The sequence below is a fragment of the Haliotis asinina genome, chromosome 6 (assembly GCF_037392515.1).
Source record: "Haliotis asinina isolate JCU_RB_2024 chromosome 6, JCU_Hal_asi_v2, whole genome shotgun sequence".
NCBI classification, from domain to species: Eukaryota; Metazoa; Mollusca; class Gastropoda; order Lepetellida; family Haliotidae; genus Haliotis; species Haliotis asinina.
The window spans coordinates 49,272,728-49,375,398 of record NC_090285.1 but is presented as its reverse complement, the minus strand read 5'-3'; the positions used below and the strand labels follow the sequence as shown (position 1 = coordinate 49,375,398).

The following is a 102,671-nucleotide window of genomic DNA, read 5'->3' as shown; positions in this document are numbered from 1 at the left end:
AAAAATAACGAAGCCAATGTACCTCTCTATATTTTGTCTGATAAACCTAATTAGTTTATTGTATATATGATATTATTATATCATAGTTGTATGATTCTGAAAATTAATAAAAGAACACACGATCTGCTTATACTCATAGTAAATTTCTAACACAAAAGCAACATTTATACATTGTATAGATTGCCAATGTGGATCCTATTTCACACACATACGCGATCTAGTGTGTGTTTTCTGTCATACAGATTCTGCTGAATGCTACAACAAATAAATTAAAACAAAATGCAAATAATGAATGTAAAACAGACTAATTTTATAGCAACAATGTCAGGCTACTACCTTGTTCAGGAATGTATCCATCAATATCCACATAAAAGAAATCGTATTCCATTCATCTGCAGCTGGTAAATAATCATGCTCTGTGTCGCGTGTCTTACAACTGTCTAGTTTGCGAAAAAGTAACACATCGTTTCACGTCTTTCGATGGTGAAAAACAGATAAACCTCTCATTGGTCTCCCAAGATAGCACACCTGGCAACTAATTGTATGATGTCCACTATTCTAAGTAATTTAGTTAACCAATAATGAGCAATCAATCAATCAACGCAAGGGTGGTTAATTCTTTGAAGGGAGGATGTTGTTTTTGCACTCACTCTTTACGACAGGGTGTAGTCATCTACACACACTGCCTTTTGACAAATCCGCTAGAAGATACAAGTAATTAATCAATCAGTGTGTTATCGGTTAATCCTTTGATCGATGTTTGTTTTTGTAACTCAGCTGATAAACCCTCTTGCATCACTTACATGCACATATTACATAACATGCAAATACATTTGCCATTACAGACCTTAATTTATAATGCTGAGTATTTACTCCAGACAGGAGAAATGCCAAATTTGAACCTTTGTTGTGTAACCGAAGTGGTGTTACTACTAATTATACCTGTTATAAATTCACTAATTGACCGTCCAGAGAATGATGACAAATAACGCGTGTAGGTTTACACCATCAAACGCGAGTTACAGCAAGGAAGATGTAATATCTGTGTCGCACGCAGCCTGAAAATACTTATGGGACGAAACTGTTTTGAGGATACCAACGGAATTTCGTTACATAAGGAATACACACATGCCTTTGCTGTGTACTTGGGTAAATAGGTGAAATAAGGGTTTTTTAACGTAAGAAAATTTTCAGATTTCTCTACCAAATTCAAAGTCATCGTTTTTCGTTTACGAATTCAAATAAATCAACTGTGTGTTTTTATTATCATAAATAATAAACCATTGTAGCCACCATAGCAACCAAAACTTACGTATGATATTTGCTATCACAGCTGAACCAACACTCAAAACTACCTATATATAAAGCTTTGCAATCTTCCGTGCTGAAACAAATGGCTTGCTATGTGCCTGTAGACATCATATTTTCATGTAACATGATTAAATATCGAGGTTAAAAACACAGAAATAGGATCAAATTGGATCAGTAACTATACCATCAAAGCATCCGAAAAGAACTACACTGCTGGGATATTTGGTTACGATCAGACAAGGAATACCATGGATATTTTTAAACAAATGGCATATGATGGGCATCCGGCCTCCTGACTGTTTAGGTGAAGAAATTCTGCTAATATGGACAGGAGCCCAGTTCCTTTGTCCGTCACGGTCGAAGGAGCTTGCGCTGACCAATTTGCGGTTTGGTTTCGTAATTATACCCTTGGCGAGAAACATTATTCGCTCCGCATCAGTGCCCCTTTAAATAGGTTTGTTTGTTTGTTTCTATGAAAGTTATATAGCTTCAGTAGTGGTAGTCCTATACCTTGATCTTCCTTCTGCCTTTGATACCATCGATCATAGAACACTACGTCGTACTCTGGAGAAGAGATGTGGAGTTACTGGGGATGCGCTACTCTGGCTAAATTCGTATCTGTCAAAGCGATTCCAGGCTGTGTATGTGGATGGTAGTAGCTCTAAAATGACAGAGCTCAAGTATGGTGTTCCGCACGGTTCGGTACTGGGACCTATACTTTTCACAAGGTAAACTTATCTTTAAACTTCAGAAAGAAGCGAAGTCTTCCGCAAGACTGATCAAAAGAACCAGACGATCAGAATATATCACCTCAAACCTGAATTATCTCCACTGGCTCAAAATAGAGGACAGAATCAAGTTTAAAGTTCTGACTTCCAATGCCATCCACCAGGATGTTTCCACATACATTTCTGAACCCATTCAAGAATACAGACCTGCGAGAGCTCTACGTTCCCGTAACCAGTGTCTTTTGAAGTTTCTTAAAACTAAGCTCGCTCGCTTTTGAACACTGTTCAAAGTCTGCTACTGTTAGACTATGTGTGTTCCCAGGACAGTTCGTTGCTCACAAGCGCTTTCGAGCAGTTGATTATACTGGAAACAATCGCTATACAAGTGTATATTTATTTATTTTTGTTATTTAGATACAGAGATGGGCCATTATTGTAGAGTGACATTTCTTTATCAAGTCAAATATGTTCAAAATAAGGAAGTAATGTACTTTGTTTAAAAAAGGTTTTCTCACACAGTGGGAATTTTCATTTAAGATTTCCCCTTAAAATGAAACAAAATAAAAACATGTTGCTGAGAATTTCCGAAGTTACTCGCGCACTTGTTGCTCGTCGTTATTAGGTGAAAACAGTAACTTACTAAAGCAATGCTTTTAGAAAATTTAATTTCTTGTTTAATCATTGGTATTAAGAATAGTCAATACCACACACATTAGACAATGTCTGCAGCCATATACCGCTCTTAATAGAAAATGTAAAATTACGCAAAATTGATAACCATCCCTATTTTGCTCGTGTTTCCCATCTCCTATCTAAACCAGCAATGGACAGGGAAATAGTCTGGTGGTTAAAGTGTTCGCTTGTCACGCCGAAGGTCCGGGTTCAATCCCCAACGTACGTATAATGTGAGAAGCCTATTTCTGGTGCCACTCAGGAACATTGCTAAAAGCGCTGTAAAACCCAACTCATGTACTCACCAAACCAGCAAGAATGCGGGTGGATGGGAAAATACATGGAAATATTTTTCAATAGGTTTTTCACTGCTTGTGTAATCTTTTTTATGGAAATAATTTGTTCGTATAGCCATAGTCGTTTGTTTTCTAATCTAGACAAATGAGCAGGCTGGCCTAGTTCTTCATAAATGAGTAAATTGTGATTACGTTCAGTCCTAAATTGCCGCGGGTAAAATTTAAGAAAAGAAATTACTGTTCTTATTGTTTTATGTCGGACTCAAAATTCATGGTGAGTCAGACATGAGAAACAAGAAAACATGCGACCATAGTTTACGTCCATCTTGCAGATCTGGTCATCTGAACAGTATTTGAGAATGAGTAATGATCCAGGGGGGAAATGCCAGCGCCTTGAGCATGTACTAATGGCGTGGACATCTGCGCTGTATACATATTCTATAATGATGATAAAAGTATTCACCACTTTTCATTCGAAGTAAGCCTAGCATCAGTGACATGCGTTACACTCCTGCACTGGGTCAAACAAAACCTAGTAGCAGGTCGCGTCAGGTAACCTTTGAGACTGACCAATCAGAGCACAGCTTACCAAATCGCGAAAGTGGACACGTAAAGGTTTGCATTCGATCCCGAATGCCATTTTCCCTACGATCGTTTCCGGGCGATACACACGAAGCGCGCCACAACAGTGAATAAACAGTCGCTGAAATAGCGTTTTTATATTCAAGGATGTCACCTTGCGGAAATATTAACTAATGGTCACCATGTCAACAGAAACCAAAAAGCGTATATACTGCAGGTCAAATATCAGTGTTATATGCGGAGTTTCCTTTGCTGAGAGATCATTGTCAGTGACTGGTGTATTTTGTAAGTCCCACCAAACCCTAAACAGTAGCCGTTGTCTGATTGGTTAGATCCGTTTAGCCGTCTCGCATTTGACTGGACAGTCACAGGTTGCTCAAATGTTACCTGACGCACCCTCCCACTAGGTTTTGTTAGACCCAGTGTAGGAGTGTAACGAATAATAGTGGGGCCAAGTTTACTTAGACTGCACCAGTTGTATTCGTCATTTAGACTCAGATTGTCACTAACGTTCAATCTATCATGAACTAATTTTGATACAAACAAACAGATCGAAAAAGAACCCGATGAGAAATTGACTTGTCCATTAGAGCTCATAAGACCAGTACGTGGATGACAACGTCTTTTTATTGTCTAACACGACGTTTTGAGGCTACTTCTTGCCCCTTCTTCAGGTGATAGAGACAGGAGTAACAGACATATAATATATACCAGTATTTACAGCAAGAAGATAAGTCTACGTATATACAAAGAAATCACAGAGTACAAATGCAGTTATAAAAACAATGATAACAGGGATAAATGTGAAACCAGTTAACAAAGCGTACACAGTAGAGTGATATACGGATAACTAGGTTTACAGGAAGTCAAAGGTGCGCTTGTGCATACAGTGAAGGGGTGCATCAAATAGACGTTGTGTAAACAATGATGATGGGGAGATGTAAACACAACAGTGATATACAGCTGATTAAATGAGGGGGGGGGGGGGGGGGTTGGCGCTTTTGTGATGTTCCAGGCACTGGGGAGGTATACACCTTGATCTCTATTGATCTCTGGGGTTAATCTCCAGATGTAGAGCTGTGAGGTTGGAGCAAAGGCTCCGTGCAAGGGTTGATCATAAGATTCAGGGTTCAAGGTTCAAGACCTCAGAGACAGCTGTATCGGTCCGTTACACTTACACGGTAATACTAACGCAAAATTAATATTTTTCATAGAGGTAAAATCATTCTAAAAGTAACCTTCCATGGTTAAAAGTGAACGGAAAGTTTGTAAATTTGCAATAAACACATGAAAAAACGGAGTCGTAATTGCGACTATTACGGTAACACCCAACAGCTGATAGGCAGAAGCGGGTATCACGTGACATGACGCCATGTGCGCTCACTGAAGCTACTTGCGAACTTCCGGAGAGGATGGAGAAAAAGAATCACGGGAAACGGATAAACCAGTTGAAGTGAAAATACTTTTATTAAAACAGACGACATAATTTACCAGCAATTTTAGTTGTCAGCAAAATGTGATACAGTTCCATCCAGCACTTCCGCTTCTGTAAACAATGACAATTCCATAAGAATATTAAAAAAATTAAATGCATTTGCAGTTCTTTCTGTGTTAAACGGATCCCTGCTTGATTTTCTTCTCCCAGAAAATGTTTTCAAAATTAATTGTACTTTATAAGGGGGAAAGAAAAATTGTCTACTAGGAAAATTACACTATTGCAATGAATTATTCTTTGGAATAAATAGAATCCTAGTCTTCATCAATAAATTATATTATCTCCATACAAGATCACAACATGGTCAAGCAAAGATGATATACTGTATATAAGCAAAGTAGATTATTTGCGTCCCGAAAAATAATGAATTATAAAATGCTATTGTTTATTGCTTAGGGAAATAGTTATGATACAAGGTCAAGCCAAAGAGAATACAGAACAATGAGAATACAGAACAATGAGAATATAGAACAATGAGAATACAAAACAATGAGAATACAGAACAATGAGAATACAGAACAATGAGAATATAGAACAATGAGAATACAGAACAACTTTCACGGCACATAATACTGCAAATTGCATGCAACTCAACAAAAACAATGAATTAAACGGGGACTTGATCATTTGCTGTGCTAATTATAAATAATGCTGTAACCAGGACTATCATTCTTACGTTCAGATCTAGCGAAACATTTCTAAGCTCATAGGAAATCCCTCAATAATTTTAAACGTATATGTCATCACAATTGAACTTAAATTTTGAATAATCACTGGCTGTAAGGTGTTACAGCAATGATGCAGTATAAATATTATGAACTGAATTTTAGTATTTTGGTACCAAGTGTAAGTTCTACGTCAATCGAAAATTGTCGCCAAAATTATTATCATCGTCCGTAATGTTTATTTCCCGTACAAGGCATATCTCATTTTACCAGTCATAATAACGTCAGAAAAAGAGCTTAACATAGTGTAGAAGTTGGTCTTGCGAATTAACGCTGACATAATTACCACTTAGTCAAATTTATAATTTCAGAGTGACCAGTGAAGGTCCCGGGGTAGAATAGGCCTTCAGCAACCCATGTTTGCTATAAAAGGCGACTATGCTTGTCGTAATGGAATGGACTAATGGAATCGGGTGGTCAGACTCGCTGACTTGGTTGACACATGTCATCTGTTCCCAATTGCGCAGATCGATGCTCATGTTATTGATCACTGGATTGTCTGGTTCAGACTCAGTTATTTACAGACCGCCGCGATATTGCTGAATGCGGCGTAAAACTAAACTCACTCACTCTATTTTCAGGCTAGTAAGGAAATATATCTACATCATGGAGTGCGAGAACCAGTCATTATTAGCAGAGACCTCAGCTATGAGACCTCAATAGCTGATGCAAGGGAGATAACTTCATCATAATCCACATCTTGTCTACTAGTCTCTCGTACAGACCCTGAAGCAAATGTATCTAATCTAGAAAACGTGGCAAGTCTAGATTTCGTTAGCTTCAGCAAATGAAGAAAGTCTCAGGGCTCCTTTTCATTATATTATTATTATTTTTACTATGAACTTTTGTCGGTGAAATATGTTCATTTCAGAGACTAGTTCTTAGTCTACTTGTCTACCTATAACTGTTAGGGTTCAATTGTTTGACTTGTAACTACTACAAAATATTGTGCTCAACCAATCACGACATACATACACAATTTACGATGACTTAGCATGCTCTTTTTCAGAATTTTGCATCCAACTGTTAAGCATTGTTATAATTTATCTGGTGCAAGGGAGGTAACTCGATCAATCATTTATCATACTGTCAACTTATATTATTACTGGCTTGTATAGTTATGCCATTCACGCCCTTATGTAAGAGCCACCAAAACAAATTTCTCTTTGCATGCATCTAAACGTCGTCTCCCTTTGCAACAAGCATAACCGCACCACTCCCCCTTTTAAAGACTTATATTGACTTCCAGTGTAATACCTGTGTGCAGTTGTAAAACTGTACTTTCTGACAAGGCGCTAAGATTTAAAGACTTTTTACTTCCCCCTCTGTCCAAATGACACATTTTTTCGGTGAGAAATCGTTCTCACATGCTGCGACCACTGAGTGTAACGAACTCCACTTAGAACTGAAAACATGCCATGGCCGTTCATCTTTCAAAACCGCAAAAAAGACTCATCTGTTTTCTCAAAATAAGAACTTGGTCTTATTCTTGTCTTCCAGGGCTTTCAGGATACTTATGTGTGAGAAATGCGCTAAATATATGGACTATTACTGTTATATCATAACTTTATCTTAAATCCAATCAGCTATTTCTAGCAATGCCTTTAAGGATTTATTATTGAGAGGTAAAGGTTTCTCATCGAATCTGTTTAATGTAAATGGAAACATGATTCTTATGTGACACTCAAAAGCAACTCTTTACGATGAAAGCTGTTACTATCTGCTTTTATGAAATAGGTATCATTATTATATATATGAATTTGTTTTGCGAATGCATCATTAATAGTTGCACTGCAGATGGCACGTGAAAGGGCAGTGGTTAGTTATTCATTTCCTTCATACCTGTAAAGATCCGAATTAAAACGAATTCTCAGCAGCCCATGCTTGCAAGAGGCATCTAACGGGATCGGGCGGTCAGGTTCGCTGACTTGATTGAGACATGTCATTGTATCCCAACTGCATACATCGATGCTCATGATGTTAATCACCAGACTGACTGATCCAGACTATTACTTACAGACAGCCACCATATGGCTGGGATACTGGTGAGTGCGGCGTTAAACAACAAACCAACCAACAAAAGACCCCAAAATTTTAAGCACGCTTCAAATAATTATTACGTGTAGTTTACTGCTGTAAGCTTTGTAAGCAATACGGAATACAGATGTTTGTTTTTGTCTGTGAAATCTACATACTAATAAATGTGACATTTAGACACTACCACGGTGCGTCATATGACCTGTGACTATACTGGATAGAACTGCATTTCGTCAACTCGTGCTTGCCGTAAGAAGCGGCTTGTTGTATAGTCAGATTCTCTGATTTGGTTGACACACGTTATCGTACCCCAATTGCGTACATCGATCACTGGATTGTCTGGTCCAGACTCGATTATTCAGAGACCGCCGATATACAGCTGGAATATTTCTGAGCGCGGCGTTTAAAAACAAACCAAGCATAATATTCATAGAAGTGAGTTTTTGGACATTTTGTTGACTACTGGCGAAAATAAATATTTCGTCTGCATAAAATAAATAAAATGCAGTATAGCATACTTATCGTGCTTACAGCTCAGACTTACATCTTAACATCCATGTGCAGAGGAACCTTCTAAGTCACTGAGATAAATAGAGAATAGGAGAGGTGATAAATTATCGCCTTGTCTAACTCCTGAATTACACATGAAATATTCTTAGATCGTATCATGTGGAGCTACACGTGATATGATGTTGTAAATGTTTTTACAAATACTCTGTAGAAAATTCCCTTGATGTTGTTTCTTGCAAAGGTCTATCCTCCAGGCGATAGTGAATGCTTTTGAAAAATCTATGAAAACCCAGAAATTTTTACGGTTAAAAAATTACGAAATCTGTGGACTCATGTGCAATTCAAATACAGTGCATACTGATTATAATGCCCCTGATTATAATGTTATACATAATGCCATGTTTTCTGCTAGAACGGATTTCCTGCCAAAGATTGTTAGAGCAAAGGTCATTTTCCCCTGATTATAACATCAATTACATTGGCTGCGTGGAGCATACATACCGTAATTGGTTAATTGACCAGACTCATTAACGCTTTAAGTAGTTTAGTAATCCCTGATGGAATAACACATGTACTTCGTGCCCACTACAAGTTAACCATCTTTATAGGACAACTCCTGTAGATAACACTAAATTAAAGAGAGAAACATATAGATGACCCATAATATCAATAGAGTCTATCAAATATTCGTTTACAATAAGATAATTAAATGACGATTTATTTCGATTTAATCTTTATACACTTTTCCTTATTTAATCGATTATTTCAGCATTCAACATGGAGCAGTCGTATTCATCGTGCAACTGTGCGATATTTTGATTGTACTTCTTTCGATATTATAGGACAAAGGAGAATGTACATATGAAAATAGTGCATCAAAGTAAAGCATTTCAAGATATGAAAACCATGTCATGAAAGTGAATTGATTACATAGTCTATGAGTAAGTGCATTCTGTTTTAACCAAGTCAACGAGCCTGGCCGCCCGAATCCGTTAGCCGATTCTTACGACAAACATGGGTTACTGAAGATCAATTCTAACCCGGATCTTCACAGGGACATGGTCTATGATACTCTTATCTTTACACGTAGCTGTGCCAGTATATTTACTCATTGCCAGCGAACATATTCAGATTTATGCAGTCCCATGAGCTTTAGACCATATTTGATTATCCGCCGTCCTTCGAAAATAGATCTTTTAGTAAATCAAGTTTAAAATAATAGATTCTGTTTTATTTCTGTTCTCATTTTTCAGTGTCTAGTTCAAATTCCGCTGCTATAAAACTGTCAACTGAATGGTAGTCTCTTGCTCTTGCATTAATAGCACCTGTTAATATCACATAGTCCCTGAGTGTTAAGGCATTGCACATGTCAGATAGATGCCATTTATCAGTTAGATACAGTGTTGGTCTTACAAAGCAGATACATTGTAGCATCTATTTGTGGATGTAATCTGGCACGGCCACTGTAAAACCAGACTGGAAGGTTGGCTAAAACATACAGAAAACTGACTAGTGACAATGACCGACGAAATATAATTTTCAAAACGGCTGTGTTTGACCATTGCCAACCTTCCCAACCTTTTAAACGAAACATACAACTTAAAGGATTACAACTTCTTGTTGTAAAGTTACTTTTCGATGTAAATTCTTACATCATCATCAAGCTGAAAGTGACAACAACCAAATGGTAGGAAGTTTATGTACAAACATTAACAACAGAATGTAATATAACAAGAAGTGGTAAATAGTTGGAAGACGCCAGTAGGGAACTGAAAACAACAAACAGCAATGAAGCCAGTGAACAGGGGGATTAACAAATTAACAAACAAATAGTAACAACAAATACACACGATGCTTGGCTAGTCTATAGTTTGATTAATACTTGATAGGCCGATGGTATGTAGTATACTTGGTCTCTGTGGGCCAAAGGTTTGGAGTGGCGGATTTTGATGGCTTCCAACAATGTTCCTTTTGTGAAGTCCTGAATTTTTTTGGTTTATAGGACTTCGAATTCTTGATGGGTGGGACATTTTTGCTGGTGATCTTAGAGGATGGATTTGCTACCTGCCTTGACTGTAAAGGTTTTATGTTCTTTTATGCGGGCGTCAACGGGGCAGGAGGTTTCACCTACATAAGAGTCACCACATTCACAGTTACTCTTATAAATCACTCCTTTTTTCGGCGTTGCTTAGTGGGGGTGGATTACGGCCACTGGCTTAGAGGATGTTCCTGGGGGTTGGAGAGCTAGAGAAGAGAGAGAGAGTTCTTGACAATATAAGGAAGGGTAATTCTAATGAGGGCGGCTTCTTGCTTAGTTAATTTGGGTTTGTCCTGGAGGGTAGTGGAGAGGGTCCTCATGACTAGCTTAGCGGGATACTGGAAGAGGTTGGTGAAGACATGTTGTAGATGGTTGAGTTCATGTTCAAGGTCATTGGTACTGGAGCAAATATTCTTGGCGCATCTTGTCAGGGTTGAGATGACAACAGATTTGTTTTAGGAGGGTGGTTAGTGTCGAAATGAATGTACTGATCTGAGTGGATGGACTCTCTGTAGACTGCGGGTTGGATCTTGTTGCAGGGGTCTCTGGAAAGAAGGACATCTAGGAAGGGGAGTTTGTTGTCGTTCTCTGTCTCCACAGTAAGCTTGATTCGGGGATGTTGGGTGTTGAGGTGCTGGAGTAGTGAGGTTGGATCTTGGTATTTTCTGAGGATGACCAGTGTCATTCACATTCAATAGGTAGACGTTATACAGGACTTAGTGAGGCTGATGATGGCATCTGTGGAAAGGTTGTGTCGAGGGGTTTATCCAGGTTAGAGACGCACTGACGGAGGATTTGTAGGTCTTCTTCAGTGGGGACATTTGTGAAGAGGTCAACAGCATTGGAGCTGATAATCTTGTCCACGGGTTCAGTGATGCTGCTTATCTTTTGGCAGAAGTAGGACTTTGCTGTTTTCCTTGAGGGGAGAGTATTTTGGTGAGACAGAAAGTTCACGATACTGTTGGTCGGTAATCCCAAAGACGTCTTTCAGGCGTTTTAACGTGAACTTTATATACAAAGTCACTAATTCGTGAACATTCGAGCACATACGACCATCGTCATTAACGTAGAATTCTCTTGGCCAGCCACGTGTTTACCTTCCGATAAAATACTTATTGCACTGAAGATTTATGATATGAAATGTGACCCATAATAACTATCACTCAAAACACTAAACGTTGTGACCCAATAATAATTATTACTTAATCAATATTACAATTTACAGAAAATACACTCCCGTAACACGTAGACACTTATGAGATATTGGTGAAAATCAAATCGCAGTGCTTTGATCTACAACGCTGATGAAACAACGATTTTCTCAAATTTTCATTTTCATTTTCTAAATCATCCAGAGGGTCAAATTTACCTAATAGTGAGAAAAATCCAGATTTGCCATGCTCGTTTAGTGGTAAGATAGTCGTAAGTTAATGTTAACCTATGGCACTTACGACTACGAGCTTAGCGTAGCTTAGCTTAGCGCTAAGAGAGCTTCCAAAATCTAAGCCTTGATCTATTGTCACGTTACGCGCTTTCCACTGATCGAAGGGATCACCAATGAAGTCGTGCTTTTCTATTGGGATTTGACATTGTCTTCAACGGGATTAAGATGGTGGACCCAGTTAGCTCTACTTAGCTCTACTTAGCTCTACTTAGCTCTACTTAGCTTAGCTTAGCGCTAAGAGAGCTTCCAAAATCTAAGCCTTGATCTATTGTCACGTTACGCGCTTTCCACTGATCGAAGGGATCACCAATGAAGTCGTGCTTTTCTATTGGGATTTGACATTGTCTTCAACGGGATTAAGATGGTGGACCCAGTTAGCTCTACCAGCCTTGATGCTGTTAACATCTCTTTGTATCACCTCCAGATTTGATAATTTGTCTTGTGAGTTTAGCTGGAATCATGAAGCTGTTGTGAGGGCTATGTTGGAGACTGGAGTGGATAGAATCCATCTATTGGTGCAGTGGTACGTACTTACTGCTACTGGACATTTGTTTGAGGATAATCATTCTTGACAACAACACGGCACTTGGCGAGACCCTAGTCCTTACTGCTTCCGGTGAAAAACAACGTTTCTGATCTAACAATCCCCAACTTAGACAACTGATATGACTGTCACCAAGCATGATAGTACACTTGATCTAGTATGGTCATTTTCGTCGGTTGAGTCATTTGTTACTACAGCTGGTTCTTGATTATAGACCTGTCAAAAGAAATCTGCAACCGGAAGTAAACTCTGCTCCGTCTCACATATCGCGCTCTAAGGGAACCGAAAACCAGCTAGTACCAGAAGTAGCGTCTCGTGAGACTCTCAGGCCCTGTGCCCAGGGATTCTTGTACCACACTACTTGTGTCAGTCTGAGCTGGGTGAGAGATCGTCATGTTTGTTTTCCAACGTCCATTATCGTGGATTCCGCGGTGACCAAGTGGTCTGGACTGCAGACTGTAGTCTGTCGATTAGGACAGTATGCCAGTATGGTTGTAGCCAAGAAAAGTTTAGAATATGTAAACCAAATGAGAAATGGTATTCCCAAATTTAGCATCTGTTACATCTGACCACTTTCTAAATGATATCGGTGTGGTAGTGTTGTGGTCAAAGTAGTCACGCCGAAGACCCGGGTTCGATTTGCACTTGGGTACAAATGTGTAAAGACCATTTCTTGCGTCACTCTCAGTGATATTGCTGGAATATTGCTAAATGCATTCGATGTAAAGATATTTATCCTTACCTTTCATGAGAAGACCCGTGAAGGTCAAGGGTAGAATAGGTCCTCAGCACCCCATACTTGCTATAAAAGGCGACTATGCTTGTCGTAAGAGGCGACTAATGGGATCGGGTGGGCAGACTCACTGACTTGGTTGACACATGTCATCGGTTCCCAGTTGCGCAGACCGATGCTCATGTTGTTGAACACTGGATTGTCTGGTCCAGACTCGATTATTTACAGGTCGCCGCTATATAGCTGGAATAATGCTGAGTGTGGCGTAAAACTAAACTCACTCACACACCTTTTCATGAGAAAACAATATTATATCAGTTAGGTTACCTGATGGTTAAGATGATCGATAATCATGCTCGGGTCTTTCTCTTCAGTGAAGATCATAAGTCTTGCGTCATCGCGCCTGTCATTTCGATTTACACATAACTAATTGCATAAATGACCCTGTAAACCCTAAGAAGGTTAAACAAATTCCTGATTTAGCCACAGAGTGTCATGCTCCCAACTGAAAGGCATCCAGCGCTTGGGTGACGATAGGTGCCGACTATCTGCATTAAACAAATGACACCCACCCGTGAAGATCCGGGTTAGAACTGGTCTTCAGTAACCCATGCCTGTCGTTAATGACGACTAACGGGATCGGGTGCTCAGACTCACTGACTTGGTTGACACATGTCGTCAAGTCCCAGATGCGTAGATCGATGTTCATGACGTTGATCACTGAATTGGATTGTAGATTATTTACAGACCGCCGCATATGGATTGAATATTGCTGAGTGTAGCATAAAACTAAACTCACTCACTCACTCACACAGTTCGTCCTATCCTTCTGCATCAATATTTTGGGATGAGACTAAAACACACTCACTCACACACACACTCATTGTACATTGGATAAGACCATCTTGCCCTGTCGGGGTATCCCAATGGTAGAGCGACCGTTCGTCTCGGTGAAGAACCAAGTTCGATTCCCCAAATGGGTACAATGTGTGAAACCCACTTCTGGTGTCCCCCGCCGTGATATTACTGACGAAAAAGCGGCGTAAACTCATACTCACTGACTCATAAAATGTTTGCAAGTTACGAGGAGTTCACCGACCCTCCAGGCTCTGTCGTGCATGACTAGACTTCCACCAGCGTGGTTCAGGCGTATCGTCATTCTCAAGCTTATCTCCGGACATGTACATCGAAGGGGTATATATTATATGCAAATCAGAAGTCAATAATACACCCCTACCCATGCTTAAATACTTGTTTGATAAGCATTCGCACCTGTATATTTACATATCAATGTCACGATGACCTTACTGAATATGTATATACAGGTAGACGCGTATGACTGAAATAGATCGGCGCATTGTCTGCACGGGTATTTTGTCAGGGGTGGTAAAGTTTAGCCTTATAGGTGTAGGTAAGCTGTCTCGCTGTAGATATGTGGCCGTGGTGATTACACAGCCCCGGCTGTCAAGTAATACAGCAGGACGCCATTACTAACCTTGTAATACGGAAAGGATCACCCTGTATATCACCGCAGTGTTTAATGTCCATGCATGCTGAAGGTCTGAAAATAGCTGCGCTCCGTTGAATAAGACAGTACGACGCCATTACAGATCCTGTGAAAGGTGAAATCAACATGGCGGCCGACTGGATAGGTGATTACCAAAGACTTCAGCGGTTGGGGAAAGGACAGTTCGGGGAGGTGTACGTTGGAGAACGCCGGACAGACAAGAAGCGTTTCGCTCTGAAAAGCATCTGCACAAAGTATGTGTTCCGGGGAATATCAATGGACAGGGTAATGAGAGAAGTTGAATCTCACAAATCCCTCCCAAAGCACGAAAACATTCTGGAGTTCATAGAAAGCATCCATGTAAATGGTTACTTATACATAGTGCTGGAGCTGTGTGAACTTGGGACTTTAGAGGACTATGTGATCAGGAAGAACCCAGACAAAGACACAGCCTTGTCCTTCATGATCGACCTCGCACGAGGACTGAATCACCTCCACAGCAACGGCATTGTACACCGGGATCTCAAACCAGAAAATATTTTGCTTGCTGAAAGACCAGGCGGGCCACCAAGATGCAAGATATCGGACTTTGGGGTTGCAAGGATCATCAACATCCCATCTGATTCTGATGGTAGGTTTGAGGCCTTGGGCAGTTTGGCTGGGGAGGAGTACTTCAATACCATGTGTGGCACTCCTGTCTACTTTGCACCAGAAGTCCGGAACAAGCATTATACCAAACACTGTGACATTTTCTCTCTTGGGGTTGTCTTCTATGTCCTCTTTTCACCCGAGAGAAGCAGAGATGGACGACTTTCACCATGGGTCAGAAACGGAACGCTGTTCTACGTAGCTACTGATTACGAAATCAAACAGCAAATTGAAAAGTACGTTCATGATGAGGCGATTTGTGAGTTGATTTTGTCAATGCTCAAAACAGATTATCATTATCGAGTACCTGCTTCTGCTCTGGAAGAGCAGCTCCTACGCGTGGTCGTCCCTGATGACGAAGTGTTCTTCGTGGCTTGTCTCCTCGCGGCAGTGACCCTCATGTTCCTTTTATTCCCGGCACCTTTATTTGGGCTTGCGCTTGCCCTTTTGACATTGGGATGCTGGCAGTTTCTTCCCAAAGGATTCTTTCGGGGCTTGTCTTGAACATCATAGACCTTAATACCCACAATTCTGTCTTCACCGTGAACATATATATACAGATATACTAATGAAGACTAAGAACATTGAATGCAGTGTTTGTGTGGAATTGTTGTGATAGTATGTACCGCTTTTCAGTCACTCGGTTGAAACTGGTCAATTATAACCGGACATTTCAAACTGTGTAGATTATTGTCTGTGTTTATATTAAGGTGAGTACGGAAGTGTAATTAATTTCAACTCATGTCCATTCGTAAAGTTTTTAAGAGAATATAGTTATTCACACATCTTGCAAAAAACATATTTTTGTCCCATTCTGGATATATACTCTTCAAAATAAAGTAGGGGAACCTGAAGTTTCAATTTGGATAGGAAGTGAAAACGTTGACAAACGTTCCAAGTACAGTCATCTTATGAACGCACCACTAATTCTCTCTATTACCACCCCTAAACACAACGCATTATATGCACGTGCACAACGCAGTAGCCCTATACACGTACATGGGGTCCCATTCTTGATCTTGACGATTTTTCAAGGTCAGGAAATCACTTAGAACATTGATTTTGACACACATTTTGCATCACACATTTGTTAGTGTTTGTTTATAGTCGTTTGTGTTAAAATGAAATTCGTACACATGCAAATTACGTGCCATACATCAATCATCTTTCAAAAGCGACTGCATTCCAAATAACTATGTTTGTAAGGAAGTGCAAATGGTGATGCATTCTCAAAACATTCAATACTATCATATCAACATTGATTGGCTCCGATAAATCTCCTAAATATTTTTCATCGTAAATACAAAAGCTGATGTTTCCCTACTTTTTTTTGAAGAGTATATCTTATTTAAATAATTGATTTTAATTTGAGTAAAGTTGCATGACACCGATTAAACATTGACGTCAGACCACTGAATAATAGGAATTCGACTGGGCGTAACGGCGATAGACATTCAGAAGTCGGAGCAGTAAAGGGAGGTAACAGTGTCATGAGCTTGCTCAGTTTCAAACGTCTTTATTGCAGTGAGAGCGACGTTTCAGTGTAGATTCTACCCAATCGTCTAAAACACCTTTATGTTCAGTTTTTGTACACCATAATTACACAAATCATGAATATTTATGCTATGCACCGGTAGTGGAATTATTGATCCGTGATATGTTATCGATCATAACTTGATGGCAGTGCACATATGGTACATTAAGATATCAATTTTTAAACACTGGTTTCGAGTTTCCGTGTTGATATCGATAGACACAGAACAATGAAATTCGTCAGACATTGAATTTGCCTCTCATTTGTGTACATAATACACTTCACTGAAAAGGTAATCATGGCTGGGTTTTTTTTTCAGGAGTTGTTTATTGTAGTGGTTGTCGACAGTAAACAGAAGTACCTGCTTTCGCAAAATGAGCTTTGAGTGTATGTGTTCGAGATAATGCGAGAAGATATTATTGCGGGGTGGAATGTATTCATGAAACACTTTTAATACTATTGAATTCGTTGATATGATACAGCAAAACAAATATACACAAGTATGAAAGACGAGGATGTGTCTCGCTTCACCTAACACTGTAAACAGAAGCCACAACGTATTTCTGTTCCTCATTGTCATGTTTAGAGAGTATACGGCGAAAAAATAATTAAAAGTCAACCACGCAGGGAAACCTCACTGACGTCATTTCTTATATAGATGAGGTAATTTTATTAAATTGTGTCTTCGTGAGTAGTGAATGACGTCATGCTGTAATACAATGCGTGTATTTAACTGATCATTAATCAATACCCGTCGCAAAAATGCACGTTTACAATATCGGGAAGTTGTCAAGTTTGATTAACTGGCCGTATCTTGGCAATTGTTGCTGTGTTATTAATCGCAGCACTGTTAATAACAACCAGGGCAGCGTTCCCCAAGCCACCGTAGCGCTGCAACTGTCGTAAGTCTATGTTAAAGGATGGGAGTTACGATCATCTTGGCGCTACGATCCTTTCGTGGAACGGGGCCAAGTTATGCAACAAAGGCACTCTAAAGTTATCACTTGTGTAGAGGGACGGTGGGACTGTGGGATAGCCCATTGGTTAAAGCCTTCGCCCGTCACACCGAAGACCCGGGTTCGATCCCCCACATGGGAACAATGTTTGAAGTCCATTTCTGGTGTTTCTATATTGCTGGTATACTGACAAAAATGCGACGCAAGGTCATACTCATACAGTTGCGTAAAAATTGTAATGCAGAATTCACAAAGCTAATGTTACGGCTGTGTTTGTATGATATGAAAACATGTCTGCAAAAGTTAATAAACATGATTTATTTTGTCTTCGTGTTGTTTTGCGTCGTGAAAATAGATAAAGTGACATGTCATCGTATGAATGGTAAACGTGTTTTGACTAATTAAACGTCATATTGGTTGTGATATGTACAAATATGTATGAACATTGTGTTTTGGCTCAATTTCAACGGTGACGAATCATCATGTTCCATGCGTGAAAACTATCCGTCTGTCGCAAAGAACTGTACCCAGGTGGAATGGTTATTGTCTTGATGTATATTTTGGAAGCAGGAACCATATCATCACGGAAATAGATGCAAGTGGGCCCTAGCATAAAAGATAACATCGGACAAGTTTCAGACAGACAGACAGACCGATAGATAGATTGATGGATAGATAGATAAAACACGTATGTGGCCGTCGTACTGACAGACAGTACCAGAGAAAACCAGAGAATGTTGGAGAAAAAAAGAAAGAGAGGAAGAAATTATGTTTTTACCCTTACATCTAAACAGCACCACCACTTTTTTACCAAAATTAACCAATGTCTTTGCTACGTCACGGTGTTCACCACATAACATTGCATATATGCAAGGGCTTATTCTTGAAGATGAACACAACAGTTTTAACCTGTCCGAATATATTTGCTATGGCATGCTGCCAGAAACAGAATGCTGATGTCATACATGGGGGATCAGCTGATTTAGACAGCTGACTATTATTAACACTGTTATCAGTAAATGGGACAATTCGACAAATTTCTATTGACACAGCTTATCAGTTAAGAGGGCTTATTTTTACCGAATAACAGGGCGTTGTCAGAATAGTCCCGTGTCACTATGCACGTAGTCATATCCCAGCATCATCGGAGATTACATGAGAGTCAAATGCAATAGATTAACCTCATTTGTCATGTGTACACTTGTGTGTGTGTATGTGTGTATGTGTGTGTGTCTGTGTGTGTGTGTCTGTGTGTGTGTCTGTGTGTGCCTGTCAGTCTGTCTGTCAGTCCACTCTCTCTCTCTCTGGGTGTGTCTGTCCGTCTGCGTGTGTGTCTGTCTGTTAGTCTCTCTTCTCTCGCTCTCTCTGTCAGTCTTCTCTCTCTCTCTCTCTCGGCGTGTCTGTCCGTCAGTGTGTCTGCCTGTCAGTTTCTCTCTATCTATCTTTCTATCTATCGATCTATCTATCTATCGATCTCTCGCTCGCTCGCTGTGTGTGCGTCTGCATGTGCGTGTGTGTGTGATACATGAAAGAAGAGTTCCTATTACAAGCGATAGTATTAAGTGAATCAATGGAATAGTTTGCGGAGTATAGCTGGGATGACGGTTTGTGGAACAGTTCTCATGTGCACGGTGATGAGCCCAAAACATTCAGGTGAACCAGCAGTGTGAATACATATTATTTTGACATTGACATCGTCGGCGGCCATTGTTAAGGCTGAGTAACAATTCATGGACGTTGCATTGATCATTGGAACTTTGAATGTAACGTTTAAATATATTCACTTGTGTATTTTGTCTTTGGACATATAGCGTTATATATTCATAAACAAGCAACTGAATAACAAATTAACGCGACAGTACCGTTCAGAATGGTGCCAGCAGTTTTGATAACAATACTATTGAATTCTCCAAGCTCGAACCGTATCACATTTGGAATTAAAATAACCTCAATCACAGCCGTGTTAATTTTACCACGAGCCCCGGATCCTGGCATGATAAAGGGACGCAACATACAGGCTGTCGTGAAACCAATGGAGCTATTACCTATAGCCATGCTATATTCTGTTATGTGGTGCCAGGAAGGGTATGTAGCAGCTGACGGGTGTACAGAGATACACTGACAGCAAGCCAGTAGCAGTGTCTCTGTCAGTGGGGTGTCACAAACTAGGATCATAAAATGTCTGGTATGTACCAATAGACACGGGAGACATACTGAATACAATCAGATGGCTGCATATTAACAAACTTCATATTATTTCGTGTATAACTTCAAGCAGTTATATCAGGTATAATCGAGAGTGAGTATGTTGTTCTCAGCAATGTTCCAGCAATATCACGGCGGGGTACACCAGAAATGGGCTTTGTGTATTGTACCCACTTAGGGAAACGAACACGGTCTTCAGCGTGACGAGCAGGCGCTTTAACCATTAGGCTCCCATACCGCCCCCTATCATAATCCGTCTCTGACATAACATCCAGTTGAAATTATTTTTGTATTATTGTTAATATCAATCGTGAATGTTTCCCCACGTGTGATCTTGACCAGTTTGGCTGTGCGTGAGTGAGTGATGGAGTGAATGATGACGAAATTTATTTTGAAAATTTTGGAACATGCGTACGCTCAGTTTGACTGCGAGTATTTAGCAGATTACACGGGTGTGGTGTTAAATGACAGACCACATCATGCACATCGTCACACCATGCAGGATAGTCACATCACATCGCACTGTGAGGCAACCAATATCATAGCAGGGCACGAGTGTTCTATGTATTCACTTTTGATATTTATAGCAGGAGATGTCGGGCGTTAGGGGATGGATGGGTTCATGCTCAACATGAGGAAGAATATATTGACGGGAGTGCGTTGGGTTCGGTTTTAGCAATATTCAATCAGCATCACGGCTGGGGACAGTAGACGGTACGACAGTAATCCGAAATGGACTTCATTTTACCTATGTTGGAAATCGAACCGGTGCCCACTTACCTACCAATACATGTATTCCACATAAGGGGGTTGGTTGACAACATGTCCGTATTTGTCCTCTCTCTTCAAAGGAGTGTTCGCGGTGGGGTAGCCTAGTGGTTCGTCAAACGGAAGACACCTGCTGAAGTTCGATTTCCCCACATGTGAAGCCCATTTCAGGTGTCCACCGTCGTGATATTGCTGGGATATTGCTAGAGGCAGCGTATAACTAAAGTCACTCACAGTCTTCAGAAGAGTTTTAAACACATTCAAAAGATTTTTAACACATTTTGCATTTTCCTCATAGAAGCGAAATATTAACAATAGGGTATATCCGTACATAAAAAACTGTTACTGTATGTAAATCTTATACAATGTATGTTTATGGGTCGGAGGTCTTAAATGCAGTAAATGTCTCTGACTTGAGGTCTGACTTGTATCTTCTTGGCTGTATATGGTGTGTTTAATCGTATTCCTGACATTGACACCCGGAACGGGGAAAGAGATGGAGGTGGTGGGAGGGGAAGGGAGTTGGGAGAATAATATTTTGTCAAATACAGCAGAAAACACGGACAGTTCTTTTAGCTATTAGTCTTCCATTAATGTTTTGAACAGATACCCACTTGACGCTTTTTCCCAGAACAGTGGGGCAATGTAGTTTTCTCAGTAAAATCCGACGTTGACCAGGCACCACAAATCTGCGAATAGTTAACATGAACAGGAAAAGGAGTGTGTATACATTATTATACAACCGATACCCAAAGCATCAGTGCAATAAATATTTGTTCTCGATGAGCAAGTGAAGACATTGCATAAAGCATAACCCTTCTCTATTATTCCACACAGCAAATACAGCTTGTGCAAATGGCAAAATCACGGTGAATTTTACACAGTTGTGGCACTGGAAGTCAGTGATACCACCGGGTGCTAACAACAGTAATGTCTGACTCCTTACAACATTACTCCCACGGGTCCGTGTCAACAAGTTAGACAATATAGTTTGGCCAGTTTGTGTGAGTGAGTATGATTTTACGCCGCTATTAGCAACATTCCAGCAATATCACGGACGGGGACAGTGAAGTTTGCTTCAAATATTTGTCAATGAGTCGAATCGAATCCGGGCATTCAGTGTGACGAGCGAACGCTTTACATACAAAGCTAACCCCGTCCTCAATGCAGCGTATCCCAGATATATATATACCGTCAGCTCTGGATTAACTTTGTCTCGTGATAAGACTGGCCATGTTATAGCTTAAAGTAATACCATTAAAGAGAACAAGATTTTAATGTTGCTACAACTAACTAAGAAATACAGATTTGGTCGACGTCACTCACAAATGACTCATGTTTCATGTACAGCACAGCTTTAAAACTCACAAAAGCTTTTCAGTTTAAATCCTATTAAAATGAAATAAGAAACGCAACGAACTGAATATTTCGTATTTTTATAATGGTTAAATAGATGACTCAGTCTTGTAAGATGCGCGCAGTGTGTGACCAGAATCTGGACTCCCTACACATGTTGCCGAATAAATCAATATTGATTCAAGTGGTGTGTATCGAGTACATTGAAAGTGGAGCAATACAGTATGTACTGCTCAGTATGTGAACCTTGAGTAGATCGGACAGAGATACAAGCCAAACCCTGTCAATCTACTTAACATATTTGTAACAAGACCACGTGGACGGCTATGACGTTGACTACAGCTGATCTCATTCACGACAAAGGACCGACCCGTTCGGCAGATGACTCATCGGCCCCGTTTGAAAGAAGGCAACTGGGACACAGTCAATGTTGACTCTGGCATCCAGCGTACGCTCCTTTGAAGTCATACTTACAACGCTTGGTTGAGCTTGTGAGACGCGTTTTCTAACGAATCGGAACATTCACGTAGGGATAGCCCAGAGATATAAATAGGCCAATGCTTCATCAATGCAACCGGCTGACGGGACAACGCAGTGTACAGAGCGTGTTGGAGAACTGTCCCCATTTTTTATTTGGTCTACTGCGATATATATTCGCCTGACGCGGATGTGAAAGGGTATAACATACGTAGCAGAGAGGAGTAGCGGTGTTGAGAGCTTTGGACGTCTCTATGGGACTGGCGCGAGATCCTCAGTTGATTGCTCGTCAACTCAACATGTATCCGGACCGTATCGGGGAGTATAAAATCCTGTCGACCCTGGGGACCGGCGCTTTTGGAGATGTGTACAAAGTGGAGAAAGAAGGGAAGGAGTATGCCATGAAAGATATTGTGATCGGTGCCAAAGTTGACAATATGATTCTTCAAATGGAGGTAGATTCACATAAATCGATTCCAAAGCATGATAATATTGTAATGTTCATTGATTCCTTCCGGACAAAGTACAACTGGTACATTGTGCTAGAGTACTGCGCACTTGGGACACTTGAGGATTACGTTATAACCCACCGACCAAACAGAGACATCGCTACGTCGTTCATGATAGACATGGCGAAAGGTCTTCACCATCTACACAGCAACAACATCGTCCACAGAGACATTAAACCTGAGAATATCTTAATGGTAATGGGGTCATATGGAATTCCAAGATGCAAGATTTCAGACTTTGGTGTGGCAAGGTTTGGAACAGCTGGTTCGGACCCCGGACCAAGCAATGGTGTTGGACAAGAAGAACTCTATTTCCAATCATTGTGTGGCACCCCGTATTTCCTTGCACCTGAAGTGAAAAATAGACAGTACACAAGATCATGCGATATCTTCTCACTAGGAATAGTATTTTACTTGCTCTTTTCAAAGGAAATATCATCTGACAATCGCTTGACCCCCTGGGCCAAAGGGGGAACGCCTTTTTACAGAGCTACAGACGCGCAGATCAAAGACCAGCTTAAAAAGCACATACATGACGTAACTATATACAAACTGATTGAATCCATGTTAGTGATAGATTTCCACAATCGGGTGACAGCTAAAGATCTCGTGGACAACCTCATGGCTTTAGAAGTACCCGATGACGAGGTGTTTCTTGCAGCATTGGTGTTTGTGGCCTTTGTGATGATGTTGGCAATATTCCCCTTCCCCCTGTTTGTGCTCGCTGTGGTTCTTTTGTTGTTAGCCTGTTGGCAGCTTCTTCCGAAAAGCACCATCAGAACGGTGGCTCTGTTCTCATGAGGATAACCAGCGCCAAAGGAGATTAATTGTGTTTACTGCATTGTCAGTGACGACTGGGCTTAACAAGCATTGAATACTGTAAGCCACCGCGGATGTATAAAGAGCTTTCAGAGACAGGGTTTCAGCACATATCGGATCGTGTTTTGGTGTGCTTCCCTTCTCCCTCCCGACATGCAGCGATATGGCTCAGATTTTTATCAATCAAACTCGCTTAGCCATCGCAAAGACGTCAGGGGACGGTGGTGTAGCCTAGTGGTTAAGAGGCGTTCGTTCGTCACGACTCTGGTTCAATTCCAACATGGGTACAGCGTTACATGCCCAATTTTGTGTCTCCCGCCATGGTATTGCTCGGATAATGCTAAATATGGCGTAAACTCACATTCACTCGGTTAAGTTCGTGAAATACACTACACAAGAATCGTGTTTATTGATCTGCATATATATATATATGGAAGACGTTTTAAGGACGCCACATTGTGATTTAATTATCGTGCTTTTGCATGCTATCATATTGTTGTTTATGTATTTGATATTGACTATTACAAATGCTTTACTTTATACATTGAAAACAAATGGCAGTTAATACAGTAATTTGTACCAAGTATTACACCATGAACATGTTATTATGTATTATTATGTATATTATATGTGAAACGTGAGATGAATAACAAAACGAGGCCATATTAAAGTGCTGATAGAATCGGTAGGAAAGGTTTTTTGAACTTCGTTTATAATCCATGGAGCTACCTAACACCTATTTTCATCGATATCTACATTCAACATTCATGAAAGACTGGGCATTGAGGGCAGGTTAAACATATTCTCCTTCGTAATTTTGGCACTATCTCCTGTGAAGCAATAGCTTTTATATGACAAGGCCTGTAAGCATAGCGTGACTTATGTCTCTTAAGGAATGCAGGCAGGCATTTCATTACATTAGACGTGGTATACACGCTATGTATTGCCGCGCTCTAAATCGTCGATCAATCTACACTTAGTTGCCTTGCCATGGAGCCATGTGATTCTCGCAATTGTCAACACACCTAGATATGAGAAGGGATGCAGGAATTTGTGATGGGTGTATCTGTTATTGTGACACCGGCTGTCCTTTATATGCCATCAAATGTGGGTGAGCCGTGGTTTATAATTATATAGGATGTGTGGTTAGTGCGAGTTCGCCTGATGGTCGCCCAATTAATAATTCGACGGAGTGGCCTTTACATGAACAAAGCCAGTCTCATAATTACGCATGTGTAAAACTTTTAACAAATATTTATAATTTTGAAATACGATAGAAATTTTTTCCAGCGTTTTTGTTGCAATATTGTATAATGTAATAGATACAAAACTCGAAATTAATCCTATCAGTATTAACTGAAGAAAAGATCCCAACTCACATCATACCAAAGCATCAATCAGCACGTGCTGAGATATTTATACACTTATATCATATTTCATTATTTTAACAGTTTTTATAATAATACAAAATATTTGCTTACAAATGTCTGTCACAAGCTTTATCGAAACGTAAATCAAAATTGCCTAAATCACTAAACACTTTACATTCATCTTGAATTTCGTATACGTGATACATTTACATCGTGAACATTCTTCTTTGGACACTGACAGGTAATGACATACTAGTATGTAGACACGGTTACGATGTTTCTCTAACATGTGGACCCATGCACTGTTCTACTGACAACACATCGAAGTTAAGCTGTAAGGACATAAATAGAAGCGGGGCGGTGGGGTAGCCAAGTGGCTAGGATGTTCACTCGTCACGCCGAAGACCCGGGTTCGATTCCCCCAATGGACACAGTGTGTGAAGCCCATTTCTGGTGTTCCCCGCCGTGATGTTGGTGGAATAGTGCTAGAATGGCGTAAAGCTAAACTCACTCACTCACTCACTCGAAAATCAACAAAACATACATTCGTCACTGATCATTATTCCCACGGTCAGGGCTGTGCAGAAATACATGGACTCATCTGCTTATGGTCCACAAATCCAATCTACAGTCTGATAGCATGTTAGTCTGTATTCATGTCCTATATCCACGTATGATCATTTCTTCGAGTCCAAAAAACACCTTCTGAAAAGATATCCTGAACAATGTTTGTGCGGGCAATGCCTTACTTTTTGTGGACGGTAATCCACGTGGGGGGATATGTGGACTCCATCTGTCAGTCTCCACGTCAGCAGTACTTGTCATTATCACGACCCGTTTATCAGTATCATCATCACTATTGTGACGTCATATCGTGAGTTGATCTGACAGTCATTTGTATACGTATGAAGTAAAACGTCACCGTTGGATACAAAGAGTGAATGTCCCTGCATAGAACATGTTTCAGCTTCGGGGTTATATGTTTGTGTATAGCCTAGAAATGCTGCATCTATCCGACATGTTTCATTTTAAAGGACACACACACGCACGCACGCACATATGTACATACATACGCTCGTAATACGCACACATACACAGACACATACATACATACACACACACACATACACACACACATACACACACACATACACACACACATACATACATACACACACACATACATACATACACACACACACATACATACACACACACACACATACATACATACGTACGTACATACATACATACATACATACATACATACATACATACATACATACATACATACATACATACACACACACATACATACATGCATGCATGTTTACTATTATTGATGCAACATGATATGTATGTCCATGTGTAGCACGTTTATTAATAAATGACATGTATATATCCATATAAATGTTACGTGTCGGAGAGGGCACATCGTAGTTTTAACTTTATGGGTTTGTGCTTGAACACGAACGTACTCGTCCCGGCAACACTGCAGGAACATGATCGACAGGCCTCTGGGAATATATATTCATGCTGAATGCATGTGTCAGCGGGTCATAAATTCTCCACAAAAGCATGTTTTGTTCACCATACCACAGTGTATGGAGCGTTCAACTTTACATGGTGCTCTATATATGACTCATGATATCAGCACATTTTTCATCCTTATCTTCTTCAACTACAATGCATTATCACATGAGAACGACAGTCACATGTCACGACTGAATGCCCTAATGTATTAAGTGTATGCACGAGTTAATCGCGGTTTGTGTTTTTTAAATATTCAACACCTATTCTCTTCAATTGTATTACTTTTACTTATGACATGTCCAATATCAGCAATGCAAGTTATTACAAAGGTGGCAGCCCTTTGCAAATATGTATATATATATATATATATAATGTATGCATGAGTGTGTAAGTGTGTGTGTGTGAGAGAGAAAGAGAGAGAGGGGGAGAGAGAGATAGTGTGTGTAATATGGTTTGTGTGTTGATAGGTTCCGCATGAGAGAAGTGAAAAGTGACCCTCCCCTTCTCTCTCTTTCTCTCTCTCTGTCTCTCTCTCACACACGCACGCACGCACGCACACGTACGCACACGCACACGCACACATTGGACCCTTGTGACTATAAGCTTTCCTTGCACTACATCTCATTACGATGAAACCAATGTTCATGTTCATGCTTGGAACATCACAAAACACATGTCGTATTCGAATAGCAGGGGTTATACGACATGTAACTCACACTGTCGTGTACATCCGATTATTAACGTATAGCTGTACAAATATAATTAGTCACAAATATAATTTACACTCCGAACCTTATGGGTACGGCTCTCAGGGAATTTAACAGGCAATATCACACTACACAATGTATTATACATTGAGTTGATAGACCACGTTACAAAAGACGCTCACCAAGCCGTTCCGCCCATGCATTTCACATGCGATTGCTTTGATTAATACTGAGCGTATCCACGTTCATCAATAAGTAAGTGACGTTAAGTGTAGACATATTAACTGTAAAGAACATGTTTCAGGTCTGAGCGAGGTACTGAAACACGCCAGGAGCTTTAACCGTCGGCATTAACGGCCATACGCTGTGAGCTGGTTGACTGACATTTGTGGTAATTACAGCTGACTGTCTGTGCTATGGGAATGTCAAGCTAGAAGTCCCACGTTCTGGTGCGTGAGTGCGTGAGTGCGTGCGTGCGTGCGTGCGTGCGTGCATGAGTGCATGCGTGTGTCTGTCATTTCTTTCGAACTAAGAACGTTAACAAACAGTTTTGAAAGACACGTTAGGTCCCATTTCAACAGACCTAGACTATGAAAAATGTGAAAATTTGTCAGTTCTAGAAATTGTGCATCTATTTGTCAATTAAACTCCATTTATACTGAATATAGCACAGTGCGGCGTTACACAGCATTGATTCACCCCTCCATCCGTATGTATCAGCTGTGTGCACTACAATGAAGCTTTATTCTTGTTCTCAGGACTATTGATACTAGTTATCCGAAGTTCGAAACAAGCGTAGCGTCGATATTCGACCGTCTAATGATACAGGGCGTGCCAGGTGGATGACGTAAGAAACTATAACATGTTTGCAAAAGTTTCGAGCCAAACTGGTTCACAATTCAAGTTGTTCACGTACAGAACGATTATTCACTTTGAAAAACATTTACAACAATACTACATCCATTTTTGTGCCATGTGCATGTCTTTACCCATTATCATATGGTTTGAGCATAATATAAAACCAACTTTTCAGGAACATGTATGTATTAAGTATCTCTAAATAGAAGATATCTTTCAAATTACTTTTGCCATATTTCGGAACACTTATGCCTTGCATTTGAAAGAACAGCTCACCTATAGCTAAACCAAAGGTACAGTACAGTATTCCCCGTATGGGTCCAGTGTGTGTAGCCCATCCCTGGTGTACGTGGCTATAATCCTGCTAAGAGCGGCGTAAAACCATACTCACTCACTGACGCGCTTCACCACCAGGTGGACGTGCCTGTGCTCAGTACTTGCGAGAAACGAAGTCTCGAACACTCCTAGAAACTCCACCATCTGACATTTGTAAATCAGGAATGGAATGCAATGTTTGATCTACAAGTGGTTTTTCTTGCTTTCAAAGGACAAATCCTCTCTTACAAGCTGTAATTTGTTGATTGATGGCGCGTTAGAATCTTGCTGAAGTGTTACCTCGGTTTGTCCAGAGTATACTCAACACAAAATAACTGTACATCTTCCCATGTAGCAAAGAGATGTAATGTTTTCACGAAGCTGCGGATGAATCCCTTTCATTGACTAAGAATTTAAAAATGCTAATTAAAATCACAAAAAGCGAAAATTTAAACACTGCCTACATTGAACTGCATTAGTGAATGAAAGCCTCTGATTGCGTATATTTCCCCTGACAAGAAGTGAATGGTTTTAAAGGAAACTAAGTTTGACTTTGACCTCTGAAAAACCGACATTTAACAAAACAACCTCTAACTTCCCCGACCAGTTGTTTGTTCCGTAAGCAGGGATATCTTTGTCTGTAAAGACAAATTATCAATATCACCAACATTGTTGATCTTAGAAGTTCTTTACAGCGTTTTTGTATGAATAGTTGGTTAGTTGGTTTGTTGTTAACGCCGCACTCGGCAATATTCCAACTATATGAGGGTGGTGTGTAAATAACCGAGTCTGTGCCAGATAATCCAGTGACCAACAGCATGAGCGAGCATTTGGGATTCGATGGCATTTATCGTCGAGCCTTGCCATCCTATCCCGTTAGTCACCTTTTACGACAAGCATGGGCTGCTACAGACCAATTCTAACCCGGATCTCCACGGGTTTCTATTAGTGACCGGGAGGGTCTTGTCTCCACTTTGAATTGTAAAATGATACTAGTATACGTCTTATGTGGTGTCACGATTATATCTTATGATATACAGATGCAAGATAGGGTGTAATATACCATAATAGTGTATAGACGTTCTTAGGAATCTATTGACGAAGAGCAAATATTTAGACTCGCCTGTACAAACGCTGAGACGTTCGTCTATTGACTTGTTCATGCGTTCGGCCCCTCTGTGTTGAACATCACATGGCACCTCGTGGTTCTGTTGGGAGTACCGTTCACTTCCCCCATTCAAGCCATGTGTACTCTTTTGTGGAAAATATGAACTCAGGTTAGACTTAAACCAAGACGAACACTGTTGTGTTGGGTAAAAGAAAATATACTGAGGGCTGACGGTGACGACGTGACTGAAGATAAAAGAAAAGAGTAGTGTTTTTCTTCGAAAGTGAAGTACTTGATACGGGCATTATATACTGAACGCAAATCTGGCTTTTTGTCAAGTTTTTATATAGAAGACATAAAATGAACGCTTACTTTTATAAGGTTTCATTTTTTTTCAAAACTTGCGTTTCTTTTGCTGCTCAGTATAGATGTTTCTTCGACCTTACGCGTGAAGTTTTTCGGTGACTGTTTTCAGTTCAAGATCGTCATGGTCATGTATATGGGCGTCTGAATCTGAGTGTATGTTTGTGTCTATGAATCAGTGTGTTGGTGAGTGTGACGCATATTGTGTATGCGTATGTGCGTGCGTGATAGAGGTGGAGGAGTTCCAATACTCGTCTTGCGAGTTCCATGTATTCCAAGTCGGTACTCAGGAAGTACACAGAGATTGATAAAAAGTTGCAGAAAATCTGCACCTCTGGTTGCAGCTAGCCACGTCACACTGAGGGCATAACCATAAAACCACGTAACCAGGAGAGTCTAAAAAAGTTCACCTCGTTATTAGGAGAGTCCATAACCACGTAACTTAGAGAGTCCATAGCCACGTAAGTGGGAGAGTCTATAACCAAGTAACAGGGAGAATCTATAACAACGTAACTGGGAGAATCCATAAACACGTGAATGGGAGAGTCCATAACAACGTGAGTGAGTTTAGTTTTACGCCACACTAAGCAACATTCCATCTATATGGCGGTGGTCTGTAAATAATCGAGTCTGGACCAGACAATCCAGTGATCAACGACATGAGCATCGATCTGCGCAATTGGGAACCAATGACATGTGTCAACCAAGTCAGCGAGTCTGACCACCGGATCCCGTCATAACCAAGTAACTGTAAGAGGCCATAACCACGTAACTAGGAGAGGCTATAGCCGTAAATGGAAGAGTCCATCAACACATAACTGGGAGAGTCCATAACTACGTAACTGAAAGGGGTCATATGCACGTAACTGGGAGAGTGTGTTAAAGTCCATAACCACGTAACTGGGAGAATGTATAACCACGTAACTGGGTGAGTCCGTAACCACGTAACTGGGAGAGTCCTTAACAACGTAACTGGGAGAGGCTATAACCACGTAACTGAGAGAGTCCTTAACAACGTAACTGGGAGAGACTATAACCATGTTACTGGGAGAGTCCTTAATGACGTGACTGGGAGAGTCCTTAACAACGCAACTGGGAGAGGCTATAACCGCGTAACTGGGAGAGTCCTTAATGACGTAACTGGGAGAGTCCTTAACAATGTAACTGGGAGAGGCTATAACCATGTTACTGGGAGAGTCCTTAATGACTTAACTGGGAGAGTCCTTAACAACGTAACTGGGATAGGCTATAACCGCGTAACTGGGAGAGTCCTTAATGACGTAACTGGGAGAGTCCTTAACAACGCAACTGGGAGAGGCTATAACCGCGTAACTGGGAGAGTCCTTAATGACGTAACTGGGAGAGTCCTTAATGACGTAACTGGGAGAGTCCTTAACAATGTAACTGGGAGAGGCTATAACCACGTAACAGGGAGAGGCTATAACCATGTAACTGGGAGAGTCCTTAACAACGTAACTGGGAGAGTCCTTAACAACGTAACTGGGATAGGCTATAGCCACGTACCTGGGAGAGTCCTTAATAACGTAACTGGGAGAGGCTATAACCACGTAACAGGGAGAGGCTATATCCATGTAACTGGGAGAGTCCATAAACACGTAACTGGGAGAGTCCTTAACAACGTACCTGTGAGAGGCTACAGCAACGTAACTGGGAGAGTCCATAACCACGTAACTGGGAGAGTCAATGGGTGACACAATAACCGCAAAGCGAGTGAATCGCTGTGATAACCACCTCGAGCTAAAAACAAGTCTGATTACTCGATACCTGAACTGACGATCAAAACAAACTTGTCACTTTAATATTGCGCATAACCCTAAAACGGATTTGAAAACATGTTTGTGACTTATGGAAACATTGCATGCGAACACAATCCACCAATTTACTGATTAGAGTGGATTTAACATGCTCCATGCAGACGAGTGATTCAGGGTGTAGGCGTACCGCCATAGAAACAAATTATTGTCCTTAAACAATACGTGGCCACACATACCAGGCCTGTGTCATCATGAGAAGGCCTTCTTGCCAGAGGAGGTCACGTGAGCAAGATTGACAACACATTAATAAAATATAAATATCTGTTTACATGGACACAACTTAAGTGGTCGTTTTTATCTTAGAGTCCACCACAGTAGACGCCAACTTTCTTTTCATCGTCAGTTTATTTTAACCCGCTTTCACACCAGAGTAAGAGAGTTAAGTTTCAATTCGCCTTTAGCAATATTTCATCAATATCTCGGCGGTGGACACCAGATCCGTTCGAATACGACGTCAAACGCGGCACAACGTACCTCATGATCTGTCCTTCCTTCAGCGTCCAGCTAACACGGTCGTACTGAAACACTGGTCAAAGCCACCTATCTGCACAGCTGGTATACGATGACAAATGTCAGCCAAGCCAGCGAGCCTGACCACCCGACGCCGTTGGTAGCTTCTTACGACAAGCACGGGTTGCTAAGACCAGTTCTATAACCCGGATCTTCACGGGTGGGTGTCATTTGTGCAATGCAAATATTCGGTGTCTGCCATCACCCGACCGCTGGATGCATGTCATTTGGGAGCATGACACTCTGTGGCTAAATGTTTGAATTTGTTTAACCTTCTTGGGGTTCACAGGGTCCTTTATACGTGTAGGCCCTAAATCGAAATGACAAGCGCGATGATATATTCAGACAGAGTTTATTTCAGTAAAAGGCCGTAGGTCCAAAATGCATTCACAATGAAATTCAATTGTTACACTTTCATACATATCTACATGATCCTCACTGAAAACCCATCTTCCCTGAAAAAATGAGAATATTTCTCTTCGTTTGGTGTTTGATATTGCGGATTCGTACCCCCAACAAAACACCTTTCACGCGTCTGTGATTTTACGAGAGCTTGAAATACTTTGATTGTTTTGGTTTGCTTGTTTTTTGGCCTCGCTCTAAGGCAGGCAGGCAGGAAGGTAGGGTTTTAGGGCGACCTTGGACCTTAAAAGACTTATATGCGCCCAACACTTAACAATCTGATCTATTTTTGTTCAGTTAAATTACGTCGTACTTATCCGTTTTAACGCGGAAGCCTGATACAGCTCTTTGTATGCAACCACACGTTAAATTATCACCACGTATTGCGTTCGGTGTAAAATTATTTCTGCTTTCGTTAAGCACTGTGTCTTTAGGAGCCTTTGGGGTTTTCATGAGCCGGGCATTCAATTACATGATGCTGTACTGTTTCTGGGCAGTGTAAGTTACAGCTTTCACACAGTGGAGATAGGTGTGTATCTAAAATGCTAATACAGTACATGCCTTTAATCCACAATGTCCTAGCCTGGGACGAGTTAAAACAACTTCATGCCTACGACAACGTCGATGAATTTAAAATGTTTGTTTATTACAGGACAAGTAGAGTACATGTGTCTACCTGTAGTTTCATTGTCCTATTTAGTTTTCCAAGAGGCATTTATTGACGATGAAATGACAAACCAGTAACCTCTTGGAATGGGCTTAATTGTGTGAATATCTGACTGTGATCTGTTGCACGCCTTCTTTGCAAGTGTGTCAACTACTCCTAGGTACACCAACATGTGCAGGAATCCAAACAATATCACAGCTGATAAACATGGAGTTTAGAACAGTATCAAGATACAAGATGTCGTATATAATGTCACTGCGTGGACCTTGGACACCTAATTGAATTGCCCGTATAGCTGATAACGAATCAGTACAAAAATATTGCTTCGTGTTCATTATCTTTCACCCATTTCAAAGCTTGAAGTATGGATGTCAATTCTGCTGCAAACACAGACAGATGATCAGTCAATCTAAATCTTTGGGATAAACCAAGATCGGGAATATAAAAGGCCCCACCAACATGACTGGTTCTGAGATCCTTTGAAGCATCAGTGTAAATATGAGTAAAATTACTATATTTGGTGTGAATGTAGTCTTGGGTTAGGATTTTCATAACTCTTGGTGACATTTGTTTGTTTACAAGCTCCGATAAATCATGAGAAATTGTGTTAAAGTCCTTGGAACCGTTTTAGGTTGAGATTGCGCAGCATTCAGCTGAAGATGTTCAACTTGTACTGCGATGAATTGTTGACATATTCCACACAGTCACACAAAATATCAGTTGCTGGTTGATACCTAGATGAATCTTTTAAAGATAAGTTACTGTAGTACTTAAGGGTCACTTTAAGATGATGATATTGCAAAGGAGGCTCTGAGCATTCCACCTGCAGCGCAGAAACTGGAGTAGTAGGAAAGGCACCAGTGCACATCGGAAGAGCTTTGGTTTGAACACGATGAAGTTTAGCCAAATGACATTTTGCAGCATTCATGAAAACTTGACGACCATATTCTAATCTAGATTATCAAGATCCGCTATCAAGATCCGTTGACTGTGGGTTTAAAATCCGGAATCGTTCATATATCCCAGCTGTATATTCATGCTGTTCACACAAGTAGTAAACGAACTGCAACCACGAGTGTGCAAGCTAACACGCTGTCTTGAAATCAGAGGTAAACGAGTGCTTGAATAGTCAGTGCATCGCGATCCTCAAATGCACAATATCATTTGCAGCGAAACCTAGTTGAAACATCAATGATTAAGATTGATGCAGCATCACATTACTTTGTTAGTATCGACAGACAGAACATAAAATATTGACACATGATCCATAACAGTCGAAAATTTTTTCCCGCCAACTGCTGGTATCTATGGCTTGATATTATAGTGAAGGCGGCCTCCTATCACGCTGAAGGCCCAAGTTCGATCCCCGCTGGAGGTACCTAGGTTCTGGTACCGACATGGACATATTTGCATAGTATCTTTGGACAAGATACTTAGATAACATTGTCTCAATTCACTCAGCTTTAAAACGGGTACCCGTGAGGGTGTGCTGGCAATGTAGGTGTTCATTGCGCTTAACAGGCTGCATGGCTATATGTTCCCCAGGGAGTTGAAAAACTATCGGAAAGTACGATAGTGTCCTATGACCAGGGATAGTAATCGTAACGTCGTCAGCAGGCAGTGTGCCTTGATATGAGCGCGGACAAGCGGACATCACATGTACTAATCTCTGCCATGTAACGACAGAAAATCCTCAGCCCTTCAGAAAATCACATAGGGACGGGGGTAGTCTAATGGTTAACGCGTTCGCTCGAGTAAATGAGTGAGTGAGTTAGTATTCCAGCAATATCAGTAGGGGGCCCCAGAAAAGGGTTCAACACAATTATGGGATCAAACCCAGGCCTTTGACGTGAGGAGCGATCGCTTTAACATTTTGTCTACGCCTTCAGTATTGTTGTAAGCGTAGATGGGTGGGTGTGGAGTGAATGGTGAGTAAGTACGGTTTTAACAATATATCTGCAACAGGAAACACCAGAGAAGGACATCACACATTATCTTACCTCACACATAAATATCCTTTCCGCTGATTGTCTGAGCGCTCTTCCGTTATTTTCAATGTACCCGGCTTACACGCGAGGTACATTGCAATATACCCCGATGCCAACAGCAACTCATTCGGTACTTCGTTGTTGTTACTTTTTTTAATCTCGAATAGGATTAAATGACGCATGGTGAACAATGACGAAATTATCGATGTTTGGCGAATGGAAATCGATGGTAGGGAGATAACTCTAAATTCTTGAGTCGTCCGCAAAATCCAGCGATGGTTACGAAAACGAATGTAGTCCCTGTGAATATTAAAAAGGGTAAATGCATTGCAGAGATTTTACTGAGACAATACCGGAGGGAAAAAGCAGCAAGCTGCAAGATTCGAAACGTTTGATTCACACAGGTTGGGTAAAGTGTACGATCCGATAACCATGCTTCCAAGAGTTCAAAATTAACACTGAGGTGTTCGGTAAGAAAAATACGTTGTTCACTGGTCCCTCGGGTGGTCCCTCGGGGACCATGGATTGAAGTACCCTCGTGACCAGTGAACAACTTATATTGTACCCATGCAGGGAATCGAACCCGTGTGTTCTGTATGACGAGCGAACGCTGTAACCACTATGCTATCCCATCTCCCCGGTGGGTGGAGAGTCAAGGGTGTTTAAAACCAGCGTTGAATCAACATGTGAATTGGTTTAAGCTATGAGAAAAGTTCAGAGATTACATGTGTACTTCCGTAGTACCGTAGCACCGTAGTCTTTCTAAGCCCTGTAGGGGTTACTCCATTTTAGGTGATATTGATGAAATATTGCTTAAATCGGCGTAAAACCATACTCACTCACTCTTAACTCGATTACTGTAGTCAAGCATCCCTGCCTCATATTCACAGCGTCAGCTATTTTCGCGACAGCGTCTACGTACCTTTCGGATATTCTGTTTTGTACCTAAGGTTTTTTATTTAGGCGGTTGATTCGTGTTAGCGTGAGTTGAATTTCACGAAACGCCAGTGTTTGTATTTTCAGTGGGCGGTAAAATGTCATTTGCGACTCACAAGATGTCTTTTGTTGCGAATGGGTACCATGTAATATGCAAGTCAGCGTTGTTCTCATGACCTACAATTTCCGTGAATGGCTACGTTAAACCTTTTCAACAACATGCAGGCCTATTGCAAGGTATGCTTAATGCGTGACGGGCTGATAAAATCACCTGAAGTAACTTACTGGATCAACCAATCAAAATAGAGATACATGTACTCTCAACACCATCATTTTTGTTGATACGGGTTTGTTGGATAAGAGTTTCAGAGGACATTGGCTTCCCCAGAAAGTTTTGAAATTTTCAATGTAAGTATATGCATGTAAATATTTCCAAATAATTTCTTATGATAGTTTATTTGTTGTTTAACTTCCCACTCGTAACGTAAATAATGTAGTCTGGAGCAGACAATCCTGTGACCAGCAGCATAAGCATCGATCCGACATGATCCGATAACTTAAGTCAAACAAGTCAGCGAATCTGACTACCCGATCCGATATAGCTGATCAGAAAGCGGACAAAGAGAACTAGTAACTGTCTTGATTGAAACCTACAGGGTACATACACTCTAATAACGCAACACTCAGCAATATTCCAGCTATATGGCGGGAATCTGTAAATAACCCTGCCTGTACCAGACAATCCAGTGATTATGAGTATCGATCTACGCAAAAAGGAAATACTGACATGTGTCAACCAAGTCAGCGACCCTGACCACCCGATCCCATTAGTCGCCTCTTACGACAAGCATGTGTGGTGTGGGAAAGACAATTTGAAAAAAAACCGATTACCTCATCTGTAGTACTTGCCTCGTTGCCGCGAACGCCACAATAAGTATTGGATTCGTTTCCGTTTTTTTCCTAATAAGCGGCACCCATTGATGACATTGGATTAAAATTGTTTCGGTGACAAATGATGGTCGACTTCTTTATTCACGTCGAAGTTTTAAGTTAACAATAATCTTTTTATGTTCAGTTAGTTCTTTAATCTTGAATTCTTGTATTATCTTAATTCCTATGTATAGAATCTGTTCTGAAATATAAGTGTACATGCTTATGGTTCATTGTATGGTAAAGGGCAATTTCTCTTTAGAAAATTTAATTTGTATTTTTTATATTCATCCCTTCATGTAAACTACTTTAGTTTGTATGATTTGAATAATGCATCAACAGAGGCGTTGGGCAAAGAATTTTACGCAGAATTTATTGTCACGTTTCAACTTCAAATCAAATTGCCGTTACCGCAACGGCGGGAAAATACAGATTTTGGAAAATCTAGTCATAAAGTGTGCTTTAAAACAGCTATGGTCAGTTGAGCCACACCATTTTCAACTCTGTTTTTTATTAAATGTGGCTTTCCAGGGCTGTAACCGCATGGGTGGCTGAAAACCAATTCTAACCCGGATCATCACTGGTTATAGGATCTTCCTGGTTTACTTGGAATGGTAAACCCGGATCTTAACGGATTACAGGCGTAAAACAGCGGTCGTAACTGCGAAGGTTTGCTCGCAGACTTGGGGGAAATTATACAGACAAATTTATAGGTCCGAAACTTTGAAAAATATATGCAAGAACTCCTTCTACCTCTTTCAGAGAACGTCTACATGGTCTGTGCTGCCAAGTTTAATCGGCTAATTTAAAAAGCGAAAGTAAGTTGTGATTGGTTCGCTCAACTTCCCAGACACCTAACTGGATAAAAAGGCAGCCAAGGGAGGTAATAAATTTATCGGGTTGCCATAGATGCATCCAGGGTGCAATGGAGACTTATTGGAACGTATACCCTGGTGACATCGAGGATGAAGTTGAGGAAGTTTCATTGCTGCTTCTCGCGAAGCGTTACTATAAAGGCTTTATGTTTTCCGTAGATTTACCAAATTACGGAAGTTTCACTGGCATGGCTTAAGGCAGTGTATGAAGTAAAGGAAAGACAGACAACACAGCTGGTAACTTCAAAATGTTACCCACACAAAATGGATTTAACCAGACCAGACACCAAGAATCCATTCAGATGTATGGACTATCTCAGATTTGCACCAGACCGTAGGGCAAGCTATCTGTAAAATTTTTACCGTCCTTCAGAAATCTTGCCCGTCTTGGGCGGTTGCACGGGCCTTATTTCATACACTGCTTAAGCAATACTTTTCATTTGTCCGTGTTCTTCTGGTTGCAACATGTCTGGAAAGAAAGCTGTGATGAAGAACGGCTACATGGGCGAGAACCAGCATGGAAATCTGACATTTTGTGTTTTGTTGACTGTTTATGTATAATATTCTCTGTACAAATGTCTCAAATTAACCGAAACAATATAGTTTACCATATTATATTTTGAATGGTTCTGATCTATGTTTCCTGTATTGTTGCCATTATTTTTGCTTTTTTGCCGACATTTGCTGCTTTTTATGTGATTGTAAATAATCGAGTCTGGATTATGCAATCCAATGATCAACATCATGATGATCTATCTGCGCAATTGGGATACGATGACATGTGTCAACCAAGTCAGTCAGTCCGACCATCCGTTCCCTTTCGTCGCTTCTTAAAAGCATGAGGTACTGAAGATCAGTTCTACCTGGATCTTCACGGGTTAACAAAGTAGTAATAGTATGAGGTCTTCAAGTCTACCCTATGTGGCCAGAATCCGTGGTTCGTATTTTTAAATCACTTTGCTCAGTGTATTAAATCCACCAGTTAATGACAACCATATTCACGGCACTGTCACAGTTATACAAATCACCAGTTACAAATTCCGGCCCTACAGTTTCGTGTGTACTTCGACGTGATATTGCCGGTATACTGCTAAAAGCGGCGTAAAACTACACTCACTCCTGACCAACAGAGATAGAACCTTGCACCATGGTTGCATTCGTAATCAGGTACATGCACCATCGGATTGTTACTTGTGTCTCTTACCGGAAACGCAAGGAAACCCCAGGTTCATATATGCTGAGCAATGTAACTAGAATACTTTCAACTGTTTATGCTGAAAGCATTCTTTGTACGCCCAACGGATCTATCGGGTATTTCACCTGTGGCGTCTCGGATTTTCACCCTGAGAGTTATTTTTTGTTTTGTCTGTTCTTTTTGCTGTTTTGTCATGACTAAAACGAAATCCCATCAACCTAAACGATTTATTGACATTTTAAGAAATATATTCAGGTAACACATGCTTACATAATCTATTATGATCACAGAGAACACTGTTTATTTTAGAAGAACATCAATTACGTATGACAGAGATGACAGGAGTTTGTGGATGATCAACTTGGGTATTTTAACAATGGCTTCGTTTCGGTAAAGGTCCCTATACCGTTTTCAAGCATACTCGGTAACGGTGGGGTACATAATTTTATATACAAGATACATGTACATGTCATAATGAGAAAACAGTGACGAAGCTGGGGAAACTGAGCATCAAAGAAAGTTCTGTGATGAGCTGCAATAGCATGTTGATGAGGTAAGATAACACACGTGCGAAGAGGGATTACCACGACCATTGGTGAATGAAAGTTAATTCAGCAGAAATAGATAGGTTATTATCGGAAGAGATGTTCCTACTATTACTTAGCGAATTTTATGTTATGTCATTTTCTGCACATACAGAATATTTACACTTTTCAAATTAAACAACTGAAATTACTGTAGACATGTAGGCAATTATTTAACACAGACAGGGCCAATGGTTATGCACACACACACACGACTTTGAAAAAAATGATTAGCAAACTATTTATGTTTTTTACCGCAAATTTAATTTGGTTTATCTGGCTTGTTTTGGGATTGTGAAATAAGCGTGTTAAATTGCGACATAAGCGGTTTGGTCTTAAAGGAGTTATTAGTCGTGATTACTTTGTCAGTGTCTGTTGAATAATACGTGACGTTATTAACACGTATTTCACAATACATATATTTTAAAAAAACGACTTAGTAAATGTTGTCTTTTGAAAGAAAATACTGCACCAGAAACTGTCGGGCTGTCGAGATATACAGTGATTCATTCTCTTGGCATTTGCGGTTGTCAATAAACGCTTATCAAGAGTTACCTCCCTTACCCTTTTCATCGCGTGATGGACATGCCTGTGTAAAACTACCTCCAATGGTACATAATGACGAAGAAGCCGTGTGTTGAGATCTGTGGGGTGAACTTACCTTCCGGGGCTCGTAGATAGATTTGAATATCATCTCTGAAGCAGTAGTATTGTGTATGTGAGCTCGGAAGTTATACTGACGACAAGTTTCCCTACGTACGCACTGACTGTTAGTGTTTCAATATGGACGCATTTTTGAGGGCCGTTCGAAAAAGTCCGACAGTCTCAGGCAAATCAAGACATAAAAGTAAGTAAAGTTTGAATATGAATAACACGTATCTCATCTACAAACTTGACTGCGGATGTGGCCAGTGTTAATCGTTTTCAGTGAAGCATCTCCAACAGGAATGCTGGTATAATCTCATTGTTTATGTCGTGTGTAAATGTCACCAATTTGGTATTCCATCAGCATGAACGGTACATACTATTACACAGAGCAGTGGTTTAGACTACTGAGTATGCTGAGAGTTGAATACTGACTCATAACACATTTTGTTCCATACATCACGACGATGATTATTTTGTGTTAACCTCACTCAGGTTAATATTTCACTATCATGAATCATTTTAATTCAGATCTGACTAATTTCATTTCAAGTCACACGACTTAACATGCTTACCGAGACAACAGAGACCACTCCTTCTAAAGTTTATCAATGACGGCGAGATAAAAATACAGAAGTATGTCACTCTCTAAATTCGTCTGCAAAACTAAAACGAATGTGGCAAGTCCATTAGATTCCATCTTGTTGTGTTTACCTGGCTGGGGTTTCATTTAGTGTACACAGTAAGTACACAGTCATTTAGTTTGGGCAAAGTGAATCAGATATGTCCCATTAGCAGCTATAAAACTGTGTACTTAATAGTGGCATTGTGTGTTAAAATACAATATCCAGGAAGGTATTTAGATAAATGCACAGAGACATGGAGTGTCATCCCCAGAAGTGATAAACGATTATGGGAGAGTAATTATCCTCAGTTTACTTGTGTGTCGAAAACTTCATTTCATTTTGGGGGCTATGGGGTTAGAGGTTAAAGCATTCGCTCATCTTGCTTAAGTCCCACGTTTGATTTTCCACTTGAGTGCAATTTGTGAAGCTCATTTCTGGTGCTCATTTCTGTGCAATTAGTAGTAGTAGTAGTCTGTGATATGGCTGAAGTATTGCTAAAAGTGGCGTACAACTACACTCACTCTAAACAGCATTTCTTACATATCTCCTGAAACTACTGCACTTGGAGTAGAAACCTTGTACAAATGCGTCTTGCTATTTCTAAACATTCTAAAAGTTGGTAGTTGAAGGCCAATCAGACTAAACATGTTAAACAGGGTAGGTCTTTGACCGTTCTGGGACATTGTTTGTAAACAATAGCTGAAACTCCATGTTTCTGCTCCGTTGACCACACTGCAGGTAAAGACTTATCACGTGGGTGTACTGGTTTCTTATTTGTTCATTCAAGTGCACTTATTCTGAAACAGGCCAAGTTGATTAGTTCGTTCTTTTCCCTCTCATGTCCTATCAGAAATACTTAAACATAATAGTTCTATGCTACTTTTAACAATATTCCAGTAATATTAAGGTGGGGGTAACTGGTAATAGGCTTCATACATTGCAAAGGAGGGGATAAAGGGAAGTGGATATGGTCCAGGAACTGTAAGATGTGCTAACAAGCAGAGATGGTTAGCCTTTAGACTGCTATTGAGTCATGGATAAAAAATTGGAATTTGTTATAAAAACTTCAGTCAACAACCTGAGACACAGTAAACATTACTGAGAGAGGTTTTAAACCACTTTAGGCCTTACAATGTGATTTGGTTTTCTATTAACTGATTAACCATAACCATGGTAACAGTAGATTTGTGATAACTTGGATTGACAACAAAAGCTATTTAGGACACAGCAGTCCTCAAGTATCATGAAGCATTTACAACTGTCTTCATAGTCCCCTACCAGGCTATCCATGTTTTACCTACAAGCCCAATCTCATCTGACTCGTGAAGATTCTTGATCATATTGATAGAATAGGTTTCCAGCAACCCATGCTTGCCACAAAAGGTGTACAATCTTGTAAGAGTGTGTGGTATGAAACAGTCAACGGGATTGGGTGGTCAGGCTAGCTGACTTGGTTGACACATGTCATCAGATCCCAACTGCGCAGATCGATGCTCATGCTGTTGATGGCTGGATTGTCTGGTCCAGACTTGATTATTTACAGACCACTGCGACATAGCTGGAATATTGCTGAGTGAGAATATAAATCACACTCTCACGATTGCATCTTCCAATGGTAAGGGGCCAAGGGGAGGTAACTAGATACCAAAACCCAGTTTTTACTTTAGCCCAGCTAGGCTGGAACTTTGGAGCTATGTTTTGGTGGGACTAACAAGTTCATAACCCATCACTGAAAATTCAACCTGGTTTGGCCAGGGTGAAAACTTGATTTTTATGTCAAATTAATACCAAGGGAGGATGTTTTTTCTCTTGACCCATGAACTATTTTGTGTATGCGTAATGTTCTGGTTGTTTCTGCTGCAGAGCTTGGTGAAGGATGGGGAGAGTCTGAGAACAATGAGGTTGTGGATCAGGGTGTGACGTTCTACATGAAGTACCTGGGCTCTATACTAGTAGAGGAACTGCCTGATGATGAGAGCTACGGAGATGGCATCAGTTCACGGGCTGTCCAGACTATTGTTGCTATGGTGAGTAGACTGTCCCAAGTCCCTGTTCTTTATGTAGATCGGTCTCAGAAGTTGTCAGTTCCAGCTACCAGCTGTGTGTAAATAATGTGTCAATAGTTAAATCTTAAATAGACAATCCAGTGATTAACATAATGAGTAGCCATCTTAGCAAAAGGGATGACGACATCCATCAAGTCATTGAGTCTGACCACCTGATCCTGTTAATCGGCTCTTTACCACATGGTTGGTTACTGAAGACTATTTTGAACCTGGATCATTATGTGCACTATTCACCCCGAGTTGCCGTGTAACATAAGGAATGGCTTAAACCTCTGTATTGTCGAATCACTTCCAAACACTTGCCCCTTGACAGCGATCCGTTAGGATCCATGCTTTCGGTAACCTATACTTGTCATGAGAGAACACCAGTCGGGTCATGTCAGACTTGCTGACATGCTTGGTATATGCTGATGTATCCCACTTGCTTTAATCAATGATCATGATGTCCATCACTGGTTTTTCTGGTCTGGACATTATTGACAGTTGTCATGTAGCTGGAATATTGTCGAGTGCATCATTAAACAGACCCAGTAGAAAAAATTATTTATCTTCAAAATTTTAGGATACATTTGGTTCTGAAACTGCTTATTACAAACAAATGTCCCTAAATATTTATGACCCCTTGCTAGGTTTTTGTCCGTCATTGTCCATATCCATTAAATGTGTGGTGTCCATTTTATGAAGTGATCATAGAGCTATTTCATTTGTTGGAATGATGATAGTTTGTAGGAAAGTAGCGCCATGATTGCCAATTGAAACTATGTTATTTTTGTTTTTAAACCTATATTTATTTCATTGTGTATGGACATGTTTCATGTTTCTTTATGATGCTTAGAATAAGTAGCTGATAACCGGATACTGTCACTCACTGGTAGTGATGCATGATGCATGTAGTGCCAACATTATGGCTACATTGGCCATACAGGACCAAGTCGGGGTGGTGGTGGCGTAGCTCAATTGTTAAAGGGCGAGTTTACATGAAGATTAACCGTATCAAGTAGTTTTATAGCTAAAACAAAACAGATATCAAAAGTAACTTATTTATTTTTTGCCTGTTATCAATTCAAAGTTTTTACACTAACAGAAAGTTCTGTTTTCACAATGAACACACCAGTGCTCACGTCCCTTAGAAATGATGTCATTGGTGCCCAAATCATAAACAAATGACATTGTTAGTAATGTTACATTTTGTTAGACCCATTTCTGAACAACCTGGTTTGATTTCCCTCACGGGTACTATGTGTGATACCCATTTCCTGTCTTACCATGCTTACCCTCCGTGACATTGCAGAAATATTGGTAAAGGTGATGTAAAGCCAAACTCGCTCGCACGCACACTCACTCACTCAACAATCAAGGCTGACCAACTCTTGCTTAGGGCTGATTATAGGCTGATAGTGTTGTACTTTTATAAAATAAAGAGGTAATTTGTTAAGTAAGTTTCAAAAGTATGACAGGCATTTCTATAGGACTTCAGACTGCATGCCTTTGCTTTTATTATTTTGTGCAGAATCATTATTGCCTGAATAAAATGGATGTTCAACATTGCATTCAGAAAATATATACAGAATGTGCAGTAGAATACCTGTAAGTGGACATATTCATACATGTCTGTACCCACATGTTTTATAACTGTATAATCCGTTGTCTAATCTTTCTAGACCTTTACTGGAGACTAGGGATTAGATATAAGCATGGCCAGGTCTATACCCACATGTTTTATCATTATATTATCTGTTGTCTAATCATTCTAGACATTTACTGGAGACGAGGGATTAGATATAAACATGGCCAGGTCTATACCCACATGTTTTATCATTATATTTTCCGTTGTCTAATCATTCTAGACATTTTCTGGCGACCAAGGGTTAGATATAAACATGGCCAGGTCTATACCCACATGTTTTATCATTATATTATCTGTTGTCTAATCATTCTAGACATTTTCTGGAGACCAAGGGTTAGATACAAACATGGCCAGGTCTGTACCCACATGTTTTATCATTATATTATCTGTTGTCTAATCATTCTAGACATTTTCTGGAGACCAAGGGTTAGATATAAACATGGCCAGGTCTATACCCACATGTTTTATCATTATATTATCTGTTGTCTAATCATTCTAGACATTTTCTGGAGACCAAGGGTTAGATATAAACATGGCCAGGTCTATACCCACATGTTTTATCATTATATTATCTGTTGTCGAATCATTCTAGACATTTTCTGGAGACCAAGGGTTAGATATAAACATGGCCAGGTCTATACCCACATGTTTTATCATTATATTTTCCGTTGTCTAATCATTCTAGACATTTTCTGGAGACCAAGGGTTAGATATAAACATGGCCAGGTCTATACCCACATGTTTTATCATTATATTATCTGTTGTCTAATCATTCTAGACATTTTCTGGAGACCAAGGGTTAGATATAAACATGGCCAGGTCTGTACCCACATGTTTTATCATTATATTATCTGTTGTCGAATCATTCTAGACATTTTCTGGAGCCCAAGGGTTAGATATAAACATGGCCAGGTCTATACCCACATGTTTTATCATTATATTATCTGTTGTCTAATCATTCTAGACATTTTCTGGAGACCAAGGGTTAGATATAAACATGGCCAGGTCTATACCCACATGTTTTATCATTATATTATCTGTTGTCTAATCATTCTAGACATTTACTGGAGACTAGGGATTAGATATAAACATGGCCAGGTCTATACCCACATGTTTTATCATTATATTATCTGTTGTCTAATCTTTCTAGACATCTTCTGGAGACCAAGGGTTAGATATAAACATGGCCAGGTCTATACCCACATGTTTTATCATTATATTATCTGTTGTCTAATCATTCTAGACATTTTCTGGAGACCAAGGGTTAGATATAAACATGGCCAGGTCTATACCCACATGTTTTATCATTATATTATCTGTTGTCTAATCATTCTAGACATTTTCTGGAGACCAAGGGTTAGATATAAACATGGCCAGGTCTATACCCACATGTTTTATCATTATATTATCTGTTGTCTAATCATTCTAGACATTTACTGGAGACTAGGGATTAGATATAAACATGGCCAGGTCTATACCCACATGTTTTATCATTATATTATCTGTTGTCTAATCTTTCTAGACATCTTCTGGAGACCAAGGGTGAGATATAAACATGGCCAGGTCTATACCCACATGTTTTATCATTATATTATCTGTTGTCTAATCATTCTAGACATTTTCTGGAGACCAAGGGTTAGATATAAACATGGCCAGGTCTATACCCACATGTTTTATCATTATATTATCTGTTGTCTAATCATTCTAGACATTTACTGGAGACTAGGGATTAGATATAAACATGGCCAGGTCTATACCCACATGTTTTATCATTATATTATCTGTTGTCTAATCTTTCTAGACATTTACTGGAGACTAGGGATTAGATATAAACATGGCCAGGTCTATACCCACATGTTTTATCATTATATTATCTGTTGTCTAATCTTTCTAGACATTTTCTGGAGACCAAGGGTTAGATATAAACATGGCCAGGTCTATACCCACATGTTTTATCATTATATTATCCGTTGTCTAATCATTCTAGACATTTTCTGGAGACCAAGGGTTAGATATAAACATGGCCAGGTCTATACCCACATGTTTTATCATTATATTATCTGTTGTCTAATCATTCTAGACATTTTCTGGAGACCAAGGGTTAGATATAAACATGGCCAGGTCTATACCCACATGTTTTATCATTATATTATCTGTTGTCGAATCATTCTAGACATTTTCTGGAGACCAAGGGTTAGATATAAACATGGCCAGGTCTATACCCACATGTTTTATCATTATATTATCTGTTGTCTAATCATTCTAGACATTTACTGGAGACTAGGGATTAGATATAAACATGGCCAGGTCTATACCCACATGTTTTATCATTATATTATCTGTTGTCTAATCTTTCTAGACATCTTCTGGAGACCAAGGGTTAGATATAAACATGGCCAGGTCTATACCCACATGTTTTATCATTATATTATCTGTTGTCTAATCATTCTAGACATTTTCTGGAGACCAAGGGTTAGATATAAACATGGCCAGGTCTATACCCACATGTTTTATCATTATATTATCTGTTGTCTAATCATTCTAGACATTTTCTGGAGACCAAGGGTTAGATATAAACATGGCCAGGTCTATACCCACATGTTTTATCATTATATTATCTGTTGTCTAATCATTCTAGACATTTACTGGAGACTAGGGATTAGATATAAACATGGCCAGGTCTATACCCACATGTTTTATCATTATATTATCTGTTGTCTAATCTTTCTAGACATCTTCTGGTGACCAAGGGTTAGATATAAACATGGCCAGGTCTATACCCACATGTTTTATCATTATATTATCTGTTGTCTAATCATTCTAGACATTTTCTGGAGACCAAGGGTTAGATATAAACATGGCCAGGTCTATACCCACATGTTTTATCATTATATTATCTGTTGTCTAATCATTCTAGACATTTACTGGAGACTAGGGATTAGATATAAACATGGCCAGGTCTATACCCACATGTTTTATCATTATATTATCTGTTGTCTAATCTTTCTAGACATCTTCTGGAGACCAAGGGTTAGATATAAACATGGCCAGGTCTATACCCACATGTTTTATCATTATATTATCTGTTGTCTAATCATTCTAGACATTTTCTGGAGACCAAGGGTTAGATATAAACATGGCCAGGTCTATACCCACATGTTTTATCATTATATTATCTGTTGTCTAATCATTCTAGACATTTACTGGAGACTAGGGATTAGATATAAACATGGCCAGGTCTATACCCACATGTTTTATCATTATATTATCTGTTGTCTAATCTTTCTAGACATTTACTGGAGACTAGGGATTAGATATAAACATGGCCAGGTCTATACCCACATGTTTTATCATTATATTATCTGTTGTCTAATCTTTCTAGACATTTTCTGGAGACCAAGGGTTAGATATAAACATGGCCAGGTCTATACCCACATGTTTTATCATTATATTATCCGTTGTCTAATCATTCTAGACATTTTCTGGAGACCAAGGGTTAGATATAAACATGGCCAGGTCTATACCCACATGTTTTATCATTATATTATCTGTTGTCTAATCATTCTAGACATTTTCTGGAGACCAAGGGTTAGATATAAACATGGCCAGGTCTATACCCACATGTTTTATCATTATATTATCTGTTGTCGAATCATTCTAGACATTTTCTGGAGACCAAGGGTTAGATATAAACATGGCCAGGTCTATACCCACATGTTTTATCATTATATTATCTGTTGTCGAATCATTCTAGACATTTTCTGGAGACCAAGGGTTAGATATAAACATGGCCAGGTCTATACCCACATGTTTTATCATTATATTATCTGTTGTCTAATCTTTCTAGACATCTTCTGGAGACCAAGGGTTAGATATAAACATGGCCAGGTCTATACCCACATGTTTTATCATTATATTATCTGTTGTCTAATCATTCTAGACATTTTCTGGAGACCAAGGGTTAGATATAAACATGGCCAGGTCTATACCCACATGTTTTATCATTATATTATCTGTTGTCTAATCATTCTAGACATTTTCTGGAGACCAAGGGTTAGATATAAACATGGCCAGGTCTATACCCACATGTTTTATCATTATATTATCTGTTGTCTAATCATTCTAGACATTTACTGGAGACTAGGGATTAGATATAAACATGGCCAGGTCTATACCCACATGTTTTATCATTATATTATCTGTTGTCTAATCTTTCTAGACATCTTCTGGAGACCAAGGGTTAGATATAAACATGGCCAGGTCTATACCCACATGTTTTATCATTATATTATCTGTTGTCTAATCATTCTAGACATTTTCTGGAGACCAAGGGTTAGATATAAACATGGCCAGGTCTATACCCACATGTTTTATCATTATATTATCTGTTGTCTAATCATTCTAGACATTTTCTGGAGACCAAGGGTTAGATATAAACATGGCCAGGTCTATACCCACATGTTTTATCATTATATTATCTGTTGTCTAATCATTCTAGACATTTACTGGAGACTAGGGATTAGATATAAACATGGCCAGGTCTATACCCACATGTTTTATCATTATATTATCTGTTGTCTAATCTTTCTAGACATCTTCTGGAGACCAAGGGTTAGATATAAACATGGCCAGGTCTATACCCACATGTTTTATCATTATATTATCTGTTGTCTAATCATTCTAGACATTTTCTGGAGACCAAGGGTTAGATATAAACATGGCCAGGTCTATACCCACATGTTTTATCATTATATTATCTGTTGTCTAATCATTCTAGACATTTACTGGAGACTAGGGATTAGATATAAACATGGCCAGGTCTATACCCACATGTTTTATCATTATATTATCTGTTGTCTAATCTTTCTAGACATTTACTGGAGACTAGGGATTGGATATAAACATGGCCAGGTCTATACCCACATGTTTTATCATTATATTATCTGTTGTCTAATCTTTCTAGACATTTTCTGGAGACCAAGGGTTAGATATAAACATGGCCAGGTCTATACCCACATGTTTTATCATTATATTATCCGTTGTCTAATCATTCTAGACATTTTCTGGAGACCAAGGGTTAGATATAAACATGGCCAGGTCTGTACCCACATGTTTTATCATTATATTATCCGTTGTCTAATCATTCTAGACATTTTCTGGAGACCAAGGGTTAGATACAAACATGGCCAGGTCTGTACCCACATGTTATATCATTATATTTTCCGTTGTCTAATCATTCTAGACATTTACTGGAGACATTTACATGGCCAGGTAGGAATAAACCACAACATTTTCCTGCTTTGTATTTTTTACCTATCAGCAGTGGCAGACTGGTAACTTAAAATACACATGATATAAAAATTATTATTTACCTTTGAAATATTAATTAATTTCTAACCCTTATGCATGTTAAGATATATTAGACAGTAGACATGATCTTGGTGATATCAATAATGTCAGTGATGTTGTGATGGTGTAAAGATCATGAGCCATTGTTTGGTAAACATGGTAAAAAATCCTGTTATCATGGTTGTGTCAACAAGCCTATCAGGAAGATGTGACTGTTAGCATTGTGTTACTGATATGGTACAAGATACGGATTTCCTTGAACTTGTTGATGACATTGTTGCAAAAGGTTTTGTGTCACACTGAAATTTGAAACAAAGGTACAAGGGACATGTACAGAATGAAGTAGCAAGGTTTTACATAGACTTTGAAAAATGAGAATCATGATGATTTGTAGTATAGATTTTCAACTTCACTTTTTCCTTGTTTAGTGTTGGAGTCCTGGTGAAATCATTGAATTAAAACTGCTTTAGAGTGTTCACGCATATATATATATATATATATATATATATATATATATATATATATATATATGTGAAACATAGATTGTTTTTTTTTTAATTTTGTTGAATTTAAGTAATGTTTAGTTGCTCTGATCCATTACTGTGTTCACGCATATATATATATATATATATATATATGAAACATAGATTGTTTTTTTTTTAATTTTGTTGAATTTAAGTAATGTTTAGTTGCTCTGATCCATTACTGTTGTTTCCATTTTTCTTAACATTGCTGGGAACATCAGTGTTTGCATTAACACAGAAAAATGTGTCAGGCCGCCCCCCCCCCCCCCCCCCCCCCCCCACACACACACACACACACTTACGCACACCCTACCCCTTCCCCCCCTAAATTATGGAAGGAATTACTGCACATTTGAAGGAATTGCATCTCAAATGTAAACAAATGCAGCCCACTTGTGAAACAATTCCAGCTATATCGGTAGTTAAGCGGTAATAACATAAACACAACGCCCCTATCGGAAACAGTGTCTGTAATACTTGAAACAAACTTGTCCATCTTTGGAGATTTCTCAGCTCCGTTCCGTGATTTGTCGGTCGCATCCTGAAACTCACACATGCAAACATGGCATCACTGGAAGGAGCGCCCGTCTCGGTGAGTTTTGTTTTTAGTGTCTACTGTTTTCATTTTTATACCCCGGCATGTAATGCGGGGGGATATAGTTGACGCCTCGTCCGTCCCTCCGTAATCATTTTGTTTCCGGAGCATAACTCAGAAACAGTTCAATATTTGTAGACCAAACTTGATAGATATAAGAATAGTTTTGGCACTTTTATTTTTTTTGTTTTTCCATGGAGCACTTTGGTGTTAGTCTAATGATGGGGTTGGCTTCGTTTCCGGAGCAGAACTAAAAAACCATTCAATATTTTTCTGCAAAACTTGGTAGATATGTGTAGCAGACCCCAAAATGGTGCCTTTTGCTATTTACAGGTTTTTGTGATTTATTATTTTCCCGGTTTCCATGTAAACATTTCGGACTTAGTCTAAAATGGAGGGCAGGGCTTTGTTTCCGGAGCAGAACTCAAAAACCATTCAATATTTTTCTGCAAAACTTGGTAGATATGTGTGGCAGACCCCAAAATGGAGGAATGGGCTTCATTTTTTATTTTTCCCGGTTTCGATTGAAACAATTCTGACTTAGTCTCAAAATGGAGGGATGGGCTTCATTTCCAGAGCACAACTCAAAAGCCATTTCATATCTTTTAACAGATCTTGGCAGATATATGAGACAGATCTTGAAGTGGTGCCTTTTCGCTGTTTACACTCAATTACAGATATATTGCATTTATTTTTTTCATGACTTCCATGGAAACGATTCAAACTTAATCTAAGAAAACATCAAGTAACTGTCAGATGATTTGTCCTTTCAAATATGTGGGGGTCAGGGGGATATGTCATCTTCTGATGACTTTTGTTATAATTATCCACCTTTGACCCCCCGTGTTGAATGCGTTTAGGTGTGAAGTGTTGTCAGAGCTATAGAATATTTTTTAAGGAAAGGATTGTTACTGCAGAAGAGTGTCATAAGTCATGCCCCCGGAGGTTGTTTACGTCTGAACATCGGAAGCATCTGGGGGCATGACTTATGACGCTCTTTTGCAGTGACAATCTTTTCCTAAAAAAATAATCTATAGCTCCAACAACACCTCATACCTAAACGTATTCAACACGGGGAGTGAAAGATGGATTATTATAAATGAAAACAGTAGAAACTAAAATCAAAACTCACCAAGATGGATGCTCCTTCCAGTGACGCCATGTTTTAATATGTGAGTTTCAGGACACGACTGACAAATCGTGTAACGGAGCCGAGAAATCTCCGAAGATGGAAGAGCGTGTTTCAAGTATTGCTGACATTGTTTCCGATAGGGGCGTTGTGTTTATGTTATTACCGCTAAACTAGCGATGTCGATGCAATTATTTCGCGAGTGGGTTGCATTTTTTTACATTTGAGATGCAATTCCTTCAGTTTTGCTGTAATTCTTTCCATTACTTAGGGGGGCATGCTGTGCTTTTCATGATAAAAAAAAAGATAAATACATGCAAGCATTCTGTTACATGCGTGTTTTGGATGCATAGATTCTGGTATGCTTAATCATGAAAAATACATTAAACCAGCAACATATTAAAAAAAAGAAATTTTGAAATGATTCTGGATTGAATGAACATTTCACATGCAAACGATTGGGACAGTATATTTATAATTTCATTTCTGCATGCACTCTTACAAAACCTACCGCGAAAACATTAACATGGTATTTTCAAGTCAGTGAGTGAGTGAGTTTAGTTTTACGCTGCACTCAGCAATATTACAGCTATATGGCGGCGGTCTATAAATAATCGAGTCTGGACCAGACAATCCAGTGATCAACAACATGGGCATCAATCTGCGCAATTGGAAACCGATGGCATGTGTCAACCAAGTCATCGAGGCTGACCACTCGATCCTGTTAGTCGCCTCTTACGACAAGCATAGTCGACTTTTGTGGTAAGCATGGGTTGCTGAAGGCCTTTTCTACCCCGGGACCTTCACGGGTATATTTTCAAGTCAAGTTTTGCATACTATTGAATGAACATGATGAGTTTCAAAAATATTGCGTTGTACAATTGTACCTCTGCTTCTGATTTATTGCCCACACATGTACATTCTTCTTTTCTGTGAATTTGTTTTAAGTATTTTGACGGACTATTATTTTGTTTAAGTATGGGCGTCAAATTAATTTTATTACAGCAATGTGCATCAAGCATAAATATATAAAGTGTTATGCGTTACGACGTACATTGAAGTATAAACATGATTCATAATTTACTTTCACTTATGTTCTTAAAAAGTATAATTCATTTGTTTAATACTGCTTCTCTACTTATGAAGTGAATACATGGCTTTGTAGGACAGCTTATCTGCATAACAGGTGAAAACATGAATGTTTGATACAACTTATCTGCTTACCAAATCAAAACTTGGTTAATAAGTACAGCTTATCTGCTTATCAAGTTTTGCTATTGTATATTGTTACTATTTCTCTGCATATCAGGTAAAACATTGACATTCAGTACAGTTTATCCGGTATGAACATGACTACCTCTTAGAGTCAAACATTTTGAGATTGACTGAGGGAGTGAGTGAGGGATTATGTGATGCATTTAGCAATATTCCAGCAATATCATGGTGGTAAACACCAGAATTAGGCTTCACACACATTGTACCCATGTGGGGAATCAAACCCGGGTCTTCAGCATGATGTGCAGATGCTGTAACCATAAGGCCACCCCACCACCCCAACTAACCAAGAACAAACACAAACAAAGATGTCCTTGGATCAAAAGCAGTTATTTTCGCCTACTCTCATGCCTTCACTGTCATCAAAACTCATGTAAGAATACTAAGATAGCATCAGAGTAATGTAAGTAATTGTCTTTCAGGCCAAGAGTGCAGGCAAGAAGCTGAAGAAAGTGTCTCTAACTGTCTCCCCAACAGGGATCCGAATGACCGACCTGCTGACCAAAGAGGTCTCTATTGACATGTCCATATACAGGTCAGTTGGTTGTGTTGTTTGACATTAATACCATGGTTACGTGGCTGTCACAGCTTCAGTATGTCTAGCCTAGATTCTCAACATGGCTGTGTTGACATTCATCGAAACTAAAACAGGTTGAACAATTGTTGTTAGAAACAAGGTCAGTGTATGTGGAAAACTAGGGCAGAGGGTGTGGCACTTCCTGGAACTGGCAGTAGCAGAATGAAGCCACATGGCCAAAGGGCTCCCAACATTGGTGAGGAATGGTAAACAAACAATTTGAGGCTTTTGTTATGGTATGGGTAATTCCATGAATGTGGCTGTTTATGTATCGGCATTGTAGAAATCCATACAGAGGATGCAGAGGCATTGTGGGTCGGGTTTTATGTTGAACATATTTGTCAGTAGAATAACATCTTTAGATAAATTTGTTTATTCATAGGTCATTGTGACATACAACTGCTTTAACATGTGAGTGAGTTTTGTTTTATGCCGCCTTAAGCAATATTTCATGTGACAAGCAGATTAAAGTACTAGGTTACGATTCCTGTAATAGGTACAATGAGTCAGGCTGATTTGAGGTGATACTGATGTACTGCTGAAATATTGCTAAAAGCTGTGTAAAACGCAACTCATCAACTGTAGAAGTATTTTTAATCTTGATGGAACCTGGGTAGCCATGGCAGGCAAGGTCTGCAAAGTTCTTCCGCAGAGTTTTGTCCCTTTGGAATGACAGGAACCTGTGATCATGATTTTAAATCCCGTTTTGCCACATTTTTTGTTTCGATGTTTGTTAGCACATACTCCTGCTTGTGGGTCTCACCACCACAGCAAATTTATGGAAAACAACTTTTTATATTCTTTTTGTTAGTGCGACATTTCAGTACATATTCTTGTATTGTTGTGCTAGTATATTCAAGGTAGGCAATTGTACAAGAATCTGTACCCAAATGTGACACTCACAAAATAGAAGAAGATGTTGTTGTAACATTTGTCATTTTTGTACACCCTAATTCTAAAATTGCCTCCAAAGAAGTTGGAGTTTCAATGTCGTCCACCACGTTAGAGCTCCCACCTAGGGAGCAGGAAGTTGTGGGTTCGATCCCCAGTCGCATCATATGAAAGATGTTAAAGTATGTTACTTGTTCATCACGCATGCATCTCATCATGTGAGCCAGGTATTGTGAAGTGTGAAACCCCATTTCACCTCACCATCACTTCAGGCTTTCCTCACACAAGTTAATGTATAATCATTCACTTGAATACTGTTCAAAGTGATGTTAACCCTAACTCACACACGTACTATATGACCCTATACAAGGGTTAAAAAATCTCATCGCCCGATGCCAGGGACAAGTTTTCATTTCGGACTATCAAATAATGGTATCTCACTTGTTTGTGGCCTACAAGATATTGTCTGCTGACGGTTTCAAACTGCAAATAAACTTAGATTTCATTTTATACCTGCTCAAAAGGTAGCTATTAAATGCCATGATAATAGTAAAGTAGGGTTATATCCTGAAAAGGAACTTTAGTGAGTGACAGGACTCCAGATAAGGGCTGTGTTGGCATATGTACGGATAAAAGATATGCATGATATGGTAGGAAAAAGAACAGAAAAAGTAGCAGATACGAACCACAGCAATAGTGTACAGTCTTAGAATCATTTACGGACATATTTATTTGAAAAAGTATTGCTTTATTGTTTATTGACCTGTTTACACATGAGTAGCAAGTAAGTAGATTACTTACACGCCATTGAATATCATTCAGTGTTCTAACTTTTCCCAGTACTCTTATATTGACAAAAATGAAGTGTACATACTCCTCGTGATGGAAAATTATCAAGAGTCCTGGAGCGGGGAGATTGAGGAAACTTTTGACTCCTGGGGCTTTACATTAAGACCTGGGCAGACTGGCATGTCATGTGATTTAGTGATTGACTACTTATCTGACTGACTTCCTTGTTGAACATTCAGCATGGAAACAATGATTTTTAACTCACCTCAAACTTAAGTGCCATTATCTGATTGGCTGAGCTAATCAGTGTACCCAGCTTACAAGCAAATAACATTTTCTATGTTACCCCCTGGAAATGCCGAAGTAGGAATTCATTCAATACTTTGTTTTAGTATAATAGTACTATGGGTTGATGTAACCTTTATGCTTGTTTATGTTCCACTCATCCTTAGGGATCAGGGTATATGAACAAACAACCCATGTCCCCCTCTTGACTAGTCAACAGCTTATCATTTCAAGTGACAATTACTGGTTCCCACTAGCCTATACTGGTCATAGGACAAGTAAAGTAGGCGGTTATGGTGTTTGCTTGTCAAGCCATAAGCTGAGGTTTGATTCCTCACTCGGTTGCAATGGTGTAGCCAATTTCTGGTGCCCCCCACTGTGATATTGGTGGAATATTGCTGGAATATTGCTAAAAGCAGCATGAAACCACACTCACTCACTCAACATAGTTTAAAGTTAAACCACATTTCACTAGATCACGATACCAATCAAGTAATAGATGAAATGATCACATGGAATGTTGACGAGTGAGGTTTTAAACAGAAGGACACATTGAACATTTGTTCTGCCTCGGCGTAGCAAATATATCTCAAAAGTAAATTGTGTATGTTTTTGTTTTTGTCAACATGATCAATAGCGGTATTTGCACAGCATCTGAGAGAAGTGTTGCTGCTCCTGCACGTGTTTGATCATGTCAACAGCAGTAGTTTGATAATGTTGAGTGTGTCTCACCTGCTTCGGTTTGTTGTAGGATCTCCTTCTGCACAGCTGACAAAAACCATGAGAAGGTGTTTGCCTTCATCGCCAGGAACTCCATCAATGAGACAATGGAATGTCATGCTTATTTCTGCGCCAAAAGGAAGTTGGTAAGGAGAGTACAAGTGTGGAGTACATGTTGTATCCCAGTAGCCATGTCACTTCTGATTGTTAATCTCGCGTGCAGCCTTGATGTTTTATCTGATTGGTCCATTTGTTCTATGTGGATCATTCCAGGAAACATACACCCCAAAGTGGAATTTCAAGTAAACTGAACAGCTAAAGAACACCCTTTCCGAAAGAATGAAATCTCATTAAAGTAAATATTCATCTTTGTCTTCAGTTTAAATACTTAAAGCCAGAGGTGTATTTCTTTTGCTCTTCTGAATATTATTAATTATACTCAAGAAAGATACTATAATCACTGTAATAAATCTATAACCCATATATTATATCAGTATTTTTAACAGTTGGGGTTTTTTTCCCCTGTCTATTGGTACCATGGTTACCATGGTAACTGAAAAAAATCTATTCCCTCCTTCTTTATTTACTTGTTGGTGTCTGCTTGTGAGAATCCGGGGTAGAATCCGAGGTTTTCTGCAGCCCATGCTTGCCACAAAAGGCGATTCCTCTCATTGTAAGAGGTGACTAACAGGATCAGGTGGTCAGGCTTCTTGACATGGGTGAAACATGTCATCTTATCCTGATTGCCTAGATCAATGGTTATGCTGTTGATCAGTGGATTGTCTGGTCCAGACGCAATTATTTACAGACTGCTATCATAGAGCTGGAATAATGTTGTATGCAGTGAAACTGAACTCACACACTTGTTGGTGTCTACTACCATAGTGTTCATGTTGTGTTTATGTCTCCAAAGTCTGGTAAACAAATCCTAATTGCATTAATACACTGACGAAGTGCTGCCTCTATCAATATTTCTCAGTAGTTCCTAGCCGTGGTACATGAATATCTCTCAATTTCACCCTGAAGTGTATTTACACAGGGCCCATCCTTTACTGTTATCAGGTAACAATATGCTGTGGTCAGTAGGTATGAGACTGCGTTGGGTAAAGTTCAAGGGCCTGTTCTCGAAAGTGTCCCTGCAAAGACAAATCTTAACTTGTGTAACTAGTTAAGGCAGAAGTTTGAATCTCCTACTGTTAGAATAAGACCGATTCTCGAAAGAATCCTATCTCTGTCCTAACTTGAGCTGCCAATCCAAGCTAGGATAGCAAGCTCTTCAGTAGGTCAGATCGAAAAACCGTCATTAAGTTGGGGATTTATCTTGATATTGCCCATGATTCATTCAGTGAAAAACACATACATAAGAGCAACTATAACCTCGTTTACGAAGTGAGTGGAAAAACTAGAGATCAAAGTAAAAACTTGAAAGCAGTGAAATTAACTTTTGACTTACTTGATCCAGAAGAAATTATTGATTAAATATAGTTTTAATAAAAAATTCATATCTTGTATCTAGAAGCATTGAGTGAACACATACTCAAATAAATTTAACATATTTAATGAGATCTAAGTATTGTCATGTTATGTTTGGTTCCAGTTGAAATTTAGTCACTATCGGTTCAGTAAAGCTTGTCTGTGGCTAGGTTTATCTCCTAAATGTATTCAGTATTTTCACAACATCAAATTCATTTATTCAACAAGGAGCTAACATTTTTCTTCAAAGTTTGAAAGTCTGCCATAAAAGTAATGAGATACATTCTAAAAATATTGTGGCTTGAACTCCTATTATGTGTCATCTCACAAAGTGAAAATTCATTTAGGAAACAAAACAGGAGTTACTTCCCTTATTGAGTTGGCCTTGACATTGACATTTCACAGCAGTGTGACAGAAAAGAGCAATGTTGTGAATAAAAAGGGATAGAATAGGTATGAATTGAACAAATCTTGATAGATCTCAAGAATATATGTATTGCAACAAGTATGTCTATTAATTACCGATGGTAATATAAAATCTCTTCCTAAGTCATAAAAAACTGTCTGCTGTTGCAGATTCAGATGTAATTAAAGCGAGTTATTTGTTTGACATTACATTTAGTGACAAACAAGTACCCCACCATGTTGATTTCTACTAAGACAGACTTAAGACAAATCAGAACCTATCTTTGGTATTTGTACCAAGTTAGGATATCCTAGTGCTAGGATCCTTTCAAGAATGAGGGCTCAGATGCTCCAGGATCAGTCTGGCTGGGATGGTTGCATTCATATCACTAAAGGACTGTCAGAAATGTGAAAAAAACTGGGTATTTATTGTCATATTATTATCTCCAATTTATGTAGTTTATATGTGAAAGTGTGAAATATCCGAAAAAACCAGTTGGCCTAACTATAGTTCCGGTGGTTCAGAGATAAGAAATGTAGTGAAAGGACTTTAGTTAGGAGAGATTAGTGCAGAAAAGAGCAGAGCAAATTTTTTATTAAAACAATAATAACTTTCAAGAATGAAACTACTTAAGATGTAGCTATCATGAAGTCTCGCTGTAGCTATCATGAAGTCTCACCATAAAAAGAAACAGGTAGGAGGGGGTCATCTCAAAAGCAAAACCAGTGCTGGTGTAGCAGAGGATGGTTGGGTTCGGGGATAGAGATGTCAGCTAATATGTGATAATCCATTAGGGAAATTAAACTGTGGAAGTACACAGCATGTCTTAGCAATTTACAAATGATGTTCAATGATGATGTTTTTCTATTTACGACAGTAATTTAGTGAATAGTGAATCTGAAAAATCAATGTTACATTATAAAACTTTGCATGCTTTTTGTAAGACAAAAAGTAAGCGATTTGATTATTGCTCAAAGCAGCAGAAAACGAAACTCACTCGCTGTCTTCCTACGGGTGTTTTTCAAGATTTATTTTTCCAATCTGTCATCAGCAGCACTTACCCGAGTAATATTATGACCTTCCATGCTCAGTCCAAATTCCTTTTGTGTGTAGGCACAGGCAGTCACTCTGACAGTGTCCCAGGCATTTGGTCTGGCCCAGGAAAAGTGGGAGAACAAACAGAATTCAAAGACCCAGAAGGATATAGCCAACCACCAGAAGGTATGGGCAGCAGCTTTATTGTCCGTTTGGATTCAAATTAGAACGGGGATTGACAAACGGCTGAAGGAACAGTGCCTGACCCTGTTGTGTGCTGCCTGAATGTGTGCTGTTCCATCAGCCATTTGTCACCCCTCGATGTGAAGCATGAAAAAAGGACAATATTCCAAGATGGTTTCTTAAACAACTTTTTATCATTCATCCTTCTCATTTGAACCCAAATACAGTATACTCAAGGATAACTCTTTCCGGGATACCAGGGTCACGATACACAGACCGTGTGTATCACTATCGTACAACCCAAACCTTTTTCATGGACTTTTGGGGAAATGAAGTCACCAAATTGTAAAAGCTTTCACTCTTCACACTGAGGTGACATTTCACTTGAGAAACACTAAGATGGGTGTTACTAATCATGCAACGATGTTGTCAAGTTTCATACATTTGTGTCAAAAGAAACCAGTCCAGGTTCTTATAGGACCTCCATAGCTAAACATGCTAGTCTTGTTTCAGGTGACAAAACACGATAATTTTACGAGGAGTCATGATGTCATAAAGCCACTACCAGGTCACAAGGGGTCAACAGCTGCAAACTACGATCCTTTCCTAGGTTAGACTAAAGGCCACAGGTTCTGTTGTTAATTTGCAAGGCTAGATGGTCAGCAATAGATAACATGTTTGCTTGTCCGAGATTTTGAAAATACTAGTTGTATTTCCATGTCACTACTACTTTAAAGCTGAGATCGACTGGCTTGCTAACATGTCTGTCATATCTTTCATAGAGTTGTATAGAAAATATGTTTCAGCTTTTTTTTTCATGGTTATTTTACATCTTCTTATGAACTAACTAGATGACAATTCTCATTAAGTCCATTATTGGTATATTATACTTTACTGTATTATGTGTATAGGTTCTTGAAAGGCAGTTAGTTGCAGGTTTGTAAGTAAAAAGCAAATATTATGGATAACAACTTCTTTGGTGACCCTTGAAGGTCCAGGGTAGAATAGGCCTGCAGCAACCTGTGCTTGCCATAAAAGGCGACTATGCTTGTCATAATAGGCGACTATCGAGATCGGGTGTTCAGGCTTGCTGACTTGGGTGACACATCATCAGTTTCCAATTGCGCAGATCGATGCTGATGTTGATCACTGGATTGTCTGGTCCCATCTCGATTTTTTTACAGACCAGTGCCATATAGCTGAAATATTGCTGAGTGCGGCGTTAAACTAACTCACTCACTCACCCCTTCGTCTTAGGTGTATGTCACAATGTTTTGGGCTGTCTCTTGCGTCTTCATCAGGTTGGTTCACGTGATGAAGGGGCAAGAGATAGCATTGAAATGTAGTGACATGCAACAAAGAGGAAGTTGTCATCCAGTAGTATAGGTAATGAGAGTTCTGGACCACTTTTCAAAAACCCCCTCTAAAAAGCCTCATTTACTAAATGAGGCTTTGGTGGGACCATTAGCTCTTGCTACTATTGCCCCTACTACAAAGCCACGCCATCACGTTTACCGTGACTTGGCAGGCGGTAACACTGTGCCGTACGGTACGATCAATAATTCTTCTCTTACAAATCCCCTACCCGGCCTATGTCACGTTTACCTCGATGAAACAGTTTAACGTGAACCGCCTATGATCTCTTTGGTGTTCGTAATAAAGGCTTGTTGGGCTTTTTGTATCCCCTGTTCTATGTACTTTTTTTTCTCATCCTCGCTGATAGCAGACTTACGAGACTTGGACCGAATATCTTGTTTCATTCCGTTATATTTTGTGAGTTCAGAGAGGATTGAACGAAACTCCTCTTCTGAGATCTTACTGTCAGAGAGTGCCGTGGAAATACGCTCACTCACTGTGTTGAGCTTTGCTTCGGCCAGAACCCTGATCTCGTCGTGTTTCAATGCCTTACGATGCAGTCTGCGTGATATTAACTTAAGCGCCAACCCTACCAACCCTGTCACCCCAGCCGTTATTTCAATACCTAGCACTATAGGTGCAGCCACGATGGTGGTTAACAACCCAACACCTGCCGCCCCTAGTCCCATGCTGGTTACCATAAGGGTAGTGTCAGCCCCGTCCACGATATTGAAAGCTCTATTGTACTTTTTACATAGTGCTTTCCGCGTGTCACGGTCTTGTTCTAGTTGACGTTTTACATCACATAACTGCCTCAAGCGGAACCCATCTACGGTTTCCAACGTCTTAGCTACTTCCTCTACGACTGGGTACAGACCCATCCTATAATATATATTTTGAAAGATATTTTAATTGGGGTTCAGTTAAAAATCTATCAATGTATTTGAAGCCTATAAGTTCTAGACTACTAGTCAGGGCAATAGGTGAGAGGCTAATAAAATGTCCTATTCTAATAAAAACCCCACTGAGGCTTATTAAGTGGTTTATAGGACCCGTGGTATCCTGTTGTATAACAATACGACAATAATCGTTTGTGTAATCCCAGCGTATTGACACCCCGGGTAAAATTTGGTGTACTATTGGGAAGTCTTCATCGAATGAATCCTTAAAGAAGACTTCTATGATGAGTGTGAAAGGGGGGGTTATTATTTCAGGATTACTAAATGTTAATTTATTTTCGTAGTAAGTTGATAACCCATTTTTGTCGTAACCATCAGATCGTCTGGGTGCTAATCCCCTCTCCGGAATGAAATCCCCGGCCCAGATACCGTTGTTCCTAATCTTAGTGATCCAATTATTTTCGTCTATTGTGATATAAGGTGAGGTGGGTGTTAAGTTGATCAGCCATTTAGGTTTTGTAAAATCTGGTAACGGCACCGGTCTGTACACGTTGTCTTTGAAGTGTAGGATGTATAATTCATCTTCCTCACCAGGCTGATCGAATCCCTCCGTATCTCCCAGGTCGTTAAGTGTAGTGTTGGGATGATGACTAGTCATTATTATACTATTATGATATAATTTCCAACTGGTTTTCTGATAATAATTCAGGGGTTAACTTAATACCCATGAAGTGTATGTTGTCAGGCAGGAAGATATTGATTAGTGATATCTTGTTTTCTACGATCACGTTGACCCCCTGCAGACTGGTCTTGGAGTCGACACCCACCCGCACGTAAACGTTGCAAACTTGATACTGGTGTCGTTTACCCCACCCGAGTTTGATCCCCTTCACGATCTCAACATCATTCACCGATGGTTCCCCTAGGTAGACTTTGATGAATAGTGTTGAGTTTGCTGGTAGACTCTCTAGTATCTTGACCACGCCTTCGAATTCAGACACCAACTGCAATTTCACGTTTTGTATGGCTGGTTTACTCGATAGCATGTGGGCTGCTATAGTGTTGACTGGGCTGACGACTATGCTACGTCTCTGAGTTGGGACGTAAGCCACGAGCAGGGTTCCATTGTTCACGACTTTGTTTAGGTGGTTGTCTTTGTTATCCGTGAACACGTAAGGGGAGACGAGTCTAATATTGAGAAACCATTTATTATCGGGTAACAACACCCACTTGTCATCTTCGGTAAAGACGAGCATATATGGTTTGTTTTTGACGACGGTAGTGCTCTCAACATCGTCTAAGTCGAACAGTTTACCTCCGAATGATGGGTATATTCTCCAGTTGTCATCACCGGTGTTGACGAGGGCGTACTTAGTGTTGGCTGTTGCTCCTGTGGTATCTATCATATCACTTAGGGCTCCACCGGAGGGGATTTCAACGCGTTTGTAAATGTTGTTTTTCAGTTGCAAGGCATACGATTTACCATCTACTCCGGGAGCGTCGAAACCGCGTGTGTCTCCGAGGTCGGAGATCCCGATATTGACACATTTTTTCACTCCGGGTCCTTGTGCGCTGGTCATGTTACGTGAAGCGTTAAGCTGAGGTATCCTATATTTACAGGATTATGATTTATATCTAACACCGATATTGTCAGCTCAGGTATGTTGCCCTGGGTTAATCTCTTATACTGCCGTGGTGAAAACGACTCGGTTCTACCGTCGTTGAATTTCTCAGTTTTCACCGGCACTGCTCTCAGTATAGTGGAAGGGTGACCTCCTTGAATGTTATACGTTGTGCTCACCTGACCGAGATGAATGTACAGCTCTCGGTACGGTACTAGGTCGGGTAACTTCGTGCCTGTGACGGTTGTTGTTGGTTTTATCTCGTCAGGAGACATACCGAGTATCCTCGCTAATGGTCGGCCTAGCCTCAATGAGGTTCTTCCGTTGTTGATTAACACCACTGTACCGTTTGAGTCGTTCATTTTGAGTTCAGCTCCCAGGGGTTTGAAGACCTCGTCGTTTAGCGAGCACACGCTGTAGTAGCCGTCAGTTATTTGACTGCGAGTTCCACTGACGAACAGCTTATTGTTGCTGATATTAATGTTAGTCCATTGCGGTAGGTAGGTGATATCGCAGAGTGCGACTTCGAGTTGACCTGACGTGTTATCGATCGCGTGCGTCAGCTGAACGGCCTCACCGCTAGTTATTCCTGGAAGTGTTATGTACATATTATAATATATAAATTATATAATATAATATGGATTTAGCACACTTGAAAATCGTGGTGAATGCAGATGGTACGGGGTTTAAAACAACCTTTATTGATATCTTTGAAAAGTATGTCGTGTCCGTTAATAACGCGCAGGCGGTGGTAAACTGGAATCAAAACCCAATGCAGTTTTGGCAGAACCAACTAAACTTTGCTGTGTGGTGTGCGACGACAGGGTCGGGTGTGACACCAGACTACGGTATAGACGAACTGAGTAAGGCGGTTGTTTTGTTTCATATTTATTATCAAACGAGACGAATATTGAAGGAAATAAGTGCTCCTCTTCCCCAAGATAAAGCGTGGAGTATGACGAATAACCCCTATGATAGACGCGCTTATGAACGTATTTGTGGGGAGTTTGAGATTCCAACGAATAAAGACTTTCGCCTTCCTGGTGTGAACCATGGTCTCGGTATAGTTCTCGTGTACTTCTACAGGTCCGGAAAATATTATGCCGGTTCTAAAGATGGTTCATACAACCCACACCGTCATACATTTACAGGCCCCACAACGAATGAACAGATCCATGTCAGCTGTATAAAGCAAACCAGTCCTGATGCAGCCACAGCCTGGACTAAAATGATCTCAAAAACATCGAAAGAATTCACTCGTGCTGGTACAATACGCTTGAACGACTCGATTCGAACGTACGTGTGGGCGCTGTTGGGTGCGCAGTCGATGACGCGTTCTAACATCCTCGGTAAGGGAACTGCTTACGACGCTCAGACACAATTCGTTTCCAACGTTGAGGATGCTATCAATTCTCCAGTTGATCTCCCGAGGGCCATCGAATGCTACCAAAACGTGTTAGAATACGCCAGATCGAAAGTCAATTACGTGTTCGGCGTGGGGTTGTACATGGCTCCGAGTGATATACAACTGAGAATAAAAAAAGTGGTGGGTTATAACAACGAAATAGTCATAGCCACGAAGGATCAAAAGTTGGGTGTCAACCCCGATATTAACACCCCACATATCCCACACACCCAACCACATGAAACTGGTATAGTTGCGCCGCCCCCGGAGCCTAAAGTTCATGTGGAGGTACCCCCGGGGGGTGTGGGGGTTTCCACCACCTATCAGCAGCATATCGATAATAAAACGGCCCTGGTGGTTGGTGGGGTAACTTTGGGACTTATTTGGTTAAAGATTTCTTAGCCGCTACGTACACCAGACCTGCCACGGCGACGATGGCTGCCCACAGGTTTTGACTGAGCCACATGGCAGTTTTAGACAGAGCGCTCAACAACCACGAGACGATGCTACCCAGTATGCCGGGAAGGGCTTCGGCGGCTTTACCAGCCAGTTTAGCTAGTCCTTCCCCGAGTTTTTTAATCCAGTCTTTAACACCCCCACCGCCACTTGGAGTTCCGCCGCCTCCTGTAGACCCAACAGGGGCACCCCCTGTCAATGACACCACCAAGGTTGATATGATGAAACCCAATGCAGTCAGAATGCTGGTGATGGTGATCCCTTGCTCCCGGAACAATATCCGAATCCTGTTGGCTAAAGTTGTATCTTCGTTCAGTATTCTATCGATTGTTTCCCGAATGCGACTGATCTGGGATCGAAGATGTTCACGATTCGAGGAAGCGGCTTCCAATCGTGTACGTCTCTCGTCTTCTAAATCACGTAGTCGTTCATTGATACGACGCTTCATATCATCGTCGTCAGTTTCGGTGAGTTTGGTTTTTTCCCTAGCGATGTGCTCGTCGATTTCGTTCAGTTTCCCCATGTTGTTCACGAGTTCTCCACGCACGAGTTTCACGGCTTCGTCTAAGCCGCGCAGTTCCCTTACCGGAAAGTCAAATCCCGGTAACGGTTTGTCCCAGTAGGTGCTCAACAGTTTTTCTATGCTATCTGAGGCTTCTGTAGCACGCTGTGGTGTCATTTCATCTCTAGTGGTGAGGTGGGATCTGGTAGCTTGCAGATCTTCTTTAACGGCCTTAGGTATTGCACCACCGTAATCATTCATGTTTAGATTTTTACGGATAAATTCAACACCATAGCGGCTGGCTAGAGTTGACAAGGCCAGTGGTTTTTTATTGCTCTTGTTAAAGAGGTCAACCCCTGGGTCAGACTTAAGGCGTAGAACACCCTTTGTATCAATAAAAAAATCCTTATGGTATCGACCCTGTGGTTCAACGTAGTTTTTATCTCTTCTTAAACTTTCGAAATAATCATCTACCGTTGTTTCCAAGAGTTCTTGGTTCAATGGTGAACTAGTAAATGAGGTCTCCTGCTCATCATCGAATGCCTGGGCACTAGCGCCCGGTATCTCCGTCATATCTATATCTTCATCCATTAGTATTAAAAATATATTTTATTTATATAACAATGTACGGTAGAAAATTAGATCCTTTCAGAAGATTGAGAGAGCCATTAGGTGCCAGAGCCGTGCGACAGTCGGTGACCATCACCAACAATCCCAGCAAGATAGACCAGAATCAAACTCTGCTGGTTAGATTTCCAAACCTTGGTGAGAATGACCTCATTGTACCAGGCACTGTTCGACTGGCGTTCAATATCACGTTGACCTCCGACAACGATAAACGCGAGCTAGTGCGGAACGTGGGTCGAGCTATCATCAAGAAAACGACCGTCAAGATAAGCGGTAACGAGGTACTGAGCATCGACGACAGCGACGTGTTTCACTGCTACAAGGATCTCTGGAAAAGCGAGAGAGAACGAGTCAATGATGTGTACCAGGGCATCAGCAAATCAACCCGGGCGCGCATAGGGTATGTTTTCACGACAGACCAGCAAGACAAGCTATCGGACGGTGAAAAGGCTATCGCTCTAGCATACGGGAATCGATTCTGCGTGCCGCTCGACTTCGAGTTGCTCACGGGACACGCGCCGTTTTACCAGGCCGCGCTGGGTGATAGGCTCGAATATGAGCTCACGTTTAACGACTATAGCAAAGTAGTGCGTACGCCGAACGGTGATGAGGCCAGTTATGCCATAGACAACATCTCTCTGGAGTTCGACATGGTCACTAGCCCGGAGCTGGCCAGGCAGGTTCGAAGTCAGTACTCTGGGAAGATGGCTATCCTATACGATCGCGTACTGAGACATAGATCAGTCGTGCGAGATAAGAGCGACACTGTGTGGAATATCAACCTGAACGTGCCGGCGCGATCGATGAAAGGTATCCTGGTCGTCCCCGTGGAGGATTATGATCCATTCCGGAGGGACAGCGAGAAGTTTTTCAACCCCGAGATTGAAAAGGTGGAAGTGACCATCGAGGGCGTGCCCAACCAGCTGTTCAGTCATGGTATGAGACCACACCAGCAGTGGGATGAGATAAAAAAGCTACCAGTGGGGGATTACATAACAAAGGACCTGGACCTCGGCTCCGTGCAGATCGGTGAATACCTGACCACCAAGTACGCCCTATGGTTGGACATGCGATCCACGGATGATGATAAACTGCACGGTAGCGGGCGTCGTATAGATAACGGCAGCGAAGGGATAACCATCCAGATTAATAAGAAGGCTCAAACCGCTGGTAAGTTGAAATTATATCTGTACGTAATTATGGACGCGCAACTTAATATAGACAATGGGAGATTCGTGCAAGCCATCTACTGATGGGGGAGACCCCCTGGGGTTACCCACTGACCCACACTGCGCTATCATATGCGGGCAGACTGGTTGTGGGAAGACAGTTTTCGTGTTGGATATGTTGGAGGGTTACTACAAGGATGTGTTCGATAACATCGTTATCATATGCCCTACTCTGAGCATGAATAAAACGTACGCGCGACCTTGGGTGATGACGGACCCGGACGTACACAAAATCGACCCTGGAACACGCCTGCAGGACTGGTTGAAAGCTCTTCACGAGAAATTTAAAGGGGAACCGACGCTGTTCATACTGGACGACTGCAGCGCTAATCGCGAGATAACAAAAAAGAGAGACATGCTATCGTACCTGGCCTTCTCCGGCCGGCATGCAAATCACAGCGTCTGGGTGCTAACGCAGAAGTTCAACTCGGTGTTGAAAGACCTCAGGGAGCAGACGCGATGGGTGGCCTTATTTCACTGCAAGGATAGGGATTCGTTTGAGGAGTGTTTGAGAGAGAACGATGTGATGAGTAAATTAGAACGGGAACGGGTGAAGAAACAGCTTGCTGAAACTAAACATGCTAAGCTCGTTCTAAAAACCGACCAACCAGTAGCATATATAGTATACTAAAGCTAAGCAAAGCTAAGCTAAAGCTAAGCTAAAGCTAAGCTAAAGCTAAGCTAAAGCTAAGCAAAGCTAAGCAAAGCTAAGCAAAGCTAAGCAAAGCTAAGCATATAGCTATGATATTTGAAGTATTTGTCGTGTGCAACTTAACTTTCATTTCTCTGTGTTTTGCCTGTATCGGGTATTATATAGTTAAAACTAAATCTTACTTGTTATATTATAAGATGGAGTGTGAGGAATTGCTCGAACAATTGTCGCCCGCAGGCCCCACTGATGACAAGCGAGAGAAACTGGTGGCGTTGGCTGTTGGCGGCAAAGCAAAACATTACTTTGGAGACTACACCCCGGATAAAATTAACAAAATGCCAGCCGAAGAAATCGATAAGCTGTACGCTAGATACGAGTCCCGACTCGGAGCAGAAATGACAAAGACAATAGGATCGGCTATGACCCAGATATACACCGGTATTGTGTCACATTTCCTTCCCATTCCACCAGAGCGCCGACTTTACCTGTGGGAGGACCTAGATAAAGACCCTTTTATCGAACACGCCGTGAGCTCTATCAGCTGCGGGCTGTACCACAAATATGGTATGTTGTTGGCTCCAGTGACGGCGGCGATTATCACGGCAAAACATTGCCAATTTGAGAGAAAGAATAATAATAATAGTATAGATGGATGCTGCACAGGAGGAGACCCCAGTGGATTCACAGGAACCAGTGACGGTGGAGACCCCAGTGGGGGTACCCCCCACACCCCAAACAGTAACCAGACAGAAGAATCCTAAGAGAGTAGCTGCCGGTAAAAAACGGTGGCAACATAAAGTGACCAATCCAACCCGACTGTTGTTGGCTGTAGGCGTAACTGCTGCCTTGGCTATCTCGTGGTTATACACACGTGTGGGGGTATCCCCCACACCCCCTGCCGGTGAGGTAACCCCCAAGCCGCCGGCAGGCCCCACTGTTGATCCGCATATCATGTTATAATTTAAAATATTTTATATCATATACATAATGTCTGAGGGGAAAACGTTCGTCAACGACGCATACCACGCCACAGTGGTCGCTAGTCTAGCCGTAGGGTACGCTCGGTTGACTAAAATGGTGCTTAAACAACCAACTATCAAGCTAGATTTCAACCTGCAGGATATGGGTATGCTCATAATGAATCTTGGTATGGCGATGGCCACAAAAGACATCCTAGTAAAACAAGGAATAATACCTGATAATATAATGAAATAAATATAGGGATGGCCACGATAGCTATGATGGTCGGTGGGGCGTTAGTGAATGCCCTGGCATTTTCCGGGAGTAATTTCCTCTTCTCGAAACTACGAGATGATCACGCGGCTGAAATACAGGAAGAAAGGAAGCGGCACGATCTCGCTACTGAGAAATTACAAAGAGCACAGGCCGAGTACGCTAAAAAACGCCTCCAGAGGATCGATTTTATTAACGAACAACTCACGCGTGAAAACCATGCCGTTCAAACATTCAACGATGTCGATGAAGAAATGAAAGAATACTATCTACTTACTGGTAAACAATTGGAACCGCTCAATGAACCCACACTCGCTCAGTACTACACACCATCCAAGGGACAAATGAATCGTGAACTGGGCTTCATAGTGTTGGGTATAGCAGCTACTGCGTTGGTTGCTAAGCAATTAAACTAAAATACCTATATAAGTAAACATGAGACCCGCTCCATACCGATGCGAATACATACTTATGGGGAAGACCGAGGCCTGTGGTAGGAAATGCAGGAATCAGGGGTTCTGTTGTTTCCATATGGGAAGTCCTAACTACACGTGTTCTGTGTGTGGTATCGGGGTTAAAGGACACTACTGTTTATGTAAAGCTCACGGAGCGAATGTAGTCAGACATCAACTCATATACGAGAATAAAAAAGGCTACATAAAAGAACGTAGGCGGCTGCTCAAGATAGACTCCAATTAGAGATTATACACACCTACGTATAGCTATGTCTGTGGAAAACATATTCAAATATGAACTGGCCTTATGGGGTAGCTTCAGATTTAAGATAATAGTGGACGTGGTATGGATTAAAGAGGGTGTTAAGTATACTCACCCCTTCGAATGGGAGCGGGATATCACGTCTCAATACCATATAGAACGTTTTTCGAGTATAAGTGAATACAAGGAATACTATACCCAAGGCGAGTACTGGATTGAAACAGCCACATTATATATTTTACCAGGTACGTGGGACGATTTGACAGAATGTCTAGAATTGTACCCGGCCACCAGAAAATATTTTTTAAGAGTTACCTCCCCTTTACTGCCGACCAATTAGACATTGATTCTCTTAGGTGTAAACACTATGGCTACTGTGCGCGAGCTCAAGAGGGTCGCAAAACAGAGAGGTGTTATCGGGTATTCTAGAATGCGGAAGTCAGCATTGTTGAGATTACTAGGTTTAGAAGCCCCTCCTACGGTAAAACAATTAAAAGCTCAAGCAAAACAGCTTGGACACACGGGTTATTCAAACCTGGGGAGAGCCGGGTTAACCGCATTGTTATCACATGCCCCCGTAGCACGTCCCACTGTAAAACAACTGAAAACCGAGGCACACGATTTGGGTTTAGGTGGGTATTCCCGTATGAGAAAACCACAGCTTGTAGAATTATTACGACAGAATAGAGCTATTGACCTACAGTTCGTGCGCACTAAGCACGCCGTAGGCAACTATTTGGGAAGTTGGCGCATGCACGTTGATAGAAATATAGACATTACAGATATCAAGCCTCTGATAGCTGATAAGGTCAACCAGGAACTAAATAATCTAGGAAGTATCAAGTTTCAGATCACAGTGAAAATGTCGCTCGATAAGGAGGGCACCACAGGGGTCACTGAGTATTTGCAACCTTACTTCCGAGGCAAACAAGAGGTCGTCACACATATAGAGACCATTGATGCATCAATCGATACCAGTTTTCAGCAGATACGAGAATACCTAGAACGCTACACGCACATGGGGTCCGGGTGGGCTGTGGATAAAATCGATAACGTCTATCTAGACATAGCTAAATACGTGCCGTTCAGAGGCGGGTCATACCTAGCCTTACCCCCCTACTATAGGAACAAACATGCCATAGTAAACGTTAAGAATAGAGGAAACGATTGCCTGAGGATATCTATCAGGTCAGCCTTATTTCCAGCTGCCACTCATTCAGATAGGCTTTCTAGCTATCCCCAAGATGATGGGCTTAATTGGGATGGTATAGATGAACCCACCCCCATATCCCAGATCACTAAAGTAGAAAAACAGAATAATCTGGCTATAAATGTCTTTGGGCACGAAGGTAATACAATAATAATACACAGGGTCAGCACGGTGAAGGATTGCCAAGTTATCAATATATTCATGATCCAGCGAGGTGAAAAGTATCACTACACATGGATAAAACATCTCAGCCGGTTGTTGCACGACCAGTCGAAACACAATGGGGAAAAACATTTTTGTGTACGATGTCTACACGGTTTCAGTCGAGCTGATTTATTAGAATCCCACCGGGATGATTGCCAAGGTGTGGGGCAGACGGCCATACGAGTCGACATGCCTAAGGAAGGTGAAAATATCCTAAAATTCAGTAACCACAAGAACCAAATGTCTGTACCTTATATTATATACGCCGACTTCGAAGCCTTAGTTGTGGGTGGGGATTCCCCCACACCCCCTAGTGGGGGTAGCTTCACCCACAAGACACAAGAGCATAAAGCCTGTTCGTTTGGATACATTGTCGTCCGTTGTGACGGGGAAACGAAAGCTCCGGTAGTGTATAGGGGGCCTGACGCGGCTGAAAGGTTTCTAAAGTGTTTGCAGGAGGAAGAAAAAATTATTAGGAATACATTATATAGAATCGCTCCCATGCGTATGACCCGAGTTGACAAGCTAGCTCACGCTAGTAGCACTCACTGTCACGTGTGTGACTCACCGCTTAACGGTGATTCGGTGAGAGATCACTGTCACATAACTGGTAAGTATAGAGGCGCCGCTCACAACGCGTGCAACCTCAAGCTTAAAATCAACCCTAAGACAATAAACATCCCCGTTGTCTTTCACAACTTGAGAGGGTACGACTCACATTTGATCATGCAGGCCATCGCGAAAATCGATGGTAATATATCGTGCATCCCCAACAACATGGAGAGATACATCTCCTTCAGCTTAAACGGACTTAGGTTCATTGACTCGTTTCAATTCCTCCTGTCGTCACTCGACAGTCTGGTCAAGGCTAACAATACCTTCCCTATCACCGATCGATACACAGACGTCGAGACTAGACCCCTGCTTATGAGGAAGGGTGTGTACCCCTATGAGTACATGGATAGCTGGGCTAAGTTCACAGAGACCAGACTACCCCCTATTGACTGCTTTTATAGCAAGCTGAATGAGGCGTCCGTCTCACGAGACGATTACTCGCACGCGATTAACGTATGGAATAAACTGGGTTGTAAGAACCTGGGTGATTATCACGACCTGTACTTGAGGACAGATGTACTGCTGTTAGCCGACGTGTTTGAAACATTCAGGCGGACATGTTTCAAGCAGTATAAACTCGACCCCGCATGGTATTACACCAGCCCAGGTCTGTCGTGGGACGCCTTGCTTAAAAAGACCGGAGTTAATTTAGAATTGCTCACAGATTACGACATGCACCTATTCATTGAGAAAGGCTTGCGAGGTGGGATTTCCATGGCATCCAAACGATACGCTAAAGCAAATAATCAATACGTGAAAGGTTACGATCCTAACAAACCAACCAATCACATTCTCTACCTCGACGCAAACAACCTGTACGGCTGGGCCATGAGCCAGTATCTACCTACAGGGGGATTCGAATGGGTACCCCACGTTGATGTTATGAGTATTGCACCAGATTCGAACAAAGGTTATATCCTCGAGGTTGACTTAGAGTATCCCAAGGCATTACACGCATCGCACAACAGCTATCCCCTTGCACCCGAACGTATGAGGGTTAACCCAGACTGGATGTCTGAGTACCAACATAACTTGTCAGGTGGCCGCGTGACAGACGTTGAAAAACTCGTGCCTAACTTAATGAATAAGACCAAGTACATCGTTCACTATCGCAACCTACAGCTGTACCTGTCGTTGGGTATGAGGCTGGCCAAAATACACAGGGTGCTCATGTTTGACCAGAGCCCATGGATGGAGCCCTACATCAGAATGAACACAGACCTACGAAAAAAAGCCACCAGTGATTTCGAGAAAAATCTCTACAAGCTCATGAACAACTCGGTGTTTGGTAAGACTATGGAGAACCTGAGGAAACGCGTGACCGTGAAGCTGGTTAGATCTAGTGAGGAAGACAAGCTCAGGAAATTGATAGCCAGTCCGGCATTCAACCGTAGCAAGATATTCACAGACGACCTGGCTGCCCTACACATGAAGAAAAGCCACATAAAATTCAACCGACCTGTTTACGTGGGGATGAGCATCCTCGATTTATCCAAACACCTGATGTACGACTTTTACTACAACGAGCTCAAGAAACAGTACGGTGACAGGTGCGAAGTGCTGTACACTGACACGGATTCCCTGCTGATGGAGATTCGAACCGAGGACGTGTACGAGGACATGAAAAAACACCTCGATTTATACGACACCAGCGACTACCCTAAGACCCATGCCATGCACAGTACGGTAAATAAAAAGGTCCTAGGTAAGATGAAGGACGAGTGTGCTGGCACGCCCATAGCCGAGTACATAGGTTTGAGGCCTAAGATGTACTCCATACTGAAAGCCGACAATAGCGAGATCCGGAAGGCTAAGGGGGTTAAGAAGTATGTGGTGAAACAACACATCAAACACGCCAGATTCAAGGAAGCCCTGTTCAAGACCCGTACCTTTAGACATAAAATGAACACACTTAGAAGTGATGGGCACAAGATATACGGACTGACTATAAACAAGACGTCCCTATCGCCTATGGACACGAAACGTTGGATAGCTATTGATGGGATAAACACATACGCGTATGGACATGAAAAAATTTGAGTCTATTTACTACAGCCCGCGTGGGTACTGGAAAGGAGCTAGCGCAGTAGATAAGCTAGCTAAACTAGCGCGAGTACCCCCGGAGGAAGCCAAAGCGTGGCTTGAAAAACAAGCCCTGTGGCAGATCTATTTGCCGGCACCACGCTACGTACCTAGAAGGAGGTTCGGTATTAACATACCTAATAGCATTCACCAGGCAGACCTACTGTTCCTACCCCACGATAAGAGGTACAAGTATGCCTTAACCGTAGTGGACGTAGCCAGTCGTTACAAGGAAGCCGAACCCTTGACCACGAAAGATTCGGCCCAGGTAGCCAGAGGATTCGAACGTATATACAAACGCAGTCCGCTGACGTGGCCAACAGAGCTGCAAGTTGACCCCGGACGGGAGTTCATGGGTGCTGTGTCACAACTGCTAGCCAAACACGATACGAAGGTCAGGCGTGGCACGGCCGGAGCCCATCGCAGCCAAGCCATAGTTGAGAGATTTAATAGGACTTTGGCTGAGCGCTTGTTCGGCCATCAGTATGCTAGGGAGATGACCACCCCTGGAAAACGATCGACCGAATGGGTCACGAGGTTACCCGAGGTGGTGTCGGCAATCAACCATGAAGTCACCCGTCTCACCGGTAAGAAACCGGCAGACGCTATCAAACTAAAATCAATAGTTGCAGAGCCGGCCGCTCCATTGCGTTGGAAGGAGAAACAGATACCGGATAGGGCCCTAGTGAGGTATCTGTACCAGCCTGGGGAACACGAGGGTGATAGCCGTAAGCGAGCCACCGATCCTATATGGTCGGTCAAAACTTACAACATAGATAAAGTGGATATGAAAGCCGACGAACCTAACTTGTACTACTTGAGGGGTGGGCCGGGTAGGGGGTTTGTAAGAGAAGAATTATTGATCGTACCGTACGGCACAGTGTTACCGCCTGCCAAGTCACGGTAAACGTGATGGCGTGGCTTTGTAGTAGGGGCAATAGTAGCAAGAGCTAATGGTCCCACCAAAGCCTCATTTAGTAAATGAGGCTTTTTAGAGGGGGTTTTTGAAAAGTGGTCCAGAACTCTCATTACCTATACTACTCATCCTAATATTCTCCTTTAGTAACAATTTTACTCTACTGTAATTCCAAAGTGAGCATCTTGAAATCACTACAAAGTAGTTTTGTTCTTTATACTGGACAAAATAGTTAGGGATATGTGTAAATTTTGAAATTATGATTAATCATCTATTTCTTCGTTGACACACTGATAAAATATCCATCATAACAATACTATTATCCCTAACTTATTTTATCCAGTATATAATCAGTGATGACTGGAAATGGGTGTTGCAGTCTTGGAGTCATTGTTGTATCCTGTAGCTTTAATTTGTGCTGTATTTCAGCAATCCCAGGCCCACCTCAGGTCCAGGCCCCAGGCAATACCAACAAGCAACAATGGGTAAGTACCCCACTTTACAGAATCAGTAAAGTATTGTGTCCTTCACAATGTGTGTAAATATTCAGGTTAGAATTGATCATATGTAACCCATGCTTGCCTGTCGTAATAGGCAACTAACGGGATCGTGTGGTCAAGCTCGCTGACTTGGTTGAATGTGTCATTGTATCCCAGTCATGTAAATCGATGATCATGTTGTTGATCACTGGATTGTCTGGTCCAGACATATTTACAGATGGCATCCATATTGGTGAAATATTGCCGAGTGTGGTGTTAAATTAAACTCGCTCACTCACTCACATCTTCCTTTTCTAAGTTTATGTATGTTTTGTCTTTCAGCAAGAATTTGGTGATAGAGAGGAAGACTTGGAGGATGATTTCTCAAGGTGAGTAAGGAACAACTTGATCAGTCATTGATGTCACCATTATTTATCATCGGTAAAAATGATGGCCAAATGGTTGTTGTTTGAAACATTGAAAGATGAAGAGAATTTGTCCCTTCCTCAAGGGTGTAACACAACCTGTGACCTACCCACAGGTGGATCTAGTGTGAAGGTGAGATGAAAAAAACACTTAACAGTTTTTGTTTTTCCTGTCATATACGGTAATCCACAGTTAATAAACTGAACGAGATTGCTGATCATATCTCATTATAACTCTAAAATTGACTTACATATACAGCAAGTGGTCAGGACCCCCCAAACAGTGTGTTATATACGTCAGTGCGCTATGAGCATGTTCATTAAAAACATAATACACATATGTATGAATAGTAATATGGATAAAATAATGTTGATAACAACTAGCAACGTTTGGTCTTCCAGACTTGCCCAGAACAGAGGTCGACGTCTGCATTCTTTCAGTACAGACCTCTGCAAGGAGGATGTAGACGAGAGTGTCCAGCAGTATATGGACGGACAGAGGTGCTTCGAAGAATTCTCACGACAAAAATCTATTGAAGATTTGCTGAATTTATGACAAGGACGGGAACTGTAGTTACTTCGAGTCAGTTTTTTGCTGTTTTATAAATTGTGGCAAATCTTTGCTAAATCACAATTTAAAAGACCTTTCCTGTTTGTCTTTCCTGTACATAATATCAAATTCACAAGTAATTGTCAGAAATTTAAATCCACGTCTGACTGTCATTTGTAAGAGACACATGGCTGTTGTGGCACATGGCAGCAGACATGAAGGATGTCCTTCTCTGAAGTGTTTGTACTTAAGTTGCCGTAGCAACAGCTGTCTAGATGTTTAATTGACATCCTGTTTTTGACAGAAGGAAACACAGCGGCAACAGTCAGTTTATTATAGGGCTGTAGTGAGTGTTTATATATGTATACTAATGTTCTACTGATGTTGGCTGGTGACATAGCTGGGCAGTGTATCTAATCGAGGTGCAAGAAATTCTTTGTATTCAGAAACCTAGATTTCTGTTAAGGTCTTATTTCCTGAGGATATAATACAGGAACAATAATGGTAGTCCCAGTAATATCACTGCACAGTCTAAGACTGTTTGTTTACACTCTTTCCAACTGAATCTGTACGTGTGTATATGTAAGTTGCCTGATTTTATTACAAGCTGCAGGACGGGGTAGCCAAGTGGTTTAAGTTTTTGCTCATCACACTAAAGACCAGTTTCGATTGCCCACATGGATACAATGTGTGAAGCCCATTTCTGGTGTTACCTGCTGGAATATTGCTGGAATATTGCTGGAATGTTGTTAAAAGCGACGTAAAACTCACTCACTCATTAGAAACAGCTGACCAATACTATATTAAACATAACAACTGTGGTTGATTATTTGAATGTTGTAAAACCATTTCGTTTTCAACAATATCAATGTATTTTTCTATTCTGAAATAACAAATTATTCTAACATAAAAAGGGGCAGAGGATTTGGAATTTTGGTGAGGTTTTTGATGATGTGCTTGTCAGAAGATCGACTGGAATTGCCATGTGTCATTGTAGATGACAGTCACAATCTGACAGTCACTGAAAACCATTAAGAATTGAAAAAATTGTTTCTCACTGTGCTGTATATTTCAACCATACCATATCAAACGGCAATAGTGTTTTTTTCTTAATGCATAAATTGAATTATTTAATTTTAAGCTTTTGAAAAGTCAGTATGAGCTCTGTCAAAGTAAGAATTGTCAGGATAACAGCTGTTGTATTTTTAAGTTGGCCCATGTGTTGTCAAATCCCCCAATGACGTCCAGTTAACTACTGCTGCTTTCATTAGAATACATGTATGTTACATTGTTTTCAGTGTAGACATTCAGCCTCCCATTCTGTACATGTGAATCCCAGGCCCAGGGCTCAGAATAGTCGTAAGTGCCATACATTAACATTAACTTATGACTATCTTAGCGCTGAGAGAACTTCGAAAATCTAGGCTCTGCAGAAGGGGATGCTTGTGCAAAACAACCTTAGCGCTAAACCTACCTTATGTCTTACGTCTCCCGTACCTGACATGACTTACGTCAGGTATGTGAGTTACGGTCACCTAAGCACTAAGTTAGCTTTGTACAAAGGCATCCTTGTTTCACACCAACATGCTGCACACATGCCTTGAAATAGTGCTTGAAATTCAACTCTTTCACTCACTTTCAGAGACATGTTAATTAAATGTCAGCTGATGTAACTGAGGGACAAGTGAATGTGTGAATTTTATGCAGCTTATTTCATGCCAGTAAACACCCAAAGCAGCCTTTGCATTGTCTGCCTATTATTGTATTAAAGAATCTAATTTTGGTTATGGTGGTGTTGAACTAAAACTGTAACTAATTTCCATCAACCAGTAGGAAAGGGTTTTAGTTTTAAAGAACCCTACCATTTCCAAAGCTTTTCCTGCTATGATATCGCTGAAATATTGTTAAAATTGGTGTAAAACTAAACTCTCTCACTCCAAAGCTTCTCACAGACATTCATTTAAGGGAAGAGATGGTTGGGTAGTCTAGTGATTAAAACTTTCTTTGTTACGGTTCAATTCCCACATGGATACAATGTTTGAAGTGCATTTTTTGTGTCCTCTGGTGTGATATTGCTAGAATATTGCTTAAAGCAGAGTAAAGCTAAACTCATTCATTTAAGGATCGATCTGTGTATTGTCACTTTAGTTACAGATTTAATAAACGGAAAATTCTGATTATAAAATGACAGTTTTCTTCAACATGTTGAATTTACACCTTTGCATTTTTTAAAGAAGTCACTCATGTTTGTACAGTCATATATTACGAAGTGTATATTTTGAGTGATTGCATGACCTCTTGCATGTTTCGAGCATATTTTGTTAATTGACTATTAACCATACAACTCTTTATTGTGTTATTTATTTCATCACTATCTACATAGTGATTCTGTGTGTTATTATAGAATAGGGCAGCCATGTTCTTTACTTAAAATTTGCATGCAATTTATTGGATTGTATGTTTGACCACAGGCAAACTGTAGCGCAAATTGGGTCGTGCAGTATAAAGAATATGACAAGTCTTCTTATGTGCAAGCGAAGCGCTAGCATGTAAGAAGACTAGTCATTTTCTCTATGATGTGCAGCCCATTTGTGCTACAGTTTGCCTGTGGTTTGACATATTACATTTACAACGTTCTTGTGGAGTGCTTGGCAGGCTGACCTAGTCAGGATTTGCTTTGATAACAACTGTTCATAACTATCTGGTTTATGGAATTGTTAATATTCAGTCTTGATTAATCCAAAATTTGCTCTCTCAGTGTAGTACCTCACTGCATGATAATCTCACAAACTCAGTAAGTCGCATCACATGACATTTCTTATCAGCCAGTCAGCATCAAAGCGTTGTTATCTGAATTTGATTCACTTGTTGTTTCTTGGCACCAAGCACCACTGTGTACAACAATAATCACGTTTTGAGGGAATATTTGTGTTGTGTGGATTTAATTTTATTTTGAAAGGTATGCATTAAGATTGCGACATCTCAAATAGTAATGTTGGTTTTATGTCTGACACAGGTATAAACATCTGACACAGCTGTGAAACACTGACAGCTGTAAATATGTGACACAGCTGTGAAAGACTGACAGCTGTTGATATGTGACACAGCTGTAAACATCTGATACAGTCATAAATGTCTGACAGCTGTAAATGTCTGACACAGCTGTAAACTTGTGATGCAGTAATGGAGGTGTAGTACAGCTATGAGTCTTAAATACAGCTGTGAATCTTAAATACAGCTGTATCAGCATTGCATGAAACATGTCTTTGGTTGTGTTTAATATTCCTTGTAGAAGTCACTTTGATCACACCACAGACAGTGTGAAGAGTGAACACTGCATCACAAGTGTTATGTTTTATGAAATTATTAAGTGTTTTACTAAAATTAGGCTTTGTTTGAAAATCAGATGATGAATAATTTTATCATCAGAATCCTTGAATGCTCTCTGGTAAAATTTGTTATCACTGCTCACTGGTTATCTGTCTCATTTGAGATATGTTACAAGGAGTTTCATTGGTGCATTCTTCTGATCTGGAATGTAAACAGCCAGTCACATGTTTCTACACTTATTGACAATTGGGTTATACTATATGTACTGCTATTTTCTGAAACAATATATATATATAGTCATTCCTAAATATATTTCTAACACTTTTGGCTTTTGTATTCCAGTACATGTATGTCTGTTTAGATGTGCCTACAGTGAATTCTCGCTTATCCTGACAGTGATAACCATGGTGATTTATTCAATCGATTTGCAAATTTTGGTGAAAATCAGCCAAGTCTTGTTTTAAAAAAAAAAGGACATTGGGTTAAAACTATTAATATGGGGATATAAAAAACTGGAGTGTTTCATCTGGCACAGGTACATGGTCAAGAGAACGTACAAATCTTTGTTGGTAAACTAGACTGAATTATGTATCCATTAAAGCTATTATTTGTAATGTAACTTAACATATTCTGATGCATGTCATTGTACTAAACATTACTAACATAAGAACGTAGTAAACACCAAACTATTGATGTCATTGTCAGACAATACCAGAAAGATTGTTATTAAGACAATGCTTGTTTAATGTCATCGTGAACGATATTTCAAGGACAAGTTTGTGAGCATTACCTCAAGACATAGTCATGTCAGATTTTATTTATTTTCCCCAATGGGGAATGTGTGGATCAACGAGATTCAACTGTACATAATGTGCATGTTTGTTCACTGCTGTTTATTTCAGGTACAGAACCAATGTTGCTGCCATTTTAAACATTGTGAATGTCAGGCAAGGTCCTTGTCGGCGTATAGTGATAGTATGTTGGTGCTATGCTCAGTTATACTCAAGAAAGCATTGCTCCAAGAATGCAGGATGTAGATGAACCCAGAGCTTGCTTCTTGTTGCTGCTATGGCAGTGTGCAGATATATACACCAATATGCCCAGCTTGTTTCCATCTCCTTGTAAGGTAATAATTATGATAATAATGTTTGAATCTTGTTATTCTAGACAGTTAAACTTAGGCCAGACTGTTTGGATTAATAAGTTTTAAGACCTAATCAAATATCCTGGACAAGACGGTGGCTGGGGTGCTATGGATGTCATGTTACATGCTTTTAAAATGGTAGAGATAAACAGAATTGCCGACTTTTCAATGAATGAGTCTTAAGCTTCTATTGAAGGCTTTCACTCTCAAGGGACAGACAATCTGTAATTCTTTTATTTTATTGAAGAAAGAGAATGGTGTCAAATATTGTTTTTATGTTTGTAGCGTGAACAGTTTGCTTGAAGCTACCATCACATTTGAGAACTTCATTGCAAAATTGGAAAGTCATTGTGTTGAATCTGTCAACCATTTTGGTGATTTTAAGATTTTTATGTTATGATGATAAGAAGAAGAATAGTCCATTTATCATGCATGTTGCTCCATGCACAATGCTCCATGCACAATGCATGCCCAAAGTGCCCAAACAAGCTGATTATTATTACCCCAGATAACAGAAGTTGTCCGTTAAGTGCTAGAGGGTTGTAGTCACATGACTTTATCTCACCAGATATATAAGGCCTCAGCGCCAGCTGTTATCTTTCCTGAGATCATGTTTCTCAATAGACTAGATTTCTGCCAATCATTGTGAACATAAATATCAACCATAGTATATTTATGTTGATGGCGTGGCCTAAAACGTAATGCCTTCGATGGTCAGGTTCAAATCCCTCATTGGTAGAAACACTCACTCTATGTACATTAAATAATTTAAATATACAGGACTGACTTTAAACAGTTTTTTAGTCTGTTTGATAATGCTGATGAGGTTATCAGATAAAACAGTTTTTTTTATGTTTGTCATTTCTCATTGCTGTGGCTGTCTTGCATACATATGTACAGAAGAGCAAAATTGCATATTTGGAATGACATTTTTAAAAAAAACCAAACTAATCAGTATAGGCAGTAGATTTTGTTTACAAATAGACACAAATTCCTGTCAGGCAGTGTCTCCGCAGAAAGTGTTGTTTTATTGCAAGTCTTGCATTGTGCACCATTGGCATGCATGATGGTGTGTGGCTTTTTTATAACAATAAATGCATGAGTTTACTGAGAGTGTCTGTTGTTTATTAGAAAAACTTAGAACACGATCTCATTGCCAGTGAAGAAAATCCAGAGTGCCAGCATCAAATGTGAGTTGTTGCCCTTATAGTCTCCCCTGTCAGGAGCAGGGACGGATTGTCCGACCAGAGTAAATAACTCGCACGTTCACTAATCACGTTACGTTACGCACGTTATCCGAAATGAGCGGGCCACTGTAACTTGATAATGCCCTCAAAATGCTTGACGACGGGCCATTCATAAATAGCTCAGCTGTTGAAGTTCAATCACCTTCGACTCGAATGAACTTGGGTTCATTATTGACCAAATATCTGGCTCACATTCGTCACATGTGCCTGTGCCATTATACACTTTCCTGCCTGTGCCAACCATAACAATTGTACCATAAATGACAACATACGACCATGAAAATATCGACTTGAAGTCTAACGTTGTTGATGATTGAAAACAATGGCGGCTGGTAGTATGAGCAAAGGTCAAGGTCGATTGTCGCCACTCTCAATAGTGACGTCATCTGTGTTCCTCTATGACGTGTCTATATTTGCAAAATGTGTGTCAGTGACCTCCGTCGTTTTGTTGTTGGCAGTAAATGCTTCTAAACCGTTGCGGCTGTTTTTATTCTTATTGTATTAAAAATTCTATTCATTTTAGCTATAATAACGGTCGGGCAGTTAATGAAAGACCTCGGACTTCTGCAAATGATAATGCCCTGAAAAATAGCGTTACCCTTATGTTATAGCTAAAATGGATAGAACTATCTTTAAAACGCCCACACGTTATCAGAAATGAGCGGGCCACTTTAACTTAATAATGCCCGCAAAATGCTTGACGACGGGCCATTCGTTATCAACCCCGTTATTAGGCGCTGCTTCGTCGAGTAGTTAATGATCGAAAGACATCGGGCTTCTACAAATGATAATGCCCTGAAAAATAACGTTACCCGTATATCAACAATAACTAAATTTTTATTGTGTTCATTAAAATTCTGGCAATCTGATTGGTTAACTGGGAACATTTCTTTTGAGTTCATTTCCCAATGGATCTGAAAAAAATAAGCCACGCCCACCGAACCGGACCGGAATGTCGGGGAATACCTTTACACAGCGAGGGAATTCCCTTGTACTCGGGTACCTTAATGAACTTTGGGTAAACATTGAAGTGATACATTGTGGTAAAACATACACAAACAACTCAAAATTATCCGTGAACGTTAATAACGTTGCAACGCCTCGACAAGAGCATGCGCACGTTAGACCATCAGTTCATGGCATCGCAATCCCAGTCACATCACACCCTCTTTCTACTTGCGCATATACTACAATCTCAGTTCCACTAACTTCTTATCATCGGGCTTCATTTCCAATTCTCACTTTTCAAACTGTCTCTTACAGTTCGCAGGTAGTAATTCAAACGTTTGCACTTGAAACTTTGCCGACACCGGGACGCGTCACGTTGAGTTGTTCCACTCTGATTCGCCGACCGATGTTAGCTTGGTTGATTGACAACTGTTTGGGGGTGCGCTATGCTGAATGGCTAATGGTTTGGTAGGCGCGTCATTTTATGTAAATGAGTCACCTGAGTCATGTCACGCCATTACCGAATTCTTACACCGAAAATGTTAATCGGTGGTAACAAAGATATCTGTTTCGATGAATTTGATTAAGTTTAAAGAAAATATTGTTGAAAGGGTATAGTATTTGTTGCTGAATTTAATTACAAGGATTGACTGTGTATTTCTTTCGTTGCATTGAAGTATGGATTGAAGAATCCGCGGATTCATACAGTGTGCACATTGGTTTTTAGTTTCATACTTCAATGCAACGAAAGAAATACACAGTCAATCCTTAAATGTTTGCTATTTTAGAGGTTTGGTGCCCTTCATAATTTATGGCTAGGGTGGGTGATCATCATTTAGAGGATGGGGGATATGTTTTGTACACGTGCTGGGAGAGGGGTTGGGGTCCATTGATCATGTACATGACATGCCGGGGTGGAGGGTTCAGTTATTTTTTGTTACTAAATCTTAGGGGCGCATCGATGGATGTTCATGTTTTCAATCACATGATTTCATAAACCTGATTCTAAGTTTGAGGTCGCTATCAGACTGCTGCCATGGAATGCTGCTAAGTATGGTGTTAAGCAATAACGGAAAAACTCTGACATAACCCAACATAATATAGTTTTACCCCAATAAGCATCACACAACACTTGTTCTTACATTTTCAACTTACACGTTTTACAAACAATAACACTCTCCAGTCGTACACAACAAAACATTGTGCATTCTACAACTTCTAGCTCTAACAGAAATTTATATATTAAACACAATCATTAATTGCCTAAACCCCTTCGATTTGATCTTCAGTAAGATCTTTTTGGCTTGTCGCAAGAGACGACTATTAACGTGATCAGGTGGTCAGGCTCGCTGACTTGGTTGACACATGTCATCCCTTTTAGGTAGATTAATTGACGCTCATGATGTTGATGACTGGATTGTCTGGTCCAAACTCGATTATGTCCAGACCGCCACCAGATAGCTGAAGGCGGCGTAAAATCAAACCAAGTCAATGGAGCAACACACCTGTGCATGGAGTTAGCACGGAAGGGACACAGGGATGCGGTGGAGCTCCATGTTATAAAGGGGCTGATGTGTCACTGATGGGCAAATACGTTAAACAACATTCTTCCCTATGCCTTTCGGAGACGACACCTGGTGACCGTGAAGCTGATCATGGACAACAAGAGTGGAGATAGAGGAGTCAGACACCCCTGATGTGGGCAGACACAGAGCAGGGACGCAGTGTTGAGGTGGAACTCTTTGGTTTGTGGGTAAACGTGCTGATGTGTCATTGGTGGATGCGGTGACACCATTCTTCACAACCCCTATTTTGTATGACGTCATTTCCCCTGATTGACTGTTCTTGTGACGTCATAATAGAATGTTCAGCATTACCGGATGTGAAATGTCCGTATCTTCATGATGGCAGTTGAAGTTAAGAATCCTTACATATCTCCTCATCTCTCAGAACTGGTGTAGCTTACACATGTGACGCCACAAACGTCTAGATACACTCAGAAGGAAATGTAGTATCGCCTGATCAGCACAAGGACCTCCTGTTGTCTTCGTCCATGCTCTTCCATATTTTCGACAGCTTTGAAGCTTATCCATCGTACCTCCTCGCTGTCCATCCCCGCGTCGAATTCATTCTTGAACCACAAAGGGATATTTTGAGTCCTGCAAACTGGGATTTTGTTAATGGGTAACTCTTCCATGAAAACCAGGTTTGACATTTTTTCTTTCCCTTTGTTATGACGATTTCAGTATCCGAATGCAGAACCCCAAACCTTAACCTAACCCTCAACCTTACCCTAATGCCAACCCTAACCAAAAGTAAACTCGATTGCTGTCAAATGATAGCGGAAGGTATCCGGTATTTTGTAGTCTTACGTTTAGTGATATATTCTAGGTAACTGCATCGATGAAAAAAAGTCGGTTACCTTTTGTGTGTATATGATAAATAATCGTGGATTTCCAAATATATACTACAAACAAAAAATATGGGAACACCCTAGTCTGCCTTCCACATGCACTAGGCTGTTGTGTGTGGGAGTTGCGTTTGGGAATCAAACATGGTGCTGGTGTAGGACAACGTTTCATTTCACTCAAACTCAACGAATATTGAATCACTGCAAGTTCTAAAATGTCATTTAATGAGCCCATTAAGCACAAAAGTTATATTTACCTTAGAGTATTAATAACCTGACTATTGTTATGCTTTTATGACAATCAAAGTTTGGGATTGTTTTGTTTGAAGTATAAAAAATACACCTTGATGCATATGCATTACACCTGTCATATTGGATTAGGTCTTTCACCCTAACTCTATTCATAATCAAAAACCTAAACCTAAAATCCTCAAAATAATCCTGCCCCTCATATATAAAAAAAAATGACAGAGGCGGCACGGTAATGGCTGACGTGACTAGTCTACCGCATTTTCACTCATACCTTTCACACATACGGGTGTATGTGTAAACATAAACCTGATTATGTTTAACCGCTAGGGTATCGAGATATAGTCCAGTGAATATATGTAAGTTGAGCTATAATTATTCAGATACATAGTGATTTCTGAACAGAGTGAGCGAATATATTAAAGTCCAGGCACAAGCCCCAGTGGTTGATGTTTCCCTATTGTATTCACAATTAACACGATTAATCTGAAAACGTTCTGTGTTGTTTTAGAGACTTCACTTCATACAAGGATTGCTGATGTCTTTAACAACGAATGCCACAAGCTCGAGTCAAGATACCTTCGGATAAAGCTGCAGGAAAATATGGACTTAGAAGACACGTGTAACACATAACAGTTTAAAGTGGCGGAAGTTGAAACATGTCAGACCGAATCCACATGTTAATCAAATTTCATTTGGAACAGCCGGAGAACATGCACGGGGTTAATGAGTGTTATAACGGACACAAAAAATGTTGTTCTCTGACTGGACACAATAAATACCGGATTGAACATCAAGACAGACCTTCCACCAGGAACCCATCATCTAGATTCTATCTGAGGATAAATCAAGGCCACAACGTATCAAGGATCTATTTATATGTAGATCAGAATTATATATTTTCGTTTTGTGTTTGCGATTGTAACAAACACAGTACTAACCCCAACAAGAACAATAACAGCAATCATACTGATTCAAGTAGCTGTGGCGGGAAAGTACAATCTCCCCGATCCGTGGCATCTATTCCAACTAGTACGTTCACTGGATACTTTAAAAGTTCGCGGCTGCTCGGGTCGAGGTCACGGGACACCTTAGACGCCCAGGGCATTGTGTACAGATCGCGTAACGCACGAAGAGGTAGACGTCATTCATTATTCGATGTACCTGCTCCAGCGTTCTCCATCTTATCTAGAGCTGAAGATCTGACATGTATATACGTCCAGACGAGGCATCAGCAGTTACGTATTCTGGGTAAGGAGGGGTCGGCTGAAGGAACACCGGCCGACAATGATGGACAGGAAACAGTGCTTGCAAAGAAACTCTGGACAACCCCTACTATTTTGACTGGTGGTTTAAGGGTTATAAATACCGATACTCAATCTGATCTAGAGATTTCTGGTGCTGCTGTTCAGAGCTTCCACGACTTCCAGTCTTCTTTAGACGTCTCAGATAGTTCTGCCCAGACCACCCAAAGCTTTGAGCCTGGGGCTGAGGTCACATATAGGTTTGTACAGACCATTCACAGCTCTGGAAATGGGGCAGACGTCACAGATAGTTCTGTACAGACTACAAATAGCTTCCTTTCTGGTCTGGACGTCTTAAATAACAATAGTTCTGCACAGACCATCTCCAGTTTTCAATCCGATCTGCGATTGATATTTGATCTCAACTCCAGTAAACCGAAACTCGAGGTCCCACGGACACGGAAGACTAATGGAGATATATCAAAGAGATCTTCGACTGTAACAAGGCAAACGGCATGCGTAGATTCTGACTTGGTGCCTTCTTCTTTGATGCATCATAGCGGGTAAAACCATTCCCTTATTCCATTTAAACACACAGAATAGCCTATATGAAGTCTCTTATAACTTGTAACGTGTTAAATGTTTCGCTTGTTACAAATCCGTATCTGTTTTCAGAGGAGTTTGCTCCGTTTTGTAACAATAGGAACATGATTGAAGACATATAGCAGCTTGTAGTAGTACTATGCCTCTATACGATGCTGGGATAATCTGGGATGGTATTCTATGACAGCGTGTCAGTAGGTTCTATGCATTCTAAACGTACCTGCTAGTTTTAGTTTTATCGTGACTATAAGGCTGCGTTGTAACTTCTCACACATTCACTCTTTTTGTACTAATGTCCTTATATTGTTCCTGTTTCCAGAAGAACTCTTCACAGTTCACTAAGACCCTGTCGCTGCAGCACATCAGGCCACGAAGGACACTGCTATAACAAAGAGAAGCCTTTTACATCGGAGTTTGTGTTCAAGAAGTTGTTTGGTCCAGAATTCTGTGTTGCTAAGCACTACTGGCATATCCAGCCTCCCGTCCTTCCACCACAGTGCGTTAGACACAAAGGCAAATGTGATGTACTCCGTAACCGTATCATAGGTCGGGGAACGTTTGCAGAGATTGCCATAGCAACACTGCTCGTGGACAGAGAGTGGAGGTACGTTGTGCTGAAGGAACATTACACTGACATGGTTTCAAAGGACCATGTGTTCCGTGAGGCCAAGATGACCATGTACTTGGAACCTACTGACTGTGTTCCTGTATGTTATGGACTAGTTCAGGACGGAATTGGAAGTCATAGCGTTGTCCTGGAACTGGTCGGAACAGGCACCACCCTGAGCGATGTTCTGGTAATGGAGACCCTACTCAAGCAACACTGGCTGAGCATCGCACGGCAGTTGGCCGAGGGCCTTGATAAGATCCACGAGATGAACATTCTGATCAACGACGTCAAACCGGACAACGTGTTGGTGGATCTGTCCAGCCCAGCCCCTGTCGTGAAGTACTGTGACTTTGGCTGTGCGTCCTATAAGTATGGCATTGTGTTCACTGATCCGGACATGGATGACTTTGTCCACCTAGCTCCTGAAGTTCGTGCAGGTGGTGACACATCAAAGGCTAATGACGTGTACGGCTTAGGAAGAATGCTGGGACAGATTGTTGGCGTGTCGGGAATTTCGGTAATAGTACCACCGAGTCAGAGATGTATGGATGACAACCCCGATCTCCGGATCTCTGCTGGCGAGGCAAGCGCGTGGCTGAACGCTGTTCACAAGGAAGTGGAAGACACGTCAGATCCATACGCCTCCGGCGGGTACTTGTCTACGTCATCATCCTACACGTCTCAGTCAGAGCACCCTACAGGTTGTCACTATTGGAATCCAAGTGATACACGGCATCAGATTAATGGTTCATGTGTAAATATCCTTATCTTACTAATCCTCATGATAGCCGTGACATTGCATTCGTGGGTTATTGGTCCCTGCTGTTACTCTCTAAGTGCTGCATATAGTTCATTCCCAGGAGAACGGGGGAGTGGGGTAGCCTAGTGGCTCAAGCGTTCGCTAGTCACGCCGAAGACCCTGGTTCGATTCTAGACGTGGGTACAATGCGTGAAGCCTATTTCTGGAGTCCCCAGCCGTGATATTGCTGACTTGACGAGCGGACGCTTCAATAACCAGGCTACCCCGTCACCCCTCGGGTCTTAGTAGTGAGGCGTTTGCACCCCCTGTGGCTCGAAACTCACAGAAAACACTGACTTTTCAAGCACCGAACAGACGTAATTTGATTGCCGTCGCGAACGGGCATTAATATACCGACGGCGGAGACTTTCTTGACCCTTCATGGAGTGTCCCACTTCGATACATATATCCGGTTTTTACCTGACATTGATCACACTGTCTAGTATGATTACCAAAACATAATTCATAAACACTTGCACGTTAATCCACGTTTAATCAACAGCTGTACAATCTCATATAAGGAGTATTTGATAGAAGATATACTGTATTTACCTTACCATTTTATCTACATAACTGTTTAATATGTTTCTATGTTTACACATTTTCCTTAAGGTTTTATGTCATATTATTGAGATTAATGTATGTGCAGTAGGTAATAAAGGTATGTCCTACTCGAAACTGTGAGTTTCATTCATTACTGAGAGAGAGAGAAAAAAAACTGCCGGGCAAAAAAACAAAGTTTGAGAGAACATCAGCCATGTGTCGCGGTTTGTGGTTTTTAAAGATTCAAAACCTGTTCTTTTTAATGGTGTCAATGTCCAATCTCAGCAATACAAATACAAAGCTAACAGTATTTTGCAAATACATAGACAGTATATATTAATGTCGTGTGTATGTGTGTGTGATATTTTTTGTATGTTGAGATGTCCTAACTTTCTCTAAAACAGAACCTGAGGATGGTTTAATGTTTCCGATGTGTGCATGTTTCGCACGAACGTAACATTTACAAATTCTCTGCTCCCCTATTTAAAGAAATTAACTCGACCTGCCGGTTGTGCTATTTGACCTCACGGGTCGTGCATATGCAGATTAACTCCGGTCAATCTGTAACGGCATTTGGTGGACGGGCTGGCAAACCGGTGCATGTGATGTTGTGCAGTATCCATAGATCGGTGTTCAAGAGGTTAGTCCTTGCATTTTCTGGCACGATATAAGCCCGTTGCCATATAGTTTGAATATTGATTTTCGAGACTGTACCCAAGAAACAATGCTTCATATTACACAAACAATGTGTAGGTAAAAACACTTATTGAAAAATGCACGTATAAAATGTCTTTCGCTAGACCTTGCCAAGTTAAAAGAACACAGCATGCATAGTTCCAGAACTAGTGTCAGTTCAAAAATTCCTCGGAGTCTTTGTACAGAATATAGTCCTTAAACATTTGTGGAACACACAGAGAAGATACCGCATATAGAAGGTTGCTCTTGGACACTGACCTCCGCACGCTAACCCTGGCACAGTCACGCAGTGAAGGCACTGTCCGCTTGTGGGACTCATACCAAGCAACAAATGACCTCAGATCATCCGATTCCTCTAACGTGTTGAGCAGATTTTCACTTGGCCGGTGCCCCATCAGTACCAGAACCTTCATGAGAAACAGTTGCCATTCGTCCCAAATAAATATCGGGCGCTCAAAAATTCGGGCAAGACAACGATGCAATCCTACATTAGAATTGCAAGCCCGTAAAGTCTCAAGAGCCATTAAAGACTTTCTTTTGTTCTTAGATTCAAAGTTCATATCAAAGGCTTTGAGAAACAAACCAGTGTGTTTTGGCACTCTTCTTAACATATGTCTGGTTGAACGAGGTCCAGCACGACGACAAGGGGAGACAACCCGCCATACCAGGAAATCGGGCAGCAGGTCTATGAATACCGTGTCTGTGTTTATGCCCACTGTCTTAACATACGGGTTCGAGTCCAAGGCAAGTTTTGGCCACAGTTCAAATACTTCTATGTCCTTGGACAGTAGCATAGAGTAACACTCACTTGCATCATATTCAAGAAGACAGGTCACAATATCCCTGTTGATGCCTTTAAAATCTGTGTCCAGGATCAGGATTAAAAGGTCGGCTAAAGTTTCAGGTTTGTTGCCATGGAGACACCTGAATCCGCTTCGGAGGAGAAGCCGTCTTGTTGCGAAATTATCATTGGCCAGTAGCACAGTTCTAAGTTCTTGGAAACACATCAAAGAGTGGTGTTTAGCTGCGCATATGAATTTCCTGAAAGCCTCAAGAACATCGTCAGAGAGTTTGGGGTTCTCGAAGCCAAGGACGAATCCTTTGGGGTTATGGCTGAAACTAGATAAAAGAGTGAGTGAGTGGGTGGGCGAGTGAATGGGTGACGGAAATGTCAGTCAGTAAGCCGAGTTTTACGCCGCACTCAGCGGTCTGTAAGTAATCGAGTGTGGACCAGACAACCTGATGATCAACAGCAGGAACATCGATCTATCATCGATGACATGTGTCAACATAGTCAGCGAATATGACCACCCGACCCCGTCAGTTGCCTCTTACGACAAGATGAAGGTCAATTCTAACCCGGATCAATACGGGTGAGGTGAGCGAGAGGAACATCCGGTGTAGAAATATTACTGAAGTATGTATGGAACATATCAAATGGTCCTCAAATATTGTACTTATGTCGAAATCGAACCTGGAGTAACGACTGGGCTTCCCCACCGACCACTATTGATGTCATAACCACTTGTACGAAATGTACAACATTATACAACATTATTTAAGATGCCAATAAATTTGTTTTGAAAAACAAAATCTGAAATCAGCAATTATATGTTTGTTAACAGTTTTCTGGCAATAAATATGAAAGGTTATGGGTTTTCAATCTATGTATTTTTCATATTTCTGATACAAATCAGAGATACGTACAGCATCGGCAATATACATTCTAAATTCTAGACTCTCAGTGAATTGACAATCTATACAGAATGAATAAATATTTCACAATGACAAATATCGGTGTTAACGTTTCGATTATTTACACTGTGCATCTAATAAACTAACATCTAGCCTCTGAAACGAACATATTTTGGGGAAAAAATGATCATAGAAAAGAACCATAAACTATTATGAAAATCATACCCGAGACTTTCTTAATTATCTGAAACTGTCGTAATCTAGACTTGCCTCATATTAAAGACTTGAACGGGCTTTCCTATTATACTTACTGTAATTGCTTCGTGGTCTATGACAGACTATGTGTCTAAGGACTCGTTTGGGTGAAAAAAGTAATATTTACCTTAGTAAGTGCATCCTCCGAGATGTTTCCTTTTTATCATATAACTACATAGATAATATTGCTATTATGTAACTCATAACTAGCATTCATTGGCATCTTCCATCTCATTTGTACCAACTGGTTGGAGAGTGGTGTTGGCATACATAAATAACCACAAATTCTCAGCTTTGACAGATCAGAAATACCCTGTCCTCATACACAGTCATTCAGTTAGTAGCTGACGTCCTTTATACCAGTCAATATATATAAATAGACCTCGCGAATCATTCACGTGACGGTGAGAATGGAGAAGGGATCAATATAGAAAGCAAGTCAATGATATGTGGTCAACTTGATGCACTGATTATAAGTGCATGCGTACTACTTTTGTAATTATGTTTACAATGGTTCTATTACTAGTGATACCTGTGCATGCTGGTGGATATACGAGACACAGTTCATACTAGAATGACGTTTTCGTGTTTACTTCCTCATGTAAACAATCGTAGCAGCTTTGACGAAGACTGTTATCAAGGGGAGGTAACTCTTAAGGGTACTGTGGAAATGTCACTCGAACACCATTTCGTGTAAATGTTATTATTACCCTGAATAATATATACAAAATTTATATCTAGATAATAAATACTGTCAATAACAAATAAAGGTCGTTGGACTAACACAATCACATATCTTTCTACCTCGTGTATTTCATTCGTAGTTATATGTATGTGGCCGGGATGATTTTATTACTTCTGTATAAATGTTTTAGAAACGTGTTTTAATCTATTTTGTTTCTCTTTCATCAAGTACATGTACAAGCTAGATAACACAAGTAGCATAGTTAGAATACTTTGACAATAGGTTCAACCCAGCACTTACATAACTATTAACTCTTCAACAGCCAGCTTCAGTCTAATGCCAAGCGCACTGCATTGTCTGCCTTTTTTCCTATCTCTCCATTATGTAAGTCATGTTGCCCACAGTTCAACTTTTTCTGATCAAGCAGTGGTAAGATAAGAGTGTTACAAGTCAGAGGTCCAATACTTTGCTCAGCAAATAGTTTGGCTTTTTGTGGACCGAGTGGCTGAGGACTTCACCTCTGCTTATATATATAAGGTCAGTTTGTGTTTTGTTCTCATATTTATGTATATATAGATATGCCGGTGTATAGCTATATAAGAATTAAATGCATTAAGCTAATGCATTGATAGGATATATTTCTCTGCTGAACCAACAAATTAACTTGCAATTTATGGTGTGTTATTGAAATTCATATTTAGTGTGTAAGTATATTTATATGTGCGGATATTAGAACGGCTTTTAAGGTTATAGTTTCACTTCTAATCCATGAACTTATGTCCTATAGATTTATTGCCATATTTCCTCATAGTTCATAGTTGTGTAACATTTATAGGATATCCTGATTGGACACTGGCAACGTTATGAACTGCCCGCTCATTGCCACACAGTGGTAAGTTAGCTGTACATATTGTATATATATTGGCTGCAGATCTTAAAGTTTGATTGTAATGTGTCAGCCTTGTAGACATATAGTTTATTCTCAAGAAAATAATCTTTTGCAGTTTAACTGTAGTGACTATTCCATTTCTATGTTATCCAGGCATAATTTGTGATATTATGTGATATGGCTGGTACAAGCAATTTATCCCATGTATGGTAATAGTATATTTATATAATATTCACAGAGCTGGAAAACACTGACTGGAAAATCTGGGCTTGTTTAATAAAGTGCATACTGTCAGCTCACCATCAAGTAGCTGTTCCGTGTTATTTATACAACGGGAACCTCGTCCGCTACTACATTTTGGAGCCCCCAGTGAGGATTGACAGCATGGAAGAACACAGCTCGAAGATCGAGGAAAGTAGAAGCTGAACTTGAGTATCACTCATCTTGTTTGTTGTGAATTACAGATATCAGCTGTGACTATTAATGTGCTATACATGTGAAACACTGCAGTTTGACTCTGCATTGCAGTGACTGATCTTTCGGAACTGACTTTCTTCATACTACTGCCACAGTTATATTGAGATCATTGTATAACATTGTGTTGTCGTGGTGGAAAATTTTCCTGTGAGAAGTCACCCTTCTGTGTATGATGACAAGACACATCTATCCACTGGAAGTTGTATTTACCTAAGATATTTTCACGCATTTATAGACTTAGATTCAACAGCAATGTGGTTGACTTCTTTATAAGTTACTCGATATGCTTTAACCCTTAATTGATGCACACGGAGATCTGCAAGATTCATTGATGGATATATTTACATACCATTTGCTTTGTGTCTATATGACTGGTCATGCCTGTATTTGCATATGCTTAGCGTGTCATTAAGCACTATCTGCTTGTTGTGCGACACGCTGCCTTTGAACACTCTCTGAATGGACTTATGTATTTATAATTGGCAAATGTTTATTGGTATATTTATATTATTGCCAACTGAGGCTATATCTACTGAATATACCTGGGTTTCTGTAGGTTTTCAGTGTGCATGTGATTTAATGGCTCTGGAGTTTTTCTCCATAAGGGATACCACATGCTCGAAACCACATACTCTTAAGTTCAACACAATTAAGTCTAGAACACATGGTAACACTGCATTCTTTGTTTGCACAGGAGACATTGCTTTATGTTAGTGCTCTCTGCACTGGCTCTCACTTTTGTGTGCAGTATTTGGCTGAGCTAAAAACTGGCTAGTGCATGATGTAAGCGATGAAGTGAGTGTGTCGCCCTGCAGCAATACTTCACACATTCCAAGGTTAGCTGAAAGTGTAATTTCCTTACACATTTTATTGCATGATTAGCTAGATTTACATTTACCATATCAAGGGCAGTATTTCTTTTCTCAACATGGCTGAAGGTGACATGTCTCAGGATGACATTGATCAACTGGTTAAAACCCTAGATGCACTTAAGTTGAAACCTAAGACAGATACCCCTGAGGATTTCTTGGCTTGGATGCATGAATACAAGGGCATGGTTAGCACTGGGGTCAAGGTAGAATCAGATAGCATGGGGGGGAAACCAGAGGTTCAGCTTAAACCCAGTACTGTGTTAAAAGTGGCAGATGTCCCACGTTTACCCTTCTTTTCCGGTGAGACTGGCAAGGATGCAAGCTATGACTTATGGCGGTATGAAGTTAGGTGTCTTTGTCAGGACAAGCTCCACTCAGATGATACCATGAGGCAAGCTATTAGACGATCTCTCAAGGGTCCAGCAGCCAGGGCTTTACTTAGGTTAGGAGCTCATGTAGATATTTTCGCCATTTTGGCAAAGATGGATAGCATTTTTGGCGATGTTAACACCGCTGAGACGCTCCTAGCTAAGTTCTATTCTGCAAAGCAGCTCGATTCAGAGTCTGTTGCATCTTGGGCACTGCGTCTGGAAGATCTCCTTGGCCAGGCTGTGGATGCTGGAGAAGTACAGGCAGATAAAATGGACCAGATGCTGAGATCCATGTTGTGGACGGGACTTTCACCAGGTCTGAAGGACATTTCTGGCCACAAGTATGACAGCAGCCACTCCTTCAGTGAACTTCTTGTATCTCTTCGGAGAACAGAACAAGATGTTAAAAGTCGGATGGGATCACAAAAGTCTAAGCCCACTCCTGTAATGGCTGCAGTGAGATCTGAACACAAGGACAAGGAACTGGAAGAACTCAAGGGGATGATCAAGAAACTTACGGGTGAGGTGGCAGAACTGAAGAAAAGAAGTGAATCACCTTCACAGGCTTCATCTTATTTGTCAAGGTCACCTCCAGATAATTTTACCAGTGGAGGGTATACCGCTGCTCAGGGAGTCCAGAGGAAGTCTAGAAAGCCCCAAGGATCTCCTTTTCAGGTTCCTACGCCTCCAGATCAGGGAAGTCCTAGTTATCAGAGGCCACCAATGGCTCCGACACCCAGGATGAAGCCAGGATGGACAACTGATGGGTATGGCCAACCTGCTCCTATCTGCTATCGTTGTGGACAAGTCGGGCATATGAGCTATCAGTGTAAGGTTCGAACAGACCACCGATGGACTTCTTTAAACTAAAGGCAATCCATGGTTTGGGACGTGCTATGGATTTTTGTACGCAACGTCCTGTTGATAAACACACAGTTAACACAGACATATCAGGACTTGTAGGAAGTTCTTCAGAAGTGGAAGTGACCATCCATGGAGTGAAAACCAGAGCGTTGCTGGATACTGGGGCCACAGTTTCAACTCTAAGCGAGTCTTTCCATCGAGAGCATTTATCTCACATTCCAATTATATCACTACAAAATATCCTGAATGTTGAATGTGCAGATGGTCAGTCCTTACCTTATTTAGGTTATGTTGAAGTGCCACTCTTCTTAACAGGCATGTCCCCAGCCAAGCAGCATGGAATATTCTTAGTTGTACCAGACAGCAACTATAACCAGTCTGTTCCTGTTCTGATTGGAACCAACATTTTGAACACATTGTTAGATAAGTGTAAAGACCTACATGGAGAAAGGTTCCTGCAGATTGCTAATCTCTTTACTCCATGGTACTTAGCCTTTAGGTGCCTTCTAATCAAGGAAAAAGAACTGGTAAAACAGAAGAATAAACTAGCCATTGTGAAATGTGCTGAGACTAAGAGGATCATTGTGCAGCCAAACAGTCAAGTGAAAGTTCATGGATATCTCTACAAACCTCTGAACTATCACTCATCGTGTGGAGTTCTTTATGCAACTTCACCATCAGCTGTACCAGACGACCTCGAGATTGCTCCTAGTTTAGTATCGTACTCAAGGGCGCAAAAGATGGGAGTTAATGTATACATCTCCAACGTTACAACTCGAACTGTATCCATATCACCCCAGGCAATACTTTGTGAGATTCAGCCTGTCAGTATAGAAGATATACCTGAGTCATCTACATCTAGTGCAGAGTCCTTGATTAATCAGATGGATTTCAAGGAAGCAGCCGTGACCCCAGAACAGCTGTCTCAGGGCAAAAGGGTGATCCGTGACAACCTGGACATTTTCTCAACTGGAGATACTGATGTTGGACACACAGACAAGGTACTTCACAGGATTGAACTTAGTGATGAGCGACCATTCAAACAACGACACCGACGCATTCCTCCACCCATGTACCAGGAAGTGAGAGACCATTTAGAACAGCTTTTACTTTGTGGAATTATTCGTAAGTCTTATTCTCCCTGGTCATCCAATGTAGTACTTGTTCGCAAACGAAATGGTAAGCTGAGGATGTGTGTAGATTTTCGCGAGCTGAATAACAGGACCATTAAAGACAGTTATTCGCTACCAAGAGTTGACGAGATGTTTGACGCTCTGGCTGGCTCAAAGTTTTTCTCCACTCTGGACATGAAATCTGGGTACCATCAAGTTGAACTATGTGAAGAACATAAAGAGAGAACTGCGTTTACAGTGGGACCTCTCGGATTCTACGAGTATAACAGGATGCCTTTTGGTCTTTGCAACAGCCCTGCTACATATCAAAGATTAATGAATGAATGTTTTGATGGCTTGCATTTGAAAATCTGTCTGATCTACCTCGACGATATCATTGTGTTCTCAGAAACCTATGAGGAGCACTTAAACCGTCTCACTACAGTGTTTCAAAGAATACGAGAAAATGGACTAAAGTTAACTGCGGACAAGTGTGCTTATTTTAAGGAAAGAATAAAGTTCCTTGGTCATGTTGTATCCTCCAAAGGTATTGAAGCAGATCCTGATAAAGTCCAGCGCATCATTGATTGGCCACGACCAACGTCTCCAGAACAAGTCCGTCAGTTTCTTGGCTTTGCGGGTTATTATCGCAAGTTTGTAAAGGATTTCGCAAAGATTTCCAGACCTTTGTCTTGTCTTATGCCACCTCCAAAGCAAGTCAAAAGGAAGATTGCACCAAGTCAATCTTGGTCATGGGGTCCAGAGCAAGAGTCGGCTTTCCAACATTTGAAGCAGCTGCTGTCCTCACCTCCTGTACTGGGTTATCCTGACTACTCAAAGAAGTTTGAATTACATACTGACGCCAGTACTCATGGACTTGGTGCTGTTCTGTACCAAGAGATGGAGACCGGGAGGAAACAAGTCATATGCTATGGTAGTCGTGGGTTAAACAAGTCTGAACAGAATTACTCAGCTCATCGCCTTGAGTTCTTAGCTTTAAAGTGGGCAGTCACAGAAAAATTCAAGGACTACTTATATGGGAATGCATTTACAGTCTTCACTGACAACAACCCATTGACCTACGTTCTCACCACCGCTAAGCTGGATGCAACAGGTCATCGCTGGTTAGCTGCATTATCAGCATATAACTTCGACATCGTTTATCGTCCAGGACAAAGCAATGTAGACGCGGATGCTTTATCGAGATTACCCAGACTAACAGAGGAGGGAGACACAGGAACATCTGAGGTATCTGCAGAATCAGTCACAGCCATCTGCCACACTATCTATGCGCAGCCATTTGCGGAATCCCTTAGCCTCTCTGCGGATGTGGTGGATGTGGAAATAGATCAAGGACAAGACATTCGCAATATGACGGAGCACGATTGGAGGAGGGTACAGTCCCAAGATCGAACGCTCAGGCCATGGATTGATTGTGTCAGGGCTGGTCGGAAACCCCAACGAGAAACAGTGCCACCAAGCAAAGCCAACTCATCAATCTTCAAGATCTTCGACCATTTTGTTATGGAGAATGGAGTTCTGTACAGGAACACGCGTGTAGGAGAAGAGAAGAGAAGGCAACTTGTACTCCCGGCATCCCATGTGGAAATGGCTTTATTTGGATGTCATAATGAAGTGGGTCATCCAGGACGGGACCGGACCCTGTCCTTACTTAGAGACAGATTTTTCTGGCCTGGTATGCTGAAAGATACAGAAGAATGGATCCATACCTGTGGAAGATGTCTTAGAAGGAAGTCCCCTACCAACGCCAGAGCTCCGCTAGTAAGCATACAAACGACACAGCCGTTGGAATTAGTGTGTATGGACTTTTTATCTCTAGAATCATCACGAGGTTATGACAGCATTTTGGTCATCACGGACCATTTCACCAGATATGCCATGGCAATACCCACAAGGAATCAAACAGCAAGGACCACTGCTGAAGCATTTTATAACCACTTTGTTCAGCATTACGGTATGCCACAAAGACTTCACACAGATCAGGGTGCAAACTTTGAAGGCAAGCTAGTGAAGGAACTCTGCGACATTTTAAAGATCAAGAAATCCAGGACCACACCTTATCATCCGATGGGCAATGGCTTATGTGAGAGGTTCAACAGGACACTGTGTGATATGCTTGGGACTCTTGCACCCGATCAGAAGAAAGACTGGAAGAATCATGTTGGACCACTCGTTCATGCTTATAATTGTATACGTCATGAATCCACAGGCCAGAGTCCCTTCTTCCTGATGTTCGGACGTGAACCAAGGCTTCCCATTGACCTGGCATTTGGGATTGAGCATAACCGAGAGAAGAAGTCCTTGTTTCAGTACACCAGGTCTCTAAAGGAACGACTTCGACAAGCATATCAACGAGCTGCTGAAGCATCTAAAACCTCTAAAGAGCATCAAAAGTCCAACTATGACATGAAAGTAAGAGGAGCTACTTTGGATGTAGGAGACAGAGTCTTGGTTAAGATCTTAGCCTTTGAAGGGAAGCATAAACTTTCCGATCGTTGGGAGGAGGATGTATATGTAGTTCTCAAGCAGCCAAATCCTACCATTCCAGTTTTTGTGGTCCAGAAGGAGAACACTGAAGGAAGGAAAAGAACATTACACCGGAACCATCTTTTACCCATTGGCACCATCTCCAGACCAGATGTTCTATCTAGACCGGTTCCTGCTCCACGACAAAATAAAAGGACACGAAGGGAAATGCAGCGAACAGATGACAACTTGAGTGGGGTGACAGAAGTTTCCGAGGAGAGGGAATGGTGTATAGTACCTGATCAGACATGTCAGAAGACAGCAGAGGATCATGACTCAACAGCCGTGAATAGTGAAGCTGCTGCCTGGATGGAGAATTCTGCCCAATTAGTAACTGGTGACGATCAAGGACCTACTGTGGCAGAGGGATCTTCTTCTGGTGGTGACGACCACTCGTCAGGATTGATAGAAGAGCAGACTGACACAGAAGAAAATCCAGATACAGAGCTCGGTCATGAGCAGAACCTATCTGAGGCTCCAGCGGCACTCAGAATAGAGGATGATCAGGAGCTGTTAGGGACAACTGACGAAGTGGCAAGGCCACATGCTGCCAGACGTTCCAGAAGACCTACTCGGAAACCACCTTGGATGACATCAGGGGAGTACCTGATGAGTCAACAGATTCCAGACCAGGACAGGGAGAGGAGATCTCGAACCATCCAGGAACTCGCTTCCAGTGGAGTATTGGAACATTTATCTCGTGCTTTTATTTCGATTGTGGATGGTAGCATTTAATGACGAGGACGTCATTGATTGGGAGGGGGAAGTATGTGGCCGGGATGATTTTATTACTTCTGTATAAATGTTTTAGAAACGTGTTTTAATCTATTTTGTTTCTCTTTCATCAAGTACATGTACAAGCTAGATAACACAAGTAGCATAGTTAGAATACTTTGACAATAGGTTCAACCCAGCACTTACATAACTATTAACTCTTCAACAGCCAGCTTCAGTCTAATGCCAAGCGCACTGCATTGTCTGCCTTTTTTCCTATCTCTCCATTATGTAAGTCATGTTGCCCACAGTTCAACTTTTTCTGATCAAGCAGTGGTAAGATAAGAGTGTTACAAGTCAGAGGTCCAATACTTTGCTCAGCAAATAGTTTGGCTTTTTGTGGACCGAGTGGCTGAGGACTTCACCTCTGCTTATATATATAAGGTCAGTTTGTGTTTTGTTCTCATATTTATGTATATATAGATATGCCGGTGTATAGCTATATAAGAATTAAATGCATTAAGCTAATGCATTGATAGGATATATTTCTCTGCTGAACCAACAAATTAACTTGCAATTTATGGTGTGTTATTGAAATTCATATTTAGTGTGTAAGTATATTTATATGTGCGGATATTAGAACGGCTTTTAAGGTTATAGTTTCACTTCTAATCCATGAACTTATGTCCTATAGATTTATTGCCATATTTCCTCATAGTTCATAGTTGTGTAACATTTATAGGATATCCTGATTGGACACTGGCAACGTTATGAACTGCCCGCTCATTGCCACACAGTGGTAAGTTAGCTGTACATATTGTATATATATTGGCTGCAGATCTTAAAGTTTGATTGTAATGTGTCAGCCTTGTAGACATATAGTTTATTCTCAAGAAAATAATCTTTTGCAGTTTAACTGTAGT

General features: G+C 40.7%; 5 protein-coding genes across 5 annotated transcripts; 4 read left to right on the top strand and 1 right to left on the bottom strand.

Moving 5' to 3' along the window:
- The first annotated feature begins 14,467 nt into the window (after nt 1-14,467).
- On the top strand, nt 14,468-18,085 carry LOC137286154 (probable myosin light chain kinase DDB_G0282429). Its single transcript, XM_067817831.1, has one exon. It carries the CDS (start codon nt 14,749-14,751, stop codon nt 15,772-15,774), a length of 1,026 nt encoding a protein of 341 aa, XP_067673932.1. The 5' UTR covers nt 14,468-14,748; the 3' UTR covers nt 15,775-18,085.
- Nucleotides 18,086-22,433: 4,348 nt separating this feature from the next.
- LOC137286468 (serine/threonine-protein kinase PDIK1L-like) lies at nt 22,434-24,581 on the top strand. The gene has a single exon (XM_067818357.1). It carries the CDS (start codon nt 22,821-22,823, stop codon nt 23,874-23,876), a length of 1,056 nt encoding a protein of 351 aa, XP_067674458.1. The 5' UTR covers nt 22,434-22,820; the 3' UTR covers nt 23,877-24,581.
- A 16,051-nt stretch (nt 24,582-40,632) lies between these two features.
- LOC137286155 (low density lipoprotein receptor adapter protein 1-like) lies at nt 40,633-83,025 on the top strand. Its single transcript, XM_067817832.1, has 9 exons — nt 40,633-40,917; nt 43,205-43,368; nt 54,329-54,441; nt 57,200-57,314; nt 60,161-60,268; nt 60,779-60,875; nt 76,420-76,475; nt 76,812-76,858; nt 77,297-83,025. Exons 1-9 carry the CDS (start codon nt 40,854-40,856, stop codon nt 77,448-77,450), a joined length of 918 nt encoding a protein of 305 aa, XP_067673933.1. The 5' UTR covers nt 40,633-40,853; the 3' UTR covers nt 77,451-83,025.
- A 3,962-nt stretch (nt 83,026-86,987) lies between these two features.
- LOC137287936 (uncharacterized) lies at nt 86,988-90,115 on the top strand. The gene is made up of 3 exons (XM_067820308.1): nt 86,988-87,004; nt 87,707-88,522; nt 88,939-90,115. Exons 1-3 carry the CDS (start codon nt 86,988-86,990, stop codon nt 90,113-90,115), a joined length of 2,010 nt encoding a protein of 669 aa, XP_067676409.1.
- Nucleotides 90,116-90,699: 584 nt separating this feature from the next.
- On the bottom strand, nt 90,700-93,833 carry LOC137287076 (uncharacterized). The gene is made up of 2 exons (XM_067819196.1): nt 93,750-93,833; nt 90,700-92,386 (listed from the first exon to the last, which is right to left on the bottom strand). Exons 1-2 carry the CDS (start codon nt 93,755-93,757, stop codon nt 91,420-91,422), a joined length of 975 nt encoding a protein of 324 aa, XP_067675297.1. The 5' UTR covers nt 93,758-93,833; the 3' UTR covers nt 90,700-91,419.
- Nucleotides 93,834-102,671: the final 8,838 nt, after the last annotated feature.

Excerpts from the sequence above, each read along its gene's own strand:
- LOC137286154 (XM_067817831.1), top strand. The coding sequence starts at position 14,749 with ATGGCGGCCGACTGGATAGGTGATTACCAAAGACTTCAGCGGTTGGGG.
- LOC137286468 (XM_067818357.1), top strand. The coding sequence starts at position 22,821 with ATGGGACTGGCGCGAGATCCTCAGTTGATTGCTCGTCAACTCAACATG.
- LOC137286155 (XM_067817832.1), top strand. The coding sequence starts at position 40,854 with ATGGACGCATTTTTGAGGGCCGTTCGAAAAAGTCCGACAGTCTCAGGC. Across the intron at positions 54,442-57,199 it reads ATTGACATGTCCATATACAG|GATCTCCTTCTGCACAGCTG; the intron begins GTCAGTTGGTTG and ends GGTTTGTTGTAG. Across the intron at positions 76,476-76,811 it reads ATACCAACAAGCAACAATGG|CAAGAATTTGGTGATAGAGA; the intron begins GTAAGTACCCCA and ends TTTGTCTTTCAG.
- LOC137287936 (XM_067820308.1), top strand. Across the intron at positions 88,523-88,938 it reads AGATCTTCGACTGTAACAAG|AAGAACTCTTCACAGTTCAC; the intron begins GCAAACGGCATG and ends TCCTGTTTCCAG.